This window comes from Somniosus microcephalus, chromosome 3, assembly GCF_052327205.1.
Source record: "Somniosus microcephalus isolate GS21.2 chromosome 3, FLI_Smic_1.0, whole genome shotgun sequence".
Classification (NCBI taxonomy): Eukaryota; Metazoa; Chordata; class Chondrichthyes; order Squaliformes; family Somniosidae; genus Somniosus; species Somniosus microcephalus.
In genome coordinates, this window is record NC_140989.1 from 80,804,544 (window position 1) to 80,948,722 (window position 144,179).

The 144,179-nt window shown below is 46.6% G+C and overlaps 1 protein-coding gene across 1 annotated transcript; it reads left to right on the plus strand.

Moving 5' to 3' along the window:
- The first annotated feature begins 20,484 nt into the window (after positions 1-20,484).
- On the plus strand, positions 20,485-111,782 carry marc1 (mitochondrial amidoxime reducing component 1). Its single transcript, XM_085981291.1, has 7 exons — positions 20,485-21,221; positions 35,519-35,692; positions 36,621-36,786; positions 56,632-56,772; positions 61,016-61,077; positions 61,394-61,465; positions 105,951-111,782. The coding sequence occupies exons 1-7, from the start codon at positions 20,944-20,946 to the stop codon at positions 106,078-106,080; spliced, it is 1,023 nt and encodes a 340-aa protein (XP_085837417.1). The 5' UTR covers positions 20,485-20,943; the 3' UTR covers positions 106,081-111,782.
- Positions 111,783-144,179: the final 32,397 nt, after the last annotated feature.

Genomic DNA, 144,179 nt, shown 5'->3' on the forward strand with positions numbered 1-144,179 from the left:
AGAAAGGGCCATCGATAGGGCTAGGAGGGAGGCGGTACAGGAGTTACCGGTCCCCGTCACCATAAAGGGTGTGAGGTCGTTTCTAGGGCTAACCGGGTACTGCCGAGACTTCATGGAGGACTATGCGGCCATGGCAGCCCCACTACTCCGACTCCTGCACAAGGGAGTGGAGTGGTCATGGGATGAAGGATGCCAGGCCGCGTTCGAGCTCCTAAAAAGGAAGCTGCAGACCGCACTGGCCCTGGGAGCGATAGATGGGGGAAGGGAGTTCTTCCTGGAGGTGGCGGCCAGCGGGGACAGTCTGAGTGCTGTGTTGCTCCAGGAGCGACATGGTAAGCTGAGACCTGTGGTTTACTCCTCCAGGGTGCTCACCAACGTGGAGAGGAGCTACTCGGTCTGTGAGCAGCACCTCTTGGCCACACACTGGGCTGTGAAAAGATCCGCCATCTTCACAGGCACCTCCCCCATCACCCTCCTCACACACCACACGCCCACCAAGATGCCTTTGGATGGGAGGATTAAGGATGGGACAGTAAGCAGTGCCCGCATTGCGCACTGGACCCTACTCCTCTCACAAATGGATCTGCGGGTACGAGGCCTGTGCGAGCCCAGATTAGCCGCCAACCTGGCTTACCCTGGGACAGCCCATCAATGTTCCGTTGAAGGGGTATGGGAGGTCGACGTTGGTCTCCGGGCTGGGATACATCCCACCGGCCGTGAGATTTACGTGGATGGTTCCAGCACAGTATCTGCTGGAAAGCGGCTCACGGGGTTCAGAGTGTATGACCCAACGGCTGACATTGCGTTGGCGATTAAACTCCCCAGTACCATGAGCGCCTAGCAGGCAGCACTGTCTGCTGTGGCGTATGTGGTTACCCATCCCGAAGTTTTCCCTACCCCGTATACGATTTGCTCAGACAGCATGTTTACATGCAATTCGTGTACCGAATACCTGGCCATCTGGTCCCGTCGCGGATTCACTTCTGCGGATGGGAGACCCTTGGTGGTAAAGCCCCTGCTGGAGAAGATCCTGGCAGCCGTGTGGGAGAAGGGTGAGGTCTTCATCCACAAGGTGAAGGCTCACTCCTCCACAGAACCTCGCGGTCAGGGGAACCAGCGAGCTGACGCACTGGCGAGAGAGGGTGCCCAGACCGGCATTTTCTGGGACCCCTACGGGTCCGGACCAGTGGCAGCTGTAAAAGGCAGGGATGGGATCCAGAAGAGTGTAGGGGTAGCGCTAGCCCCGGACCTCAAATCGGTCCAATCTCAGGACCCTGCCCTGAGAGGGGTATTTAACGCGGTTAGCGAGGGGAAGAAAATGGAAGGCCCGTATGGTGCAGCATCCCTGTCCATAAGAGAGGGAATGCTGTTTAAAGAAGAGCAGTGGGTGGTGCCTCAGCAGCACCGGAGGGAATTCCTTCAACTGGCCCATGAGGGACCAGGAGCAGGGCACCCTGGGCCTGAGGTCACCTGGCAGCGGGTGGAACAAGCAGGATGGTGGCCAGGACTCCGGGAGGACGTCCGGGAGTTTTGCGTGAACTGTCTTGTGTGCGCGGCAAATAACCCCGATCCTCACAGGAGGAAGGTGCCGATGGGACACGTTAGGAGGGTAGAGGGACCATGGCAGTCAATCCAAATTGACTATATCGGACCCTTACCCGCCACCCAGGGAGGCTATAAGTACTGCCTCGTTCTGGTGGACATGTTCTCTAAATGGGTTGAAGCCTTCCCCTGCCGAACAGCCACAGCGTTAGGGACTGCGAGAATCTTGGTGCGGGAGGTGTTCTCGAGATGGGGACTGCCCCAGTTCGTGGAATGCGATCAGGGACGCCAGTTTACCGGCCAAGTAATGAAGAACACCCTGATGCTGCTGGGCATTCAGGGGAAATGGCACGTAGCCTACAATCCACAGTCATCGGGGATTGTGGAGCGGATGAACCGCACCTTAAAAGAAAAAATGAGGAAAGAGATAATGGGTTCGCCCCAAAGGTGGGCAGAAGTCCTGCCTCTTGTCCTCATGGGGATCCGCTCCAGCCAGTCGAAGAGTACGGGGTACTCTCCGCATGAGCTCATGACTGGGAGGGTCATGAGAACCCCCACCCATGTCCTGGCCCCAGTCCTAATGGAGGGGCAGCTAAGGGAGGTGAATCGGGACAAATTCGCCCGCACGCTCCTTGAACGCCTCCAAAGGATCTATGAGGGGGCCGCAGGTAACATGGGGAGGCAGCACCAGGGAAATAGGATGCTGCTCGAGCCCAGTAAAGCCCATCGCTGGGAGGTAGGGGATCTAGTGATGGTAAGGAACTTCACCCGTGTGGGGAGTTTTGAGCCACTTTACATGGGTCCCTACAGCATCGTAGATCAGGCCAGCCCCATGGTGTATGCTGTGAAACTGCCCCGGCGCACAAAATGGTTTCACATCAATCAATGTAAGCTGTTTAAGCCGGAGGCAGGGAAGCAGGCAGCGGGGGCTGAAAAAGGCAGCAAAGAATTAAAAACTGCAGGGGAGCTGCAGCCGCAGGTCACACAGGCTGGACGAGCAGCCCGCGTGAGGGGAGGAGTTGTCCCGTCCACACGGGAGACTCCCCCATTGTTCTGGGACCCAGAAGGGGAGGAGCCGGAGGTCCTAGGTCCTGTCCCTGGTCACCCAGAGGGGGAGGAGCCGGAGGTCCTAGGTCCTGTCCCTGGTCACAAGGAAGCCGAGTCGGAGGACGAAGGTCCCGCCCCCGACTGCGGTGAAGGGGAGGAGCCGGAGGTCTTGGTCTTGCCCCTGAGTGCAGCATTAGCGAGGTGGCGTCTGGGGGCGGAGACTCTCAACCTGGAGTCCCAGGTAGCGGGGAGGTGCCTGCCGCTGACCCAGAGCCTAGGGAGGCGGAGCCTGCGGGAGGAAGCCCACAGCCGGCAGTCGTGGGGAAGCCACGGACTGCAGCCAGGGCCAAAACTCCAGCCAAGGGTCCGACCTACGAGGAAGCCTCATATCACAGAAATCACAGAATCACAGAAACCCCATAATGCAGATAGAGGCCATTTTGGCCCATCGAGCCTGCACCGACACATATCCCACCCGATCCCCGTAACCCCTACACCAACACATATCCCACCCTATCCCCGTAACCCCACGTATTTAATCCCCCTAACACTAAGGGTCAATTTATCATAGCCAATCAACCTAACCCGCACATCTTTGGACTGTGGGAGGAAACCGGAGCACCCGGAGGAAACCCACGCAAACACGGGGAGAATGTGCAAACTCCACACAGAGAGTCACCCGAGGCCGGATTCGAACCTGGGTCCCTGGCGCTGTAAGGCAACAGTGCTAACCACTATGCCACCGTGGTGACCCTTAGACGGTCAAATAGAAAACCGCAACCGAAGAAGGTTTGGTCGCCGGTTTTCACAAGAGGGACCCCCCGGAAGAAAGCTGCGAGAAGTTTAAACGGTCCACAGCCAGCAGCCACGGGCTGCCAGGGACCAGCAGCTGAGACCGATGTGGGAATGCAGCAGGGGGAGGCCTGCGACAGTCCCCGCAGATTATAAGCTGGCCGCCCGGAGACAGACGGCAGATGTATACATTTATATAGTTTTGGGTAATAAGGTTTAGTTTATTGTAATTTTAGAAAATAAGTAATGTGGTCTTCTGGAAGTATGGTAGCACTTTGGAGCGGTAGAATGTGGCAAGTTTTAAGTGAGCTAGGGTCGCGGGACCCACTCACCCCGCACCCAAGCCGAGGAGCCCAGGGAGCCCGGCTCGAAACCTTTTTTTATCTCTCCGCCAGATCATAACAAGATGATGCCAGTCGGAGGCATCATCCTCGCGGCCCTGGTGGGCCTCAACGTCGCCTGGAGAGGAGAAACGGAGGATCACCGTATCTTTGGATGCTCCGGGGAGACTGCGCCTCTGGCCCACGACGGGCAGGGCCTGCGCGAAGCAGAGGAAGTCGCTGGGTACACCCACGAGGGCAACTGGCCCGGATGGCTGGGCTCGAACGCCACGAAATATTCAAGCGAAACTGGCTTCACATACGGGGAGGTCTCTTTGTCGTGTCCTCGGATCAAGGTCCAGGCCACGCGGATCAGTGTGACTGTGGGGAAACGTATTTGCCTAACCTGCAGGGGGTACCTCCCCCTGGATAGGTGGTGGTGGCTCAGGAAACTGAGCAGGGACATGGGGAGCCCCAGAGGAAAGTGGGAAAGGTTAGGGAACAACACTCACCGGACTATCACAGGGACCCAGGGAGGGTTGACAGTGTGCTGGGATAAATGGTGGGAACCCGATCAGGGGATTTATGTGTGTATGTGGGGTTCAGAGAAAGTCTGCCCCATAGGTGTTTCCATCATTTTCCACAGCCAGTGGCAAGATAACGGGAGGGGGATAGACTGGGAATCGCGCTTGGATGCATGCGCGGTCCCCTACTCCCCAATCGCGGTTAATGCCACTGAGCTAGTGACCCGCCCCCGACAGCCCCTGCCCACGACCCGGACACCACGGACGGTAGCAGAGGGATGCCCCACCACCACCAAGGGACCAGGGAACAGGTTAGTATTAGTTCCCACTGACCAAATGGCCTATCAGGGGGTCCATTACGCGGTGGCCTCGGTCATCCTCAACCTGACCGAGGTGCACCTGCCGGAATGGTGCCCCGTAGAAACGGCAAGGCTGTATCAGGCCCTGCTGAAAGAGACCCTGCAGAAGTTTTTCGAATTTGACTTCGCGGGGGTCAATAGAACCGAACTCTACACCGAGGGCCACAAGGAATGGGAGCAATTGGGGAGACAAAGAAGGGGCGCCGTGAACGACTGGTTCACAGGGTTTAACACTGGGTCGTCCATCATAAATAGTATGGATGACATCGAATTGCAACGGCAGGTTAATGGGTTAAAGACCCAGTTGAGGGGGATCCTCACGGACGAAAATCGGGTGGTGGGTTTGGAGCTCCATGAGGACCAGGCTATGACTCTCCATTTAAAAGAAATCATAGCAGAGCTGGAGAAGCAGGCTCGGACGGTCAACGCTCTCATTAGGGAGGACAGGAACGCCTCAGATCAGGCTGCCCAGGATGAGGTGTGCGTACTATACGGAGCATGGTTGCTGGGCGAGGGCCGCAGCAATCTGGAGGACTTAAAACAGGGTTTGGTCCCCTCCTGGATCAGTAACAAACACCTCGCAGCCCTCCACCCCTTTGAGAACGCGTTGAGTCCGTGCCAGCTCCGGCTCGCTTCTGAGGCCTACCCAGTCCCGGTGGACTGTGGTCGCTCCAACCACACCATCATGGGGGTCGTCGTGCAGATCCCAGTAATGAGTAGGGCGGCCCGACCTGCGCCGGTGTATAGGGTGGTGAACATTGGAGTCATTCGGGGGGGAGCACACGTCCGTTTCACAGAGGTCCCACCCTACGTCATTAAGTGGGAGCATGCTATGACGGGGACTGACCTCTCGGGGTGCTGTAGCCGGGGAGCACACATAATCCTGTGTCCCCAGCACTTGAATGCCTATTCAACACCACAGTGCGGGTTCAGTTCTGCTGACGCTAAGCCTATCAATTGCACCATGGAAGCCATGGCACAGGACCATGTTCCCCCACAGGTGGCATACATAGGAGGTGGGACATATTGTGTCGCCACCGCAGCGTCTCACTACCGGCACGGACAGCACGGCTGGTGCGCTGTCAGTGAAAGCAGCTTCTGTTTCAAACCCGAGGCAGTAGTTCAATTGGCACAGCTGCGGATTATCCCGATCCCTGAACCATCCACCTCACTGTCAAGGAAAACTTCATCGATCTCCAGAAGTACGTGGCCCACTTTGGTTTCACAATTCCCCCTCTCCCAGAACATTTAACCGAACTGCTGAAAGCAGTTACTGTCTCTCAGAAGCACTTCTTTACTTTAGAGCAGAAAACCACCGACATAGGGGCAAAAATCCAAGACATAGTGGTTCCACCATGGTGGGACCTTTTTGATAATATAGAGATCCCATCATGGGTCAGACTGGCTTCCCACGTCTTAGTGGTGTGCCAGGTACGGATCGTTCTGTACCTGGTCTGTGTCCAGTGTAGGAGGAAGGGACACGACAGGGAGTTCCCTAGTCAGCGAAATTGGCGGGGCCACTATTATCTGTACCAAACTCAGAGGGACACAGGACAGATCCCATTAGTTTCATTTACAAGACATTAAAATAAAGTACCCGCTTTTGTCAAAGCAGCCTGCCCATTACTTTAACAAAAGAAAACCCCTGATTTGGCGCCAAGATAAGGGCAAGAAAACAGTATAACTGTTGGGGGAAAAGAGAAAAAAAAACAGTTTCATACAGGAGCACCAAGGTCAAGGACAGTTTTAAAAACCCTGGTGAGGTTCGAGGAGCACAGAGGGCCTACAAGTTTGAGCAGGAGAGCAGGTTCAGGAGCCGGTCCCATAAGGAAGATTGGAGATCCCGGACGATACAGGAGCACCAAAGTCAAGGACAGTTTTAAAAACCCTGGTGAGCATAGAGGCCCAACTCCACCTAGCTGATCTAGTTGAGGTATACTGTAGAGACGGGAGAACATAAGAACATAAGAAATAGGAGCAGGAGTAGGCCAATCGGCCCCTCGAGCCTGCTCCACCATTCAATAAGATCATGGCTGATCTGATCCTAACCTCAAATCTTCTATCACTCTGCATCCACCCGAACCCATGTGATCTCCCGGGAGAGGCGAAAAACCAGATAAAGACCCAATGGCCAATTTGGGAGAAAAAAATCTGGGAAATTCCTCTCCGACCCATCTAGGCGATCGAAATTCTTCCAGGAGATCACTCTGTCCCTATATTTTCTACAGTACTTACCTTCTGTAAAGGCGATCTCCACCCCAGCCAGGAACAGGAATAAAACCATCTCCTGAAATCTAACACAGAATTAGAACACAGTAGGAGCAGAACAAGGCTACACGGCCCCTGGGCCCACTCCACTACCCACAGGGCCATGACCATTCCGAACCTAGACTCATGTCCAATTTCCTGCCCGCTCCCCGTAACCCTTAATTCCCTTTACTTCTAGGAAACTATCTATTTCTGTTTTAAATTTATTTAATGATGTAGCTTCCACAGCTTTCTGGGGCAGCAAATTCCACAAACCTACCACCCTCTGAGTGAAGAAGTTTCTCCTCATCTCAGTTTTGAATGAGCAGCCCCTTATTTTAAGATTATGCCCCCTAGTTCTAGTTTCACCCATCATTGGGAACATCCTCACTGCATCCACCCGATCAAGCCCCTTCACAATCTTATATGTTTCAATAAGATCGCCTCTCATTCTTCTGAACTCCAATGAGTAGAGTCCCAATCTACTCAACCTCTCCTCATATGACCACCCCCTCATCCCCGGGATTAACCGAGTGAACCTTCTTTGTACTGACACGAGAGCAAGTATGTCTTTTCTTAAGTATGGACACCAAAACTGTATGCAGTATTCCAGGTGCGGTCTCACCAATACCTTGTACAACTGCAGCAATACCTCCCTGTTTTTATATTCCAACCCCCTAGCAATAAAAGCCAACATTCCATTGGCCTTCTTAATCACTTGCTGCACCTGCATACTAACTTTTTGAGTTTCGTGCACCAGGACCCCCAGATCCCTTTGTACTACAGTACTTTCCAGTTTCTTGCCATTAAGATAATAACTTGCTCTATGATTTTTCCTGCCAAAGTGCATAACCTCACACTTTCCAGTATTGTATTCCATCTGCCAAATCTCTGCCCACTTACTAGCCTGTCTATGTCCCTTTGCAGGTTTTTTATGTCCTCCTCACTCACTACTTTCCGTCCCATCTTTGTATCATCTGCAAACTTTGATATGTTACACTCGGTCCCCTCCTCCAAATCGTTAATATAGATTGTAAAGAGTTGGGGACCCAGCACTGACCCCTGTGGAACACCACTAGTTACTGGTTGCCAATCTGAGAACGAACCATTTATCCCAACTCTCTGCTTTCTGTTAGAGAGCCAATCCTCCACCCACGCCAGAATATTACCCCCAATCCCGTGATTTTTTATCTTGAGCAATAATCTTTTGTGTGGCACCTTGTCAAATGCCTTTTGGAAGTCTAAATACACTACGTCCACTGGTTCCCCTTTATCCACCCTGTATGTTACTTCCTCAAAAAACTCAAGCAAATTTGTTAAACATGACTTCCCCTTCATGAAACCATGCTGAGTTTGTCCTATTAAATTATGTTTATCCAAATGTCCCGTTACTGTCTCCTTAATAATGGACTCTAACATTTTACCAACCACAGATGTTAATCTAACAGGTCTATAGTTTCCAGCCTTCTGCCTACTACCCTTTTTAAATAAGGGTGTTATATTAGCAGTTTTCCAATCTGCCGGGACCTTTGCTGAGTCCAGTGAGTTTTGGAAAATTATTACCAATGCATCCACAATCCCTACCGCTACTTCCATCAAGACCCTAGGATGCAAGCCATCAGGTCCAGGGGATTTATCCGCCTTGAGTCCCATTATTTTACCAAGTACCACTTCCTTAGTGATTTTAATCGTATTTAGTTCCTCCCCCCCTAGAGCCCCCTGTTTGTCCAGTGTTGGGATATTCTTAGTGTCCTCTACTGTAAAGACTGATACAAAATAATTGTTCAGTGTTTTTGCCATCTCCATGTTTCCCACCATTAATTTCCCGGTCTCATCCTCTAAGGGACCAACATTTACTTTAGCCACCCTTTTTCTTTTTATATAACTATAGAAACTTTTACTGTCTGTTTTTATATTTTTGGCTAATTTACTTTCATAATCTATCTTCCCTTTCTTAATCAATCTTTTTGTTATTTTTTGCTGTCTTTTAAAGACTTCCCAATCTTCCATCCTCCCACTAGATTTGGCTACCTTATATGCCCTTGTTTTAAGTCGGATACTATCCTTAATTACTTTACTTAGCCACGAATGGCTATCTTTTCTTTTACACCCTTTTTTCCTCAGTGGAATATATATTTTTTGGAAGTTGTAAAATAACTCCTTAAATGTACACCACTGGTCATGTACCGTCTTACCCTTTAATCTATTTTCCCAGTCCACTCTAATTAATTCCGCTCTCATACCTTCATAGTCTCCTTTATTCAAGCTCAGCACGCTTGTTTGAGATCCAACCTTCTCACCCTCTAATTGAATATGGAACTCAACCATGTTATGGTCACTCATTCCAAGGGGATCCTTTACTAGGACATTTTTAATTAATCCTGTCTCATTACACAGGACCAAATCTAAGGTTGCTTGCCCCCTGGTCGGTTCAGTTACATACTGCTCAAGAAACCCATCCCTAATACACTCAATGAACTCTTCCTCAAGGCTGCTCTGCCCAATTTGATTTGTCCAGTTAATATGATAATTAAAATCCCCCATAATTATAGCTGTTCCCTTATTACAAGCCTCAACTATTTCCTGATTAATACTCCGTTCAACAGAGTATTTTTAATATTAAGGGCTTTGTAATTCGGGAGTGTTATTCATCCTTCGTTGTGCCGTGCGCTTTCTCCACCCCCGTTTTATTATATCGCTGATCTAGAATTGATGTATTATGATAGTCAAAGTAACTCTTGTGTGTTAAATTTTAGTTCCCATTGAGAGGCGTGTTCATGATTTTTGTCTGCATTGTTTCTTCATTCTCTATGTTTTATTCTCCTTAAAAATAAAGATACCTTTGATTTAAAAACTTACCTTGTCTCACCTGATCCATTTGTCTTCCGAGTCACAAGTTGGGCCAACACATCAAGGTGGTCTGGCAATAAGCCCAGTGTCTAGAACCGGTGAGGGGGGAGCGCTTCGGAACCGCTCACGAGCAGTGTGAAATCAAAAACCGATCTCGCACACCACAAGCTCGTTAAAACGACCCCTTACAGTGTCATCGGCAAATTTAGAAATTTTACGCTGTATTCCAATATCCAGGTCATTTATGTTTATCAAAAAAAGCAGTGGCCCCAGCACTGACCCTTGGGGAACACCACTGTGTACCATCCTCCAGTCTGAAAAGCAGCCATTTACCACAACTCGCTGATATCTGTCCTTAAGCCAATTCCTTATCCAAGCTGCCACCAACCCACCTATTGCATGAGCCTCAATTTTTTTTAACCAGCCTTCTATGTGGTACTTTGTCAAACTCCTTCCTAAAATCTATGTAGACAACATCCATTGCATTCCCTTCATCAATCATCCCTGTTACTTCATCAAAAAATTTAATTAGATTAGTCAAACACGATCTGCCTTTTACAAATCCATGTTGGCTCTCCTTAATTAGCTTAAACCTCTCCATGTGCCCATTAATTTTTTCCTTGATTATTGTTTCTAAAACTTTACCCACCACTGATGTTAAACTGACCGGCCTGTAGTTACTAGGATTGTCCACTGGCCCACCTCATTCCCCAGCACCAGATCCAGCAATGCCTCCTTCCTAGTTGGGCCAAGAACATACTGGTCAAGGAAATTCTCCTGAACACCTTTCAGAAATTCCTCCCCCTCCTTTCCCTTTACCCTAGCATTATCCCAATTGATATTTGGGTAATTAAAGTCCCCCAATATCACCACTCTATAGCTCTTGCATGTCTCTGCGATTTCCCTGCAGATTTCCTCCTCTACCTCTCTCTCACTATTTGGAGGCCTGTAGAATACCCCCAATAGCGTGATCAAACCCTTTTTGCTGCTCAACTCTAACCAAATGGATTCTGTCCTTGTCCCCTCAAGAACATCCTCCCTTTCCAACACTACAATGTCTTCCTTAATCAGCACTGCCACCCCAGCTCCCTTTTTTCCTTCCCTATCTTTTCTGAACACCTTTTACCCTTGAATATTAAGTGCCCAGTCCTCATCGTTTTTAAGCCACGTTTCCGTTATTGCCGCAACATCATATTGCCACACGGCTAATTGTGCTTGTAGCTCACCAACCTTATTCACCACACTTGTGCGTTTACGTACATGCATTCTAAACCCATTTTTGAATTTTTCGTAGTCTTTCTTAGTCTGCTCCTAGCTAATATGGTACTACTATCGCCTCCAGCACTACCTTGCCCTCTAGTAACATCCGACACAAACAGCAATGAAATAAGTGACTGATTAATCTATTTTTTATTTTAATGGCAACACGTGAGGAGAATGCAGCAGTTCTGTTCTGTTCTGTTCTGGAGTGCTGGAGCGTCAGCCTAAACTATGCAAATAATCAAGTATTCTGCTGTTATTATAATTTTTTGTATTTTAATGTAATAAAGTATGTGTAATAAGGATTACATAATTGAATTGCAGGGGAGAAGGAAAATTCTTGTGAACCACTTACACCCATTTCAATCATTTAGTACATGACTGATTTCAGTGTGAGATGACCTTTAAACATTTTAATGACTTAATACTAGCTAACTCTAGTTTAATGCGACTGACCAGAAGAATCTTGTTTGAAAACCTGACTGACTAAAATCAAAATTCTGTCACTAGTAAAATGTTACCAACATTTTAGACTTGCTGTACAGACCCGGACTGTCACAGGTTTGATCCCTCTTCAGTACTGAATCAGCTGATCATTGCCAGGGGAATGGGAGAGATGCTACAACTGGTTTGCTAGCCATTGGCTGAAGAGTGGAAGCCTTAAATTGGTTGCACAACTGTTCTCTGAGCCACTGGTGAGACCTATAGAGGGATTGACACTTTCAAGGAAAAGGAAAGGTTTAGCTGGCAACAAACTCAACACTTGAAATCAAGCTGTGAAATATTAAAAACAAACATGTTAATACATTTAGATGAATTTATTTTGTTTGCTACATTGATAATGTAATTAACCAATCTATTTTAATATCAGATGGCTTCTCTGCAGCGGAGCTTTTGGAGTGACTGTTGCAGAAACAATAAACTGTCCAATAGGATGGCACTGTGACAAAAATGAGGTACCTTTTGCCTACTGTTGATTTAGTGGCGATTCTTTTAAAAACAGTCACACTATTCAAGTGTAAATGATTGCAGTTCATATCCCTGTACCAAGCTTCTTTCAAGTTGCAAGTTTCACTGGGACTAGCCAGATAGATTGCAGTGGTCTTTTCTGTTGCTATACATTCCTATGTTCCTATGTAAATTTTGTTGGTTACAGACTGGGGAGACGAATGATTCAAATTTAAACAATGCCGTGCGATTGATTCAACAAGAACAACTTAGAGTCATAGAGTCATAGAGTAATACAGCACGGATAGAGGCCCTTCGGCCCATCGTGTCCGCGCCGGCCATCAAGCCCTGTCTAATCTAATCCCATATTCCAGCATTTGGCCCGTAGCCTTGTATGCTATGGCATTTCAAGTGCACATCCAAATGCTTCTTAAATGTTGTGAGGGTTTCTGCCTCCACAACCCTTTCAGGCAGAGAGTTCCAGACTCCAACCACCCTCTGGGTGAAAAAGTTCTTTCTCAAATCCCCTCTAAACCTCCCGCCCTTTACCTTGAATCTATGCCCCCTAGTTATTGACCCCTCTACTAAGGGAAAAAGCTCCTCAGCATCCATCCCATCTATGCCCCTCATAATTTTGTACACCTCAATCATGTCCCCCCTCAGCCTCCTCAGCTCCAAGGAAAACAAACCCAACCTGCCCAGTCTCTCTTCATAGCTGAAGCGCTCCAGCCCTGGTAACATCCTGGTGAACCTCCTCTGCACCCTCTCTAACGCGATCACATCCTTCCTGTAGTGTGGCGACCAGAACTGCACACAATATTCCAGCTGTGGCCTAACCAGTGTTTTATACAGCTCCATCATAACCTCCTTGCTCTTATATTCAATGCCTCGGCTAATGAAGGCAAGTATCCCATATGCCTTTTTTACCACCTTATCCACCTGTTCCGCCGCCTTCAGGGATCTGTGTACTTGCACACCCAGATCCCTCTGACCCTCCGTCTTGCCTAGGGTCTTCCCATTCATTGTGTATTCCTTTGCCTTGTTAGTCCCCCCAAAGTGCATCACCTCGCACTTTTCCGGGTTAAATTCCATTTGCCACTGTTCCGCCCATCTGACCAACCCATCTATATCGTCCTGCAGACTGAGGCTACCCTCCTCGCTATTTACCACCCTACCAATTTTTGTATCATCCGCGAACTTACTGATCATACCCTTTACATTCATATCCAAGTCATTAATGTAGACCACAAACAGCAAGGGACCCAGCACCGATCCCTGTGGTACCCCACTGGCCACAGGCTTCCAGTCACAAAAACAACCTTCGACCATCACCCTCTGCCTTCTGCCACTAAGCCAGTTTTGTATCCAATGTGCCAAGGCACCCTGGATTCCATGGGCTCTTACCTTCTTGACCAGTCTCCTGTGCGGGACTTTATCGAAGGCCTTACTGAAATCCATGTATACCACATCCACTGCGTTACCCTCATCCACACACCTAGTCACCCCCTCAAAAAATTCAATCAAATTAGTCAGACATGATCTTCCCTTGACAAAGCCATGTTGACTATCCCTGATTAATCCTTGCCTCTCCAAGTGGAGACAAATTTTGTCCCTCAGGATTTTTTCCAATAATTTTCCTACCACTGATGTTAGGCTCACTGGCCTGTAGTTCCCCGGTTTTTCCCTACTACCCTTCTTGAATAATGGTACTACATTAGCGGTTCTCCAGTCCTCTGGCACATCCCCTGTGGCCAGAGAGGTCCTGAATATATGTGTTAGAGCCCCCGCATTCTCCTCCTTTGCCTCACACAGCAGCCTGGGATACATTTCATCCGGGCCTGGGGATTTATCCATTTTTAGGCCAGCTAAAACCGCCAATACCTCCTCCCTCTCGATGTTAATATGTTCGAGCATATCACAGTCCCCCCGCCCTATTTCTATGTCTACATCGTCCTTCTCCATAGTGAAAACAGATGCAAAAAATTCATTTAGAACCCCTCCTACATCTTCCGGCTCCACACACAGATTGCCACTTTTGTCCCTAATGGGCCCTATTTTTTCCCTAGTTATCCTCTTACCCTTAATATACTTATAAAACATCTTCGGATTTTCCTTTATTTTGCTTGCCAGTGTTATTTCATGGCCCCTCCTTGATCTCCTAATTTCTTTTTTAAGTATCCCCCTGCACTTTTTGTACTCCTCTAGGGCTTCCTCCGTCTTTAGCCTTTTGTATCTACCAAAAGCCCTCCTTTTTTTCCTAATCCATTCTCGTATATCCCCTGACATCCAAGGTTCCCTGTGGTTTTTGGAACCACCCTTGACCTTTACGGGAACATGTTGCCATTGTATGATCTCAATCTCCCTTCTGAAAGCCTCCCATTGCTCCGATGCGGATTTTCCTACAAGTAGCTGATCCCAGTCCATTTTGGCCAGATCCTGCCTTATCCTATTAAAATCGGCCTTCCCCCAATTTAGAACCTTTATTTCCGGCCCATCCCTGTCCTTTTCCATGGCCACCTTAAATCTTACCATATTATGGTCACTATCACCAAAGTGCTCACCTACTAGCACTTTTTCCACTTGGCCGGCCACATTCCCTAGAATTAGGTCCAGTACCGCCCCCTCTCTTGTAGGACTTTCTACATGCTGGCTCAAAAAGCTCTCCTGGATGCACTTTAAGAATTCTACACCCTCTGAGCCTTTCACACTCTGACTATCCCAGTTAATATTGGGGAAGTTGAAATCCCCCATTATTATTACCCTATTATTTGCACATTTCTCTGAGATTTGCCTACATATCTGTTCCTCTATCTCCCCCTGACTGTTTGGAGGCCTATAGTACACTCCCAGCAAAGTGCTTGCCCCCTTTTTGTTTTTAAGCTCCACCCATATGGCCTCATTAGAGGACCCTGCTAATATATCATCCCTCCTTACTGCAGTAATTGACTCCTTAATTAATATTGCGACACCCCCTCCTCTTATACCTCCCCCTCTGTCTCGCCTGAAGATTCTGTACCCCGGAATATTGAGCTGCCAGTCTTGCCCTTCCCTCAACCATGTCTCCGTGATAGCAACAATATCATACTCCCATGTGTTTATCAACACCTTCAGTTCATCCACCTTATTCGCAAGACTCCTTGCATTAAAATAGATGCCATCCAGCCTTGCCCTTATATATTTGCCCTGTCTACCAAGCTGACTTGTTTTTTTCTCTATAATTGGCAGCACATCCCCCCCTATTTCAGCTCCCCTCTGTATCCCATCCCCCTGCCAAGTTAGTTTAAACCCCCCCCAACAGTGCTAGCAAACCTCCCCGCAAGGATATTTGTCCCGCTCTGGTTCAGGTGCAACCCGTCCGACTTGTACAAGTCCCACCTTTCCCAGAAGCAGGCCCAGTGATCCAGGAAAGTAAAACCCTCCCCCCTACTTGCAATAATAAAGCGCTTTTAACGTAGTAAAACATCCCAAGGCACTTCACAGGAGTGTAATCAGACAAAACTTGCCACCGGGCCACATAAGGAGACATTAGGACAGGTGACCAAAAGCTTGGTCAAAGAGGTAGGTTTTAAGGAGTGTCTTAAAGGAGGAGAGAGATGTAGAGAGGTTTATAGAAACATAGAAGATAGGAGCAGGAATAGGCCATTCGGCCCTTCGAGCTTGCTCCGCCATTCAATGAGATCATGGCTGATCATCCAAATTCAGTACCCTGTCCCTGCCTTCTCCCCATATCCCCTGATCCCTTTAGCTTTAAGAAATATATCCAACTCTTTCTTGAATATATTTAATGAACTGGCCTCCACCACCCTCTGTGGCAAAGAATTCCACAGGTTCACCACTCTCTGGGTGAAGAAATTCCTCCTTATTTCAGTCCTAAATGTCCTACCCCTTAGACTATGACCCCTGGTTCTGGACTCCCCGGCCATCAGAAACATCCTTCCTGCATCTATTCTGTCCAGGCCTGACAGAATTTTATAGGTTTCGATGAGATCCCCTCTCAATCTTCTAAACTCCAGTGAGTATAAGCCCAATCGACACAATCTCTCCTCATACGTCATTCCTGCCATCCCAGGTATCAGCCTGGTGAATCTTCGTTGCACTCCTTCCATGGCAAGAACGTCCTTCCTCAGATAAGGCAACCAAAACTGCACACAATACTCAAGGTGTGGTCTCACCAAGGCCCTGTACAACTGTAGCAAGACATCCTTGTTCCTGTACTCGAACCCTCTTGCTACAAAGGCCAACATACCATTTGCCTTCTTAACTGCCTGCTGCACCTGCATGCTTACCTTCAGCGACTGGTGCACAAGAACACTCAGGTCTCTTTGCACTTCCCCTTCTCCCAATCTATTGCCATTCAAATAATAATCTGCCTTCCTGTTTTTGCCACCAAAGTGGATAACCTCACATTTATCCACATTATAGTGCATTTGCCATGTTTCTGCCCAATCACCTAACCTGTCCAAATCGTACTGGAGTTTCATGACATCCTCCTCACAGCATACCCTCCCACCCAACTTTGTGTCGTCTGCAAATTTGGAGATATTACATCCAATTCCCTCATCCAGATCATTAATATATATTGTGAACAACTGGGGTCCTAGGACCGATCCTTGCGGTACCCCACTAGTCACTGCCTGCCACTCGGAAAACGACCCGTTTATTCCAACTCTTTGCTTTCTGTCCGCCAACCAGTTCTCTATCCAAGTCAATACTTTGCCCCCAATCCCATGTGCCTTAATTTTGCACGCTAATCTCTTATGCGGGACCTTATCAAAAGCCTTCTGAAAGTCCAAATACACCACATCCACTGGTTCTCCCTTATCTATTTTACCAATTACATCCTCAAAAAATTCCAGTAGTCAAGCATGATTTACCTTTTGTAAATCCATGTTGACTTTGTCCGATCCTGTCACTGCTTTCCAAGTGCTCTGCTATTACATCTTTTATAATGGACTCTAGCATTTTCCCCACTACCGATGTCAGGCTTACCGGCCTATAATTCCCCGCTTTTTCTCTGCCACCTTTTTTGAATAGTGGGGTAACATTAGCTACCCTCCAATCCATGGGTACTGTTCCAGAGTCTATTGAGTTCTGGAAGATGACCAGCAATGCATCTACTATTTCTAGGGCCACTTCCTTAAGTACACTGGGATGTAGATTATCAGGCCCTGGGGATTTATCGGCCTTCAGTCCCATCAATTTTCCTAACACCATTTCCCTACAAATACTGATTTCTTTCAGTTCCACCCTTTCATCAGACCCTATGTTCCCCGGTATTTCTGGGAGGTTATTTGTGTCCTCCTCTGTGAAGACAGAACCAAAATATGTATTTAGTTGGTCTGCCATTTCTTTGTTCCCCATTATAAATTCCCCTGATTCTGACTGCAAGGGACCTATGCTTGACTTCACCAATCTTTTTCTCTTCACATATCAACTTCTGTGGCGAGCATGCAGGTGCAACAGGCGGTCAAGAAGGCAAACGGTATGCTGGCCTTCATAGCAAAAGGGTTAGAATACAGGAACAGGGATACCTTGCTGCAGCTGTACAGGGCACTGGTGAGACCACACCTCGAGTACTGTGTACAGTTTTGGTCGCCTCATCTGAGGAAGGATGTTCTTGCCATGGAGGGGGTGCAGCGGCGATTCACCAGGCTGATACCAGGAATGGCGGGAATGACCTATGAGGAGAGACTATGTAGTTTAGGGATGTACACACTGGAGTTTAGAAGATTGAGAGGGGACCTCATAGAAGTGTATAAAATTCTGACAGGTCTAGACAGACTGGATGCAGAAGGAATGTTTCCCTTGGCGGGTGAGAACAGAACTAGAGGACATAATTTAAGGATAAGGGCTAAACCATTTAGGACAGAGATGAGGGGGAATTTCTTCACTCAGAGAGTGGTGAACCTGTGGAACTCATTGCCACAGAGGGCAGTGTACGCCAGCTCATTAAATATATTTAAGAGGGAATTAGATATATTTCTACGGGCAAAAGGGGTTAAGGGTTACGGAGAGAAGGCGGGGACGGGATACTGAATTAAAGGATCAGCCATGATCTCATCGAATGGCGGAGCAGGCACGAAGGGCCGAATGGCCTACTCCTGCTCCTATCTTCTATGTATCTATGTATCTATGTATCCATTCGGTCTTTGAATGTTTGCCATTGCAGGGAATAAGAGAGCTTTGGACCTAGACAAATGAAAGCACGACCGTCAAGGGCGATGGATGAATGGAACTTGGTGTGTGTTAGGAAATGGACAGCAGAGTATTTATCTTTTTTGTAAAATAAATTTGCTTGATATTTTTTAACATTAAACTAGGTCTGATGTGCTGCTTTATTGCTTGCAAAGACTGGAGTAAGATATTCATGAAAGATCAGGATAAGACTAGTAGCTAAAAGCTATTAGCAGACAGGGTTTGCTGTTTGTTTCTGAAGCACAATATTGAAACCATACCCAGATCTCAAGGTGAGAAGAGGCATTCTTGAAGGTATGGTGAGTTAGGATTTCCCATGAAAGTGATCTAAGATATGAGAACCAAAATAACCAGAGTAAGAAGGTTAGAAAAGACCTAAAAATCTAATAGATTCTAAAGCAGTAATCTTGTCAGAGAAAGATATGCTCTGGTTGCTATGTGTTAACACAGTGGGAAGGTTTCACCTAATCACTATGTCTAAAAGAATGCATGAATTATTTTGCTAGAAACAACAATCAGAGGAAATCTTTCCACTGTGTTTGCAATGTTGCTAACGAATCATAACCAGTACAAATCTTCTCCCATCGGGGTCATCTGAAACCTGTAATAATGCTATTACCTTGAAACTGCCCTCATGTATCCATTTTTTTTAGACTGAGAATTTTTCTGCTGGTGCCAGGTGTCACGACCAATATGATGTTGCGTCCATTCCATGCATGATGATATTTACACGAAATGACTGTGGCACAATCACTACAAGGCCACTGGAAAGTAGCACTATTAGAATGTTATACTTTACCAACTTGGTATTTTTAATAATAATCTATACCATTATCTGTGGTATTGTTTTGTATGTTCATGAATGCAGTTATTGGATATGAGGGCACACTGGGCTACATGTGTTCTATTAATGACCACCCTGGACTTGAGGAAATTATCCAATTTGGAAAGAGGCAATGTCCTCTCATGATGTTACTGGTTGTGCATGGAAAAAGTGATGAGGTTGCTAGCTCTGGCAAACAATCCATCAGCTACCTGTTAATACCCCTGCACTGCAAATTGGCTGATGTTCACTATGGCTACCTGGAATAAAGCTGAAGCATATGTTCAGGCTGAAATTACCGTCACAGCCACTCGTAGTATAGTATGTGCCCTGGAATTTGACTGCTGATTTGTTTTCCTCAGGTAGCTCAACTTTGTCACTATGTGACACAGCTATGTCATGATATATGGCACAGCCCTGTTACTGTCTTCCCCATTCCAGAAATGCACGCCATGTACATTAGACACAGAAATCCAGTGTAGGTTATCTTTGCCCATACTTCCGGTGGGGTACACTCCGATTATGCCAATTTATGGTGCACAACTGAACAGACTTTCCACCCTAATTAGTCTAAATAAATGCCTGGCAGTGAATTTAAGGGTGCAATTCAATCTTGGATCTGCCAATACTCATAAAATAGTTGACCGGTACTTAACTATAATGTCCTCAGTTTGAACAACAGCTTGTTCACTAACAGCTACGCATTCCAATATCCATTACTCTTAACTTACAATGTAACAGTATGAATGAAGATAATACAAAATAGTTTGAAATTCTTCCATTCTTCCTGTTGATAATTTTACCTAAAAAGTTGGCTCGAATACAAAGAGGAATTTTGTTTTGTTGTCATGCTGACTTTTTTGCTAAAATTATCAACAGGAAGAATTTCTGGAGGGGGATGTGGGGTGCAATTTGGGGGGTGGAGAGTAAAGGGGAGGTGAGGTGTGTTAAGGGTTGATGGGTGTGTGGGGGGTTAAGGGCTGAGGGAGGTGTGAGGGCCCACGGGCAGAGGCTAAGGAGTGGACTCCTTCCCCTCACAGTACCACTACTTAGCCTAGTGAGAAGAAAACTTGCATTTATATAGCGCCTTTCACGACCACCGGACGTCTCAAAGCGCTTTACAGCCAAAGAAGTACTTTTGAAGTGGAGTCACTGTTGTAATGTGGGAAACGCGGCAGCCAATTTGCGCACAGCAAGCTCCCACAAACAGCAATGTGATAATGTCCAGATAATCTGTTTTTGTTATGTTGGTTGAGGGATAAATATTGGCCAGGACACTGGGGATAACTCCCCTGTTCTTCTTCGAAATAACGCCATAGGATCTTTTAGTGAGAGGTGGGACAGGCAATTGTCCTGGTGGCTTGCCGGTAAAGCCGGTACTGCTTCTTCCCATATTTACCAGGAGACATAACCTGGTCCCTCTGATTAGAAGTAAAGGAAATCTCTAACCCGTATAACGGACGCAAGCTGACCTTGTAAACCCATTTGTTCTTGGCAGAGCCTTCGACCCTTCCAGTATGTGGCCGACTGGTGACTGAAAAGCTCAGGATTTTCCCAATGTTGCCATGCAAGCGATACAATAACCATTTTTGCATCACGAATGTTGGCATAATTGCGTCATGTTTTAACAAGAACTTTTCCAGTAGATTTACTGAACGCTGCCCAGAGTTCCCGATAACTTAAGAGCAGTTTGAAATTTGGACCTTTGTTCCAGAAGGATATTGGATTTGGATCGCATTAAGAGGATTTACTGGAAACAAAACCCACAATTGTTTAATGTTTTATCTGGGTTGGGTAATGACAAGAGTGGGGACATCAGTGGAGCGAAAAACAAACGGGCACTGGAACGCTAGTTCTGGAAAACACCGCCCTTTTCCTTACATAAAGCTGCCGGTCGGAGTTGAGCGTCGATCCTCATCGGCGCCGTGCGGAGTTGGCTGTGGAAGACCGGCGCCAAGCGGGCGGAAGAAGAGCTGCTGCCCGAGCTCACGGCCGCTGTCCTGACCCGCGCCCCGGTGTTGTTCACTTGCCGCCCGATGGATCGCTTGGCGGAAGCTCGGGGGCTGCTGACGCCCAGGCGCACGGTGTTGGCGCTGGCTGCGGGGCTCGGAGTCGCTGCCGGGCTGGGGCTGGCGGCGCTCGGGGTCAGACACCTCTTGCACGCCTTCCGAGCAGGCCATCCCGAGCCCCAGCTGGTCAAAGTGGCCGAGGTCTCCAGACTCTTCATTTACCCCGTCAAATCCTGCAAAGGGATTGCCCTGGCCGAGGTGGAGGTTGAGGAGCTGGGGATGAAGAAGGGCCCGCTGAAGGACAGGTACTTCAAAGACTTTATTCCGTCTTCTTAAAAAATAGAAGTTGATTTATTTTCCATTGTCTGCTTTGACTTTTTCTCTTAAGAACCCTGTTTTAAAACTCCCAGTGGCTGTCTTGCTAAGTTTGGTCTCATACTCACTTTGACAAAGCGTCTGCTGTCAACAGTTGCAACGCACTCATTTTTCTGCCGACCGACAACTGCCATCATTTAACACCGTCAGGAACAGAGCAAGTCACATCTGTAGCAGTTTTGTTAAATAATAATACTGTTGTTCGATGTTTCATAAAGATTTATTCATCAGTTAGTACGAGATATTGGTTTAAGCACGCGAAATATTTGGGCACAACAATAAAATAATTTGAAAGGCTTTTGATTTGGAACAAAAGACATTTTTACTTTTAGAACTTGACTTAAAAACTAATCCGTTGTGTAATATTTCACTCGTTGTGTGCAGTATTTTAATTGTAGGCCTTAACAGCGATTCATGTTGCTCGTGTTTCACGGTACTTTGAGTGAGGTTTCACTGAAGGTTTGTTTTTAATATCAGCCATTCACCATCACTACTGTGCTGAACAATATCCTTCACTCCAGTTACTAACATAGATACATAGAAGATAGGAGCAGGAGTAGGCCATTCGGCCCTTCGAGCCTGCTCCGCCATTCAATGAGATCATGGCTGATCATCCAAATTCAGTACCCGGTCCCTGCCTTCTCCCCATATCCCTTGATCCCTTTAGCCTTAAGAAATATATCCAACTCTTTCTTGAATATACTTAATGAACTGGCCTCCACCGCCCTCTGTGACAGAGAATTCCACAGGTTCACCACTCTCTGGGTGAAGAAATTCCTCCTCATTTCAGTCCTAAATGGCTTACCCCTTATCCTTAGACTATGACCCCTGGTCCTGGACTCCCCAGCCATCAGAAACATCCTTCCTGCATCTAGTCTGTCCAGGCCTGACAGAATTTTATAGGTTTCGGTGAGATCCCCTCTCAATCTTCTAAACTCCAGTGAGTATAAGCCCAATCGACACAATCTCTCCTCATACGTCATTCCTGCCATCCCAGGTATCAGCCTGGTGAATCTTCGCTGCACTCCTTCCATGGCAAGAACGTCCTTCCTCAGGTAAGGCGACCAAAACTGCACACAATACTCAAGGTGTGGTCTCACCAAGGCCCTGTACAACTGCAGCAAGACATCCTTGTTCTTGTACTCGAACCCTCTTGCTACGAAGGCCAACATACCATTTGCCTTCTTAACCGCCTAACGCGAGAGAATGAAAATGCCCTACATTAAAACGTATCAAGATCAAAGAGGCGTTTGAAGGAAGGGTAGCAACTTGAAGTGGTTCTACAAAGATCAGGGCAATAGTGACTGAAGGATCGTTCTACATTGTGGGGTTGAGCTAGCAGTGGACAAGCAGTAATCTAGGGTCAGAGGAGTGGAGGATGTGGCCTGGGACATCACAGTTGCAGAATATTGCTCAGATAAGGTGCAATGCAGGGATTAGAAAGTGAGGACAGGTATTTTGAAGTTAATACAGTAGTTGGACAAGAATAGGGTTGATGATGGGTATGCAAATTTTATGAGAAATTTGGGTTAATGGAGTTCAAGATTAACTAATGTTTATGAAGGGTTGAGGAGGGGGAGCTAGTAAAGAGAGCATTTTGAGAAATCAATCCTTGAGGCGATGAAGGTAAGAATTAGGGGCTAGATTTTCAGTTGCTAGCGCCAGCAGTTAGCGCCTTAAGAGAAGTGATTTTCGGGCACTATGCGTGTAGCGCCCGTGCGCAGCGCAGTTTGCGCCCCGCCCCAAATTAAGTTGCCCGTTAGCGCCGGCGCAAAGTTTAGCGCCCGGCCGGATGCGCGCGCAGAAAATGACGTCACATCCTCGTGCAACGCCCTTTGGCCGCCCCGATTCCAAACTTCAGTCGGACCGCCCCATTGTGCGGCTGGCGGCCGGAGCGTTTGGAAAAAGGAACGCAACACAACTAGCGCGGGCCCCGGGGGGCGCAAATTAAAGGGGACGTACTCTCCAGTATAAAGGCCAGCCTTTTTTCAGAAAACACTCTTGTGCAACGCATTTCTGGAGACACAACAAGGAGGATAGCTAACTGGTTTCAAGCAGCAAGAGCTCAGGTATTTTTGGACTCAGGCCAGAGCGCTGCAAGTGGCCTTTTGGAAATTTGAGTGTTTGCCAGGATTTGATGGGGGTTGCATGGGGTGCCAACGCGGAGCTGCAGCTCCATGTCCATAGGGCTCGCAGACGCATTGTGAGAGGGGCAGCCCTGGCTAGAGGCAGAGGGGGCTACAGGCGTCGGCCACGTAGGCCTTACCCAGTCAGGCTATACCGCCAGCAGCGCTCCTACCTAAACATGAGTGCCGCGCGATGTGTTAAAAGGCTCCGATTCCGAAAGGAGGTGATTGCAGAGATCTGCCACCTGCTTCGCCGAGATCTGCAGCCAAAGCTCAGGTGCAGGACGTCTCTGTTGGTGGAAGTGAAGGTGACGGTGGCATTGAACTTCTATGCCACCGGCTCCTTCCAATACGCTGCTGGGGACATAGCAAACATCTCCCAGTACGGCGCGCATCGCTGCATCCGCCAGGTGACCGAAGCACTGTTCAGAAGGAGAAGCCAATCCATCTCCTTCCCCATGGCCCTGGAGAGCCAGCATCAGCGCACATTGGGATTTTCCAGACTCGGGGAATTCCCCTTGGTGCAGGGCGCCATTGACTGTACGCATGTGGCTTTGCGGGCCCCTCTGGAGCATGGCGAGCAGTATCGCAACAGGAAGGGCTACCATTCTCTGAATGTGCAGCTGGTGTGTGACCACAAGCAGCGCATCATGGCAGTCAATGCCAGCTTCCCAGGCAGCAGCCACGATGCCTTTATCCTGCGGCAGAGTACTGTGCATGACATGTTCCAGGCACAGCCTCCCCCAAGAGGATGGCTACTCGGGGACAAAGGCTATTCTTTGTGCACCTGGCTCATGACCCCGCTCCGCGCGCCCAGGACCGCTGCTGAAGAGGCCTACAACGAGAGCCATCAAACCACCCGCAACATCATCGAGCAAACTATTGGGGTCCTCAAGCAGCGGTTCCGCTGCCTTGATCGCTCTGGAGGAGCTCTCCAGTATTCGCCGGACCGGGTCTCCCAATTTGTGGTGGTTTGCTGCATGCTACACAACCTGGCTATCCGCAGGACTCAGGCACTGCCACCTGACGTTGGACCAGCACCTCAGCAGGAGGAGCATGAGGAGGAGGAGGAGGAGGAGCAGGAGTACGTTCCCAGGAGGGAGCGACCAGGGCCAAGGGCCGCACGACGCCACCTTATTACACGGTACTTCTAAGCCCCCTGTCAGGGAATGGCCAGGGGCCATGAGGGAAGATGAATGCAGCCGCTCCGCAAGCCCTCAGCCGGCGAAGCCAACAAACACTAAGAAGAACAACCATGGAGACTGCATGAATAAAGATAATTATTTATTACACAAAAATGAAAAGCCCTTCCCACATGAATCCCCCAAAACAATAAACGGGCCCCACAAAAAGCCCAACAAACGACTCACTCCCACAAACTGGGGAGGAGTCACTCCACCTTTCTTCAAACCGGGCCTCAACGTCGGCCTAACGCAAAAAATAAGCCCTCCAACAACACAACCATGGGCAAAATAAAGATGGCCACCGCCATATAAAAGGAAAGCTGGCCACACCCTCTACTGAGTGGCCCGCGAGGGCGAGACCTTGCCCAGCCTTTTGCCTCCCCTGCCCGGCCTGCTGCTCCTTCGCAAGCTCTGCCCAGTGGCTGCTGCGAGGCTGGGGGAAGGCGCCTGAGGCTCAGATGCCCTTCCGCCAGATGCCGCTGGGGGGCAGCCTACACGGCGTTTGGGCCTCGAGGGGCCGTCTGCTGAGTGGCGCACCTGAGCCTGGCCACCATCAGCTGCAGCCGCTTGCCTTTGACGCCCCAGTGGGGGAATGGCGGCGACGGATGGCGCAATGTGGGCCAGCTGGCGTCTGGGATGCGCTGGCTGGTGCTGTGGCGCGGTGGCACTCGGCCGGGCCCGCACTGCAGGATCCGCAACAATCAGCCGAGGGGCGGCTTGCTGGGATGGTCCAGCGCGGCGGCTGCCCTGGCGATGCCTGCCTGAGACAGCGCGTGTGGCAGCAGTGAGTGCCCCTGTTGTCCTGGTGTGCGCGCGCATCACATCCGCCAGGGTCTTGACGGCATCAGTCAGCATGCGGCCACTCGCGGCAGTTGCTGCCCCGAACTCGCGCACACTGGTCGCCAGCGACTCGATGGCCTCAGGCATGCGCCCCACCACGCTCATGAGCTCCGTGTGGCGCCGGTCCGAATCCTCGGCCATCTTATCCAGCTTCCGCACCTCCTCCGAGGTGAAGGTGTCCGGACTGGAGTCGCGACTCTCCCGCTGGGGAGGAGGGGGCCGAACTAGGGGACCCTTGCCACGTTGGTGGCGGCGAGTGTGCCGATCAGCAGCACTCCCCTCTGATCCTTCCCCCCTTTGGGGGGAAGGCCGCGGGCCACGCGCACGGCTCCTGGGTGGCTGGACGCCACTGGTCCCAGAAGCTGCATTGCCCTGCGACAGTTCCTCCAGGCACTCGTCCAGTGAGGAGGTGTCAAGCATTTCCTCCTCTCCTGCGGGACGTGACTGTTCCCCCGATGGTCCGGCTTACTCCTCCTCCTCCTCCTGGTCGGAGGTGCTGTCACTGGCAGCTTCAGGGTCCTGGTCGTCACCAGCTGAAAGCAGGAATGCACAAGAGTAGCTTCAGAGTGAGGAGACGGCGTCAGCGAGGGAGTTAGGACTGGTGGCATTCAGCGCATTGGTGGGACAGTGGCAAAGGAGGTAGCTCGGATGGGCCAGTGCGACGCGAGAGGGCCAAAAGGCGAGGTCCTTACCATTGCCGGGCAGTGGAGGGTCGGATACTTCGCACGCTGTGGGGACGATCACACGGGCTCCCATGAGCACATACACGCGCTCCTCCAGCCGAGTGAGCTTCTGCAGCTTGGCGCGGCCACCCCTGGCACGGGCCTGGCGATTAAAGGCTACTTTAGCCTGCAAGAGAAAGGACGGGCTGTAAGTGCGCAGTGTAGCCCTGATGTAGTGTGCACTGCCTCCCATGGTGGAATAGCTTGGACAGAGTGAAGCCCTGATGTAGTGTGCACTGCCTCCCATGGTGGAATAGCTTGGACAGAGTGAAGCCCTGATGTAGTGTGCACAGCCTCCCATGGTGGAATAGCTTGGCCAGAGTGTAGAGTGCCGAATGGCCAATTGATGCTCATGACTGTCCCAATGCTGCTGGCTGAGGGCTGGCCAATAGGACTTTCAGCTCCCTTTGCCCATCATGTCAGGTGTACATGCAAGAATGAGGAGGAGACTGGAAAGGGTACTCACCCTGACAATCCTGGTCAGGTCGTTGTATTTTTTACGACATTGTTTGTGGGTCCTGGGGGCATCGCCGGTGAACGTCACCCTCTGGGCGATCTGCTTCCAGGCTTTGGTGTAGTCGTGGTGGGTTGGATTCCTCCCACTCTCTGGGAACAAGATCTTGTGCCTCACCTCCAGAGCTGTGACCATTATGTCCAGATCACCCTCTGAGAAGCGTAGGGCACGCTGACGGGCCTTCTCTGGCGTTGCCATGACTCCCTGGGGCTGAGCAGCAGTGTTGAGGCCTCTTTGCAAGGCTGCAGTGTGCAGGGCGTGGCAGCAGACCAATTCGTCCCTTCCCCCTTTAAGAGCTGGTCGGCGCCACGGGGTCTGCTGTCAGTCCAAAAATGACCGCACCCGCGCTGCGCCCCGCCTGGGCGCTATCCCTCTGGACCGCCGGCTTAGCGCCTAAAGATAGTAGTGGAATGCCTCTTTTAGCGCTCCACCAACCTCTTAGGGCGAAGCCACTGAATTTCCGGCAACGGGGCGCTACTTTGGGGCGGGCGCTAACTTCGGGCGGGCGCTAAGGTTAGCGCCCCAAAACTGCCTATACTGAAAATCTAGCCCTAGGAGTTTTGGCATTATTGGGTGGGGGGCAAGAGGTAGAGGCACATGCAGGCAATGTTCCAGAAGTAGAAAAATTGACTGGATGTAGAGTAAAAAGTTCAGCTCTGGGATGATTAGAAAGCTAGGTTGCCAAGGTCCAGCTTAAGGTGGCAGCTGGACTGGTTACTGGAACTGGAGATATACAGGTGGTGTCAGAAATTGAAGAATAGCTTACATTTTTCCACTGGGGGACTAAAGACATTTTTGAATCGCCTATGGCTTAATGCTGGACAGATAGTTGCATAGAACATCTACAGCCTTGGAGTCAATAGTGGCAATGACAGAATTGGCTATCATCACCATATATGTGAAAGCTGATCCTGTGCTTGTGATTCTGTTGCTGAGGAGTAGCAAATAGATGGTTACCATGTAGGTATGAGACCCATGCAGCTGTTTGAGGAGATGTAAATGGCTACTTTGAGACAGATAGGCATGGAGGTAGGAGAGAGAATAGTTCTGTGAAGTTGGAGGATATTGTTAATGGTGTTGAAGGCAGTGGAGAGGTTGAGGAGGGACAATAAGCCAATCTTACAGTCACTGCATTGAGGTCCTCTGTCTCTGTCTCTCTCATTTCCCATGCACTGTGAAACTCAAACAAACCCTAATGTTATATGTAGTTTAAAAATTGACTCAAAAATGTCAGCAGAATATTTAATAATTTTAAACACCTCCATTCTGCTCATCCTAATTTTCCTTTCAATTCTTTTTCAATTCTCTATATTTTATTTCTTTTTACCTCTAAATACTAAGCTTAAAACACTGTATTCACCTCGTCTCTTGCTTTGCCTGTTCCCACTGTCCATTTTGATTAAGGGAGCAGATTGCAAAAATATGGGTTTGATTTTATTAGTATTGAATGAACTGATCTCGGCCAAGGTGAGATAAAGGGTGCTATAATTCTGCTTGAGTGCTCCAGGGGAAAAGTCAGTCAGGGTTTGTGTTTCTGATTGCTGTTCAGTAATCACAACAACAACAACAACAACATGCATGTTATAGTGCCTTTAGCATAGTAAAACGTCCCAAGGGGATTCACGGGGATGTTATCAAACGAAATTTGACATCGAGCCACATAAGCAGATATTAGGACAGATTGGCCAAAGAGGTAGGTTTTAAAGAGCATCTTAAAGGAGGAGAGTGAGGCAGAGAGGTTTTGGGAAGGAATTCCAGAGTTTAGGGCCTAGGCAGCTGAAAGCATGGCCGGCAGCAGTGGAGCGATTAAAATAGGGAATGCGCAAGAGGCCGGAATTGGAGGAGCGCTGATGGAAAGTGTGCTTGTGTGGATACAGGGAATCTGACTGTATCAGGCTGGGCTGTGTGACAACACGGTTGAATAACATGTTAACACTCACTCTGTCAGTTTATACGTGATAATTATTACCTGGCAGGGCATTTAAACACAATTGTTGCCTGTGGAACTCAACATGAGTCAAAAGCCTTCAACAGGGCAGGAAAGGAGAAAAGTGGAAAATATTAACAAAAGAATGTCAAAACAGGAAGGGTTGCCAATCGAACAGTATACTCGTCAGTGGCTCACTGAGCAAGAGTGTGCTAGGATACATAGCCTTACTCGTGGCCTGTTAAGGGTTAATATATCAAAATATAATTGATATAACTAACAGTTTTTGCAGGAGCTGTCTATTTTAATGAATAGTATTGATTTATGTATTCCCTTGAGCGTAGAAGATTAAGGGGTAATCTGATCGAGGTGTTTAAAATTATGAAGGGGTTCGATAAGATGGACAAAGAGAAGATGTTTCCACTTGTGGGGGAGACCAAAACTAGGGACCATAAATATAAGATAGTCACTAATAAATCCAACAGGGAATTCAGGAGCAACTTCTTTACCGAGAGAGTGGTTAGAATGTGGAACTCGCTACCACATGGAGTGGCTGTGGCGAATAGCATAGACGCATTTAAGGGGAAGCTGGATAAACACATGAGGGAGAAAGGAATAGAAGGATATGCTGATGGGGTCAGAAGAAGAGGGGTGGGAGGAGGCTCATGTGGAGCATAAACACCAGCATAAAACACTTGGGCTGAATGGTCTGTTTCTGTGTTGTAAATTCTATGTAAATAATGAATATATACATCTCAATGTTGCCTTTACTCAGTACAGTAATGTGTAACAATATCATTGACTATCTGTGGCATTGCTCTGTGGGAACTTTAGGCATCTGTTGTTTAAGATGGCTGGCTGCAAGTGAGTTCCTGCAACAGTTTAATCAGGTTCCTAACTCTAAACGTGCTAATATAGTTTGCACAACATAACTTTCCCCGTATTACAACAGTGACTACACTTCAAAATGTATTTTATTGGTTGTAAACTGCTTTGGGACATCTTGAGGTAAAAAACTGAGCTATATAAATGCAAGTCCTTTCCCTTTTCCTTTATAAATGGCCCAGACATCACATGATACATGCTTCTTATCTCACTTTGGTGGAAAATAGAATGTAAACAATATAGGTGGAATAGCAAACTGAGTCACTGGCAGTTTAAAAGTAAACCTCAATGAGAACCGCCTCAAAATAACCATCCTGAAGCAGTATGCATCATTGAACACTTTAAAAAAAAAACATACACCCAAAGTAACATACACCCAAAGTAACAGTCACCTAAAAAACCTCAGTACCAATGTCTTTTTTAGCGGTCAGCACCTATTTAACTTCCCCTACCAGTGTGAATGCCCTGAAGAAATTAGCATGTCCTAAAAATTATACCATTAATGCAATAATTTCACTGCCTCCACCTACAGAGTACATCACAAGAATTAACAGGAAAGTTGTGCATTTTTTGTGGGAGGATCAACAGGGTGTGAGAAAATAGGTAAAGTTATTTGAAAATAAGATGGAAGGTAACCTAAAGGCAGGTGACCGAGAGCCTCAGGTGAGCCCATATCACCTTGTCCTTCAGTTAGGGGGCTATTGGAGTAGCTTATGGAAGAATTGCAACAGACACCTTGGAAAGTGATGGAAGATGAATAGGCTTAATCTTTGAAATAAGAACATTTGAGTTATGAAAGATGTAAACCCGCATTCAGTGATCGAATGTATCTGGAGTGTTCCTCACAGGCAGATCAAGTATCTAAAATTTAAAATGTCTGGATTGGCTTCATTATGAGGCAATAAGGATTTCTTGGTAGATGGTACACACAGATATAATTCTTTGTGGATAGAAAGGGTATCTACCAAGTCAGAGATCTGCATTTAGGAACCATTTTTTAAATCCGAGTAATGTGACAGGAAGCAAAATATTGCGAAGGTTCAGTTTCAAGTATGGATGGTGAATAGGCAAAGAGTGGTGAACAACGTAGACATTTATTTGAGAAACAATGTTTGCATGAATGGTGGATCTGACAATTTAGGCACTCAAAACTGATCTCACTAATATTTTGCTAATTTCTGTTGGCATAGATAGGATGAAAGTGATTGGAGAGACACAGGAAAAGGACCTACGAGAGGAGTTACGTTCAAGAGAGTGGAGATTATGCTTATTTAGGCATGTTCTTTATGTGGCTGCGTGAGACTAAATTTAAAACTGGTAAAGGTGCTCCACATTATGCACTCCATGCCTGAGGGACTGTGGGTGATTTGTGTTATAGAATTGCTAACTACGTCAGAGGATATGCACCTTTTAGCAGTGTGATATGATAATAGCTCCACAACTGAGGTTGGCTGAATAACCCGTGAGTGACAGAACCTAAAATGATCACGAAAAATGTTTAATCATATCGAGATTTGATACAGTCAGACCCGCTCCGAAAGCAGCATTTTCTCTGGCTCATGACTTCTTAATCTAAAATTGCAGTACTAGGGCAAAAGAATATGCTAACTATAGTAATTTGCAGGATGTTGCTTCATATCAAAACACTTAATTTAAATGGGATATGATTAAAACATCAGCTGTGGCTCAGTTGGTAGCACACTCGCCTCTAGTAGTCCAAAGGTTGTGGGATTCAAGTCCCACTCCAGAGATTTGAGCGCATAAATCTAGGCTGACACTCCAGTGCAGTGCTGAGGGAGTGCTGCAATGTCGGAGGTGTTGGGCTGGATTTTGCCAGCCCTGGGGAGGCGGGTTTGGAGACGGGAAAATAGCAAAATTTGGGGGTGGGTGCCCAACCCGCCTCCATGCCATCTTGCCAGGAGGCGGGTAGCCGACCCGCAATGGGTCCCGCCTTCTTGAGGTGGGAAGGGGATTAATGCCAATTAACTGCCTGTTAACAGGTAGTTAACAGGCAGTTTTTTTTGCTAATCCCTATTTTGAGCCCTGACGTGTGGGCTTCCCGACGGCTCCAAACCTCATCAGGGTCAGCGAGGCGGGCCGTCGGTCGGAGGGGCCGAGATGTCCGGTGTGCAGGTGAGTAATGGGTGCATGTGTGCAGAGGTAAGTGTGTGAGGTTTGTGTAAAGTGTTTTAATAAACATAGAAACATAGAAGATAGGAGCAGGAGTAGGCCATTCGGCCCCTCGAGCCTGCTCCGTCATTCAATGCGATCATGGCTGATCATCCAAATTCAGTACCCGATTCCTGCTTTCTCCCCATACCCCTTGATCCCTTTAGCCTTAAGAAATATATCCAACTCCTTCTTGAATATATTTAATGAACTGGCCTCCACTGCCTTCTGTGGTAGAGAGTTCCACAGGTTCACCACTCTCTGGGTGAAGAAATTCCTCCTCATTTCTGTCCTAAATGGCCTACCCTTTATCCTTCGACTGTGTCCCCTGGTTCTGGACTCCCCGACCATCGGGAACATCCTTCCTGCATCTAGTCTGTCCAGTCCTGTCAGAATTTTATAAGTTTCAATGAGATCACCTCTCATTCTTCTAAACTCCAGCGAGTACAAGCCCAATCGACCCAATCTCTCCTCATACATCATTCCTGCCATCCCAGGTATCAGCCTGCTGAATCTTTGCTGAACTCCTTCCATGGCAAGAACATCCTTCCTCAGATAAGGTGACCAAAACTGCACACAATACTCAAGATGTGGCCCTGTACAACTGCAGCAAGACATCCTTGTTCCTGTACTCAAACCCTCTCGCTACGAAGGCCAACATACCATTTGCCTTAACCGCCTGCTGCACCTGCATGCTTACCTTCAGCGACTGGTGCACAAGGACACCCAGGTCTCGTTGCACTTCCCCTTCTCCCAATCTATTGCCATTTAGATAATAATCTGCCTTCCTGTTTTTGCCACCAAAGTGGACAACCTCACATTTATCCACGTTATATTGCATCTGCCATGTTTCTGCCGAATCACCCAACATGTCCAAATCATCCTGGAGTTTCTCGGCATCCTCCTCACAGCACACACGCCCACCCAGCTTTGTGTCGTCTGCAAATTTGGAGATATTACATCTAGTTCCCTCGTCTAGATCATTAATATATATTGTGAATAGCTGGGGTCCAAGGACCGATCCCTGCGGTACCCCACTAGTCACTGCCTGCCACTCGGAAAAGGACTCGTTTACTCCAACTCTTTGCTTTCTGTCTGCCAACCAGTTCTCTATCCAAGTCAATATCTTGCCCCCAATCCCATGTGCCTTAACTTTACATGCTAATCTCTTATGCGGGACCTTATCGAAAGCCTTCTGAAAGTCCAGATACACCACATCCACTGGTTCTCCCTTATCTATTTTACTAGTTACATCCTCAAAAAATTCCAGTAGATTAGTCAAGCATGATTTACCTTTTGTGAATCCATGTTGACTTTGTCCGATCCTGCCACTGTTTTCCAAGTGCTCTGCTATTCCATCTTTTATAATGGACTCTAGCATTTTCCCCACTACCGATGTTAGGCTTACCGGTCTGTAATTCCACGTTTTCTCTCTACCACCTTTTTTGAATAGTGGGGTAACATTAGCTACCCACCAATCCATGGGTACTGTTCCAGATTCCATCGAATGTTGGAAGATGATCAGCAATGCATCTACTATTTCTAGGGCCACTTCCTTAAGTACCCTAGGATGTAGATTATCAGGCCCTGGGGATTTATCGGCCTTCAATCCCATCAATTTCCCTAAGGCTATTTCCCTACAAATACTGATTTCTTTCAGTTCCTCCCTTTCATCAGACCCTATGTTCCTCGGCATCTCTGGGAGGTTATTTGTGTTCTCCTTTGTGAAGACAGAACCAAAATATGTATTTAGTTGGTTTGCCATTTCTTTGTTCCCCATTAAAAATTCCCCTGATTCTGACTGCAAGGGACCTATGCTTGACTTCACCAATCTTTTTCTCTTAACATATCTATAAAAGCTTTTACAGTCAGTTTTTATGTTCCCTGAAAGCTTACTCTCATATTCTATTTTCCCCTTCTTAATTAATCCCTTTGTCCTCCTTTATTGAATCCTAAATTGCTCCCAATCCTCAGGAGTATTGCTTTTTCTGGCCAATTTATATGTCCTCTCGTTGGATCTTATGCTATCCCTAATTTCCCTTGTTAGCCACGGTTGAGTCACCTTTTTTGTTTTATTTTTGTGCCAAACAGGGATGAACAAATTCTGTAGTTCATCCATGCGGTCTTTGAATGTTTGCCATTGCCTATCCACCGTCAACCCTTTGAGTGACATTCCCCAATCAATCCTACTCAACTCGCGCCTCAGACAATCGTAGTTTCCTTTATTTAAATTTAGGACCCTAGCCTCTGAGTCAACTACTTCATTCTCTATCATAATGAAGAATTCGATCATATTATGATCGCTCCGACCCAAGGGGCCTTGTACAACAAGATTGCTAATTAATCCTTTCTCGTTACATAATACCCAGTCTAAGATGGCCTGATCTCTGGTTGGTTCCTCGACATATTGGTCCAGGAAACCATCCCGTAAACACTCCAGGAATTCCTCCTCCACAGTATTGTTACTAATTTGGTTAGCCCAATCTGTATGTAGATTAAAGTCACCCATGATGACTGCTGTGCCCTCATTGCACGCTTCTTTAATTTCCCTTTTAATGTCATCCCCAACCTCCGCCTTACTGTTTGGAGGTCTATATACCACTCCCACTAATGTTTTCTGCCCCTTGGTATTTCTCAATTCTACCCATACAGATTCCACACCATCAGAGCTAATATCCTTCCTTACAATTGTGTTAATCCCTTCTTTAACCAGTAATGCTACCCCACCTCCCTTTCCTTATTGCCTATCTTTCCTGAATATCGAATACCCCTGGATGTTGAGTTCCCAGCCTTGGCCATCCTTGAGCCACGTTTCTGTAATCCCAACCAAATCATATTCATTTACCTCTATTTGCGCAGCCAATTCATCCACCTTATTACGAATGCTCCTCGCATTAAGACACAAAGCCTTCAGGCTTATTTTTTTAAAGCTCTTAGACCTAATAATAAGTTTTACTTAGCTTTACTTCTTCCTGCAGGCTTCCTCCCTTCAGGTCTCGGGAGTCCCCCAGCTCACCTGCATAGAAAGCAGAATGGCCGCTGAACTGTCAAAAGCTGCAGCCTTCTGCTTTCTGGTCAGGAAGGCTTTCTAATTGAGTCTTGAGTAAAGACACAACTTAGAAGACAGATTGGCAGTGTTTGACAGCTTCACAGAGCTGTCAAACAATGGCATTTCATCTGCTAAAAGCTCTTGACAGATGATATGGCATTCGCTGACGTCATCTGTAACGGGCTTTCCCTTAATTGGCCTGCTAAGCCCGCTGGGCGGGCTTAACAAGGTCAATCAAGGGAAAATAGCGTGGGTTGGCCACAAGTCGATGGAGGCGGGACTAAAAGCCAACAAGTGGGAGTCCCGCCTCCAAAAGCTCCCCATTGACAAAATCCAGCCCATTGTCTTTCGGATGAGACGTTAAACCGAGGCCACATCTGCGCTCTCGTGGACGTAAAAGATCCCATGGCACTATTTCGAAGAAGAGTAGGGGAGTTATCCCCGGTGTCCTGGCCAATATTTACCCGTCAATTAACATAACAAAAACAGTTTATCTGGTCATTATCACATTGCTGTTAGTGGGAGCTTGCTGTGCACAAATTGGCTAATGTTTTCCACATTACAACAGTGACTACACTCCAAAAGTACTTCATTGGCAGTAAAGTGCTTTGAGACGTCCGGTGGTCACGAAAGGCGCTATATAAATGTAAGTCTTTCTTACTTTTTCCCTGAGGCAAACAGGAGGTGGGTTTTAAACAGGCTATATTATAACGAAGACTGAAATGCTCTTTTATGGATCTTCAGACCACAATCTGTGCTATAGTACTTCTAGAACCTGGATCTCCTAAAGCTTAATTTTTTTATGTTCTAGACAGTGGCTTATAGTCGATGAGAAATGGAATATGGTTACTGGTAGGGTGGAGCCTACTTTGGTGCTCGTCACTATATCCAATGAGAATGGCTATCTGTGTCTTAATGCACCAGAAATGGAAGAGCTGAGGGTCCCTTTGAAACTGCCAAAGTCAAACCTTGTGAAGATGTGCAGGTAACTTATTTAGAGTTTTTCATATTTCTGTGCATAAAAGAGGCGGTGTTTACTGCTGTTCATATCTACCGGTGGTCAGCTCAAAGTACGTAGCCTGTGCCTGAACTGCTCTGCTTCAAACGGATAATTGAGCAGACTTATCAGTTGTGAACTTTTAAAGGAGGGAAAAAACACTTGATACAGAGTCAGACTTTGTAGTGCAGTGAATTAGATCGCTGTGCTAAAAGCAATATTTGTTCTTCTCCTCTGGCACCTGAGCTTAAATCTAATCTAGGTAACAGTTGATAATAGGTTCGTGCATGGTATGATTAAAAAAAAATTAAATTGTAATTAATTATACTTGATTTTATGCCTCAATGAGACAAGAGTTGTAGATTCAATTCTGAATTTTTATTCCATATTCTAAAACCATTAAATATTAGGTTTATCAGCGGAGGAGGACATTGTCTTGTAATTTTTTGCTGCAGTGGCATCAATAAAAATGACAGCTGTGGCATCTGTTAACAGGAAGTGACTCACTATAATATTTATAGTATAATAAGGTAAAGGGTCTGATTATATTGGTGCAACAAAAGACGAAATTCTGATTTCTGGCATGTTCACAATTTCCAGCAGCCTTCCCTAATGGGAGTACCAGGCAATTGTAATCTTAGAACAGTGTGGAAACCTATTGCTGGTTTACACTTCGATTGCTTATGATGGAAGAACACAAATTAACAAGCTGGAAAACAGGGTTTGATTAGATCTCTTTTTATTGTAACAAGAGGGTGAGAATTCTTCTGGTCACTTTTACAGTTTTGCTCAAAACACCAAATAGAGGGAATCTTCATGAGCAGGCTTACATGTAGGGACCAAAGGAATTCTTAACCCAAGATGGTATCTGATAAAACACATTTGTATTACTTTTAAAACATTTTCTTTTGTAAAGAGTGTGGGGATGCGATATAGAAGGTAGAGATTGTGGTGATGAAGCTGCCCATTGGATCAGTACCTACTTAAAAAATAGCAAGGCTTTCCGACTGGTATGCTATGAACCTTCAATGAAACCAAGATATCCAAAGGAGAAGGCACCACTTTTCAGGGACAGTGATAAGGTAATTTGTTACAGTACATGGCATAGATTTGACATGTATGATGAAATTGCAGTACATTTAAATTTTTTATGCATTTGATAAGAAATAAAGGTAATTGTAATTCCTTGAATTCTCCCTGGTCTTTGAGGGCATGCACTGTCCCCTTTCCAGAGGATAGACAGTGAACCTGCTCCCAGGCCTCTACCTGTTCTGATCTGTGACCAGCTGCTAAAAGGTGCACGAAAGTGAACTTTCCTCTGAACATCCCTGTTTGCTCTGGTCTTCACCACCCTCCTCCCCAGTGTTAGAGTGAGATCAGTAGCTCACCTTGTGGGGAATTGCCAGCGTTAACTGACACTGTGCTGCCATGTCTGTTCATCTTTGATTGTATTCAAAAATGTCTTGTTTGGTGTGAGAGATGTATCAGTATTTTGGAATCTCAAATCACACCATTTTAACTTACATTCTTGTATATCTTTAGGAGGGTAAATGTTTAATTGTATATTAGGTTTCATTGCTTCATTCCTATAGGAAAAAGGGAATTCAAGTCTCGTACATGCACATTTTGTGTGTGTGTCCCTTTCAGAACTGCTGTCATCATTGCTCCCCAAAAGAAACACTCTTGACTTGTCCATCCTCTTCAGCTACCACTTCATCTCTAACCTCCCCTCCCTGTCCTATGCCCTTGTAGGTGGCATTGTCTGCCATCTCCGTGCTCACGTCATCCACAACTCGCTCTTCACGTTCCTACAGTATGGTTTCCACCCTGCTTGGAGCATTGAGAGCACTATGGTTAAAGTCAGCAATGATGACCGCTGTAGAGTGTTATCCCTCCTTGATCTCCTCAACCTCTCCATGGCACATGGCATTGAATATGGTCGATGATGCCATCTTCCTGCATCGCCTCTCATCAATGGTCCACCTCCACCAGACCACTTCTACTTGTTGCAACGCAACCAGAGCATCTCCAACGGGCTTCTCCTCCACCCTACACACTGTGACCTCTGAAGTTTCCAAACACCCTTTCCTCATCTAGATGCTGTCCATCCATAGGCCTGGGGAGAGCTTTCATATGTATGCTGATGACACCCAGCTCTACATCTCCACCACCTCCTTTTACCCCATGAAAATATCTGTGCTGACAAACTGCCGATCTGACATTAAGTCATGGATATGCCAGAATTTCCTCCAGCAGAACACAAGGAAGAGCAAAACCATCAATTTAGGCGTGCCAAAATCGTCACTCCCTTGCTACCGACGCTATCTTCCGCGCACCCCCCCCCCCCTAAAACCCCCCCCGGCTGCTTGCCCAGGCTAAATCCGGCAGTATGTAACTTGGGTATTCTGTTTACCCCAGCTGAATTTTAAAGCTCTTTCCCTACCTTACATCCACTGCCAAAACACTTACTTTATGCCTTTGTTTTCTCTAGAATTAGCTTCTGCAACACCCCTCTTGACCTCCATACACCATAAAATCCAAATCATCCAAAACTCTGCCATCTATATCATGTCTCGTACTGAGTCCTACTTCCAATTCAACTTCATCCTGGTTGACCTACACTGGCTCCTCACCCCCCCCCAAGAAGTTGACATTAAAATTCTCATTTATACATGGTTCCACAGCCATGTTCCACGTTAACACTTCTTCCATGCCCTCTGGTCCTCCAAATTTGACTTTCTATGCAGCCCAGTCCCTCCCTGCTCTAACTTTGGTGACAGAGCCTTCAGCTGTTTCTGTCCTACTCTTTGAAACTCCTAGCCTAAACTCTTCCACCTCTCTACTCATTTGTTCCCAGGTCCTGTAGGTACTGTACACAGCATTGACACTGGCGGCTACCTTGTAAGAACATAAGAAATAGGAGCAGGAGTAGGCCATATGGCACTTCAAGCCTGCACCGCCTTTCAATAAGATCATGGTAATCTTCTACCTCAACTCAACTTTCCCGCCCTATCAACATATCCCTTGATCCCCTTAGTGTCCAAAAATCTATCGATCTCTGTCTTGAATATAACCAGTGACTGAACACTTACTTTATGCCTTTGTTTTCTCTAGAATTAGCTTCTGCAACACCCATTTTGCTGCCCTCTTGGGTGTTGCAGAAGCTAATTCTAGAAAAAACAAAGGCATAAAGTAAGTGTTCAGTCACTGATTGTGCTCTGAACACTTACTTTTCAGTAAGTCCTCTGGGGTAGAGAATTCCAAAGATTCGCAACCCTCTGAGTGTAGATATTTCTCCTCATCTCAGTCCTAAATGTCCAAACCCTTATCCTGAGACTAGGACCCCTAGTTCTAGACACTCCAGTCAGGGGAAACAGACTCTCAGCATCTACCCTGTCAAGCCTGCTAAGGATTGTATATGTTTCAATGAGATCATCTCTTATTCTTCTAAACTCGAGAATATAGGCCCAATCTACTCAATCTCTCCTCTTAGGAAATCCCTCTCATAATAGGAATCAATCTAGTGGACCTTTGTTGCACCCCCTCTAAGTTAAGTATATCCTTCCTTAGGAAAGGAGATCAAAACTGTACACATAAGAACATAAGATCATAAGAAGCAGGAGTAGGCCATTCGGCCCCTCGAGCCTGCTCCGCCATTCAATAAGATCATGGCTGATCCAATCTTGTCCTCAACACCACTTTCCTACTCTCTCCCCATACCCCTTAACTCCCCTTGTAGTTCAAATGTCTGTCAAATCTCCGCCTTGAATATATTCAGTGACTCCGCCTCCACAGCTCTCCGGGGTAGAGAATTCCAAAGATTCACAACTCTGAGAGAAGAAATTCCTTCTCATCTCTGTCTTAAATGAGCGACCCCTTATTCTGAAACTATGCCCCCTAGTTCTAGATAATCTCACTAGGGGAAACATCCTCTCAGCATCTACCATGTCAATCCCCCTCAGAATCTTATATGTTTCAATAAGATCACTTCTCATTCTTCTAAACTCCAATGAGTATAGGCCCAACCTGCTCAACCTTTCGTCATACGTCAACCCCTTCATCCCAGGAATCAACCTAGTGAACCCTCTCTGTACTGCCTCCAATGCAGGTATCTCCTTCCTTAAATATGGAGACCACAACTGTATGCAGTACTCCAGGTGCGGTCTCACCAGTGCCCTGTAAAGTTGCATCAAAACTTCCCTACTTTTATACTCCATATCCCTTGCAATAAAGGCCAACATTCCATTAGCCTTCCTAATTACTTGCTGTACCTGCATGCTAAGTTTTTGTGTTTCATGTACTAGGACCCCCAGATTCCTTTGTACCGCAGCATTTTGTAGTCTCGCTCCATTTAAATAATATAATTTGCTTTTTCATTCTTCCTTCCAAAGTGGATAACCTCACATTTTCCCACATTGTACTCCATCTGTCAAATTTTTGCCCACTCACTTAACCTATCTTTATCCCTTTGCAGACTCTATGGGCTGGATTTTCATTGAGGAGGCAGGTGTGAGGCGGGACTACAACTTTTGGGGTTGTAGTCCCGCCTCCATCGAGTTCTAGACAACCCACGCGATTTAGACTTGATTGACCTTGTTGAGCTCGCCTAGCAGGCTCAGCAGGCCAATTAAGGGCCACCCGGCAACAGGTGACGTGACAGATTGAAATTTCATCTGTCAAGACCTTTTGACAGATGAAATATCAGCGTTTCACAGCTGTTTGAAGCTGTCAAACACTGATAATCTGTACTCCAGGTTAATTCCTTCCTCTCGGGATGATTTAGAGATCTCCCCGGAACAGAAAGCAGAGGCTGCAGATTTTGACAGCTGGCGGCCATTCTGCTTTCTGTGTCGGTGAGATGAGGGACTCCCGAGACCTGAAGGAAGGAAGGCTGTAAAGGTTAGTAGAACTTCTTTAAACACTTTACACAGACCAAACACACTTACCTCTGCACTCATGCACCCATCACTCACCTGAACACCGGACATCTCGACCCCTCCAAGCCCTTCATCCCGACGGCCCACCTCGTTAACTTGGCGTGTTTTGGAGCCGTTGGCAATCCCACATTTCAACAATGAAAATAGGGATTAAGCTAAAAACTGCCTGTTAACTACCTGTTAACAGGCAGTTAAATGGCACTAACCCCCTTCCCGCCTTGGGGAGGCGGGTCCCAGTGCGGGGCGGGTACCCGCCTTCATTTGAAACTGGCATGGAGGCGGGTTGGGGGCAGGATGGGGTCGGGACCCCGATTTTGGGATTTTAAATCCCCACACGCCTCCAATCCCGACTCCAAGGCCCAATGAAAATCCAGCCCTTTGTGTCCTCCTCACAACTTGCTAACCCACCTATCTTTGTATCATCAGCAAATTTGGCTACAATACACTTGGTCCTTTCATCCAAGTCATTAATATAGATTATAAATAGTTGAGGCCCCAGCACTGATCCCTGTGGCACCCCACTAGTTACTGGTTGCCAACCGGAAAATGACCCATTACACAGTACTCCAGGTGTGGTCTCACCAAAGCCCTATGTAATTGCAGCAAAACTTGCTTACACTTAAACTCCAACCCCCTTGCAATAAAGGCCAACATACCATTTGCTTTCCGAATTGCTTGCTGTACCTGCATGTTAACTTTCTATGAGTTGTGTACAAGGACAGGCAAATCCCTCTGAATACCAACATTTACTAATCTCTCACCTTTTCAAAAAATTTCTGCTCTTCTATTCTCCCTACCAAAGTGGATAATTTCACATTTCCCCACATTATACTCCATCTGCCACCTTCTTGCCTGCTCACTTAACGTATATCCCTTTGCAGCCTCTTTGCACCCTCCTCACAGCTTACTTTCCCAACCAGCTTCGTATCGTCGGAAAACTTGGGTGCATTACACTCGGTCGCCTCATCTAAGTCATTGATATAGATTGTAAATAGCTGAGGCCCAAGCACTGATCCTTGCGGCACTCTACTAGTTACTGCCTGCCAACCTGAAAAACCCTAACCTGCCAGATGTACTGCTTTGCTGTCCTCTGGGGAGGGTGCCTTGGAGTGCCAAACAGGGTAACCTTGCTCAAACCATGTGTAGCAGCACTTTCACATCATCACCTATCAGAGGAGGATTTGGATGCTGCACTGCTGCATCACTGATCCCTCTGTTCCCTGTATATGCATTTTTGTTGCCACCCACTGTTTTTACCACTTTACTCAATAAAGATTTTCCCCAGCTTATAACCCTTCCCTTTAAATTGGAGTTGTAGCCTTTGAAGGGCTGCTAGCTCCTCTGATTTCTCCCCTGCCCCACCCTCAGGTGATCATATTCCCAAGACACCAACAATGCAGAGAGCTGGTTTAAGTTGTATGCATGAGCTGGGCTTACATTATCCAGCGAACCAAACTCCTCACACGCTATTGGTGTGTGTAGCTGCCCATGTGATAGTCTTGGTGGTGCTTATGCTAGAATCGCAATATCAAACCTTAAATGTGAATCCTACTTTTTTGTAGAGGGAATAGCAATCAAAATGCTGAAAATTGTAAATCCTACTTGACAATATAAACAAGGCAGATTAATTTCTAAATTGCCTAAGGATCTAGGAAGTCAACCTGAAGATATGGCCTTAGACGAAGGACTAGGCATGTGGTGTCTGTTTCAGTATAAATGTACAGGTGAGGTTTGAGCATATATAGCCAATGGGTGGAAAATTTAATGTGACATGGACTGCAAGGTTAAATTCAGGGCAGTGAAAACACATGGGCTTGGAAATCTGATGTGGCCCGAAAACAGGCGGTGTCACCACGGGGTGAGGTTTTATTTGCACCCAGATCGCAGGCAGTGCCATTATTTTGGTGCTGCCTGCTGATTTGGATGACTGGAGCGCACAGCCTACTGAGGAATGTGCTGCCCCAGCAGGAGGCCCAATGTAGCTTGGCCATAGCGTCCCTGGAGCGAGGCCGCCTTTTCTTAAATCTAGGCTGTCATTTTAGAAAGCAGTCTCGAACCCTTCAAGAGAAACTGCTGTCTTTAAAATTTTTTTTTTTAAATAGGCAGTCTCTAGCCCTTACAGCTCAACTGCCTTCTGGAAAAAAAACATTAAATATCATTCCAAACTTGGCAGTCTTCAGCTCTTAAAGCTGAACTGCCTTCTGCGCGTAAAAACTGGGAAAAGTGCTTCAGCACAAACACAAATGGCTTAACAGGCCAGGGAAGAGGCACCCAGTGCCTCACACACAGCACTCCAGCTTTGTGCAGGGGGTAAAAAGTGTAAGAGAGGTCCTCTACCTACAGGGGGCCAGGAGGCCCTCCATAAAAAAGGATGTGGGACCAGATCGCCAAGGCCGTCACTGCCAGCAGTGTTGCCCCCACGACCCGGCCCCAGTGCCCACAGAAGTTTCATGACATCCTGACCAGTGATCAAGGTCAGTGAATGCCGTCTCCTACCAACTACACCACTAACCCCTCACACTGCTCATTGCACGACTGCCCCCACCACCCCCATCACTTACCTACCAACAATCTGTACCAAACACGAGGCATACCTCACATTCCTAGCTCCACCTCACCCCCTTGGAGGAGATAGTGCCGGCCATTCTTGGCAGGCGCATGGCTGAAAGAATACAAGATGCCGGTATCTTCATACATTATCCTCCTTCTCACATCCTACTTCCCCCTCATCCCACAATATCTTCTGATGTACAAGGTGCACATTGCTTTTCATGCTAGGAGTATGTATTAGGAACTTAGCTATGTAAAATGCTGTGCCAGGAGTACTAAAGATTAAAATTTACCCCTTTATTTCAAGTTTCAATTTTCAACGGTGACAGCTCAGTTTAACATGGAAAAAACATTGTGAGGGATGTCGGGTGTCGTTGTGTTAGTGGTAGCCGTATTGTTTCCTGCTTTTTTTGTGAAATGATTGTGCAAGGACGTTTCATGAACCCAATTATTGAGGTATCCCTATATTTTTACATAGAATCACATAGAAGTTAGAACACACAAATGTGTCATTCCATGTTAGTGTTTATCCTCTACATGAGTAGCAGTCCTAATCTCATGTGCTCCCATATCCTTTTATCCCTCTTTCCTTCAACCACCTATCTAACCTACTCTTAACAGGATAGATTTTAACTGGATAGAGTTAATGCTCAGAATCTGATCACTGCTCTGGGTCTGCGCATCAACAGGATATTTCTAAAATATAGACACTCTGCTCCTCTATATCTTTCCCACTAGTTGGTGGCCTATAGAATACACCCAGTAGTGTAATGGCATCTCTATTATTTCTTTACTTTAACCAAGTAGATTCTGTCCTTGACCCCTCCAGGACATCCTCTCTCTCCAGCACTGTAACATTCTCCTTAACCAACACTGCCACACCACCTCCTTTCTTTCCTTCCCTATCTTTCCTGAACACCTTATATCCAGGAATATTTAAAACCCAATCCTGCCCTTTTTTGAGCTAGGTCTCCGTTATCGCCACGACGTCATATTCCCATGTGGCTATTTGCGCCTGCAGCTCACCAACTTTATTTACCATGCTTTGTGTGTTTACACACATGCATTGTAAACCTGTCTTAGACCTTTTTGTATTCTCTCTTAGTCTGGTTACCGACCCACTTGCCAGAGGAAATAGTTTCTCCCTACTTGCTCTATCAAAACCCCATATAATTTTGAATGCCTCTATTAGAACATAAGAAATAAGAGCAGGAGTAGGCCATACGGCCCCTTTAGCCTGCTGTGCCATTCAATAAGATCATGGCTGAACTTCTACATCAACTCCACTTTCCCGCCCTATCCCCATATCCCTTGATTCCCTTAGTGCCCAAAAACCTATTGATCTCAGCCTTGAACATACTCATCATTTGAGCATGCACAGCCCTCTGGGGTAGAGAATTCCAAAGATTCACAACCCTTTGAGTGAAGAAATTTCTCCTTATCTCAGTCCTAAATGGCCGACCCCTTATCCTGAGATTATAACCTGTAATTCTAGACTCTCCAGCCAGGGGAAACAGCCTCTCAGTATCTACCCTGTTAAGCCCTCTAAGAATTTTATATGTTTCAATTAGATCACCACTCACTCTTCTAAACTATAGAGAATAGTAGGTCTCCCATTAACCTTCTCTGCTCTAAGGAAAACAATCCCAGGTTCTCCAATCTCTCTACATAACTGAACTCCCTCAACCCTGTACCATCCTGGTAAACCTCCTCTGTACCCTTTCCAAGGCCATGACAGCCTTCCTAAAGTGTGGTGCCCAGAATTATACACAATACTCCAGCTCTGGCCTAACCAGTGATTTGTAAAGGTTTAGCATGACTTTCTTGTTTTTGTATTCAATATGCCTCTATTTACAAAGGCAAGTAACACATACGCTTTCTTAATTGCCTTATCAGCATGCCCTGTCACCTTCAAGGATTAGTGAATATGCACCCCCAGATCCCTCTGCTATTGCACACCCCTCAAAATAGTACCATTTAGATTATACTGACTCTCCATGTTATTTTTTCCCAAAGTGCATCACTTCACACTTAGCCATGTTAAATTGCACCTGCCATGCATATGCCCATTTCAACAGTCTGTCTACGTCCTCCTGAAGTCTGCTCCTATCCTGTTCATTGTTTACCACATTGCCAAGTTTTGTATCATCCACAAACTTTGAAATTGTACTCCCTATACCCAAATCCAGGTAATTTATACAAGAAGAAAAACAATGGTCCTAATGTCGACCCCTGGGGGCCCCTACTGCATACTTCCCTCCAGTCAGAAAAATATCCATTCACCTCTACTCTCTACCTTTTATCCCTTAGCCAATTTCGTACCCAAGTTACCACTGTCCCTTTAATACCACGTGCTTCAATTTTCCGAATAAGTCTGTTATGCGGTACTTTTATCAAATGCATTTGAAGGTCCATATATACAACATCTGCTGCACTACCTTCATCAACATTCTCTGTTACTTTATCAAAGAACTCAATCAGGTTAATCAGACACGATTTGCCTTTAATCAATTTGTGCTGGCTATCCCTTATTAACCCGTGCTTCTCCAAGTGAGAATTAATTTTGTCCTTGACAATGGTCTCTTGTAGTTTTCCCACCACTGACGTTAGATGATTGGCCTGTAGTTACCAGGATTATCCCTCCATTTTTGGAATAGGGGTGTAACACTTGCAATCCTCCAGTCCTTTGGCACCACTCCCATATCCAAGGAGGATTGAAAGATTGTGGTCAGAGCTTCCTCTATCTCCACCTTAGCTTCACTCAGCAACCTAGAATACATCCCATCTGGACTGCATGTCTTGTTAACTGAGTGATGCCAACCTATTTAAGTACCTCCTTTCTATCTATTTTTATCTTATGCAATATCTCTACTTCCCCCCATCTCTACTGCAACATTAACTTAATCCTCTTCTTTTGCAAAGACAGATGCAAAGTACTCATTCAGTACCTCAGTCATGCCCTTTGCCTCCACAAGATTATTTCCTTTTTTGTCCCTAATCGTCCCCACCATTCCTTTAACTATCCTTTTACTTTTTATATGTTGATAAATGATTTTTGGATTCCTTTTTATATTACCTGCTAATTTTTTCTCATACTCTTTCTTTGCCCTTCTTGTAGCCTTTTTAAATTTCCCCCTGCACTGTCTATATTCTACCTGGTTTTCTACCGTATTCTGTACCTGACATTTGTCATAAGCCTTTTTCTGTTTTATTTTAACCTCTATTTCCTTTGTCATCCAGGGAGCTCTACCTTTGGATGTCGCATCTTTCCTCCTTATGGAATATACTTGGCTTGTACCTTGAAGGCCTGCTATTACTCATTATCTGTTTTCCTGGCTAATCTTTATTTCCAGTCCACCTGTGCTAGATCCCTTCTCAAATCACCAAAATTGGTTCCCTTCCAGTTGGGTATTTTCACTTTTGATTTTTCTTTGTCCCTTTCCAAAAATGCTTTAAACCTAATTATAGTATGATCACTATTACCCAGATGTTCTCCCACTGAAACACACTTCACTTGCCCTACTTCATTCCCCAGAACTAGATCCAGCACTGCTTCCTTCTTCATTGGGCTAGAAACATAGGGCCGTATTTTCCGATCGGAGGCTTCCTGCGTGCGGAGGCCTCCAATCTGGAAAAAAATCTACGGACTTACCTGAGGGCTCCCGAGGTCCGGACACTTCCGCTCCTGGGCCTCTCCAACTCAAACTGTGCAGGGCCCACGTATCCCAGAGGCGCATGTGGTTCGCAAGCGTCCTGGGATCACGTGGGCCATGGGGAGCCAATCAAAGAAGGGAATCTCCATCATACACTTGACAGATAGACCTGTCAAATATATGAATGGAGATCACTCCAAAAACACTGTAAAACACTAAATAATTTTTTTTTTAAATCACATTTTAAAATTAGTTGAAATTACAATAAATTAAATATTTTGAACAAATTTAATTTTTTGAAAAAAATAAGTTTTTTTACAGGGCTAAAAATAAACTTACCTTTTTAAAGTATTTTTAAATGAGTGAAATTAAAAAATTTTTTTTTTTCAAATCTTATGCTGGTAAAAGCAGGCCTTACACCTTAGATTTCTAAGGGTTTTCTGCGGGCGGAGGGTCTCCAGAAAGCAGAACTATCCACCCACAGAGACCCTTCTCTAGGGCAGGCAGGCGTCCGATCTGTGTACAGTGCGTACACACCCGTAGGGATCGGAATATCCGGCCCATACTGATTAAGGAAGTTCGCCTGTACAAATTTTAGGAATTCTTCACCCTCCTTGCCCTTTACTCTTTTTCCCCCAGTCTATATTAGAATGATTGAAGTCCCCTGCTATTAGTACTCTATTATTTTTAAATTTGCTCCTCTATATCCTTCTTAATATTTGGGGGTCTATAGTAAAGACCCAGCAATGTAACAGCTCCTTTTCTGTTCCCTAACTCTACCCAAATAGATTCAGTCTTTGAACCATCTCGTATATTGTTCCTCTGTAGAAATGCAATATTATCCTTGTCACGCCCCCTCCTATCTTTTTTCCATCTCTATCCTGAATGCATTGTAGCCAGGAATGTTTAATTCCCACTCCTGCCCATGTTTAAGCCAGTTCTCTGTTATAGCCACTATATCGTAACCCCATGTGGCAACTTGTGCCTGTAACTCATCAACATTATTTGTAACACTCCTCACATTAACACACATGCATTCCAACACCATGCTGATTGGCTTTGCTTTTTTTCCTCCAACTAATTCCTGCTCTTTCTGCACTATTCTTTGTTCTGTTGCTGTTTCCTATGCGCCTTGTCTCTCCCCTCTGTTGCTATGTCCTGGTGCCCCTCCCCCTGCCAAGTTAGTTTAAACCCTCCCCCACAGCCCGAGTTAACCTCCCTGTGAGAACATTAGTTCCTCCTGGAACACTCATCCTTATCAAACGTTTCCTCTAGACTACAATTATTCAGTTTCCTCAGTGATTTTACTGTATATTTACCCCAAATATAAGGATATCAAGGAAAGTATGAACTTAATTAACTTTTGATCTATTTGTTTAGATAGTTAACACATGCATTATGATATAACTCTGTCTCAGTGGTAGAAACCCCATTTACTTGCATTTCCCGGCGATTAAATCTAATGGTATTTTAACCCATTGTAGACCAATTGTATCCTAATTGCATTGTTAGTACAGTAACTTGCTGTGCCTTACTGTTTCCCTGTATTGTCCTTCCTCTAAATAAACCTAATAAGCATCTACACTTTGGTCTGATGGTGTGGCATTTTCCACCTTTCAAAGAGAGAGGAGCACATGATGGGCATCTCACTTGATGTCCAGTGGTTGATACCATGATTAGGAGTCACTATTCATTCTGTGGCATACTATTACATTCATTGTAAATGTATAGGTGATGGTTCATAGGAAACTTGATCTGCTTATGGAAGCTACCATTTTGTTTGAAAATCCATTCAGACAACATCTTCCTTTCTCATTAAGCTGATCAACTTAGTAGTGGAAATAGGTTTACAACATAGTAAAGGCATAAAATATAAAAAAAAGTTACAAGAAAGTATTAAGCTGACCTATCCAGTAATATTTTGTGTTTTAAAATGACTTTAACAATGTTTGCCATTGGAAGTTTGCACCTCTTTGAAAAGCCAGGGACTTGAGTTCCCAGTGGTCGCCCTTCCCAGAACTATCACTCTCAACTGAAGAGAATCAATAAGATAGTAGTCTACAGCCCCCAGCTTACATCCGTGCCTCTAACTTTCGATGTTTTGGATTGAAAGTAAGACTGTCCATTTTATAGAGTTTATGATTTTCTATTTGTAAGTCCTGCTCCCATTCTCCCATGTGGTCCATGGGTGTAGAAGGATTGAGGACCTCAGGGAAGCTATAATTAGAAGCAGTCACGGTAATCTGAGTTTTTTTTGTATTAAAACGATAAAAGCAAATTTACAGATCAGAAAATTCTCAAAAGACAGTACATTTATTCAAGTTTGGAGGAATGATCTGAATTAAAGTCCTAAATTTAAAGTTATTTGAGAAGATCATTTTAGTAACACTGGCCGCGATTTTTCTGACCTCGGTGGGTCCGTGGCGGGCGACGTTGGTGGCGGGTCCCGACCCCGCTGCTGCTTCCATCCCACTGTCTAAAATGAATTTCCCTTGATTGGGCTTGTTAAGCCCGCCCAGCGCATTTAAGAACATAAGAAGTAGGAGCAGGAGTAGGCCATACGGCCCCTCGGGCCTGCTCCGCCATTCAATAGGATCATGGCTGATCCGAATCTAGACTCACGTCCACTTCCCTGCCCTCTCCCCGTAACCCCTAATTCCCTTATCTGCTAGGAAACTGTCTATCTCCATTTTAAATTTATTTAATGTTGCAGCTTCCACAGCTCTCTGGGGTAGCAAATTCCATAGATTTACTACTCTCTGAGTGAAGAAGTTTCTCCTCATCTCAGTTTTGAAAGGGCAGCCCCTTATTCTTAGATTATTCCCTAGTTCTAGTCTCACCCATCAGTGGAAACATCCTCACCGCATCCACCCGATCAAGCCCCCTCACAATCTTATATGTTTCGATAAGATCGCCTCTCATTCTTCTGAACTCCAATGAGTAGAGTCCCAACCTACTCAACCTTTCCTCATACGTCAACCCCCTCATCTCCGGAATCAACTGAGTGAACCTTCTCTGAACTGCCTCGAGAGCAAGTATATCTTTTCTTAAATATGGAAACCAAAACTGCACGCAGTATTCCAGGTGTGGCCTCACCAATACCCTGTATAACTGCAGCAAGACTTCCCTGTTTTTATACTCCATCCCCCTTGCAATAAAAGCCAAGATTCCATTGGCCTTCCTGATCACCTGCTGCACCTGCATACTAACTTTTTGTGTTTCATGCACCAGGACCCCCAGATCCCTTTGTACTGTAGCACTTTGCAGTTTCTCTCCATTTAGATAATAACTTGCTCTTTGATTTTTTTTGCCAAAGTGCATAACCTCACACTTTCCAACATTATATTGCATCTGTCAAATCTCTGCCCACTCACTTAGCCTGTCTATGTCCTTTTGCAGGTTTTTTATGTCCTCCTCACTCACTGCTTTCCCTCCCATCTTTGTATCGTCGGCAAACTTGGATATGTTGCACTCGGTCCCTTCCTCCAAATCGTTAATATAGATTGTAAAGAGTTGGGGTCCCAGCACTGACCCCTGCGGAACACCACTAGTTACTGATTGCCAGCCCGAGAATGAACCATTTATCCCAACTCTATGTTTTCTGTTAGATAGCCAATCTTCCACCCATGCCAGTATATTACCCCCAATCCCGTGATTTCTTATCTTGATCAGTAATCTTTTGTGTGGAACCTTGTCAAATGCCTTTTGGAAGTCCAAATACACTACATCCACTGGTTCCCCTTTATCCACCCTGTATGTTACATCCTCAAAGAATTCGAGCAAATTTGTCAAACATGACTTCCCCTTCATAAAACCATGCTGACTCTGTCCTATTAAATTATGTTTATCCAAATGCTCTGTTACTGTTTCCTTAATAATGGACTCCAACATTTTGCCAACCACAGATGTTAGGCTAACTGGTCTATAGTTTACAGCTTTTTGTCTACTTCCCTTCTTAAATAAGGGTGTTACATTAGCAGTTTTCCAATCTGCCGGGACCTTTCCTGAGTCCAGGGAGTTCTGGAAAATGATCACCAATGCATCCACAATCCCTACCACCACTTCTCTCAAGACCCTAGGATGTACGCCATCAGGTCCGGGGGATTTATCCGCCTTAAGTCCCATTAATTTACTGAGTACCATCTCCTTAGTGATTTTAATCGTCTTTAGCGGGTCTGGTGATGTCATTTGATGACGTGACATCAGCCGATTTTCTTAAAGGGATAATGGCCAACTTTATTTTGACATTTGTGCTGTCAGTGTTCTGCAGCATTGAGGTGCTGCAAACACTGTCAAGCACTGCACAGAGGCGCAGGGCTGCCCCCAGGTTCTCCATGACTCCCTCCATAAACTTATGGAGGAATTAACAGCACGCAGGGAGGTCCTCCTCCCTTCCCATGGGCGGAAGAGACGTTCCCAGGAGATCAACGCAGCCTGGTTGCACATTGCACAGGAGGGCACAAGCAGGGATGTGGTCAGAAGGACCTGGGTGCAGTGCCGCAAACATTTCACTGATCTCAGTAGATCATGAAACGTTACTACAAACCACATTCAACCTCATCCTGCTCTCATCACATCCCCATCACTCTGCCTTCCCTACCCTATTCCTGCACATCCTTACTCACACCAACATACCTTGCATCTCCACCCATCCCTCTCTATTTACATTATCATATCCCCATCTCACTAGCCACCCCTCACACTCACCCTCATCCTAGTGCAATCATACCAACTAACAACACACAAGGGTAGGCACTTGGGTGTTTTATGCAATATTTATGTAAAGTTTCTGTTAATGAGGTGTTAAACATTGAAACCTTTATTTTCAACACTTTGCATTCTTGGACAGATTTGTGTGCACCTTTGGAAGTCGCTTAGTGAGTTGCAGTAAATGGTGAGACATAACGGTAACCCCACAATGGTGATGAGTGTGAAAGGGATGGCTTGGGCATTGTAGGGATGCTTTATGGTGTTGGTGTGGGGTGGTGCCAACCTGGCGCATCATGTGGAAGCCAGGGTGTACAGCATCAAGTGAAGTAAATCTGGCCATGGTGAGGCCATCCTTGTCTCCCAGGCAGCATTGTGGTTGGGTGCTGATGTCCACTGTCCTGTGTAGCATCAGGTGATTGCAGAGAAGGTTGGTGGTGGTGGTGTGCCTGGTGCTGCTGGTGTTGGGGCTGATCATGGTGGGATTCTGAGGACCAAGGTGAGAGAGTATAAAGGGCACCCATGCTGATGGAATAGTTGGCAGGTGAAGTAGAGATGACAGAAGCGATCTGTCAATGGTGAGAGAGATAATGAGGTCATACTGGATGGAGACTTGTGTAAAGACATGCAGCATGGTGACTCTTGTGGAAATGCAGTGAGGAAGCGTTTGTGGCTGAGGGAAGATATCTCTAACGTGGGAGCTTTTACTGTACATTTGAAGCTGTCAACTCAACAGCTGATTTAATGGCCACTGAACTCCCACCTCAGCTTGATAGATGTGGTCCGCGACCAGCGTGGACCCTGTGGGTGAGCTGTCAAATGCAGAAGGTGAGCTGAAATTCATTCTTAAGTGGTTCTAAACAAGCCACTAATTACCTGAATTGGGTCCCCGCTGTGAGCCCGCCGCAGCTTGTTGAGCCTGCTCAGCGCTGATAGACCCGACATCAGGGAAAGGCGCGTGGCAGTGGGTTCACAGCGGGGTCCTGACCCGCTGGGGAAAAAGACCACTTTCCCACCACCATTTGTACCCGCTGACACCCCCCCCCCCCCCGCCCCAGAAAATCCAGCCCACTAGTAAGTGCTTAGCCAGAAATATTTGGTAAAGAAGGAAGGAGCTGAAAATCCTTGACCCTTCCAGCACGCTCTTGCTGCAATTCCCTTGAGAATGCATTAAGAGGGCCATAAAATAGGGAAAAAGTTGGATAGGCTGGGACCCAGCGGTGGACAGGAGTTCCTGCAGGGCCTTGTAAGGGGCTGAGCCTGTGCCCGCCCCTTACAAAGCTATTGATGCTGGGCCAGGGGTGGGGACTTCTATCGGCCCTCAGAGAGATTCGCTGTATCATTAGCGATGGTGTACTAGCCAGCTGAATATTGAAGGCGGAAATTTAAAAATTAATTACTTTTCAGCAACCCCTTTACAAAGGGTGCCACTAGGGTCACTTCAGAGCTTTTATTGGGGTGGGAGGGTGAGGTGGTGCCCGACAAACTATGCTAGACTTTCAGATCTATATGTGAGGCAGGCCCCAGAATTGCACCCTGTGTTGCTGGCACTTGCCAGATCCATTCAAATGAGATGACCTCCCATTGACACTGCAAACTCCAGCCGTGCCAATGCTGGAGGTCACCAGTGGGCACGGTTCTGGGGTAATTGCTGGTCCATGTATTTTCTGGAATGAAATATATGAATTAGTTTAATCTTTTCCTAAGTTTTATATTTTTCGTCGCTTTCTATAAAAACCACACCCTAAACAGATGAGACGGAATGCCCATTTGATATCCTAGGTAAAGAGTTGTTCCTTTGCTACCCCCACCCATAAGATATACAGGGACTTATTTATTTATTGTGACTTTTTTGTTTGTGTTATGTGAGAGGAATACATTTATTTATTTATCTCTCTCTCTGCAATGGGAAAGGAAAGCGCTATTTTGCAAAAGTAATCAGAAAACACACAGGCTGGAATTTTCTGAGGTGGTAGTGATAGAACGGATTCTTTTACCCTCAGTCTGGTTCAGCAATCACTGAGTCGAATACAACCGGAGAGTTCAAACGATTTATTATCCGCGGAGTCTTACTCTGGTATATCGGCACCGACTCCTGCAAGAGTCTGACGAATCCAACAGAGTAAGCAATTGTTCATACAGCGTGCTACATTTTTATGCCTGCATTGAGAAAGCATTAACACATCGTACATTCTGCACCAATCCTGAGCTGTGCACGTATACTTTTAATTTGATTTCCTGGCCTGGCAGTTCGAGCTGGGCAAGCCACATTTTACTGAATGGGTTACAGCTAAGTAAACATCACGGTAATGCGTTTACGATCACCTATTGTCTGTATAACTCCTGCACGCCGCCCTACATTGTTCCTTATCAGCAAGGTGTACCATCGTGGGCGTCAGCCACATTAGCAGCTAAAGATCAGGTTAGCCTTTTTATTTTACTTCTTTGCTGCCTTTACAGTTTCTCGTTTCTTTTCCATTGACCTTGGTATTCTCAGTAGCGGGCGCGATCGGTGGCGGGTTGGGTGGGAAAGTTGTTATTTTTGACAGCAGGTCATGAAACCACTGTCATTTCGCTCCCACCGCCTTTCCCCCAGGCGTGTCTGTCATCGTGGAGCCGACCCGACTGGCGATGGCGGGCGACCCAATTGAGATGATTATGAGGCAGTTTACAGGCACTGAAGAGCCTTTTTTCACTTACTTTTTAAATTTCCCTGCATGGCCACAGAATTCACGCAGCTCGGGAACCACGTCTGTCAACCCGAGGCGGGAGTTCCGTGGCCATTGCTCCAGCTGATTACTTGACAGCATCAAATGTACAGTAAAAGCTCCCACCTGACAGATGCTCACTTTCCTCAGGCAGAAGCTGTTGCTCAGTCCATTTCCAGCACAGATTCTGCAGGCTGCAAGTGGTTACAGCAAAGTCTCCATCCAGTGTCACCTCATTGGAAGAACTCTCTCACCATTGACAGAATGCTTCAGAATCGGATCGTGATGAGCCCCAACACCAGCAGCACCAGGCACACCACCAGCAGCAACAACAACACCAACCTTATCCGCACTCACCTGATGCTGCACAGGACAGAGGGCATCAGCACACGACCACATTGCTGCCCGGGAGGCCAGGGATGGCCTCACCATGGCCAGATTTAGTTAACTTTATGCTGTACACCCTGGCTGCCACATGATGCACCAGATTGGCAACACCCAACACCAACACCATAAAGCATCCCTACAATGACCAAGCCATTTCTTTCACACTCATCGCCATTATGGGGGGATACCGTTATGACTCACTGAGCCACTTCCAAAGGTGCACACAAATCTGTCCAAGGCCGGAAAGTGGAAAATAAAGATTTTTATGTTTGACACGAAAATAACAGAAACTTTACATAAACATTGGATAAAACACCCAAGTTGCTGCCCTTGTGTGTTGTTAGTTGGCATGATTGTACTGGGGTGAGTGTGAGAGGTGGCTAGCGAGATGGGGATGTAATAATATAGATAGAGAGCGATGGGTGGAGGTGCAAGGTATGTTGGTGTGAGTAAGGATGTGCAGGGGTAGGGAAGGCAGAGTGATGGGGATGTGAGGAGAGGCACAGCAGGATGCAGTCGAGTGAAATAACAACAGAAAATGCGGGAAATACTCAGCAGGTCAAGCAGCATCGTGGAGAAAGCAACAAGGTTAACGTTTCAGGTCGATGGCCCTTCGCCAGAACTGGTCATTGACCTGAAACGTTAACTCTGTTTCTCTCTCCACGATGCTGCCTGACCTGCTGAGTATTTCCAGCATTTCCTGTTGTTATTTCAGATTTTCAGTATCCGCAGTATTTTGCTACTGCAGTTGAGTGTGACTTTGTCCTAACATTTCCTGATCTAATGAGATCATTGAAACGTTTGCGGCACTGCACCCAGGTCCTCCTGACCACATCCTTGCTTGTGACCTCCTCTGCAATCTCCAACCAGGCTGTTTTGGTCTCCTGGGGAGGTCTCTTCCGCCCATCGGCAGGGGAAAGGATCTCCTTGCATGCTTTGACTCCCTCCATAAGTCATCGGAGAACCTGGGTGTAGCCCTGTGCCTCTGTGCAGTGATTGTCAGTGTTTGCAGCACTCCAATGCTGTAGTGCACTGACAGCACTATGTTAGATTAAACATCAAATGTAATGTGGCCATTGTCCCTTTAAAGATCCCGGTTGATATCACCAGACCTGCACCATCTCATTGGGCCAGGTAACGCGCTGGGCGGGCTTAATAGGCCTATTAAGGTAAGTTCATTTTCAGCAGCGGGATGGAGCCAGCAGCGGGGTCATGACCCACCACGGACACCGCCCGCACCGGACCTGCCGAGGTAGGTAAAATTCCGGCCATACTTTTTTGAACAGATATCTTGCAGACTTCTCTCCAAATCTTTTCAGTGAAGATGTGCAACTCTCCCCCTCCCATGCCCGAACACCCCTTTGCAACAGTGTAACCACTGACTCGCCATGTGTAATGCCCTGAGATATCTGCTTGTATATATAAAGCTCTTGCATTCAGTATATGCCTATTATATTTAAAAAAGAAAGTATAAAAGATATGGAAAACTAGTCACCTCCTACAGTTTCTTTTTCTGTCCTTTATAACGTGGCCTCTTCCCAAGATTTACCCCTAATGCTGCCCATCTACAAAAAAAATAATCCGCACTGAGCCTTTAGTTCACTTCGCTATGTGCCGATTTAGAACAACTTTTGCTCAGGTAGTTCTTAACCAATGGGCTTAAAGGGACAGGCCAGGTTAAATTTAGCTAAATGCATCTGTGCTCCAGACTCCAGACTATGGGAAACTCTAGGGGAGATTAGCAAATTTGAAATACAAATAAATATCTTGGTCAGTAGTAGGATTTAGTAAAGGTATTCTTTTAAGCCTCTCATTGGTTAAAAACCTGCGTAGAGCATTCATCCAAGGATATTGATGATGCATTGCTAATTTGAGTGAAAGGTTAAACTGATATCTTGCTCCTGTAAATCTCTTGTTCCTCTAATGTAGCCCCTGTAGAAATCCTTCACTGAAACAAAGTCTATCTTTTCTATTCCCTGTTGCAGACTGTCTACAATGATACCAGTTCCTGCATGATGATGTCTGAGGCAACTGTTAAAGATTTTAACACCAAGTTGGAGAAAAAGGTTAAGATGGAGAATTTCAGGCCTGTGTTAGTAGTGAAGGATTGCAAACCATATGCAGAGGTAAAGAGTTTACTTACATTTGCAGGGAAATGAACAGAAATGAATGTGTACTCTGGTTCTAAAACATGAAGTACATGAAGTACAATCAGTGGTGCCCAGAGAATCTTGCAGAGAATATAGTGATGTGTAAAGTGGATTGTTTTGGGGTTGCACCCAAACCAACATAAAGTATGTAGAGCTGTGGCTCAGTGCTAGCACTCTTGCCTTTGAATCGGCAGGTCATGGGTTCATATCCTACTCCGGAGACTTGAGCACAAAATCTGGGCTGACACTTCAGTGCAGTACTGAGGGAGTGCTGCACTGTCTTAGGTGCTGTCCTTCAGATGAGACCTTAAACCGAGGCCCTGTCTACCCTCTCAGGTTAACTCGAAAGATCGATAGCACCTTTTGTAGAAGAGCAGGGGCATTCTTCCCGGTGTCCTAGCCAATATTTATCCCTCAGCCAACATTATTAAAACAGGTTATCTGGTCACTATCACATTGCTGTTTGTGGGACTTTCCTGTGCATAAATTCCTCTGCCCTTCCTACACTTCAAAAGTACTTAATTCACAGTAAAGTGCTTTGGGACGTCCTGAGGTCGTGAAAGGCGCTATATATAAATAAAATGCAAGTCTTTTTACCTGTATCTCTCTATATGGTGACTGTGTTGTGGAGTAAACTATCCAGATATTTCTCTTCCTCCCTTACGTGTCGGAGTGTCTCTAACTCGCACTCCAGCTCAGTGACGCTGAGCTGGGCTACTTCAAGGCAGACACTTCCCACAGGTGTGTTCCTCTGGGACAGTCTACAAATTGGCACATTTTGCAGTCCTGACACACTGCCTGTTCTGCTATTAACTGTTTTTAATTTATTGCGCAGCAGTTATTTATTTATGTATTTTCAGAGTTAACTGATTCATCTTTAATACTAAATGTTGATTATCAGAGGGATTTAATTTGATTTCTTTTATTTACTTTTTATTGCTCAATTTAGTTTAATTAGTGTATTTTTTTTCTTATTTATGTCAGTTTTTATTTAATTTTTATTGCTTACTTAAAACTGCTAGTTTGGTTTATGCCCTTGCCTCTTCTTTATAATTTTTTTATTAATCTACCATATTGTTAAGTATTAAAGTATAAAATATAACACTTGGCTTTTGCTCCATGGTTAATTTACTTAGCATCTCCTTCCTCCTCTGCACCTAGTTCTCACTCTCACCAAATTCCCAATTTAAAAGTCCTTGCCCCGTTCCCAGCTCACCCTGCTGTGCTCTCTACTCGAGCTCTCTACAGCGACGTCTACGACAGCGACAGTAACCTGCACTTTTATAGCATCTTTAATATAACGATATTTATAAAAAGTTCAGGGATTTCATAAGAAACTATGGTTAAGGTAAGGCACAGCAAAAGAGGTGGGTTTCAGAAGACTTTTGAAGGGGGGGGGAGGTGGAGAGGAAGAAATGGGTGTAACATTGTAGTGTCTGAAAGTTCTGTCACCAGTGGTAGAGCGCAGGGAGGGATAAGGATCTGCAGTGAACCGGAGTGGAAAGAGCAGATGGTGTGTTTTGGGATGCAGAACTGTAGAAGATTACAGAGAAAGGGAGGAGCAAGGCATGGAAGGATGTGAAAAGAAGGAAGAGGATTTTCAGGTTGATATACTGTGGAGTGGTGGGGGAGGTGGCTCGGGGAGTCAGTGAAAGTCTGTAAGGAGGTGATGCGAGTGATAGATGTGATAGGACTACAGGACTAGGTATGTGATAGGATTGACAATTTGTACTTGACAGGCTGCTTACCATAGGAGCGAGTCTCTTCGCCAGGAGCAGGCGGAAGCCAAGCGCAAGCAGCCCAAGGAGCGCACGTCAACCCAAGCACCCCACCCACCTGCCCCTTCAACCACCGTCTGCCCCACCTGTGACAGAGACTGTAGGTCCTGCATTTGACTCATCAGTCAGCTGAGAACTCATTTTTAATGTGGAAGCAAGTCATCCTCGGTTCCGAGGGACTGCCTAAGATAGATAGATAGATAGACCATAGGAGGCACCACAGCCCAACTTATTCCTCCCCTCACCTGACAACCACACATGAGCACTTACCTTCAGGGGTCAGTAGAGAGGGATTAGGAGCAGAATGCCTGCCTGACTATCCCTCCCCCCAAACTCGAGTTGCTAAGAGCAATTGCAGCATCTGTACTGCTGCCTCGATTCAGCACACAGAAGGAAACAAACCTGTGACCTCGTGGTCTTTATGGCTCAGTACCATACCGATGATTTTCAGTAGGATTTGGCAATTTATACAGGTAGACTACCCTTTATCCGAACTTCCGAAAACCGAAACCCTCTAAAAACCGAAGGTTTTTTCGTTCAGCGTAAGTCGTGCGCACGACCCCGACCCCCCGCCGACCCCCCACCCTTTCGGATAAGGGATAGTGTATCCTTTATCCGCACTTCCGAAAACCGAAATCCTCTGAAAACCGAAAGGTTTCGTTCAGCGTAAGTCGTGCGCACAACCCCGACCCCCGCCGACCCCCACCCCCGACCCCCCGCCGACCCCGACCCCCCGCCGACCCCCACCGACCCCGACCCCCGCCGACCCCCACCCCCGACAAATTTCCCAGTCTTATAAAATACCTTCTGAAATCCGAAATTTTCCGAAAACCGAAACACGGCTGGTCCCGAGGTTTTCGGATAAAGGATAGTCTACCTGTACAAGGAATTTTTAGAAGCACTGTGATGTTACGTCTCATGAGGGCTGATAAAAAATGATTAATATGCCACTACAATTAAGTGCATTTGGTGATATTGCTGGCCTCTGCCATAATCATTATTTGAACATAGGAATTGCTAGTTGAAAAAAGACCAGGATCAATCTAGTTCACTATCCCCCATCCTGGTAGCCGTATGATACATTGATAATGGAGTTTTTGATTGTACCTGCACTGAAACAACTACCCACACCATTTTTTATTTTAGACAAATAATAATGGAGCCAGAGTTGTGTTTGTCTTTTGTTTTCATATATTTTTGGTAAATTTTGATCTATATTAATGACTTGGACTTGGGTATACAGGGCATAATTTCAAAGTTTGCAGATGAAATTTAATGCAGAGAAGTGTGAAGTGATTCATTTTGGTAGGAAGAATGAAGAGAGGCAATATAAACTAAATGATACAATTTTAAAGGGGGTGCAGGAACAGAGAGACCTGGGGGTGTACGTACACGAGTCTTTGAAGGTGGCAGGACAAGTTGAGAAGACTGTTAAAAAAGGCATACTGGATCCTTGGCTTTATAAATAGAGGCATAGAGCACAAAAGCAAGGAAGTTATGCTAAACCGTTATAAAGCTTCAGCTGGAGTATTGTGTCCAATTCTGGGCACCACACTTTAGGAAGGGTGCCAAGGCCTTAGAGAGGGTGCAGAGGAGATTTACTAGAATAGTACCAGGAATGAAAGACATCAGTTACGTGGCGAGACTTAAGAAACTGGGGTTATTCTCCTTAGAGCAGAGAAGGTTAAGGGGAGATTTGATAGAGGTGTTAAAATCATGAAGGGTTTTGATAGAGTAAATAAGGAGAAACTGTTTCCAGTGGCAGGAGGGTCGGTAACCAGAGGACACAAATATAAGGTAATTGGCAAAAGAACCAGAGGCGACGTGAGGAAAGATATTTTTATGCAGCGAGTTGTTATGATCTGGAATGCACTGTCTGAAAGGGTGGTGGAAGCAGATTCAATAAAATCTTTCAAAAGGGAATTGGATAAATATTGAAGTGAAAAACTATGCAGACGTATGGGGAGTGGGACTAATTGAATAGTTGTTTCAAAGAGCCAGCACAGGCACGATGGATCGAATGGCCTCCTTCTGTGCTGTATCATTCTATGATCCTATATGAAGGTGAGAGATGTCAGTGCTGTGGAATCGAACACATTTCCATTTTGGGTGAGCAGATGTGCACTAACCCTAACCTCAGAAGAACAAATGTTTCTGTTTCTTATACCACCCTATGTTATGGCCTCCGTGCAGTTAAGACGTGTTTGGTAATTGGACACAAATTGGCAATCTCACTCAAAGAAAGTGTTTGCCCCTTATCTGTCATTTAATGAATAATACAAGTTAATTCATATTTCCTCAGGTATTATGTGAAAGGAAGGTATTCTATACTGGAATGCCGCGGCTGTCTTCTACAGAGAACTGTTCAATGAAATCGAACTTATGCACAGGAATGCTCTAAAATTTTCACAGTACTTACTTTCTATGTTTTTAATTTTTAGGATACGTGGAAAGGTCTACAGATTGGGACCGCAAAATTGTACCGTAGAATGTGTTGCACTAGGTATGTGCTTAGCCATTTCTCCTGGTTTTCTTGCCTTAACAGTACTTGCTACACAGTTTGTGCAGCCTTTGGGAGGGGAGAGGTGGCTCCTGCCAGTATTACTCTTGGCTGAATGTGAGGAGGTGTGCAAAAGCAGCCAGTGAACACTTAACATCCAATGTCCCTCTTCCCTCCTCTCAATAACTGGCATTCTCCAATTGAGACGATGTCTCACCAATCCTTAATACTAGATGTTGATCCTCCAATGCACTGTGTCATTACTATCACGTTTTAAGTGTTTAACATCCTAATGTGTTTACTTTTTCTTCCTTTTTAGATGCATTTTCACAACAGTAGATCCAGATACAGGAATCATAGACAGGAAGGAGCCACTGGGGACACTCAAGAGGTACATGTAAAGACAAACTAATGCAACCAGTTATCAAATAAGATGCACAAGCCTCCCTGATGTCTCAGTGAGCTTAGTCAGTGGAGAACTGAGCCATGTGGACTAGCAAGCTCCAGGTTTGATTCCTGGTCTGAGCTGAGTTAGCTGATAAGTTGCAGGTAACATTCGCACCACACAAGGGCCAGGCAATGACTAGCTCCAACAAGAGAGAGTCTAACCACCACCCCTTGACATTCAACGGTATTACGGGGATGGTAGCATAGTGGTAATGTTACGGAGCTAATGATCCAGAGACGTGAGTTCAAATCCCACTGCGGCAGCTGAGGAAATTAAATTCAGTTAATTAAATAAATCTGGAATAAAAAGCTAGTATCAGTAATGATGACTATGAAACTATCGGATTGTTGTAAAAACCCATCTGGTTCACTAATATCCTGGGAAGGAATTGCCCTGGGTAGTCCTCAACATTGACTCTGGACTCCATGAAGTCTCATGGCTTCAGGCCAAGCATGGGCAAAGAAACCACCTACTGCCCTCCCTCAGCTGTTGAATCAGTACGCCTCCATGTTGAACACCACTTGGAAGAAGCAGTAAGGGCACAGAGTGTATGCTGGGTGGGGGACTTCAACGTCCATCACCAAGAATGGCTCAGTAGCACCACCACTGGCCAAGTCCTGAAGGACATAGCTGCCAGTCTGGGCATGCGACAAGTGGCGAGAGAACCAACACGAAGGACAAACCGACTTAACCTCGTCCTCACCAATCTACCTGTTGCAGATGCATCTGTCCATGACCGTATTGGTAGCAGTGACCACCGCACAGTCATTGTGGAGATAAAGGGGGAGAAATTCAGTATAGCCCCGTTTGGGGCGCTAACTTCACCGGGATGCTAAAAGTAGTGCCCTGGAAAAATTAGCGCCCCCACGCCGGAAATTGGTCAGTTGCGCCCCAAAGGGAAGCGGGGTGCTGCTGGAGGCGCCCCGCCGCCCTCTTGGGGCGCTGCGAGTGAATATCGTGGCGGCACGTCGCGCTGCGGTATTGCAGGCCTTCCTCCCCTTCTTAAAGGGGAGGGGCCTTGTGCAGCACGATCTGGGGCCCAGCTGGGCCCCCGGGGATCGGGAGTGCAGGCAAAAGAGCCCGGCACCCAGGAGAAGTGCCGGGCTTTTGGAGCGCAGCTGGCACTCCGCGGCGGGGTGGGGTTCCGGGGGACGGGAGCGCAGGCAGGTGCTGGCAGGCGGCCAACAACAAAAATGGCCGCCCCGCATCTCGCCTTTAATTTGCGCCTCCCTGGCCGCAGGTATGCCACCCTGACCCTGTCGGACATAGCGTCCGGCGGTAAATCAGGGGACGCGCCTGAAGATCGCGGCCGGGGCATGAGCGGGGCGCTGCGCACACCGATGATGTCATCGCTAGCAGTGCAGCGCTAATGGTTAGCGCCACCACTAACCTCCCGCTGAGTTTTGCGGGAGGCGTGGGCAGTGCCGCGCCCGGGTGCTAGTTGGTTTGTGCCCCACTTAGCACCCTCTTAAGGCACTAACGGATGGCGCAACCAACTGAATTTTTCCACCAAAGTCCCGTCTTCACACTGAGGACACCCTCCATCATGTTGTGTGGCACTACCACCATGCTAAGTGGGATAGATTCAGAACAGATCTAGCAGCTCAAAACTGGGCATCCATGAGGCTCTGAGCCATCAGCAGCAGCAGAATTGTATTCCATCACAATCTGTAACCTCATGGCCTGGCATATCCCTTACTCTACCATTGCCATCAAGCCAGGGGACCAACCCTGGTTCAATAAGGAGTGTAAAAGAGCATACCAGGCGTACCTAAAAATGAGGTGCCAACCTGGGGAAGCTGCAACACAGCACTATATGCATGCTAAAAAGCAGAAGCAGCATGCTATAGACAGGGCTAAGCGATCCCACAATCAACAGATCAGATCAAAGCTCTGCAGTCCTGCCACATCCAGTCGTGAATGGTGGTGGACCATTAAACAACTAACTGGAGGAGGAGGCTCCATGAATATCCCCATCCTCAATGATGGTGGAGCCCAGCCCGTGAGTGCAAAAGACAAGGCTGAAGCGTTTGCAACCATCTTCAGCCAGAAGTGCCGAGTGGATGATCCATATTGGCCTATTCCTGAGATCCCCACCATCACAGAAGCCAGTCTTCAGCCAATTCGATTCACTCCACGTGATATCAAGAAACGGCTGAGCACACTGCATAGAGCAAAGGCTATGGGCTCCGACAACATCCCGGCTATCGTGCTGAAGACTTGTACTCCAGAACTAGCCGCACCTCTAGCCAAGTTGTTCCAGTACAGCTACAACACTGGCATCTATCCGACAATGTGGAAAACTGCCTAGGTATGTCCTGTCCACAAAGCAGGACAAATCCAATCCAGACAATTATCGCCCCATCAGTCTACTCTCAATCATCAGCAAAGTGATGGAAGGTGTCATCGACAGTGCTATCCAGCTGCACTTACTCACCAACAGCCTGCTCACTGATGCCCAGTTTGGGTTCCGCCAAGACCACTCAGCTCCCGACCTCATTACAGCCTTGGTCCAAACATGGACAAAGGAGCTGAATTCCAGAGGTGAGGTGAGAGTGATTGCCCTTGACATCAAGGCAGCATTTGACCGAATGTGGCATCAAGGAGCCCTAGTAAAACTGAAGCCAATGGGAATCCGGCGGAAAACTCTCCACTGGCTTGAGTCATACCTAGCACAAAGGAAGATGGTTGTGGTGGTTGAAGGGCAATCATCACAGTCCCAGGACATCGCTGCAGGATTGTAATGATCAATAACATGTCATTCTATAGTGGACACTAGGTGGAGCCGTAGTGCTGTGTAGAGCTGTATATAAGACTACACTACCCAGCTGTATATATATATTAAGACTACATTACCCATGAGGCACTAGGCTACCCACAAGGCAGCAGTCAAGATGGAAGCCTCTACAGATACTGTACCTAGTCCACATGTGCTCAATAAAGTAACTAGCAAAAGCTAGCTGTGTTCATAATAAGAATGTCTATTTATTAATGAACATAAGATGGTACCAGGGTGGTGAAGATCTGCTGAAAATTGTGAAAAGCGACATGGAGAATTTGAAGCCACCAGAGCATTTGAAACTCACAGGAAACATCGACTACAATTGGCAGACTCTTAAACAACAATTCGAACTCTACATTGCAGCCATCGGATTCGGTACGAAGCCAGACGCAAGGAAGATAGCGTTGCTGCTTACGGTTGCAGGCCCACAGGTGATAGAGGTATTTAATACATTTGTATTTAATCCAGGGGAGAACAGAGAAAAATTAGAAGATGTGCCAAAAAAATGTGATGCACATTGCTCTCCCAAAAAGAATGAGACCTATGAAAGATACATCTTCTGTTCTCGGACACAGCAGCAAAATGATACTTTTGATAGCTTTATAACTGATCTGAAACTGAAAGCACAGACATGTAATTTCTCTGAGCTCAAAGCATCCATGATTCGTGACCAGATTGTGTTTGGTATTCATGATAAGAAAGTCAGGGAACGTCTGTTGAGAGAAACCGAACTAAATTTGGAAAATGCGGTGAAAATATGCCGAGCTAGCTCGAAAGCACGCGAAGACTTTCAGTGAAATCAATAATGATGCAATTGTAATGAGTGATAACGCTGCTGTCGGTGCTGTGTCCTATAAGGGAAAGAAACATGGGCAGAACAGAAATGAAAAGCAATCGGAGGATGAAATTTTTAATTGTAAACGCTGTGGTTACAAACACCAGTTAAGACAATGCCCAGCGTTTGGAAAAATGTGCACAAAGTGTAATGGAAAGAACCACTTTGCCAAACAATGCTTTTCAAAATTACAAACTAAGAAAGGACAACGAGCTAATGTAATTGAGGACACTGATTTAAGTGAGACATTTTTTGTAGGAATGGTGTCATGTGACAATATCAAAAAGGATACAGAAAATGTGCAGCCCTCAGAAATGGACAATGCTGAACATAAAGTTAATGCAGTAAAAGAGGACAAATGGATGATCCCACTGCAGGTAAATGGAGCATTAGTTACCTTGAAACTAGACACTGGGGCAAAAGCAAACTTAATCAGTATGAGTGACATCAACAATATGAAAGAAAAGCCCAAAATACAGAAAAAGTCAGTACTACTGAAGGACTATAATGGACAGACAATAGATAGCTTAGGTGTATGCAGACTTAAAGTGACAGTCAAAGACAAAGTGCATCATCTCATGTTTTCTGTTGTGGCTGAAAGGCTTGATTCACTACTGGGCGACAAAGCTTGTGAGGACTTAGAACTGGTCAAAAGAGTCTACCGTATAAACTGTGCCATAAGCAGACCAGATGACTCGGTGGATTCTGTAGTGAATAATTTCCAGGATGTGTTCAAAGGATTTTGAGTTCTACCATTCACTTACAAGATCCAGCTAAAGCAGGATGCTCAGCCAGTGGTACATGCTCCACGAAGAGTTCCAGCACCCCTGCGTGACCGGCTCAAGAATGAACTGGACAGAATGACCACACTAGGAGTCATCAGGAAAGTCGAAGAGCCAACAGACTGGGTTTACTCCATGGTATGTGTAAAGAAAAAGAACAATGATCGAAGAATATGCATGGATCCAAAGGACTTAAATGCAAACATAAAACGTGAACACTACCAGATTCCCAAGCAAGAAGAAATCACCAGTGAAATGTCAGGTGCCAGATACTTTACAAAGCTCGATGCCTCACAAGGATTTTGGCAACTAAAACTGGATGAAGAGAGCACCAAATACTGTACCTTCAACACACCATTTGGCAGGTATTGTTTCCTCAGAATGCCTTTCGGGATAATATCTGCATCTGAAATCCTTCATAGAGCGATGGAACACATAATTGAAGGTCTGGAAGGAGTTCGGGTCTATGTTGATGACATCATCATCTGGGGCTCCACACTGAAAGAACGCAATGAGAGACTGACTAAAGTGCTACAGAGCATACGCCGGAATGGACTGAAGCTCAACAAAGCCAAGTGTCAGTTTCCTAGGAGATAATCTATCTGGTAAAGGAATAGAGCCAGATATGGAAAAAGTAAACGCCATACTCAAAATGCCCCGACCCACTGACAAAAAAGGAGTGCTACGCATCATGGGGATGATAAACTTCATTGGAAAGTTCATTCCTAACTTGTCAGCCAAGACAGCCTGTCTGCGAGACCTGCTACATAAAACAAATGAGTTCGCATGGACAGAAAGACATGAACAAGAGTGGATAAACCTCAAAACAGTGCTGACAACCACACCTGTACTCACCTTCTTTGACCCAACCAAAAGAATCAAAGTGTCAACGGATGCATCAAAAGATGGCCTAGGTGCGGTCTTGCTACAAGCAGAGGGTGAAGATTGGAAGCCTGTTGCCTATGCCTCCAGGTCTATGACTGATACGGAGTGTCGATACGCCCAGATTGAAAAGGAATGTCTAGGCTTGGTAGTTGGATTAGAAAAGTTTCATGGCTACATATATGGACTTCCCACCTTCACAGTTGAGACAGACCACAGCCCTCTGGTTGCCATCATAAAAAAAAACCTGAATGAGATGTCTCCAAGGATTCAACGACTCATGATGAAGCTGCAAAGATATGACTTTGAACTGATCTACACACCAGGCAAATACATAGGGCTAGATTTTCAGTTGCTAGCGCCAGCAGTTAGCGCCTTAAGAGAAGTGATTTTCAGGCGCTATGCGTGTAGCGCCCGTGCGCAGTGCAGTTTGCGCCCCGCCCCAAATTAAGTTGCCCGTTAGCGCCGGCGCAAAGTTTAGCGCCCGCCCGGATGCGCGCGCAGAAAATGACGTCACATCCTCGTGCAACGCCCTTTGGCCGCCCCGATTCCAAACTTCAGTCGGACCGCCCCATTGTGCGGCTGGCGGCCGGAGCGTTTGGAAAAAGGAACGCAACACAACCAGTGCGGGCCCCGGGGGGCGCAAATTAAAGGGGACGTGCTCTCCAGTATAAAGGCCAGCCTTTTTTCAGAAAACACTCTTGTGCAACGCATTTCTGGAGACACAACAAGGAGGATAGCTAACTGGTTTCAAGCAGCAAGAGCTCAGGTATTTTTGGACTCAGGCCAGAGCGCTGCAAGTGGCCTTTTGGAAATTTGAGTGTTTGCCAGGATTTGATGGGGGTTGCATGGGGTGCCAACGCGGAGCTGCAGCTCCATGTCCGTAGGGCTCGCAGACGCATTGTGAGAGGGGCAGCCCTGGCTAGAGGCAGAGGGGGCTACAGGCGTCGGCCACGTAGGCCTTACCCAGTCAGGCTATACCGCCAGCAGTGCTCCTACCTAAACATGAGTGCCGCGCGATGTGTTAAAAGGCTCCGATTCCGAAAGGAGGTGATTGCAGAGATCTGCCACCTGCTTCGCCGAGATCTGCGGCCAAAGCTCAGGTGCAGGACGTCTCTGTCGGTGGAAGTGAAGGTGACGGTGGCATTGAACTTCTATGCCACCGGCTCCTTCCAATACGCTGCTGGGGACATAGCAAACATCTCCCAGTACGGCGCGCATCGCTGCTTCCGCCAGGTGACCGAAGCACTGTTCAGAAGGAGAAGCCAATTCATCTCCTTCCCCATGGCCCTGGAGAGACAGCATCAGTGCGCATTGGGATTTTCCAGACTCGGGGAATTCCCCTTGGTGCAGGGCGCCATTGACTGTACGCATGTGGCTTTGCGGGCCCCTCTGGAGCATGGCGAGCAGTATCGCAACAGGAAGGGCTACCATTCTCTGAATGTGCAGCTGGTGTGTGACCACAAGCAGCGCATCATGGCAGTCAATGCCAGCTTCCCAGGCAGCAGCCACGATGCCTTTATCCTGCGGCAGAGTACTGTGCATGACATGTTCCAGGCACAGCCTCCCCCAAGAGGATGGCTACTCGGGGACAAAGGCTATCCTTTGTGCACCTGGCTCATGACCCTGCTCCGCGCGCCCAGGACCGCTGCTGAAGAGGCCTACAACGAGAGCCATCAAACCACCCGCAACATCATCGAGCAAACTATTGGGGTCCTCAAGCAGCGGTTCCGCTGCCTTGATCGCTCTGGAGGAGCTCTCCAGTATTCGCCGGACCGGGTCTCCCAATTTGTGGTGGTTTGCTGCATGCTACACAACCTGGCTATCCGCAGGACTCAGGCACTGCCACCTGACGTTGGACCAGCACCTCAGGAGGAGGAGCAGGAGGAGCATGAGGAGGAGGAGGAGGAGGAGCAGGAGTACGTTCCCAGGAGGGAGCGACCAGGGCCAAGGGCCGCACGACGCCACCTTATTACACGGTACTTCTAAGCCCCCTGTCAGGGAATGGCCAGGGGCCATGAGGGAAGATGAATGCAGCCGCTCCGCAAGCCCTCAGCCGGCGAAGCCAACAAACACTAAGAAGAACAACCATGGAGACTGCATGAATAAAGATAATTTTTTATTACACAAAAATGAAAAGCCCTTCCCACATGAATCCCCCAAAACAATAAACGGGCCCCACAAAAAGCCCAACAAACGACTCACTCCCACAAACTGGGGAGGAGTCACTCCACCTTTCTTCAAACCGGGCCTCAACGTCTGCCTAACGCAAAAAATAAGCCCTCCAACAACACAACCATGGGCAAAATAAAGATGGCCACCGCCATATAAAAGGAAAGCTGGCCACACCCTCTACTGAGTGGCCCGCGAGGGCGAGACCTTGCCCAGCCTTTTGCCTCCCCTGCCCGGCCTGCTGCTCCTTCGCAAGCTCTGCCCAGTGGCTACTGCGAGGCTGGGGGAAGGCGCCTGAGGCTCAGATGCCCTTCCGCCAGATGCCGCTGGGGGGCGGCCTACACGGCGTTTGGGCCTCGAGGGGCTGTCTGCTGAGTGGCGCACCTGAGCCTGGCCACCATCAGCTGCAGCCGCTTGCCCTTGACGCCCCAGTGGGGGAATGGCGGCGACGGATGGCGCAATGTGGGCCAGCTGGCGTCTGGGATGCGCTGGCTGGTGCTGTGGCGCGGTGGCACTCGGCCGGGCCCGCACTGCAGGATCCGCAACAATCAGCCGAGGGGCGGCTTGCTGGGATGGTCCAGCGCGGCGGCTGCCCTGGTGATGCCTGCCTGAGACAGCGCGTGTGGCAGCAGTGAGTGCCCCTGTTGTCCTGGTGTGCGCGCGCATCACATCCGCCAGGGTCTTGACGGCATCAGTCAGCATGCGGCCACTCGCGGCAGTTGCTGCCCCGAACTCGCGCACACTGGTCGCCAGCGACTCGATGGCCTCAGGCATGCGCCCCACCACGCTCATGAGCTCCGTGTGGCGCCGGTCCGAATCCTCGGCCATCTTATCCAGCTTCCGCACCTCCTCCGAGGTGAAGGTGTCCGGACTGGAGTCGCGACTCTCCCGCTGGGGAGGAGGGGGCCGAACTAGGGGACCCTTGCCACGTTGGTGGCGGCGAGTGTGCCGATCAGCAGCACTCCCCTCTGATCCTTCCCCCCTTTGGGGGGAAGGCCGCGGGCCACGCGCACGGCTCCTGGGTGGCTGGACGCCACTGGTCCCAGAAGCTGCATTGCCCTGCGACAGTTCCTCCAGGCACTCGTCCAGTGAGGAGGTGTCAAGCATTTCCTCCTCTCCTGCGGGACATGACTGTTCCCCCGATGGTCCGGCTTGCTCCTCCTCCTCCTCCTGCTCGGAGGTGCTGTCACTGGCAGCTTCAGGGTCCTGGTCGTCACCAGCTGAAAGCAGGAATGCACAAGAGTAGCTTCAGAGTGAGGAGACGGCGTCAGCGAGGGAGTTAGGACTGGTGGCATTCAGCGCATTGGTGGGACAGTGGCAAAGGAGGTAGCTCGGATGGGCCAGTGCGACGCGAGAGGGCCAAATGGCGAGGTCCTTACCATTGCCGGGCAGTGGAGGGTCGGATACTTCGCACGCTGTGGGGACGATCACACGGGCTCCCATGAGCACATACACGCGCTCCTCCAGCCGAGTGAGCTTCTGCAGCTTGGCGCGGCCACCCCTGGCACGGGCCTGGCGATTAAAGGCTACTTTAGCCTGCAAGAGAAAGGACGGGCTGTAAGTGCGCAGTGTAGCCCTGATGTTGTGTGCACTGCCTCCCATGGTGGAATAGCTTGGACAGAGTGAAGCCCTGATGTAGTGTGCACTGCCTCCCATGGTGGAATAGCTTGGACAGAGTGAAGCCCTGATGTAGTGTGCACAGCCTCCCATGGTGGAATAGCTTGGCCAGAGTGTAGAGTGCCGAATGGCCAATTGATGCTCATGACTGTCCCAATGCTGCTGGCTGAGGGCTGGCCAATAGGACTTTCAGCTCCCTTTGCCCATCATGTCAGGTGTACATGCAAGAATGAGGAGGAGACTGGAAAGGGTACTCACCCTGACAATCCTGGTCAGGTCGTTGTATTTTTTACGACATTGTTTGTGGGTCCTGGGGGCATCGCCGGTGAACGTCACCCTCTGGGCGATCTGCTTCCAGGCTTTGGTGTAGTCGTGGTGGGTTGGATTCCTCCCACTCTCTGGGAACAAGATCTTGTGCCTCACCTCCAGAGCTGTGACCATTATGTCCAGATCACCCTCTGAGAAGCGTAGGGCACGCTGACGGGCCTTCTCTGGCGTTGCCATGACTCCCTGGGGCTGAGCAGCAGTGTTGAGGCCTCTTTGCAAGGCTGCAGTGTGCAGGGCGTGGCAGCAGACCAATTCGTCCCTTCCCCCTTTAAGAGCTGGTCGGCGCCACGGGGTCTGCTGTCAGTCCAAAAATGACCGCACCCGCGCTGCGCTCCACCTGGGCGCTATCCCTCTGGACCGCCGGCTTAGCGCCTAAAGATAGTAGTGGAACGCCTCTTTTAGCGCTCCACCAACCTCTTAGGCGAAGCCACTGAATTCCCGGCAACGGGGCGCTACTTTGGGGCGGGCGCTAACTTCGGGCGGGCGCTAAGGTTTGCGCCCCAAAACTGCCTATACTGGAAATCTAGCCCAGAGTGTTAGCAGATGCACTATCCCGAGCACCCACAATGAGTCATGTGAGCTCTACTGAAGAAGACGTGGATGTTCATGTGAGTATGGTCACTGCTGCGCTGCCCGTGTCAGACACAAAATCAAAGCAAATAGCAGAAGAAACAGTAAAAGATACAGTATTACAAACAGTAATAGAGAACATTCATCATGGTTGGCCAAAAGGTTCCTGTCCAAAGTTTTATCACATCAGGTCAGAGTTAAGTGTCGCAAGTGGACTATTACTAAAACAGAACAGAATAGTCATTCCACAGGCTCTACGTCAAGACATGCTCAAAAGGATTCATGAAGGACACCTCGGAATTGAAAAATGCAAAAGGAGAGCAAGAGACAGTGTTTATTGGCCTGGCATAAATAAGGACATTGAGAACATGATAGGCAAATGTGAGACATGTCAGAAACACCAAAACAAACAAGCAAAGGAACCAATGATAGTTGCTGACATACCAACAGCAGCATGGCAAAAGGTTGGTATGGACCTTTTTCATTTAAATGGTAAAGACTATCTAATAGTGATTGACTACTATTCTAACTATCCTGAGATGGCGCTGCTCTCAAGCACCACAGCAAGCAGTGTCATAATGCATGTGAAATCCATCTTCGCCAGACATGGAATTCCCAGGATTGCCGTTAGCGACAATGGTCCGTGCTTCAACTGTAAGGAGTGGCAACAGTTTGCAGCACATTATGACTTTCAGCACATCACATCCAGTCCTTTGTATGCTCAGTCAAATGGTAAGGCAGAGAAAGGTGTTCAAGTTCTCAAGCAGCTACTGATGAAAGCAAGTCTGATCCTTATCTCGCCCTGCTGAGCTACCGAGCCTCACCTTTAGACTGTGGTTCTTCACCTGCTGAACTACTAATGGGTCGCAAGTTGCGCACCACGCTACCCTGCTGTGCAAAAGAACAGCAAAGTGAGGAACTGAGACAGAGACTTCAACTGTTAAAGCTGAAACAGAAATCATACTATGACAAGTCATCCAAAACTCTAAAACCATTGAGAAGGGATGATGTTGTCAGGATTGAGGATCCAGATGCATGGAACAGGAAAGCTACAGTTCTTGAGGAAGTAGGACCAAGGTCATACACTGTTAGAACTGAGGAAGGACAGATTCTCAGGAGGAACCGCCGTTCCCTCCTAAAAACACAAGAGACTATTCAAGACCAGATTGATGACAATGCCGCAACTGCATCTTGTCATTCACTGCCAGAACAATCTCATGAAGACCCATCAGACTTACCCGTGTTGAGAAGATCCACACGTGAAGTAAAAGAGCCTGATGGACTTAATCTTTGAGTACAATGTAAAGCTTTGAAAATGTGTTGACTGTTTTGAAAATGTTTATGTTTATAGAGCACTAACAAAAATGTTACTGATATTATCTTTATTGTTTTCTTGAAAGTTGATTGATATTGATTTTGTTAAACCTCAAAGAAAGGGGGATGTAATGATCAATAACATGTCATTCTATAGTGGACACTAGGTGGAGCCGTAGAGCTGTATATAAGACTACACTACCCAGCTGTATATATATATTAAGACTACATTACCCATGAGGCACTAGGCTACCCACAAGGCAGCAGTCAAGATGGAAGCCTCTACAGATACTGTACTTAGTCCACATGTGCTCAATAAAGTAACTAGCAAAAGCTAGCTGTGTTCATAATAAGAATGTCTATTTATTAATGAACATAAGCGACATCAAGGCAGCATTTGACCGAGTGTGGCATCAAGGAGCCCTAGTAAAACTGAAGCCAATGGGAATCTGGTGGAAAACTCTCCACTGGCTTGAGTCATACCTAGCACAAAGGAAGATGGTTGTGGTGGTTGAAGGGCAATCATCACAGTCCCAGGACATCGCTGCAGGATTTCTTCAGGGCAGTGTCCTAGGCCCAACCATCTTCAGCTGCTTCATCAATGACCTTCCCTCCAACATAAGGTCAGAAATGGGGATGTTCGCTGATGACTGCACAGTGTTCAGTGCCATTCATAACTCCTCAGATAATGAAGCAGTCCATGTCCACATGCAACAAGACCTGGACGACGTTCAGGCTAGGGCTGATAAGTGGCAGGTAACATTCACGCCACACAAGTGCTAGGCAATGACTATCTCCAACAAGCGAGAGTCTAACCATTGTCCGTTGACATTCAACAGCATTACCATCGCCGAATCCCCTACCATCAACATCCTGGGGGTCACCATTGACCAGAAACTTAACTGGACCAGCCACATAAATACTGTGGCAACAAGAGCAGGTCAGAGGCTAGGTACAGGAAACTTTGGTATATCCGGAGGTTGTATGGCCGGAAACCTTGATCTAACGGCAGAAATCAGCAGCCGTTTTGTTAGGTTTTTTTTCTTCTAGCCTTTTTTTAAACAGTCAGTCTCTGGAAAGCCTCTCTGAAGCTGTTGCTAAGCTACAGAGATGCTTCCAAGGTACGGGCCTAAGCAACAGTGTTTGTTGTCAGATACGGAGATGAAAACCTCCGTATCCTTCAACATTAGCGCTGGTCTGTCCGGAAGTTTTCATAGATCGGCATCACGCCGGTCCCGTCGGTGCCGGATATCGCGAAGTTTCCTGTATTCTGCAGCGAGTGTCTCACCTCCTGACTCCCCAAACCTTTCCACCATCTACAAGGCACAAGTCAGGAGTGTGATGGAATACTCTCCACTTGCCTGGATGAGTGCAGCTCCAACAATATTCAAGAAGCTCGACACCATCCAGGACAAATTAGCCCGCTTGATTGGCACCCCATCTACCACCTTAAACATTCTCTCCCTCCACCACCAGCGCACCGTGGCTGCAGTGTGTACCATCTACAAGATGCACTGCAGCATCTCTCCAGGGCTTCTTCAACAGCACCTCCCAAACCCGCAACCTCTTCCACCTAGAAGGACAAGGGCAGCAGGCACATGGGAACACCATTACCTCCAAGTTCCCCTCCAAGTCACGCACAATATCCTGGGTTGGAAATATATCTGTCGTGGCGCTTCTTAGTTTCCAAGCAGGCAGCCACTGAGCTGTGGGGTTTTTAACAACGAGTAGACGCGTGTCGAAATAAAACGTTCCCAAACGTAGCTTTGTCTTTTAAACTGTTTACTATAACACTTAACAAACGGAATTACAAAGCAAACACGTATAAACGAACACGGTCAAAAACTGTACTGCTCCAAACCTCACAACTTCTGCCTCCTTCAACCACGTGCAGTTTAAACTGTAAAATGGCTGCACCCATGTGTGGCTTAGGGACTGTTCCATTATGGCAAGAATGAAGGGGGTGTCTCGGACTATACTACTGGAGCAAGAACATAGGGGGTTTCTTAATACAATAAGTCGGTCAGGTAAATTAACTGTATTATGCCATTTAACCACTATTTTTAAAGTATTTTCTTAAGCTTTTATGGCTCTTACATTCCGGCCCCTAATTGACTAGGCACATGAAGCATATCAATTACTCAAACATTAAGAGTCATAAACTAATGAGTTCAACATATTTACAATATAAGTGTCCACTTTTTTCGTTCAGGAACCTTTCACGCTGCTTCTTGTAGCAGGCAGAGCTTTGTGATCGGTCTTTCCAGGGTACTGGTCTTGGTTTGCAAACAAACGCGATGAACGTCGCCTCTGGAGTCTGGCATGGTCTGCCATTTTCTGCTCCCCAGCTCTAGCGTGTAACCGTCTGCAAACAATGCATTCAGAGAGTATTTTTCTTATTACGGAGTTAGCTCCTGGAATCCAGTATCTTTGTCTTAGCTTCGCAAGCACGTGATTCCTCCCACTGTGTCCAATACTCTGGTGTATATGCTGAAGAATGAGAGTAGCAACCCGGAGGTCCTTAGAAAGGATAGCAGGATGCTTGGCCTCCTCTGGCATAGCAGATTTGTTTAGTCTCCCTCCCACCCTCAGTACTCCATCTTGCAGTGTAGGGTCCAGCTTGTAGATATGACTACCTTTATTGATTGGAGTATTTCGCTGTAGAGCTTCGATTTCTTCTGGGTATCTTTGTCTTTGACTGAAGCAAACTATCTCCTTCTCAGCCTTGGCCAAGTCCTCCACGGTCAATGAATTCTTGCCCAATGTGGTCTTGTGATGATGCGTATACTGCTGTAGAAGCATTCTCTGCTTATCAGGGTTACTTTCAGACTGACTGATAGTGGCTCGGTACTCTTTTCTCTTACCGCTCAGGTGTAGCAGCAACTCTTTCAACCTTAGAAACCATGCAACTGCTTTCCTCAACTGGTGCCATCCTGAGAAATGGTTAACAAGCTTGTTCACTGTGTCAAAGTTCTCTCGTATTTATGAGATTTACTGTGACTGATCTCTTGACTTCGACGTCGTCTTCAGCAATCTGACTTGGCATATCTGGTCTTTCTGGCCATGATCTCTCTGTTTCCAGCAGATAACTTGGGCCTTGTATCCAAGTTTCACTCCTCATGAAGTTTTCAGCCTTCAATCCCTGTGAGGCTTGATCTGCTGAGTTTAATGAGGTGTTTACATACCTCCATTGAGATGGTTGTGTAGCTTCTCTAATGGATGAGATTCTGTTTGCTACGAAGGTCTTGAAGCGTATCTTCTCATTCTCTATATACTTCAGCACCGTCGTGCTATCCGTCCAGAAGACAGATTCTTCTAATGGGAGCTGTAACTCTTTCCGCATCACCTGGTCAACTTTAACTGCAACAACCACTGCCGTCAATTCCAGTCTCGGGATGGTGACCTGCTTCAGCGGAGCCACCCTGGATTTCCCCATGAGGAAGGCACAATGTTTCTGGCCCTGTTGATTTGTCAGCAAGAGGTAAGTAGCCGTGCCATAGCCGTCCTCACTGGCGTCCGAGAAATGATGTAGTTGAGCCGTCTTTGTAACTCCAAAACTCGCGGGCTTGATGCATCTACTGACGTTGAAGCTAGAAAGTTGTTGCAAATCTGTCAACCATCTGTGCCATCTCTGAGCTTGACCTTCTGGGATATCTTCATCCCATCCTCTCTTGTCTCTACACAGCTCTCGTAGCATCAGCTTCACCGGCAGAATGAGTGGTGCCAGGAATCCAAGAGGGTCGTAGATGGAACTGACCACGGAGAGAATCCCTCATCTTGTGGATGGTCTTTCGTTCACCATTATCCTGAAGTTGAACGTGTCTGACTCGATGCACCATTGTACACCAAGAGCTATCTCGATAGGAAGGACATCGTGGCTCAGGTCCAGATCTTTGACTTCAGTGGCTCTTTCCTTTTCTGGGATAGAAGCTAGAACTGCTCTGCTGTTGCTTATCCACTTAGTCAGATGGAATCCTCCATTCGAACACAGAGTTCTAAGGTCTCTTGACAGTGCGATGGCATCGTCTTCTGTTGACACGGACTTCAGACAGTCGTCGACATAAAAGTTTCTGAAGATTGTCTCCACAGCCTCTGATGGTGCTTTGCCTTTGCCATCTTCTGCAGTTTTTCTGAGAGCGTAGCTTGCACAGCTGGGAGATGATGTGGCTCCGAACAAGTGTACGGCCATTCTACATTCCACCATCGCTTGACTAACATCGCCATCTGGCCACCAAAGGAAGCGCAGAAGATCAGCATCTTCATCAGGGATTCTAACTTGGTAGAACATTGATTCTATGTCTGCCATCATGGCAATGAGCTCTTGTCTAAACCTAGTCAAGACGCCAATGAGGGTATTAGTAAGATCAGGACCTTGAAGCAGCTGGTCATTCAGTGAAGTTCCTCTGAATGAGGCGGCGCAGTCAAACACTACACGGATCTTTTTCTTCTTTGGGTGATACACCCCGTGATGAGGAATGTACCAGACCCTTCCATCGTCTCTGTTCAACTGTTCCTCGGGCACCTTTACAGCATAGCCTTTCGCTATGATGTTTCTCATGAAGTCTTTGTAGTCTTCGTGAAAGTCGGGGTTCTTGTTCAGCTTTCTCTTTAGACTGATGGCGCGTTGCTCTGCTATGCAGCGATTGTTCGGCATCTTCGCGGTCTGTCTTCTCAGTGGCAAACCAATGTGATAGTGGCCATCAATGAACTGTGTAGACCTTGTCATCAAACCCATGAACTAATGGTCTTCTTGTGACACCTCTGTCTTTTCCTCACAGCTGCGTTCTGAGAAGTCTGCGTTGAACTGCTGGATCAACAGCTCTTCAATGCTTGCGATAGAGATGCGATTAACTGTGACGTTTTGTCGTTCCTCCTTGTTCGACTTGTGGCCATCATCTCTCCTTACCGGTCTATTGACTACCCATCCAAGGGCTGTCCTGACGGCGTAGGGTCCGTCATCCTTGCTGTTTATCACCTGCCATGGCTCCATAGTTTTGTAGGCATTGGTTCCAATTAATAGGCCAATTTCTGCTTCAATGTATGGGAGACGCACCTTTTCTAGGTAAGGCCATCTATCCACATCCTTCTGCAGGGCTAGGTTCCCTATTCTAACAGGAATCTCCCTATGTGTGAAAACATTAGGCAGGTCTATGAAGTCCTTCTCTTCAAGTCCACACACTTCTAGGTCTGACAGGATATAACTTTGCATTGACTTCTCATGACCCATGGTGCGTAATAGGATTTCTGTTCTTCTGCCTCTAACGTTCAGCTGTCGCATGAGTGATTCTGTGCAGAAAGTTGCTGAGCTACCTGGATCCATGAAGACGTAAGTCTCCACAAGCTTCTCGCTCCTCTTAGACTTGATCTTTACTGGTACGATGGCAAGAATACAGTCACTGTCACCGGCCCCAGTGAGTCCACAAGTCTCTGGTTCTAGCGACACCAGAGCACTTGAGACAACCTTCTCGTTGGTATTGTTTTCTTCACTCTTCTTAGAGACTTGTTCTTCTTTATGGATATGCAGCAGACTGGGATGTTTCCGAGTGCACTCTCTGCATGTTGTTCTTTGCTTACAGTTTCTACTCAGGTGCCCCTGAGAGAGACATCCAAAGCATAGGCCGTTGCACTTCAGGAATTCGATTCTGTCCTTATGTGGCTGTGCTTTGATGTCGCTGCAGAAATCCAATGTATGATTCTTCTGGCAGAATAAGCATGGCTTCTGACAGGCATTAGCAGACGTCACTGTGCTGCTCTTTTTGGGAGATGAGTTCTGGGGCCTTTCTTCCTCGGCCTGGGTGACGATAGTTGCAAAGCTGCTTCCCCTGGAACCACCTTTCCTGAGAGTCTTTGATTCAACGGGCTTGGCTTTCACTCTTCCATAGGTGGTCGGGCTGACGTCTTGGATGTTTCCAAACAATGGGTCCCTAGCAATTTTAGCCTGTTTGTCTATGAAGTTCACTAAGTCTGCAAACCTGGCTCTACCTTTCCGTCTCTCCATTATCTCAAAGGCTGTTCTTCTCCATTGTTCTCTCATCCTGTAAGGAAGCTTAGAGATGATGATTCTCATAGTCGTAGGATTGTCCATCTCTTCCATGAATTCAACATCCTCCATGGTGTTGCGACATCCTATGAGGAAAAGAACATATGTGTTCAATGCCTCTCCGTCCTCCGATCTGATCTGTGGCCACTTGGTAGCCTTTTCGATATATGCAGTGGCTCTCTTCAGCTCGTTACCATAGTGCTCCTGCAGCAACTTCCTGGCTTCTATGTATCCCTGGTCCGGTCTCATGTGTTCACAGCTTCTGACCAGGTCTTGTGGTTTATCACTGGTGTACTGTCCCAGGTAGTACAACTTATCACTGCTGCTCTCTGTTTTGGAGTCAATGGCTTGTTCGAAGGATCTGATGAAGGGCTTATACTTGAGTGGGTCGCCTTGGAACACTGGTATGTCTCTTTGAGGGAGTCGAAACAGATTCTGTTGTTTTACAAGCATCTCTGTAATTTCGTTCTGACGTTGCATCACTCGGTATAGACTTCTCCCTGTGTCTTCAGGCCTCTGGTGGTCATCAGCAGGGTCTAGTCTAGGCCATCTGACGTCTGGGGTAGCATCACGTGCTCCTGTTAGTGGAGAGGCCACTCTTCCACGCTGTAATGCCAGGGGATTGCCTTCGGGCTCTGTTGTAACTCTTGAAGGTGCCCTGGATCCAACTCTATGTGACGACGTTGACTGGCAGTGGCTCCCGCCGTCCCGTGAGCCTTCATAATCTTCGTACGCACTCAACCTGGCGTCTGAGACCTCGATAGCTGTTTTTATCTCCAGCTGTTCTTTCTTTGCCTGCACCTGGGCCCGTTGGGCCTGCAGTTGGGCCTCTTGGACCTGCAGTCGGGCCTCTTCCCGTTCAAGAGCTTGCTTCTCCGCTAAAGATGCTGCGCGCGCCATCAACGCCGCCCGTTCGGCCTCCGCTCTCATGCGTCGCGACGAGCTTGTGGTAGAAGCGACTGACCTGTGTCCAGAAACAGAGCTACCTTCTTTTCGATTTTTGCTCGGTCTGGCGGAAGTCTCTGAAATGCTATCGTCTGGTCCGACTTCATCGTCAACTTTATCTTTCTCTGCTGTATCAGCATCTTGACGAATCTTTAACATCCACTGTTCTGTGACCTTGATATAGTGCTTAATGCTGGTTGATTTAAGATCAAACCAGTTGTGCTGATCAGCGTTTCCCTCTTCTTCAGACAGAAGTGCTAATACATCTTCATTGAGTACATTAAATTCTTCATGCAGCTTGGAGAAATCGTAATACATCATGTCTTCAGCTTTCTTAATATTAGCATTATCTTCCATGAGACGATCGATTATCTTCATTTTTCCAGTTATCTGAGCTAATTTAGCCTTCCTTGCACCTATGCTTCTATGTAACTTCTCTTCCATTGCCTTTGGGGTGAGCTTTATTTCCCTCTTTTGGCCAGCAATCTTTCTGGCTGATGGAAGCTCCTGGCTCCGTAAGGCCTCGGCCATTTTACCCGCAGCTCTTATTTAGCTTCTCAATAGAATGAACAAAGCAAGTAGCAGTCACTGTACCTTCGCTTTCTTATATTGTCGTCTGGCTCCGTGACCATTCGGGTATACGTTCGCCGACGATTCCGTCCCTTCCTTCTTAGGGAGCAAGTTTTTGACTAATGTAGTGGCGCTTCTTAGTTTCCAAACAGGCAGCCACTGAGCTGTGGGGTTTTTAACAACGAGTAGACGCGTGTCGAAATAAAACGTTCCCAAACGTAGCTTTGTCTTTTAAACTGTTTACTATAACACTTAACAAACGGAATTACAAAGCAAACACGTATAAACGAACACGGTCAAAAACTGTACTGCTCCAAACCTCACAACTTCTGCCTCCTTCAACCACGTGCAGTTTAAACTGTAAAATGGCTGCACCCATGTGTGGCTTAGGGACTGTTCCATTATGGCAAGAATGAAGGGGGTGTCTCGGACTATACTACTGGAGCAAGAACATAGGGGGTTTCTTAATACAATAAGTCGGTCAGGTAAATTAACTGTATTATGCCATTTAACCACTATTTTTAAAGTATTTTCTTAAGCTTTTATGGCTCTTACAATATCACTGTTCCTTCATTGTCGTTGGGTCTAAATCCTGGAACTCCCTCCCTAACAGCATTATGGGAGTACCTTCACCACAGGGAGTGCAGCGGTTCAAGAAGGCTCACCACCACCTTCTCGAGGGCAATTAGGGATAGGCAATAAATGCTGGGCTTGCCCGCGACACACTCATCCCAGGAACGAATAAAAAACAAAGCTAATCTTAGATGCTTTATAGTTGGCCTCGGTATCCCCTATATTCGGGAGGTAAAAATTGGCAATGGTTTCTGCTCCTGATTGTTATCCTGTAATCTCTGCTAGAATCCAGTCACCCTCTAGTACTGTCCCCACCACTTAAACCACCCATGTTTAAATTGGGCAAATAGCACTAACCATTTGCCATTACCATTCTTGTCAAATTACAAAGTCGCTGCTTACACTCTGTGAATCGTGCAGACCATTACACAATAACCATGGTGTACATTGCACCACAGAAAAGCATAAGCAGGTCAGAATTATGCTGACTTCCAGCCGCACCACCCATGTCCCTAAGTCGTACAGGATAGTTGACGTTTAATCGTTGATTAGGTGGATTGAAGGACTTTAAATGGAAAACATTGAAATATAAATCATCCAACGCGTATAACAAACAAATTGTGTTAGCACTAGCGTGTCTACTATAAGCAGTGGAGACTGTATCTCGCCCAACAACTTGCATTTATATAGCTCCTTTAACATAGTAATTGCCTTCCCCTAAAAATATAGGCCTAGCACTGTCTGACATATGTATCTCATAGTCCCACTTGTGAGGGCTAATGGTAAATGTTGAGTGTTGGACCAAGTAGATCAATTTTACCACCAGAGCAGAAAACACTCATATAAGCTAAGCTCACTGTGGCATTAGCGGGTCCATCCTCAATCTGTGTGAATCACTATTGGGTTCAACAAACTGAGTGAGCTAACATTGCTTCAATCTCAAACTTAAATCATAAAACCAAGGAGACTGGCCATTTGTGTTATTTTCTTTGCACGTCATTTTAGAGACCCAGGTTGAGCACACATCTTCACATCTTCTAGAAATGAAATCCATGTCATAGCCAGTACTGGCATGGCAAGTGTGAAAGGGTGGGGGGTGGTGGGGGAAGGATAAAGTCCACAATCGGTGGAGGAGGGAATGCCCCAGGCAGGGTTGGCTCAAGGTATACATGTGGAGCCAGGAGGAGCACTCCAGCTCCTACTGGCCCACAAAGAACCTTCAAAAAAATGTAAAAATTGAACTTAACTGGGCCTCCTGTGGCCAGGATCCCACCTGCCACCAGCTTTCGTTGGCTGGCTTAGACTGTGCGCATTGGGATGTGACTTTGCTGTTTAAATTAGAGCCCCTCTCCTCTGGGGAGAACAGCTTGCTCATGTCTGAACTCGGATGTTAAGATGGGGGTGGGGGGGGAAATGGCGTCGGGAACAAGGCACGAACTCCCCTGCCATCTTAACTCCCTGCCCGCACCATTCCCGCTGAGTAGGGGTAGGGGGGGTTAAAGTACACGATTTAGTATTTGAACTTTTTCCTCGATCCATGCTGTCAATTCCCTTTTGTAATCTTGAAAACAACTCAGTCTCTTTTCCAAAGAAAACAAGCTCAGCATCTTTAACCTTTTCTCAAAATATAAATTTTAAATACCTGGAATCATCTTTGTTCATTGCTTCTGTATCCCCCCTCAAGGGCAATAATATCCTTCCCACGATTACATGACCGGAACTGCATAAAGTACTCCAGATGGAGATTGAACAATCTCATATACCGCAACAATATAACTTCTTTAGATCTATAATCTATCCCTCTGCTAAAGCACCCCAAGATCTTTTTATTGCTGCTAATTACTACACTGGTGGTTTCATAGATTTAAAACCTCTAGATATTTTTGGTGATCGGAATGCTGCACCACTCTCATGCTCTCTCATTTGATTCCTTTTCCCATACTAATTAATTTACATCTATCCGCAGTGAATTCATCTGTCACTTATTGGGCCAGTTGCTTAGAAGATCTAAATCTTCTGAATCTGGTTGTCTTATACTTCATTATCTGTCTCCTGTTTTAGTATCATCTGTAAAACCTGATGATTTTGCTTTGCTATGCCATTGCACAAGTTATTAATAAATCTTCTCCCCCTCATGGCAGCTGTCTTTCATTCTGCCAGCGCAATTTACACTTCATCCAGAGCCATCCTTTGTTTCTTAACCTGTCCCATTACCATTACCATCTCTTGCCTTGAATATCTCTTAATGGCCTAGAAATTGGGTTGGGGCGCCAAAGTGGCGCAAAAGTCGCCTGAGCGCAGGATTTAGCGCAGTGTTCGAGGCTTTAGCGATCGTCAGATATTCAGTTTCATTGCTGTTCGAGGGACACGGGGCGCGGCTCGAGGCGCTCCGCGTCCCTCTTAGGGCGCTGAAACTGAATATTGCAGCGCAACGTGCCGCAGCGCCACACGCTGCGGCACGGCATGCTGCGGTACTGCAGGCCTTCCTCCCACTGTTAAGGGGGAGCTGCCTGCAACAGCGCGATCCCCGCTCGCGAGTGCCTGCAAATGAGCCCGGCACCAAGGAGAAGTGTTGGGCTCTTGGGAAACAGCCGGCAATGCCGCGGGGGGGTGTTTACGAGGTCGGGGACGGAGGTGCTGGCAGGCAGCCGCCCCGCACCTCCACCTTAACTTGCGCCGCTGCCGGCACAGTAAGGCCCCGTGAACCGGGCGCGGGTAGCGAGCGGCGCAACTGCGGCGTTCGCTACCAAATATCGCGAACGGGGCACGAATGGGGCGCTGCGCACACCGATGACGTCATCGGTGGCAGCGCAGCGCAAATGCTTAACGCCACCATTAGCGCCCCTACTGAATATCGTGGGAGACGCAGCCAGTGGCGCTACAGCCACTGACTGCCTCTTTAGGCGCTAACAGGTGGCGCTAATCACCCAATTTCTCCCCCATAGTATCTTAACCTCTTCCGCCTTCCACCCTATCACAGACCTTCCCTTTTGTTCTTTCATCCTCTCCCCCCTTTCCCAGGCTCTACACTTGCTTAAAAATCTGTTCCATTTCCTGCTTTTTTCCAGTTCTGACGAAAGGTCATCGACCTGCAACGTTAACTCTGTTTCCCTCTTCACAGATGCTGCCTGACCTGCTGAGTGTCTCCAGCATTTTCTGTTTTTATTTATTATTAATATACCTATCTGGTGTGTGTCCGATGTGCCCAGAGGTTGCGGGAGAGTGCCCAATGTGTCTGCAAGGTCAAAACATGCTGATTGGTTGAAATTTCATATTTGTTAAAAAGCAAGTAATCAAAAAAAACAAACACAGCACACTTCACTTCACTAGGTCTCAAAGAATTCCCATTCACAAAAAAACACACCAAAGAATGTGAGAAAGATATGGACAGTTTTTCATTTCCTCCTTATTTTCCTCTCTCTTAATTCTCTGTCCTCACTATTTTAGGTTTTCCTGGCATTTTTTTAAGGAGCATCATTAGTATTCCTACCCATGTCACAAACCTCATTTCTGTTACCAGCTCTATTTTGTTCCCTCCTCAGAACCGCTGTTGTTGACTTAGGCCTTCCTTTGCAATTACATGATATCCATGGTCTACAACAAACTACTCAATGCCCTTTAATGTTGATATTCTGCCCTCAGTGAAGTGTTCAGCACTTTTGATGATTAAAAGGCAGAGATGAGAAAACAACTGAGCCATAGAGCAACCAACAATAGAACCAACAGATTGAAGGAAGAAAGAAGGGCAAAGGTTTAGAGAAAAGGGGGGGGAAATTGGCTCACGCCCCCTTTGGGGCTACTTTTAGCGCCCCAAAAATGTTAGCGCCCCCGCACCCGAAATTCAATGGTAGCGCCCCCAGCAGGAGGCAGGGCACTACTGGAAACGCTCCCCCTCCCTCTTGGGGCGTTCCCATTGAATATCGCGGTGCTATGTGCAGCAGCACCATGTGCGTCGGCACGTAGCGCCGCGGTACTGCAGGCCTCCCTCCCCTGATTAAAGGGGAGGGGCCTAGCAGTGTGCACCAGGGCCCTGCTGGACCACCGGGTCGCAAGGTGCTGGCAAAAGAGCCCGGCACGCAAGAGGAGTGCCAGGCTGATGGAACACGGCCGGCACCCCGCAGGAGGAGGCCAGAGGAGGCAGGTGCTGGCAGGCGGCCCAAAAAGAATGGCCGCCCGGCACCTGCCCTTTAATTATCGCCGCCCCGGCCACAAAAACGGCACCCTGACCCAGTCGGACATAGCGTCCAGTGATAGGTCAGGGGGCGCGAGCCAAGTTTGCAACGGGGGTGCTGCGCACGGCGATGATGTCATCGCCGGAGGCACAGTGCCGTGGGGCGCTACCGCCTCCACTAACCTCCCGCTTTGCTTGGGGCGCTAACGGGAGGCGCAAAGCAACCAAATTTTTCCCCCAAGGAGTTTATAGGAGTGAGAAAAACAAAATTCAGAGAACAAAGTGGGAGATTTAAAAAGAATCAAAAAAGAAAATGTGGTGATGAAAATAGAAGAGTAGAAATACAGTACTAAGAATGCAGAGCCAAGAATCAGCAAAGTAGAAACAAAAGCATTAAGGAACAGTAAGTGTAGTAAGCAGATAACTTGCAAGACAATTATAAGGTTTCACATATACTGGTACTTTAGCATCAGTGCAAAACAGTTTTGTGTGCGCATCAATATGAAAATGCCAGCAGAACTCCAGAGTCAGGATCCCAGTGGTGTGAAACCCCCTCCAGAAGCCTGTTTCCATGCTGCTCTGGCTTTGCACTGAGTGGATTATAACTAGAGCACATGACTGGTGTCTGTTGTGAACACTCGTCAGTTTTTTTCTTTGAATATCTGTCAGTTTACTACTTTCTCACTAGTTAAGACTCCAGGGCCTAGAAATTTGGTTGGTTGCGCCAGCGATTAGTGCCTAAAGAGCCCGAGATTTGGGGCGTTACCCAATTTTCGGACGTGCGCATGCGGCCATATTGAGTAGCCTGTTCGTGCCGGCGCGAAGGCGGGCGCAGCCAGTTAATGACGTCATTTCATTGTGCAACGCCTTTTTGGTGCCCCGTACCGGAAATTCAGTGGCGCCCCCCTCCGTTCCACCAGTGACAGTTGGATGGAACGTTACCAGGTCCTTCTCAGACTCGGGGGGCGCTCTTTAAAGGGGACAGCATTAGTATAAAACCAGCAGCCATTTGGCCTGGCCATACTGCTTGCTGCTGGAGAGAGTTGCAGTCCTTCAGTGGCACAGACTTGTTCTTATTGAACCAGAGGAGCCTTGGGACCTTCAGCCCTGTTCAGAACAGTTGGATCCAGAAAGCTGACTGCGTCTTACTCGTCGGCCAGAATAATGGGAGCTGCTTTGGAGGGGAACATCATCCTTGCTGAACAACTGGCAAGGGCACAGAGACGGAGGGAGAGAGGGCCGGGATTGGCCAGAAGGAGGAGGGCCAATGGACGTCGCCAAATCCGCCCATACGCTGCCAGGGTTTTCAGGCAGCAGGTCTCCTACCTTACCATGTCAGAGGAGCAGTGTCTGCGAAGGCTCCGATTTGGTAAGGACGCTGTCACTGAGCTGTGCCACCTGCTTGCTGGGGATCTGCAGCCGCGGATACAGTGCAGGACCTCTCTGTCGGTGGCTGTGAAAGTCACTGTTGCGCTCAACTTTTACGCCAGCGGATCGTTTCAGGTAGCAGCTGGGGACACATCTAATATCTCTCAATTTGCGGTGCATTGCTGCATCCGGCAAGTTACAGCTGCCCTCTACAAAAGGAGGCGCGAATTCATCACCTTCCCTGTGACCCTGGAGAAGCAGGGGGAGCGCGCACAGGGCTTCGCGGCTATTGCGGACTTCCCCATGGTGCAGGGGGCCATTGATTATACACACGTGGCTTTGCGGGCGCCATTGCAGAATCCGAAGGAGTTCCGCAACCGAAAGGGCTTCCACTCCCTTAATGTGCTGCTGGTCTGTGATCACCGGCAGATGATCATGGCGGTGAACGCACAATTCCCTGGCAGCAGCCATGACGCCTTCATCCTGTGGCAGACATCAATGGCTGACCTTTTTGAGGCCCCGGCTCACCCACGAGGCTGGCTTCTGGGCGACAAGGGCTATCCTCTCTGCCCATGGCTCATGACCCCGCTCCGTTTGCCCAGGACCCCGGCAGAAGAGCTTTACAACAGCAGTCATCAGGCCACCAGGAACATTGTGGAGCACACAATTGTTGTGCTGAAGCAGCATTTCCGCTGTCTAGACCATTCGGGGGGCGCCCTACAGTACTTGCGGGAGCATGTGGCGCGCATCGTTGTTGTCTGCTGCATGCTCCACAACCTGGCCATTCGACGCACCCAGCCAATGCCAGCCGACCCTCAAGGTCCAGCAGAGCAGGCGGACGAGGAGGTGGAGGAGGAGGAGGAGCATGCGGGCGAGGAGGATCAGGAGGAGGAGGAGGAGCAGGAAGATGGGAGGGCTCCAGAAACCGGAAGGGCCGTTCGTCAGAGGCTCATAAGAACTCGGTTCTAGGCCCCTCGGACGGAATGGTGGCTGTGATTCGAACAGCACCCTCCAGTTCGCTGTAAGCCTATGAAGGCATCGATGAATGTAAATAGTGTACAGGTCGATTGTAATTAAAACGTTTTCTTTATTTTCAAACAAGTGCTTCCTTCCAGCATGACAACGTAATGGCAACAGAAATCATAACTAACAAACTAACAGATAACTGTGTGGCAACCCGGCGAAACTAACCAAACCATAACAAACAAACACAACAGGTGTGGACTGCCTTAAAACCGGAAAAAGAGACATCTTAGCACCTCCCTCTACTGGTGACCCTTTGATGGAGACCGACTCCTCTTACGAGGTCGGCCCCTTCCCTCCCTGCAGCTCCTCCGTAATTGTACCCCAGTAGCTGCGTCAAGGCTGGGGGACGCCTGCTGAGTGTCTGGAAGCGCTAAAGCCCCTCAGGGACGGCCTGGCCGATCTCTGGGCTTGAAGGTTCCGCAAGCAGGCTGCTCCAACTAGGCATGTCTGCTAGCAGTGTGCCGCACAGGTGGTGGCAGCTGCTCTGCTGACGTGCCAGCAGTGACATCAGGACTGGTCACATGCAGAGAGAGGACACCTGCACCGTTGTTGGCCGACACACTGGCACTCTGACTGTGCCGCTCCGGATCATCCTCCGCTATCGACTGCTCCACAGATTCATGGCCTGCTGTGGTGCTGCAAGGGCCTGGGGTGATCCTGCCTGATGCAGCTACGGTGGCAGCAGTGAGTGTTCGCGTGGCCTCAATCTGCGTGTGGACGAGGCCAGCAAGTGACTGCGTGGCAGCAGTGAGGACCTGCGTGGCAGGTTCCAGTGCTTCAGAGAAGGCCGGAACAGTCCTTTCCACTGCTTCGGACAAGGCCGGAACAGTCCTTTCCACTGCTTCGGACAAGGCCGGAACAGTCCTTGCCACTGCTTTGGACAAGGCCGGAACAGTCCTTGCCACTGCTTCGGACAAGCACTGGACAGACCTTTCCATTGCTGCCCCGAAGCCCTGGACAGTCCTTTCCATTGCTGCCCCAAAGTCCACCACACTCTTTGCCAGTGTGTCGATGGACTCGGGCATCCTCCCCACTGCAGCCATAAGCTCAGTGTGCCTGAGCCAGGCCTGGGCACTCATTTCGGCAAGGCTACACACCTCCTCTGCACTCTGTGCAGCAGTCATGGTGGCCTGCCTCGCCCTCCGGGGAGACGGCCCCCGAGCATCCCTACCCCCCGCGCGTTGCTGCAGGCCGCTGGTCCCTGCAACTGGCTCCTCATCAGAGCCCCCTCCCCTCAAGGGAACTGCTATCCCCAGTCTCCACATGCGGTGGCTCCCCTGAGGCTGGCACGGATGGTCCGGCTTCCTCCTGGTCGTCGCCTCCGGAGGCACTTGCACTGGCAGCTTGAGGGGCCGGCTCCCGAGCTGGTGATGCAGCATCTGAAAGCAGGGAGGTTGAAGAGTGGCTTTAGCAAAAGGACAGTTTGGCAGCAAGGGATGCAACAGTGCGGCAATGCTATGACATGGGTCCACATTGAGAAAGCATGCTGGCGGGGGAAACAACTGAAAGGTGACAGCTGTAATAGTTGAGAACCTTACCATTGCTGTGGACAATGGGGTCGGCAGCTGCAGTGGTGACAGGACCACTCAGACGTCCTCCCACAATCTGGTAGACTCTCTCCTCCAGATCCGTCAGAGGCTCCACTTGAGGACGGCCTCCTCCGGTGCGAAGCTGCTCCTTTCGGTTCCGCGCCAGCTTGGCCTGCAGGGCAAAGGACGGGAAGTGATGTAACATGATGCCCTGAGTTATCATCTCATGCCCCCCATGGTGGAAGAGCCCTTACATGATGCCCTGAGTGATGATCTCATGCCCCCCATGGTAGAACAGCCCTTACATGACGCCCTGAGTCAAATGTGGATGTGTGTGACCAGAAAGGGCCATGGGTGCTTGCTGACAGATGGCCATTGGGGTATCGCGCACCCTGTAGCCATAAAGTCAGGTGCTCATGGAGGGATGCATAAGGTTACATTAACTACTCACCCTGACGACCCGAGTGAGATCGTTGAATTTCTTCCTGCACTAGACAGGGCTCCTGGTCGCCATGCTGCTGGAGTTGACCCTCTGAGAAACATCCCTCCAAGCTCGTCGGTAGTCCTTATGATTAGGCCTCCTGCCATTGTCTGGGTATAGGACATCTCGCCGGCGCTCCACTGCGGCCACCAATTCCTCCAGAGACTCAGTGCTGAAGTGCTCTGCTCTCTGCCTCACCCTCTCCATCTGATCCAAGTTTTTTGTGCCAGAGAAGGGCCTGCGCCAATTTGCAGGCCTACAAGGCGCAGTGTGTGGATGCTGGAGCTGCCTGACCCACCCCTTTAAGAGCTGGCTAGCGCCTGCAAGTCTCGTGGTCATGGGTAATTGAGAGCACCTGCGCTGCGGCTGGACGCCCCAATATTGGGTTGCGCCGGCATGTTAGCGCCTTAGGTGCCCCGTGTAACGCCTGAACTCGCGCCTCAATCACCTTTGGGGCGCTGCAACCCAATATCGCACGAGGTGTCGATAAGTTGCGCCTGGCTATAAAATTTGCGCTCCGCCAATTCTAACGCCCCAAGCGGGGCTATACCCAATTTCTAGGCCCAGGAATCATTGAGGGGAGAATTGGGTGGGACCACAGCAGAAGTGCCGTTTCAGAAAGGGAACAGAAGTTCAAGGACCTCGCAGCACGGGCATGTTAATACTCAGAAATCATGCTCTGGACCTCTAGCTGATTGGGGGGAAGAACACAGCAAATCTACTGGCAACCACAATCTATTATAATGTAATTAAAGTAGCACTCCTGCTACTTTGGTAGAACCACTGTTTAATATATGATGAAATATTCCATTCATCACTGCCTGTGACCGTGGTCGGTTTCAGTGTCATTTCCCTTCCCCCAGTCCTCATTGTATTGTTTATTGGAATGTGCTGGAATGTGCTGTGTGTAGGGCTCCGCCCATACCTGGGCCCCTTTTGTAAGCTAGCTCAGTCTGGCCTCAGTCTCCAGAAGGAAGATATCTCTCTCTCTTACGTGTTACTTTCTAAGTTAATAAAAGCCTTATTTTGTTTCGCTAACATCGGGTCTCGGAATTATTGAGGCATATCAATTTTATTAACTTATTTTTCAACACTATGGATCAACTCCTGAAACCCGAACGTTTGGATTTGGATCAACATGCTCCGGACGCATCAGCACGCTTCGGACACTGGTTTGAGTGTATGGAATTCTTCCTGGACAATTCTGCAGCCGTCAAAGACGCTACGGACGCTGCGAGGATGAGACTCGGAATTCTGCGGAATTGGGTAAGCCACCGGGTTTACCCCCTCATCCAAGACGCCGATACGTACCTGGCCGCCTGCGACATCTTAAAGGCGCATTACCAGCAGCCTACGAATGAGGTGTATGCTAGGCATCTGCTCGCTACTCGCGCACAGCGACCTGGGGAATCGGTGGAGGAGTTCCTAAGCACCCTGAAAATGCTTGGCAAAGACTGCAAGTGCCGAGATGTAAAAGCCGCAGTGTACACTGACGAGCTTGTTCGCGATGCCTTTATCACAGGCCTCAGCTCCACTTACATCCGGCAAAGACTGCTGGAAAAAACGGGGTTGGACCTGAAACAGGCTGCGGACACCGCGCGATCCCTGGATGTGGCCCAGAGAAACTCGGACGCCTACTCTTCAGCCCGCGCCGTCCACGCCGCCACGTGTGCACCGAGGGCGCCGCCATCTTGGAAGGCATCTTCCCCGCCCGGCAGCCCGACACCGGCGGGGCCCCGCTCTCCCCCCAGAAGCCCTACGACAGCCGCGACGCGTCAGGGACCCAACTGCTACTTCTGCGGGCAGCCAAAACACACCAGAAACCTGTGCCCGGCGAAAGGCACCACCTGCTTTAAGTGCGGTAAGAAGGGGCACTTCGGGAAGGTGTGCAGAGGGAACCCCGCCGGAAAACCAACCGCCGGAAAACCCGCCACCGCCGCGTGTGCGCCGTGGGAGCGGCCATCTTGGACGCCATCGTGCCCGACCTCGTGGGGTCCGCCATCTTATGAGCAGACAGCGTGGACGCCATCTTGTATCGATCAGGGCCCTACAGTGGCATCGGTCACAGTGGACCAGACCAGGCCGCACCCGCTATCCAAATCAATGGTGGACATCGAGGTAAACGGGTGCCGGGTTAAATGTTTAATTGACAGTGGAAGCACGGAGAGTTTCATCCACCCTGAACTGGCACAACAACTCTCCCTAAAGGTGGTCCCTGCTCAGGGTACCATCTCTATGGCTGATAAAACCCAGACATCGACCATTCTGGGTTACTGCACGGTACAATTGGGCGTTAACGGAACTGTATACGATAATTTTAAAGTATTAATCATGAAGAACCTATGTGCGAGCGTGATCTTGGGCCTGGATTTCCAGTGCAACCACCAAAGCATCACGCTCAAGTACGGTGGGTCCCAGCCGCCCCTCACAGTGTGCGGTCTGGCTACCCTGAAGGTAAAGCCGCCTTCGCTATTCGCGAACCTTACCCCTAACTGCCGGCCAATAGCGACCAAAAGCAGGAGGTACAGCTGGGAGGACAGGCGGTTTATCGCGACCGAGGTAGACAGGCTCCTGAAAGAGCGCATTATTGAACGCAGCAACAGCCCGTGGCGCGCCCAAGTGGTAGTGGTAAGGGGTAGCGAGAAGAAACGGATGGTGATCGACTATAGTCAAACGATCAACAGGTACACCCAACTAGACGCCTACCCGCTACCCCGCATATCAGAAATGGTGAACCAAATCGCCCAATACCGGGTGTTCTCCACCATCGACCTCAAGTCAGCGTACCACCAGCTCCCTATCAGACCAGAGGACCGCCCGTACACCGCCTTCGAGGCGAACGGACGCCTCTACCAATTCCTCAGAGTCCCCTTTGGGGTGACGAATGGGGTCTCGGTCTTTCAGAGGGAGATGGACCGCATGGTCGATGACCACCACTTGCAGGCAACCTTCCCCTACCTCGACAACGTCACCATCTGCGGCCACAATCAGCAGGATCACGACTCGAACCTCGAGAGGTTCCTGGAAACCGCACAAAAACTCAACCGCACCTACAACGAGGACAAATGCGTTTTCAACACCAAGCGCCTCTGCATACTAGGCAGCGTGGTGGAGAATGGGGAAATCGGACCAGACCCGACCGATTGCGCCCCCTACGGGAGCTGCCCCTGCCCAACACTCCCAAAGCCCTGAAAAGGTGCCTGGGGTTATTTTCTTATTATTCCCAATGGGTCCCCAACTACTCCGACAAAGCCCGCCCCCTCTTGAAAGCATCCTCTTTTCCGCTCTCTGCTGAGGCCCACGCCGCCTTCAAAAGCATTAAGCAGGATATTGAGCGGGCCACGCTACAGGCAGTGGACGAGAACACTCCATTTCAAGTGGAAAGTGATGCGTCTGACTTCGCCTTGGCGGCCACCCTCAACCAGGCGGGGCGGCCCGTAGCTTTCTTTTCGAGGACCCTCCAAGGGCCCGAGATCAGACACTCCTCCGTGGAAAAGGAGGCCCAAGCCATCGTGGAGGCAGTGCGCCACTGGCGCCACTACCTAGCCGGCAAACGCTTCACCCTACTTACCGACCAGCGGTCGGTAGCGTTTATGTTCAATAATAAACAGAGGGGGAAGATTAAAAATGATAAGATTCTTAGGTGGCGGATCGAGCTCTCCACCTTCGAGTACGACATCATTTACCGGCCAGGGGCCCTTAACGAATCCCCTGACGCCCTCTCACGAGGGATGTGTGCCAGCGCCACCGGGGACCGGCTACAGACCCTCCACAACGACCTCTGCCACCCAGGGGTCACGCGGCTGTTCCACTTCATAAAGTCCCGTAACTTACCCTACTCAATTGAGGAAGTTCGGTCTCTGACCAGGAACTGCCGCACTTGCGCTGAGTGCAAGTCTCGGTTCTACCGCCCAGATAGAGCCCACTTAATCAAAGCTACACGGCCCTTTGAGCGGCTCAGCTTAGATTTCAAGGGCCCCCTCCCGTCCGTCGACCGCAATGTTTACTTCCTGAACATTGTGGACGAATACTCCCGGTTCCCATTCGCCTTCCCCTGCCCAGACATGACTAGCGCCACGGTCATTAAATGCCTCAACAGCCTGTTCTGCCTGTTCGGTATGCTGAGCTACATCCATACGGATAGGGGGGCGTCCTTCATGAGTGAAGAGCTACGCCAGTACATGCTGTCCAAGGGGATCGCCACGAGCCGTACCACCAGCTACAACCCCCGGGGTAACGGCCAAGTGGAGCGAGAGAACGGGACAGTATGGAAAGCAGTCACTCTAACTCTAAGGACCAAGGGCCTCCCTATCTCCCGCTGGCAGGAAGTCCTCTCGGATGTGCTCCATTCGATACGGTCGCTATTGTGTACGGCCACTAATGCCACGCCTCATGAACGAATGCTTGTCTTTTCCCGGAAATCCACCTCAGGCGTATCCATGCCGTCATGGCTCTCCACCCCAGGTCCGGTACTCGTGCGAAGGCATGTGAGGGGCCACAAGACGGACCCTCTCGTGGAGCCAGTACACCTACTCCACGCCAACCCCCAATACGCATATGTCCGGCACGCCGACGGAAGGGAGGACACCGTGTCCATAAAAGACGTCGCCCCAGCCGGCATCGACAACAACCACGGCAATAGCAGCAACGACGATCACAGCAACTCTTACCCACCCACTACTCTTTCATCACCCCCGGAAGAACATCGACCAACGGCACCCCCACCAACTACCCCTTCAACAACCCTGGCGGCACCCCTGGCAGAGACCCAGGAGGCTACCGGGGACACCCAGCCGACACCCGCGGCACCACAACAGCCACGTCGGTCGCAGAGGACTATCAAACCCCCGAACAGACTAAATCTATAGAAGGGGTGAATGTGATGACATATTCCATTCATCACTGCCTGTGACTGTGGTTGGTTTCAGTGTCATTTCCCTTCCCCCAGTCCTCATTGTATTGTTTATTGGAATGTGCTGGAATGTGCTGTGTGTAGGGCTCCGCCCATACCTGGGCCCCTTTTGTAAGCTAGCTCAGTCTGGCCTCAGTCTCCAGAAGGAAGATATCTCTCTCTCTTACGTGTTACTTTCTAAGTTAATAAAAGCCTTATTTTGTTTCGCTAACATCGGGTCTCGGAATTATTGAGGCACATCAGGTGGGCTGGACGGGGTACAGCTGTATGTTGCTGCCACCTTCTGTCTGAGCATGTTTCTTGAGCAGCATTGGTGCACTGAGAAATGCAATAAACTAACTAACGTCTGTCACAATGACTGATGTGGGGAGAGATGGGTTTCACTGAATTAGAAGTATACATTCAGAAGATAAAACTATCCCTTTCATTGCAGGGAGGGATAAGAATGCATCGTGTTCTTGTATAAAAATTAGTAAAGTATACTACAACGGTAAATATCTTCTCATTTTAAACCTGTTCTTGTGAGTACTGGATTATCAAATTGGGATTTCTAGATTTCATCAAATTAGAACAAATAAAGGCTGGAAAAAATAAAAATAAAGAAACAAAATAAAGATCAGAAAGACAGAAAACAGAAAGAATGAACGGGAAGGTTAAGGAGAACAATGTTACTTGATATAAATATAAGCATTTACATATATACATATTTTTCTTCCCTCTTTGTTTCACCCATCAGGAAGCACCCCACCACCATGCCCATTTCCCTTTATTAATGCGTATTTGAAGATCATTGCTCAGGACTGCACCAGTGCAGAAGAGTATTAACAGATTGCTATGTTGTTTCTATTGCTGTTAGCTTGGCGGTGCTGCTTTCTTAAACAGAACAATGCATGTGTGAGACTTGCCAAATTGAAGGTAATTGACCTTGACTGAAAGTTCAAAGATCAAGTCCATCAGTTTTCCAGCCCAGCTTCAATTTGGCGAAAGAGTCCACATGAAGTTTCTTGTTTCTTTTCAATCACATATCTCATGATTTTACTTTAGAGTTCAAGATTTTTTAACTGACTAAATTCAGTACAGCTCACATATTTTTGCACTCTTTGTTGCCCAGTGTGTGAATTCAGTACACTCAGAGTCATAATCAAATTACTTTCAATCACTGCCCTTAATTAAAAATTGATAATTACCTTCAGTGTGCAGGATGTAGGCATCCTGATAAGGTGTGATGGAATAAGCAAATGTCTGAGTTTTTGATATGAAAGGAAAGTGGGTTAGAGCTGGCAGATGGGCTGCAACAAGACAGGTTGTTTTTCCTTTTTGCTTATCCCCATTGTACCCAATGCGTAGAAATATAACGCTGACTGCTGTCCATCTTTAAAAAAAATACCAACGGGGTTCTAAAATCTGACTGACGTCACAGTTTCCTGGCTCCCGCTTATGCTATCTGATAATTCTCCCGGATTTCATATCTCTATTTAATCCTCTTCCCCATTGGCCATGCTCCATTTCGGAAAGGCACGGTAATGCTTTATTTTCAGTTCATTTGCTTCAGCCCGTGATAAACACTGCTGCTGTTGGACTAAGAGGGAGACAATGGGAAACATAACCTAGAAAGGCAGCCAATGAATACAGAAAATGAAGGAAAATTTTGCAAAGCAACAGGAGATGAAACAAAATAAAACAGAGGTGGAAAACCAGTGAAGGGAGAAAATTCCGAGTGGATAAGTTTGTTGCATCATTTTATATATTTCCACTTCATCAACAATGGCCTCCATTTTTTAGAATTACTTTTATAGGAACTGGAAGGGAATCCAGAGCAAGAAAAGGCCAAGTGGCCATTAAGTCTATTCCATCAAGAGCCCATGTATTCTATCATGGATTTTCCTGTCACCCATCTGTTGATTCCCTACGTTAGGGAATTCCAAATTCCTTCCCCTAGTTTCTCTAAACAAAATCAAACCATGCTTTTAATATCTCTACCTCATCTTATTCTTTTCAGTGGCATTCTTTTGAAATAGGCAAGTTTTTTTTGTGCTGGCTAAACTGTTAGAATAATCTGCAGCTATAATGTGCAGACTCCCTATATAGTCAGTTGGCTGCTGATGATAGCATTGCTAATATTGCAGTTCTACCAGCAACAATCAGGTAGGAATCGATTTTAACCCTACCCACCTGGGTCGGCAGTTAAAAACAAGCAAGTTACTTACCCCTTTGGAAATTGACCCTTTCTCGCCATCTCCGATATTAACCTGCAGGGTTCTTCAGGCAGATAAGACGCTTACCTAAAGCAGGCGAGAGCCTTGTGAATTTATGCAAATTGGGGTCCTATTATGTCAATAGGACCCCGATGGCATCTTAAGCGCCGTCTGTGCAAGGAAACTGCCGCGGCTTTCCCGCCAGTCTGAAGCAGGTCAGCACCTGGTGGGAAGGACAAAAAACCCTCCAGATAAGTCAAAATATGTCCTTTGTGGCGCCAGGAGGAGCAAAAGTGCTCTGAGCCACACATAGAAAGTTGCAGCCTCCTTGCCCCGCACTCCCCAAGGTTAAGAGTAAGTGACTTATTTTAGCAATAAAGTAGGCATGGCATTTAAGCAGGGAACACTACTTCACACTCTGACATCTTTTTTGCTAAATTTAGCAAAGAAGAATTGCACCTCGTAGCTATCAGAACAAAGAGCTGGAACCATAAAGGTGTGCCAAATTATTATTTTTTAAATAGTGGTCTTCAAAGAGAAGATAAAATATGCTTCGTTAAAATCAAATTCTCTGCACTTCTCGTAAGAATGTTTCATATAAGCTCCCGATATCGCAGTTGATAAAGGCAAACACACCAGGAAACCCCAAGTTCAAGTTATGGTCTGTGCTGAGCTAGCTGGGAGCGGTGGTAAGGAATCAATAGTTGCCTCAGTGCTCCTGGGCCGTGGTGTAAGATTCAGGATCACAGGCTCACACAGATTACCCAACAGGGTTTTAGAAGTTGCAAGGCTTTTATTAAAGAGCTACAGTTTTAAAGCATAATCAGATATTACATATGGTTTAAGCCGAGTATAATAGACATACAACCCGTGACAGTAGAAAGCGATCTACGACTTCACGAAGCGGAATGACACGACCGGACGGACGGAGAGGCAGTAGGGTGGTCTCGGATTGGGTGGATTCCTGCAGTCTGCTGCAGTGGTCACTTCCGTTGGGTCATCTCTCAAGCTGCTGGAGGTGTTAGGCCATCAGCCACCTCAGAGGCTAAACTTGACCAAGGTGTTAGGCCGTAGCCACCTTGGGGAAGCCTTCGCCCCTGACTGCCTGATTTCCTCTTTCGGTCGTCTATATTTATAGTTATTTCGGTGGGCTGGTAATCACCTGGACCGAGGCCCACAGCCCCGAGACCGGAGAAGCAGCGGACCTGCGCGGGAGCAGCCCGAGGCGGGAGAGCTTAAAGGCTTGAGAGGGAGCAGTCAGAGGCACCGAGGCCCACAGCCCCGAGACCGGAGAAGCAGCGGACCTGCGCGGGAGCAGCCCGAGGTGGGAGAGCTTAAAGGCTTGAGAGGGAGCAGTCAGAGGCACCGAGGCCCACAGCCCCGAGACCGGAGAAGCAGCGGACCTGCGCGGGAGCAGCCCGAGGCGGGAGAGCTTAAAGGCTTGAGAGGGAGCAGTCAGAGGCACCGAGGCCCACAGCCCCGAGACCGGAGAAGCAGCGGACCTGCGCGGGAGCAGCCCGAGGTGGGAGAGCTTAAAGGCTTGAGAGGGAGCAGTCAGAGGCACCGAGGCCCACAGCCCCGAGACCGGAGAAGCAGCGGAACTGCGCGGGAGCAGCCCGAGGCGGGAGAGCTTAAAGGCTTGAGAGGGAGCAGTCAGAGGCACCGAGGCCCACAGCCCCGAGACCGGAGAAGCAGCGGACCTGCGCGGGAGCAGCCCGAGGCGGGAGAGCTTAAAGGCTTGAGAGGGAGCAGTCAGAGGCACCGAGGCCCACAGCCCCGAGACCGGAGAAGCAGCGGACCTGCGCGGGAGCAGCCCGAGGTGGGAGAGCTTAAAGGCTTGAGAGGGAGCAGTCAGAGGCACCGAGGCCCACAGCCCCGAGACTGGAGAAGCAGCGGACCTGCGCGGGAGCAGCCCGAGGCGGCGGAGTATAAGAGGGAGCAGTCAGAGGCATACCAATCCAGGTTCCAGGAGAGAGGTAAAAAGTAATCCAAGTGTGACGTCACCAGGGAGCAGGTAAGTGATTGGTTGGTGAGTATTTCTCTCTTTTCAATACAAGCTTGAATTCTGTGGTGTTAAATTTATGTGGTGTGGTGGGGACAGTTGGTAATTAAAGCGCCCTAGAGTATACCTGTAACTGGGGTATTGAATAAATTTTTTAATTAATTAAAGGAGTAAGTCATGGCAGGAGAGTTCAGACCCGTGTTCTGCTCCTCTTGCTCCATGTGGGAAGTCAGGGACGCTGCCAGTGTCCCTGACGACCATGTGTGCGGGAAATGCATCCAGCTGCAGCTACTTGTAGACCGCATTGCGGTGCTCGAGCTGCGGGTGGATGAATTTTGGAGCATGCGCGATGCTGAGAGGGTCGTGGATAGCACGTTTAGCGAGTTGTTCACGCCTCAGGGTAGGGCAGCACAGGGGGTGACCATCAGGCGGAGCAACAAAGGCAGGCAGGTAGTGCAGGGAACCCCTGCGGACATCCCCCTTTCAAACAGGTATACCAAGTTGGATACTGTTGAGGGGGATGACTCACCAGGGGAAGGCAGCAGCAGCCAGCTTCTTGGCACCAGGGACGCTTCTGCTGCTCAGGAAGGGAGGAAAAAGAGTGGGAGAGCAATAGTGGTAGGGGATTCTATCGTAAGGGGAACAGATAGGCGTTTCTGTGGCCGCAAACGTGACTCCAGGATGGTTTGTTGCCTCCCTGGGGCCAGGGTCAGGGATGTCACTGAGCGGCTACAGGGCATTCTTAAGGGGGAGGGTGAGCAGGCAGAGGTCGTGGTCCACATTGGGACCAACGACATAGGTAGGAAGGGGGATGAGGTCCTGCATCAAGAATTTAGGGAGCTAGGTAACAGATTAAAGAGCAGGACCTCAAAGGTTGTAATCTCTGGATTACTCCCAGTGCCACGTGCTAGTGAGTATAGGAATGGGAGGATAGAGCAGATGAATGCGTGGCTAAAGAGTTGGTGTAGGGGGGAGGGTTTTACTTTCCTGGATCACTGGGCCTGCTTCTGGGAAAGGTGGGACTTGTACAAGTCGGACGGGTTGCACCTGAACCAGAGCGGGACAAATATCCTTGCGGGGAGGTTTGCTAGCACTGTTGGGGGGGGTTTAAACTAACTTGGCAGGGGGATGGGATACAGAGGGGAGCTGAAATAGGGGGTGATGTGCTGCCAATTATAGAAAAAAAAACAAGTCAGCTTGGTAGACAGGGCAAATATATAAGGGCAAGGCTGGATGGCATCTATTTTAATGCAAGGAGTCTTGCAAATAAGGTGGATGAACTGAAGGTGTTGATAAACACATGGGAGTATGATATTGTTGCTATCACGGAGACATGGTTGAGGGAGGGGCAAGACTGGCAGCACAATATTCCGGGGTACAGAATCTTCAGGCGAGACAGAGCGGGAGGTATAAGAGGAGGGGGTGTCGCAATATTAATTAAGGAGTCAATTACTGCAGTAAGGAGGGATGATATATTAGCAGGTTCCTCTAATGAGGCCATATGGGTGGAGCTTAAAAACAAAAAGGGGGCAAGCACTTTGCTGGGAGTGTACTATAGGCCCCCAAACAGTCAGGGGGAGATAGAGGAACAGATATGTAGTCAAATCTCAGAGAAATGTGCAAATAATAGGGTAATAATAATGGGGGATTTCAACTTCCCCAATATTAACTGGGATAGTCAGAGTGTGAAAGGCTCAGAGAGTGTAGAATTCTTAAAGTGCATCCAGGAGAGCTTTTTGAGCCAGCATGTAGAAAGTCCTACAAGAGAGGGGGCGGTACTGGACCTAATTCTAGGGAATGTGGCCGGCCAAGTGGAAAAAGTGCTAGTAGGTGAGCACTTTGGTGACAGTGACCATAATATGGTAAGATTTAAGGTGGTCATGGAAAAGGACAGGGATGGGCCGGAAATAAAGGTTCTAAATTGGGGGAAGGCCGATTTTAATAGGGTAAGGCAGGATCTGGCCAAAATGGACTGGGATCAGCTACTTGTAGGAAAATCCGCATCAGAGCAATGGGAGGCTTTCAGAAGGGAGATTGGGATCATACAATGGCAACATGTTCCCGTAAAGGTCAAGGGTGGTTCCAAAAACCACAGGGAACCTTGGATGTCAGGGGATATACGAGAATGGATTAGGAAAAAAAGGAGGGCTTTTGGCAGATACAAAAGGCTAAAGACGGAGGAAGCCCTAGAGGAGCACAAAAAGTGCAGGGGGATACTTAAAAAAGAAATTAGGAGATCAAGGAGGGGCCATGAACTAACACTGGCGAGCAAAATAAAGGAAAATCCTAAGATGTTTTATAAGTATATTAAGGGTAAGAGGATAACTAGGGAAAAAATAGGGCCCATTAGGGACAAAAGTGGCAATCTGTGTGTGGAGCCGGAAGATGTAGGAGGGGTTCTAAATGAATTTTTTGCATCTGTTTTCACTATGGAGAAGGACGATGTAGACATAGAAATAGGGCGGGGGGACTGTGATATGCTCGAACATATTCACATCGAGAGGGAGGAGGTATTGGCAGTTTTAGCTGGCCTAAAAATGGATAAATCCCCAGGCCCGGATGAAATGTATCCCAGGCTGCTGTGTGAGGCAAAGGAAGAGATTGCGGGGGCTCTAACACATATATTCAGGACCTCTCTGGCCACAGGGGATGTGCCAGAGGACTGGAGAACCGCTAATGTAGTACCATTATTCAAGAAGGGAAGTAGGGAAAAACCAGGGAACTACAGGCCAGTGAGCCTAACATCAGTGGTAGGAAAATTATTGGAAAAAATTCTGAGGGACAAAATTTGTCTCCACTTGGAGAGGCAAGGATTAATCAGGGATAGTCAACATGGCTTTGTCAAGGGAAGATCATGTCTGACTAATTTGATTGAATTTTTTGAGGGGGTGACTAGGTGTGTGGATGAGGGTAACGCAGTGGATGTGGTATATATGGATTTCAGTAAGGCCTTCGATAAAGTCCCGCACAGGAGACTGGTCAAGAAGGTAAGAGCCCATGGAATCCAGGGTGCCTTGGCACATTGGATACAAAACTGGCTTAGTGACAGAAGGCAGACGGTGATGGTCGAAGGTTGTTTTTGTGACTGGAAGCCTGTGGCCAGTGGGGTACCACAGGGATCGGTGCTGGGTCCCTTGCTGTTTGTGGTCTACATTAATGACTTGGATATGAATGTAAAAGGTATGATCAGTAAGTTCGCGGATGATACAAAAATTGGTAGGGTGGTAAATAGCGAGGAGGGTAGCCTCAGTCTGCAGGACGATATAGATGGGTTGGTCAGATGGGCGGAACAGTGGCAAATGGAATTTAACCCGGAAAAGTGCGAGGTGATGCACTTTGGGGGGACTAACAAGGCAAGGGAATACACAATGAATGGTAAGACCCTAGGCAAGACGGAGGGTCAGAGGGATCTGGGTGTGCAAGTACACAGATCCCTGAAGGCGGCGGAACAGGTGGATAAGGTGGTAAAAAAGGCATATGGGATACTTGCCTTCATTAGCCGAGGCATTGAATATAAGAGCAAGGAGGTTATGATGGAACTGTATAAAACACTGGTTAGGCCACAGCTGGAATACTGTGTGCAGTTCTGGTCGCCACACTATAGGAAGGATGTGATCGCGTTGGAGAGGGTGCAGAGGAGGTTCACTAGGATGTTACCGGGGCTGGAGCGCTTCAGCTATGAAGAGAGACTGGGCAGATTGGGTTTGTTTTCCTTGGAGCAGAGGAGGCTGAGGGGGGACATGATTGAGGTGTACAAAATTATGAGGGGCATAGATAGGGTGGATGCTGAGGAGCTTTTTCCCTTAGTAGAGGGGTCAATAACTAGGGGGCATAGATTCAAGGTAAAGGGCGGGAGGTTTAGAGGGGATTTGAGAAAGAACTTTTTCACCCAGAGGGTGGTTGGAGTCTGGAACTCACTGCCTGGAAGGGTTGTGGAGGCAGGAACCCTCACAACATTTAAGAAGCATTTGGATGAGCACTTGAAATGCCACAGCATACAAGGCTACGGACCAAATGCTGGAATATGGGATTAGATTAGACAGGGCTTGATGGCCGGCGCGGACACGATGGGCCGAAGGGCCTCTATCCGTGCTGTATAACCCTATGACTCTATTTGATCCCCCATCCTATTGTCCAATTGTGAAGCGGGAAGGCATCCCTCACCGTCCCTTTCTGCATGGCTGATGAAGCCTCCCTCTTATCTTTCTGAGGAATGTTTTGTTATGTTTCTTTAAGGACATTTTATGACTTTTCAGCTCCATTTTTGTCTATTATCCCACCACCCTGTGATGTTTTGCATTTTACGATTCCCTTATCACTTCTATTTGTCTTTTGATGCTTGATATTCGACCTTGCTGACATTTATGCTATCTGTTCCCGCTTGCTTGTTGTCAGTCTCTGTTCTAAGAATTAAAACCCATCTTTGAATCTAACAGCTATTTCTTACAGTGGGAGGGAAAATCTGTTAAGGTTCCTGCTCCTGATCACTGGTCCCTGTTGTATTTCTGGATATTGGCTGAGGATCAGATCAGCATGGCTAAAATGTCCATCACAATTAGACATCCTGTCCACATCCATAGTCTAGGGCCACACATGAAGATTAGCCATTCGGATGAGGTACCAGAGGGTGTCCAACTTCTGTGGAATTATACTTTAGCAGAAATTTACACTTTCAGGAGAGGAAGGGGAGAAAATTAGGATTTTTTTTAAACGCATATGGGCCTTAGTTGGTAACGAGTGACCCAGCCATAAAGATTGTATAAAGGATATTTCATTCATCGCATTTGAATACTGAAATTTGATTGATTGAAAGATACTTTGGATTGTTGAGTTTGATATAATAGAATCAGTGATGGATGTAGTCACACAGAGCATTGGAAAGACTGTATGGAACTCGCCTGAAAACACCCTCACTATGCCACATTAGTAAGCCTATCTTGACTGCCTCCATACCAAATACGGACCGGAAAACTGAGTCAGCTAGCAGGTAATTCTGCTGCCACTAGATGTCATTATTGGAGCTATTTAGAAAGCACAGAATAAAAATATAACAACAAAAGGACGAGAAAAGCCATTTAGCCCATTGAACTCACTCTTAATAACCTAACTCTCCCAACCTAACATCTATTTTGAATGTCCCCAATTTTTTGGTTCTGCGATTCCACCTTGCAGATTATTCCATTATTTAGCATCCTTTAAACAAAAAAAAATCTTCCCTTATAATTTTAAAATTTATTCTTCACTATGTTTTCTGGTTGTAATGGCTTGACTTACTGTGAGGTAATATTCTGGGTTTACGATAGTTCCTGCCTCGTAAAAGCTTTGCAACCAAGAGTAAGCATTCCCTAGACGCGAAAAGAGGAAAGATGTGCGGATACTTGTGGTGTTGGGTTTCTGCCCATTTTACGTTTCCTGGGAATCCCCTGAGTGGGAAGGATCACTCGTGCCTACATGAAGAACAAGAATGGAAATTATGCAGAGGCAGAGGACATGACGGCACGTCCTGACTTATTCTCCTGCCTCCACCTCGAGCGATTGAGTGCTTATAAGGAAGTGCACCTGGGAAGAAGTAGGCTTTAGGCTTGCACCCAACCCTGCTCAGATCATAGGATCTGTAAAGAGAAAGCAGTAAGGATATGGAGGGCCCAAAAATTTAGGTGCCTTTGGCAGTTGTTCTTGGACAGAAGCCAGAAGATTCCTCAGCTGGTGGCCATTACTACTGCTGCAAACCTGAGATGTGTGAGTGTATTATCATAATTCTGATGAATGCTGGTGCTAACCCTGCCAGAAATACTGCTGGCATTTAGCCAAATAAAACTGTGCAGCCTACCATCACAGCGCATTGGCCAGCTTCCCGCTGCTTGTCCAGTCGGGATCACCCACCCCATAAAGGCATTGGTTTGCAGGGTTATCTGGAGTCAAGTGAGAAGAAACCCCTTGGCATTATGACCCTAACCCCCCAGCCCCTCCCCTCGCTGGACAATACTCAACTAATTGGTTGTAAGAGGGTTGAGCACTCACTAGATTGACAGCAGCAACCAGGAACTCTTCATAAGTGCCCTGGGGAGCAGCATAACTTATAAGATGTTTAAGTGTATTATCACCATCCTCCTGATCACAGCACAGACACACACCATATCCATTGAATGGTGTTCCACCCAATGGAGACGTGGAGCTTCAGCAATAACTGCTTGCTTCTCTCCAACCCATTAATGGTAAATACCAAGCCCTGGATACAGTCCTTCCTGCAACTGTTTCCACTTTTTGCCATAAATCCACCTTATAGCTTGGTCTTGAACATGGATCAAAGGATGCCAAGAAATTCTGAACTATGAAGGAGTTGACTTGCTAAAAAACAGAGTCATGTTTATTAGCCAATCAAATCATAGGACATTAGACTGGTTGTGTCATTAACATGGCTAGGTTAAACTTATGACATTTTTTGCAAAACATCTGGTTCTCAGATAGCTCATGAGTTAATGAGATTACCCAGCAGAACAGGCACAACCAGAATTAGTTTTCTGATTAGTGGCACCTTAGGGATTATGGGGTAAATATAGTTCGGAATCTATTCACCTTTCCCATGTGGCACATGTTTGCAGTACCATTAGAGGGGTTTAGGAACAGGCTGTTCCCTATTAGTGTAGCATGTGAAGCGCTGCCACGGAATTGTTTTTTTTTAACTTGACAGAGAAGCATCAGAAAAGTAGTAGTACAGTATGCTGACATTCACTCTATTTAAAAACAAATCTATTTGTGGACTCTTACTTTTAATGCAATTTGTCAGAATGAACAATGCTGCCCTTTAATCTGGATGAAATAGTCTTTTTGACTTCCCATGTAGCGCAGTGCTATTCCTTCCTGGTACTTTGTTGTAATTCTTGTGGTACCATTGTGAAAGTGTGCTGGAAAGGCATTTAATTTTTATCTATATTCATTTGGTGGTGCTAACTTCTGTCTAATGTTGCCAAATAAAATAGATATCTCAGGATAGTATTAGCCTGCCATCGACAGCGCAACTGAATTATTGCAACAAGTATGGAAAGTTCATGAACACATTGCTGTGGTAGGGTTGAAGAAAGAAACATATGGTATATATATTAATTATTGTGGTTCTAGGATTTAAAACTATGACCAAAAATGGGATTGTCTTATAAATTAGTTCTTATAACAGATGTTCATATGAGTTGGCTTCACTATTTACACTAATGCTGTCTGGATGAATTTTGGTTGTATCCAAAAATGGATTTGTGTATTTTATGTCACTCACTTTTTTGGTATGAAGGAGTTTGTGAGTATTGCCTATGTCAGCAACTCTCTGTTTTATTCTTTCAGGTACCGCCAGTGTGACCCAGCTGAGAAACACATTTACGGCAATGTCCCTGTGTTTGGCTCACACTATGGGATTGACAAACCAGGAGTGATTCGAGTAGGGGACCCTGTGTACATGATTGTTGAGCAGTAGGAGTGAACAATGACAGAAGGAAAGCTGTTTCTTCTAATAAATGATTACAAGTTTAATGTCTTTACTTTTTGAGGCACTTTTGATTACTGTGCCATTAATTGCTTGTAAAAGTAGTAAATTGAGGTTTTAAAATGAAAGTAGATTTTTTCCAGCTGAACACTGCCTTAATCAAATAGATAAAACTAATTTCTTAAAAATGAAATAGCAAATTATACTGGCCTGTTTTTATAAACTGCTATTGGCATGAAGCATTTAAATCATCCTTGAAAAGGATCAATCATTGTTGTTAGCATTTCTCTTTAAAAAATCAGTTACAAGTAGTTAGTAACTTAAACATCTTTTATTTCTGTTCCCACCTGTACGTTTGAGTTTTTTTTCTTAGATACACAGTAAGTTTTAATGATCTCATTGGGGATTTGGCTTTGAGGATTTACCAAGCCCATTGGACTGAAGGAGCTGAAGTAACCAATCCAGCTAGTGACAAGTTCACTGACGTACTTAAGGTCAATGACTTATCTCTGCCAATATTAATTCAGCTCCCTATCATTGTATTCAACTCCAGCTGTAGTGTTCTCCAATTCTTTGCAGTGCACAGCAGTGTTACGTGCTTGTGTGTCTACATCCCAAACAGCTGAGAATGGATTTGGGTGGGTGGGAGGGGGTGGTATTTCTATAATTTTAAAAGAAGTGAAAATAGCTGATGCAGTGGTACCAAATTGTGAAAGGAGAAAATAAGCCATAAAAATAGGAAGTTCAACATGTATTGAGATACTTCATTTATTATTATTGTCAAACTCTCTCTGGGGAAAAAAAAACAGTGTTTCTGTGAACAACCTCAGCAGTTGCTTAAAGTGCTGAGCAACCGCCTGCCTCACAGTTAGAAATCTACTACATGCAAGGTGCTAGTTTTAAGCCTCATGTTTCTCTCACTCTTCCACTTTTAGTCAGTGACATGCACCCACCACTTGTTTTTTGTCCTTTTTAAAAATTCTTTAGATTTTTGCAATTTAAAGAAGCCCCTCTAATTCACAAGAAACCCGAGCTTCTAATGATTTTCGCAGAGGGTGCATGTCAGCTGCTGCAGGTGGTTTACATAGATTCTTTGTTCTGAGGCACTTCTCCCTAATGTATATTGTATTTTTATACTGTCATTCAGTGGTTCCAGCAGTCAATTAATTTTGGTAGTTTATTTCTCCCTGGAGTCAGCGCTGGATGTACTCACTGACTGTACTAAGGACTAGATAAACAACTCGTGAGCAGTGGTTTACTGGGAAATAAACCACACTATGATGTTGCGACTGCGCAGCCTACTCAGTCTTCAGTCTTGTGCATTGTCACATGGCTTCTGCTTTTAATTCTTTCTAGGACCTGTGTAAGCTTAATTTTTATTTCAAAGCTACTAAATAAGTTGTATCATTTTTTATATGCTGTCATTTGGATCATATGTTGCACTATTTTTTGTGGGTGGATGGCAGGTAGAGTGCCAATGCATGTTTTACAATAGCTATTACATCTTATTTTACATATACGCATGAAGTGATAACAGAAATAAATCCAGGAAATGTGCGTCAAAACAGTTATTTGTCTTTGAAGGAATTATCTTATCGTAATACTCAGTTTTGCGGAATGCAATTTTTTGCACTCAGTGTTTAGTATCAGGCTGTCCTAGGTGAGGTATTGATATGGTTAAATAGTAGGATAGTAGTAATATGGTCATGTTTTGGGTAGGTGGTCCATCTAGTTTACCCTTCCATACTAGTTCCATACCTGATTCTGGAATGCAGTCCTGTATCCCCCTTTCCTAACAGGAAATAATTGAATCCTTTTTTAAACCCTGTTCCAAAATTCTACCACCCTCTTACTAAAAAAAAAACCTGGATTTCCTGTTTTCCTTTGACAACTTTAACTTTAAATTGTGCCCTCTAGTCTGACAGAACTTTCCTGGATCTAAATTCTCCATTATCCCTGAAATTTTTAAAGACCTCTATTAAGTTCCCTCTAATCCTCCTCTTCTCAGGAGAATGCAGTTCCAGTTGGACAACCTTTTCTCATAACTCAGCCCCCTAATTTCAGGTAACAACCTACATCCCTCCTCTCACTGCATCCTGTTTTGTAATACTTAGATCAAAACTGAGCACAGTACTCCAGATGCCGTCTCACTAAGCCAAGATGCAACTTCAAAATCACTTCCTTTGACTTACTCGCCTCTGAGTCAGAAGGTTGTGGGTTCAAGTTCCATTCCAGAGATTTGAGCACAAAAATCTAGGCTGGCACTCCAGTGCAGTACTGAGGGAGTGCTGCACTGATGGAGGTGCCGTCTTTCGGAAGAGACTTTAAATCGAGGCCCCGTCTGCTCTCTAAGGTGGACGTAAAAGATCCCATTTTGAAGAAGAGCAGGGGAGTTACCAATTCAATTCAATTCAATTTTATTTGTCATATATGCAGCAGACATGTGTACTACACAATGAAATGTTGATTTTTACGAGTCCTCCCAACATTGAAATAAATATGGCATAGCAATAATAAAATACTAATAGAAATACAGTAATAATAAATAAAACAACAGTAATAAATAATAAATTATTCTTATGGCCTGGGGTAGAAGCTGTTTCGAAACCTGCTGGTACGAGACCGTATACTTCGGTATCTCTTACCAGATGGGAGCAGGGCGAAGAGGTTGTGGCTGGGGTGGCTCGCGTCTTTGATGATTCTCAGGGCCTTCCCCTGGCACCTCTCGGGGTAGATATCCTGCACAGCAGATAGTTTAATTCCTATAGTATGTTGTGCAGCTTTCACCACCATCTGTAGAGCCTTGCGGTCTGTGGCGGTGCAGTTACCATACCAGGCAGTGATGCAGCCGGACAAGATACTCTCGATGGTGCACCGGTAGAAGTTGGTGAGAATCTGGGGGGCCATTCCAAATTTCTTCAGTCTCCTAAGGAAGAACAGGCGTTGGCATGCCTTCTTGGTTACGACGTCGATGTGCTGGGACCATGTTAAGTCCTCCGTAATGAATACACCCAGGAATTTGAAGCTGCTGACCCTCTCCACCTCAGCCCCTTCGATGTAGATTTGGGTGTGTCCCTCCCCCTGCCACTTCCTGTAGTCCACGATCATCTCCTTTGTTTTGCTGATGTTGAGGGAGAGGTTGTTATCTCCGGTGTTATCTATAACAGAGAGTTATCTCCGGTGTCCTAGCCAATATTTATCCCTCATTCAACATCACAAAAACAGATTATCTGGTCATTATCACATTGCTGTTTGTGGGAGCTTGCTGTGTGCAAATTGGCTGCCGCGTTTCCTACATTACTATAGTGACTACACTTCAAAAATACTTGATTGGTTGTAAAGCGCTTTGGGACATACTGAGGTCGTAAAAGGCGCTATATAAATGCAAGTCTTTTATTATATCCCTAACTATATGTAGCAACATTTTATTTGTTTTCCTGATCCTGTGTGAACATTGAACTGATGCTATCAGTGACCTAACCACCAAATTCCCCAGATCATCTTCATGCTGTGTTACCTCAAGCATCTGATATTCTTAAAATGCATCGTTTTCTGTATATTCCCCTCATGGTCCCTCTGTGTGCCTTTTATCAATTTAATGGCATTCCTCTGCTTGATTTTACAGTTCTCCCTTCCTTGTTTCTTGTCAGTACAGTTACAAATGTTATTGGCCATTTCTTTTCCCTAATGCCTTCCCTGAATGTGCTTTTCATCCATGTCAGTTTTACCTTCGTGTTTTGTTCCCAATTGATTTTCGGTTAAATTGCCTCTTTAGTGTAGAAATATCTCCTTAAAGCTCTCATTTCCCCCCTCACCCACATCTTTCCCTTTAAATAGTTTTTCCCCATTCTTTTCCTGGAACATTGCATCCCCTCAAAGTCTGCTCTTATGAAATCTTAATCGTTTTTTTTAACTGTTCTGTCCTCAATTCAACGTTAAAATTAACGGGGTGAAATTGATCTTCGGCAGTAGTGTAAAACAGGCTAAAGAGAAACAGGCGGGTGTAAAACCGTCTGCCGATTGGTTTGCACTACTGCCAAAGACCAATTTCACTCCCAAGAACTTTTCACAAACCCCAAATATTCCCTAATTCAGCTTGCCTTATTATTCCCTCTTCATCACTTAGGGTTCCCTCATTTGCGGTTTTAAGAAAATATCCTTGAAGCACTTGAATAAACTCTGTCATGCATACAGCTTGTCCCCAATTTAAGTCCCAGTCTGTGTCAGGAAGATTAAAATTCCTCATGATTACAGATGAGGCCTTAGTACTAATCTTTTTTATGATCTTCTTCAGCGGTATATCCACTTTTTTTTGTAAAGTGAAGCTCCTTCTACATTTTTTCAACTTAAGAAAGTCACCTTCTACTGCACCCATTGTATCAGCCATTCTTGTGACCAGTTTGAGAGAAACTACCAATATACTGAATTTTGAACAGTTTTGTGCCATAAGCTAATGCCCATCAGGAACAGGGTTTAGACTGTGCAAACTCATTTCACATAGAAAGAGGCTACTTTTGTCCTATTAATCTGGACTGGATTTGAACAAAGTCTCGGATGAAGCGATAGTGGATGAACCCACTGTCCCATCTGATCCACACACCACCAAATTCTTTAAAAGGACCCAGCTGAAGGCTAGATATTTTGGCAGGAGGGAGGCCAAAGGAGGACCAGAAAACAAGTCACTCTAGCCTGTTCTTGTGCACTTCCTAGTGGTCCGTTACAAAGTACTCATGCAGAAACCTGGGAACAGATCTCCTCTTGGTTTATGGCATGAGAAGCTAAAAGCAAAAATATTAATACTCTCTGACACATGTTCAGCCTTGGCATAACTGAATCTAGTGATAAGAAATCAAATTGCATCTTGAGTAATGAATCACCTTCATTAGAAAATTTATTTCATTAGCTGCTATTCTGAACTGCAGGGTCTGTAGATCCCCCATTACAAAGTAATCTGATTATTGTAGGAAATATTTAAAAACAGATATAAATACATCCAGCTTGTGATTTTCCGCCCATTAAAGTTGATGGGCTGAAAACCGTGGCATAGCGAGTGCAGAACCAGAAAACCCCAGCCCTAATGGTTATCTTTTAATGACTGCTGCTCATCTATAAGCAAGGAATGAGAGAATTTTTGTTATGATACAGTCTTTCTGTTGTCTCTGTCAAACTGTAACTTGTCACCTCTACAACTTAAATAAGGCTTCACGTGATTTTAATCAAACTTCATAAATGCCTTCCATCATCAAACACTGAAAACTTGAAGTCACCTCAAAGTCTGCTGTTTTCACTCTTTAGCTTTCCTCATAACACCATATGACCTTTTCAGTGCTACAGTTGAGTGTTGTCGAGAAAGAGGACTGTCATACTGTTTTGACATGCAGTTTCACAATTTCTACTAATAATTTTATGAAATTACTTTCTTGGACAGAAAGTCATGGGGGGGGGGGGGTGCGTTGAGTGTCCACATTTCTGATGTGCGCTGCTGATGGGTGAGGGCCTGCGCCAGGATTGTGATTTTGTAAAATTACCCGTATATGTTGACCAAGTAAAGTATATAAACATCTGGTTAAAAATAATTTCTTTGTCTGTTTTGGTTCATGTAATATTCTGATGCCAAGAAAGCTCATTTTGAAAATGTGTGGAAGAATTTTCCCAGATTGTGCTTAAAATAAAACTGTTTACCTACAAGAGTACATTGCGCTGCACAGTGTCACAACTGTATTTTAAGAATGCCCTCAAGGAATTATACAGTAGTTCAAGTTATAAAAACAGAATTAGAACAACTTAGTGATCCTTTAAACACTTTATTGAATTAGACAATTAAGAAATCTATGAAAACCCCCTTGTTCTAACAATGTTACCCCAGGTATATGTCATCAACTGTACATTAATTAAGTGTTCATTGCAAGGTAATGGGTGGTGGAAACCTGGCTGATTTTCCAGTGACTCCAGCTGGAAAAAGTGTGTGTGGACATTGGATGACAACTGGAACAGGCTTGGCTGTAATGTGCCTTATGGTTGAAATCCCTGCAGGTGGTCACTGCCTAGGCTCACAGTGAGGTAGTGGAAGATGGCTGGTACCATGGAACCATATTCCAGCATGCCTTCAGAGAAAATTGGAGAGGGACAAGGAAAAGTCATCTTTATAAAAGTATGAATGGATGTGGGATCAGTGATTTTGTTTTTTTTTGTTGAGTCTTGACATTGCATCTGTGCTCATCTTACAGCTGTACACCTGCTGGGCCTCAGTCACAGTGTGTTAATTGGGCCACATTGTTTATGTCAAGGTAATACCAGATTACTTATGTGCCTATTAGAACTTGGGCCCAGAGACTCATGGGACAGTGTGACAGCTGCAGTCCTCCTTTCTGCTCATTTCCAATGTTCTGGCTAACGTCAATGAGGATGTGTTTCAGTAAACAAACCACCAATCGATCACCCTGCAGTCACATGGCTACTGCGTTTCTCATCCACAAGGACTCATTTGTGAACAACTCCTGTCAGCTGAATGCCATAACACAGGAAAAATGATTATTGGCCTAGCAGATTCTGCTGTGGAGATAGTAGTGCTTTAACTGCCAAGACTAATGCAGTTATGATTTGTTAATCTCAGGCTCACTTGTTCTGCTTAATACGGAGCTGAATTTTCCACAGAAATGATACAAGTGCTGGCCTCAGTCGGCATTGTAAATGTGTTCAAAGAATTACATGAGCTTTTGCTGTACTCTAGTGTCTTAGTCACAGTTGATGGCAGAAGAAAATCAGACATCACTGATAGAAAAAAAGGTTAGTGACCACTTAATTTTTGTGTTTTCTTAAAATAAATATATATTTTTAAGCCCAGAAGAGAGAACCCAAGAATATTCTAACTAGACTGCTGTCAGGCTGGAAGAGAGAAGTCAACAAAAATTTAAAAAATGGTTTTATACTCTTTGAATTACGCTAATAGCATCTCCCAGCTGATGTGAATTGCGTAAACGAAACTATTATTTAAAGCAGAAAATCCAGGAGCCGAGTGTTCCCCTCCCCATTGCGTAGCAGAGCAAAATACCGCATATTGTGTTGTGGGACAAATAGTGTTTGCATTCTTGCCACATGGTAAATTCAACCCAGGCTATTTTGGCACTCTTTAAAGGGGCATGCTCTTCATGAAAAAGTTCATCTGAAATCACATACTGTGTAAATGTAAATTGTGCTGAAATATATTATTCCATTACCTCAGTGACAAAAATGACACATGAATAAAGCTGTACTTCATCCATAAACATGCAAAGATTTGTCAAACATCTTTACAGTTCACTTGCATATGAAGCAGTCTGTTTATTCCAGCCAGCTTTGCCTACAAGTATTCAACTCTTGCTGAGAGCATTGGTGCTTAATAAACGATGTCTAGGTGTAATATAACATAGTCCTATATTACACTCGATCATTTAAATTGGCTATTTGCCAATCTGTTCCTCATTACATTGTGCTGCATTTCTTTAAAAGGAAATTTTGCAGAATGAAATATTTTACTGCCCACCAGAAGTGATCCCATGAAGAGATCTCCCTTGCGTTGGACATCTAGAAGTGAGATTCATCATCTGAGTCTGGAGATCTATCACAATTATGAACCCTGCCCACAGCAAAATAAAACAGCATCCAAGTATGTCAGGCTCACCTTCTTGCACCTTACCCAGACTAGAAATGAAGCAAACCAGAGTTATTTATCAGAGTGACATCTGGGTCCTAAGAAGATTCAATTAGAGTTCCTCTTTAAAACTATCATCAAATCTTTTCTCAAGAAGCCCATCTTTGACTCCTAACTCGTTTCCAACTTCTGACCCATGTCTAACCTCCACTTTCTTTCTAGGGTCCTGGAACATATCATTACCAGTCAACTCCGCACCCATCTCTTTAATCACTCCTTTCAGCCTAATTTCCACCTCCACCCACACACAGAGACCACCCTGTTTACCAATCACCAATTTCCTATGTACTATGACCAACATATTATACTCATCAAAAGCAAAATACTGCGGATGCTGGAAATCTGAAATAAAAACAGAAAATGCTGGAAATATTCAGCAGGTCAGGCAGCATACTCATCATCCTCCCTGTCCTCCCTGTGGCACAATCAATCATTCCATCCTCCTCTGCCATTTATCCTCTGTGGTCCACTTCCATGGCATCACTTTCTCATAGTTCCATTTGTATCTGTCCAATGTGGAACATTTCCAATGGCATCCTCTCCTGTCCTCATACAGTTACGTCCAGCATATGTCAAGGCTCCACCCTTGGTTTCCTATTTTTTCTCATTTACATTCTGCTCCACAGAAACATCATCCAGAAACATGGCGCAGCTTTCACATGTGTGCCAATGACAATCAATTTTATCCCCCAACCCCCACCACTGCTGTTGCCTGCTAGACGGCTGAGCCAGAACTTTCTCTTGCACAATAAGCATTAGCACAATCCCATCACAAACTCTGTTCCTCAAGCACCACTTTTATTTTCCTTTCAGGCTGCTCACTCAGACTGACCTTATTAACTACAACCTCAGTGTCCTGTTCAACCTTGAACTGAACTTCATATCCCATGTCTGGTTCATTCACCAAGATCATCAACTGCCACCTTCGTAACATCAGCTGCCTAGATCCCAACTTCACCTGTCTTCCACACCTTTGCCACATAAAGGTTTGATTTCTCCATTATTTTTGACACCTTTCTACAAGTATCAGTCCTGTGCTATGATTAGGATACTGCAGAGGCAGTAAGATAGGCTGTGTTGTCCTGCAGTTTATTTCCTTTTTAATATTACTTTATGTAGAAAGGGTGGAAATTAACTGTCTTCCCTGCTGTAGATTGGAGGAGGAAGGGAAAATTGGGGAAGTGAAAAGTTTACAGTTTTGGGAATAAATGAGTTAGAGTAAAAAATGATGTGGTGAGTCGGTTTCAATACAGCGGGGATGCAGGGAGGAGGATTTTTTAATTCACACTTGGGAAGTGGGCGTCACAGGCAAGGCCAAAATTTACTGCCCATCCTTAGCTCCCCTTGAACCGCTGCAGTCTGCTTGGTGAAGATATTCCCATGTTGCTGCTTTATAGCGATTTGATACAACTGAATCATTTGCTAGGCCTCGTAAGAGGGCAGTTAAGAGTCAACCACAACGTGGGACTGAATAAGCATGGCAAGTTTCTTTCCCTAAAGGACATTAGTAAACCAAGTTGGGTTTTCACAGCAATCTGACCAATTCATGGTCACTTTTACAGGATTTAAAAAAAATTGAATTCATAGTCTCAAACTGCCATGGTGGAGATTTGAACTTATATTCGCTGGATTATTAGTCTAGGTTTACTAGTCCAATAGCACAACCACTATGCTACCGTAACCAATTAAGGATGGTGTATTTGAAGCTTAGGACAACTGTGGGGAGATTTTAGAATAATAACCATAGCAATATGGATGAAATAGATATAGAAAAGAAAAGTTGCAATGTGGAGAGATTGGAGGCTAGAGATAAGAATCATCCATCAGATGATCTTTTAGGTGTGTGAGAGTGCTGTTTAGGCATGTGAGAGGGGTGTTGACTTCCAAGATATGAGAGCAGTATGCAAATCTTGGACAGATTTGGGCTTTACAAAGTTAAGAATTGTTGAGGGGGAAAATTGTTTGGGATAAAAGAGAGAACCAGTCTTTTTGGAGGTAGTTTTAGCAATGGAGAAGATGTGGGAATTACATCTGAGATTAGAGGAGAAAGTGAGGCCAGGAATGTTGATAGATGAAGAACGACTGAGAGCAGAACTAATGAACATAAGAGGTGGTAGCAGTTGAACTGCTGCAGTCCTCGTGGTGATGGTGTTCCTGCAATAGTATTAGCTAGGGAATTCCAGGATATTAATAAGGCAACAATATATGAACAACTATATGTCCAAGTTAGGATGATATGTGATTTGGAGGGGAACTTCGGAGCTAATGCCGATTCCATAACATTGCTGATCTTTACCTTCTTGGTTGTAGCAGTCACAGGGGAGAGAAGCGTTGTCGACATAACCTAGGCAAGTTGTTGCAGTGTTTCTTGCAGATGGTACATACCGCAGCCACAGTACGATGGTGAGAGAGGGGGTGGATATCGAGCCTGCTGATTGGGGTACCAATTAAGCTAACTTGTCTGTCTTGGATGGTGTTGAGCTTCTTTGAATGTTGTTGCAACTGCATCCATCCAGGTGAGTGATGAGTATTATATCATACGCCCGACTTGAGTCTTGTAGGTGATGGAGAGGCTATTTTACAACAAGAGGAATGGAGGTTGTATTCTATGCTGGCATGTAGTTTGAAGGAAGTGAATCAATGGAGAGTGGAAGCATCACCAGAGAGTGGACAGAGTTATTGTGCTCACCGGGTATGGGGTGTGAGCAGTGGGAAATAAAACAGTTTCATTTTAGACACCTGCATTAGTAATGAGCACTCCCAGGTCAGGTTTAGTGCAAGCCAGAAACAGTGTAAAATTCTCTGTATTTCCCCAACAATGTTGGGTCTGGAACTCACTGCCTGAAAGAGTGGTAGAGGCAGAAACCCTCATCGCATTTAAAAAGTACTTGGATATGCACTGGAAGTGCTGTAACCTACAGGGCTACGGACCAAGAGCTGGAAATGGGATTAGGCTGGATAGCTCTTTTCGGCTGACACAGACACGATGGACCGAATGGCCTCCTTCTATGCCGTAAATTTCTATGATTCTATAATTGTTGAATCACTGTTGAAAGCACGCGACGCAGCATTTAAATCTGGCGACGCGGCGGCTTACAGTGCAGCTAGGACCAACCTAAAAAAGGGTATCAGGACTGCCAAAAGGAAACAGACACTGCGGATAGAGGATCACTTCCACAACAACTCAGACCCCCGGCGCATGTGGCAAGGCATCCAGTCCATCACTGACTACAAGGGCAAAAACACCAGCCCCCCGGTTAGCGATGCCTCCCTTCCGGAGGAGCTTATCAACTTCTACGCTCGCTTCGACAGGGACAACAGGGAGCCGGCTACCAAAGCCTTGCCACCCCTGGAAGACCAGGTGCTCACTCTGTCGACCTCCGACGTAAGGGGTGTTCTACACGGAGTGAATACACGAAAGGCTGCTGGACCGGATAGCATCCCTGGACGGGTACTCAAGGAATGTGCTGATCAGCTGGCTGATGTCTTCACCGCCATCTTCAATCTGTCATTGGCCCAGGCAGTAGTCCCTACATGCTTCAAGACCGCTACCATTATTCCTGTGCCAAAACAAACGGCTGTGACGTGCCTGAACGACTATCGACCTGTCGCACTCACACCCATCATAATGAAGTGTTTCGAGAGACTGGTCTTAGCTCACATCAAAGCCAGTGTTCCCGCCTCTCTTGACCAACACCAGTTTGCCTATCGTGCAAATAGATCAACGGAGGATGCAATCACAACTGCTCTACACTCGGCACTGAATCACTTAGATGGTAAGGAGACCTACATCAGAATGCTGTTCATAGACTACAGCTCAGCATTCAACACTATCGTCCCCAACAAGCTGGCCACCAAACTCCAAACTCTTGGCCTGAACACTTCCCACTGCAACTGGACCCTGGACTTCCTAACAAACAGACCCCAGTCTGTCAAATTAGGTAACCACACCTCCCCCCCGACCCTGAACACGGGGGCCCCACAAGGATGTGTGCTGAGCCCCCTCCTCTACTCCCTCTTCACCCACGACTGTGTGGCTGTTCATGGTTCCAACACCATCATCAAGTTTGCGGATGATACCACGGTAGTAGGCCAGATCACCAACAATGATGAGTCAGCCTACAGGGAGGAGGTCCAGGATCTCGTGAAGTGGTGCGCCGATAACAACCTGGCCCTTAACATCAAGAAAACCAAAGAAATCATTGTGGACTTCAGGAAGTCTAAAGGCAGAAGTCACACCCCCATCCACATCAATGGGGCTGTGGTGGAAAGGGTGGACAGCTTTAAGTTCCTCGGAGTCCACGTCACGGAAGACCTCTCCTGGTCCCTCAATACCTCCTCTCTGGTGAAGAAGGCCCAGCAGCGCCTATATTTCCTAAGGAGGCTGAAGGGATGTAACCTGTCACCCCGATCCTCTCTAACTTTTACCGCTGCACAATAGAGAGCATCCTGACAAACTGTATCACAGTATGGTATGGCAGCTGTAGCTACTATGACCGGAAAGCCCTGCAGCGGGTAGTCAAAACTGCCCAACGCATTACCGGCACCCGGCTACCGACCATAGAGCACATATACCAGAAACGCTGTCTACGGAGGTCACGGTCCATCATCAAAGACCCTACCCACCCCAGCCACAGTCTGTTCGCCCTCCTGCCATCTGGGAGATGCTACAGATGCATTCGCACCCGTACGACCAGATTTAGGAACAGCTTCTTTCCCAGGGCTGTCATCCTACTGAACTCCACAAATAAACTCTAAAGCCTGCACATCTGCCAATGCACTTTATTATGGTTATGTTTATGTTAATATACTACAAGCCAAATGAATGTTGAATGCTTAAATGTCTTAATCTAAGTGTACACTCTCGGGAGCCGCAAGCCTACATTTCGTTGTACTGCACTTGTGCACTAACAATGACAATAAAAGTTGATTTGATTTGATTTGATAATGTGCCTTATGATTCTATAATGTGTGTCAGCCATGGCTCAGTTGGTAGCACCCTTGCCTCCGAGTCAGAAGGCTGTGGGTTGAAGTCTCACTCTAGAGACTTGAGCAGAAAATTCTTGGTTGACACTCCAGTGCAGTATTGAGGGAGCGCTGCAATGTCGGAGGTGCCGTCTTTCGGATGAGACATTAAACCAAGGCCCCGTCTGCCCCTCAGGTGGACATGTAAGATCCCATGGCACTATTTCGAAGAAGGGCAGGGGAGTTATCCCTGGTGTCCTGGCCATTATTTATTCCTCAATCAACATCACTAAAACAGATTACCTGGTTATTACCACATTGCTGTTTGTGGGAGCTTGCTGTGTGCAAATTGGCTGTTGCATTTCCTACATTACAACAGTAACTACGCTTCAAAAAGTACTTAATTGGCTGTAAGGCGCTTTGGGATGTCCAGTGATTGTGAAAGCACTATCTAAATGCAAGTATTTCCTTCTTTAACCCCCTACCTTGGAATGGCATGCCACTACAACAGTGTGAAATTTTCCATTTCCCACATCAGTCACCATCATTGTCTCAAAATGCAATTACCAGTTAGTGCTGAATTATGAGTAGTTTGTGCTATTGTGTGGATTTGAACAGAGTTCAGTCTCAGTGGTGAAAGGGAAAAATGGTTTGGGTTGGCTCCAGTCAGCTTGGGGTCGATTTTGCCAGCCCTGGGGAGGCGGGTATGGAGGTGGGACTGCCGGGAAAATGGCAGAATTTGGGGGTGGGTGCCCAACCCGTCTCCATGCCATCTTCCCAGGAGGCGGGTAGCTGTCCCGTGCCGGGTCCCGTCTCCTTGGAGGCGGGAAGGGATTAAAGCCTATTAACTGCCGGTTAACAGGTAGTTAACAGGCAGAAAATAGGATTATCCCCTTTTTGCCCTCACAAGTGCGGGCTTCCCGAAGGCTCCAAAACACACCAGCTCAGCGAGGCGAGTATTGGGTCTGCGGGGGTCGGGAGGGTGCAAAAGTGTGGTGTGAAGGTAAGTGATGGGTACAAGTGTGGAGAGGTGGGTATCTGAGGTAAGTGCAAAGTGTTTTTAAAAGTGTACTTACCTTTGTTTCTTCCTGCAGGCTTCAGTTGGTTTGTATGCGGAGAGTCTTGGACCTCCGTGTTGCAGATGCGAGATGGCTGTTGCATTCTCAGACTCCTGTTATTGAGGTGTCCGGACTTCCGACAGCGCCAAGAAGCCGAGTAGTGGCAGTTTGGAGAACTAACCCCACTGACGAACTCGGCCACCGCGGGAGACTTGGACTCAGCAACATTTCCGGTTATTGAGGTGTTGTTTTCGGAGTATGAATTTTGCCGGTTATTAGAGAATTCCAGATATTTAGGTCCCATTTAAACGAGTTTCTTGTAGAATGCTTATTAATAATATTAACTTTTAATATTCTCTCTCCTATTTCTATGATCTCTTGGTGCCATACATTGCTTCTGATAGAAAAGCGAGGGAGACAACCTACTCCTAGGTTACTCACGGAATCATAGAATCTTGCAGCACAGAAGGAGGCCATTCGGCCTATCGTGATCTGTGCCGGCTCTTTGAACGAGCTATTCAATTAGTCCCACTCCCCTGCTCTTTACCCATAGCCCTGCATTTTTTCCCTTTTCCAGTATATATCCAATCCCTTTTGACCATAAGACCATGGAAATAAAAACCAGGAGAGGTGTAAAATGGTCTGCCGATTCGCTGTTTTACACTATCGCACAAAGTTAAAATTACCCCCACTGTTCTTACACCTTTGGCACTGATATTTGAACCGAGGCCAGTCTGAGAGATTAAAAGTCTCCTCTCTTTGTTTGTGGTTAAGGACTCTGTGTGAACTGAGTTTGGGTGATCTCAGCTCATATTGTGGTGGAAATGATGCCAGAGAATGACATAAAATATATATACAAATGGCAATGGCCTTTCAACATAAAACTGCTCTAATTCAACACTTAACTGCCACTAAATTGGTAATTTAATTCAAAAAGACAACAGGGTGGCTGAGGTGGGAAATAGAATGATCGTACTGGTACAAACAGGAATACACGTCTAAGGTTTGGGTGAAGGCACATTTTGTGAGGGAGGGTACTGTCATGAATCTTATCATGACTCATGAAGTAACACTGGGCGGCCAGCTGGTGGCGCCACCCAAGGAGTATAAATACTCGGGCGTGGGCCCAGCTTGCTCAGGATGTTTCTGTAACTAGGAACTAGTGATTGTAACTAGAAATCTCATGGTTTTGAAACAGTTGATTAAAGCCTTGTTTTATACTCAAACCAAGTGCTCAGTGGTCTTTTTACATCAGGTACAAGGACCTTTTTCCACTTAATCTCTGCTTAAAGTGCTCAATGTTGACAATAAATGCAAAAAGTGAAAAAGTGCTCCACTCTCAAAGATTACGGCCATGAAATTTGTTGATGCTGCGCCAATTTTACAGGTGTAAAATGGGCTCCTACACGTTCAATATGGCACGTGACATGTGAGAGCACATTCCGTGTCGCCCGCCATATTGTTAAAGGCTCCAGTATAGGCATCCAGGGCTTGCACTTGAAACACGTATTAGACTTTTTACATTGCAGATCGGGGGACTAACAGCAGTTTGAGGCCCTCTTCCTGAAATTGGGTTGCCCTGAATGCAGCTGACGCCGAGTCTATTGCGTTCAGGATAACCGTGTCTGTATTTGGCCTTTCCCGTGGTCTTTAAAAGGACCGCAGGAGACGGCCACCAGAAAGGTGAATTAAAAAAAATACTTATCTGAATGTGAAGTGGGATGAGCAGCAGTGCTTAGCCTCCATGATAGCATCCTATCCGTGCCCCACCCGGCTCCACTGCCGGCCCCCTCCCGATCACCTCCCTCCCATCCCAATCACCTCCACCCCTCCCTCCTGATCACCTCACTCCCCCCAGGACTTACCTGAGGGCCACTTACCTCAGGACTTACCTGAGGTCCAACTTCGTCCTCACGGAACCAGCGAGCTGCCTCTGGATGCCCTATTGGCGCCTGCAGCTTGCTGCCAATATGCTGGTGAGGCCCAAGGCCCAATATCGGGTGAGCTTCGGGCCTCTTGCTCCCAGCGCGCTGCCTATTTCAGGCCTGAAAATGGGCCAAGATGAATTTCTAGCCCTACATCCCTCGCTTGATAGTCACAAAAGTAAATATTTTATTGTTATGGAACAGCTAACTGCATGCTCCACAAGGTCAGCTTTAGTTCCTGAAAACATAATTATTGCAATTTTCTTTGCTAAATTTCTCACCAACTTTCTTTCCTCCTGTCTTCTGAAGGTATTAACACCTTGCTGGGGGCTGGCTTCACACCTACCAGTCACACTCCTTGCTCAAGTGGTTGTTAGCCATGCCCAAGCTTCAACAATGAGAAGTGGCAAATCATTTGAATGCAGGGGGCATCACAGCCAAGCCTGTCGGCAACCAACATCTAGATATTATTTCCAGCAGAAGTTGCTGAGTAGCAGTTAGGAGTGGAAGCTTTAGCAGATTTTCCCACCCTAATCAAAGAACATTGAGGCAAATTGTAGAATCCCTCCTGCTCTTTGGCAGTTAACTCAGCACAGGCCTGAGAATGGAACCTGGGCCAATATGGTTCAGCTACTTATTGCATAGACTCATAGTACCATTAAAGGGATAGCTTTTTTCTAATTTAAAGTTATCTTTAATTATTGGGCACGTGACAGTAGTCAGATGACTTGAGGATATTTTCATTAGAGTCAGTGAAGCCTGGTAAATTTCAGTCTTGATAGGGACAGTATTTCAGTAAGGGTTCAGGGTGGGTCCCTGATGTTATTGAGCACTCCTCCACAGGCTAACTCAGCAGAGTGTTTACACTGTAGTGACAATCTCCTCGTAAATTAAACTAAAAATACACTTTTACTTGACCCTGGTCATGGAAGATTCCTCGCTAATTCACTTAGCTGCTTAATGTGAGCTCTGCCGATTTCTTATTTATTACAAGATATGGTTTGGAATATCACTATTCTTTTGTCTCTGACTTTGTGTTTATTAAAACAAACATACTGCCTTAATGGACGCTGGTCCAAAAGAAGCCAGAGAATGAGAGATAAAATATAAAGATATATACAAGATGACACATGTGTGACCTGGAAATGTTTAACTTCTTTTTGTTGTCTTCTGGCTTGGTGCAATGTTTGAAAGGTAGTGAAGGAATGTTTTATACTTTATAACCTGCAAATTGGTTATTATTAATCTGTGCTTTAAAGAAAGGGAATGCCATGCACAGTCTATGTAGACCAGGCTATATGTCAAAAGTATTAAAAACAAAATGTACATGCTGACCCTTTAATGCAGTGCAGCTTTCTTACAAAGTTCCTTTTAGTTAATTGTTTATCTCAACAATGTCTGGACCTGTGAAGAAATGATAACTTATTATTCTTATTCCTTATCTCAAATGTTTTTCATTTTCATGAATGATTCATTAAAAAAATTAGATTTAGAAGACATCAGTTTTTAACTTTATTTTAATTGAGGTATTTGGGTAAATTTACTTCCTTTATTTTGTATTTTTTGTCCTATTTTCTCCATCCTCGGCCTGATGCCTGTGGTGAAAGTAAACAGATCATGTTTCCTGAGGTCACCACCAATATCCTCTGTAGCCGACAGGAGGTAGCAGAGACTGCCTAGATACTCTCCCCTCCAAACACAACCCCTTCACTGGGACACTCTGTGCCCCTGATTGAAGTCTTCCTCATCATAAAAAAGTATTATTTTCGCTTATATTATATGAAAATCTATCCCTCTAATGTGAATGTTAATGATTGTTTCTGTCATGTTTTTACAACTCACTGTCAGTGTGCCATTCTTCTCCTGTATGTGTGATTTTACCCAATCCATCATTCCTCAGTCACAGCTGCCTTCTGTGTGCAGTCAGTTCACCCTCCTGTATATTTTTGGCAACTGAAACAATAGTGGAAAGCACAATGCGTACTTTATATGAAATAACACATGTTGAGGGCCAAATTAGATGACCACAGGGTTTTGGCTCAAAAGTAAAGTCATCCAAAACAACAGGAGCCACAAATCTATTAGTTACTCACCTCTAAACATACACCACTGCTAAATGCTCACGTGTATGAACATACGAAAAGACTAGCTGATCCATCAAGCCTGCCCCACACCTCATAATGGCTAGAGCATCATGACTAGACACTTCCTGCTAAAGTTTATTTGAGCTTTGTTAGCACTGGACTGTGGTTAGGAAGAACGCTGCCAATTCGACACTGTAATATCAGCTGGTGAGCAGCGGGATGTATTCAAACCTAAATTTATAATCAATAGCAACTTGGAAAAAGTTCAGACTTCTAATTATATGCCACTGTCTGTTTAAGAAAATATTACTGTGAATGTGCAGCAAGACATGCTGCTGTGTTTTTATTAGCTCCCCAGTTAAGCATTGTCTGTGCCTCCCTGTGTCACAGAATTTGCCAGCGATTGACAGATTCATTTAATAAATAAGAATTTTCAAAGTGTCTTTTTGTTCTGTGTGCTAATCCCTCCTATTTCTGTTTTGACCCTGTGGCTATAGATCTGAGGTGATAACTATGGTAGAAGTTTAATAAGCTCAGGCAAAGTTGTCCATTCTCCAGATGATTATGCAGAGGGAGGGGTTCTTTCTGAGGCATTAGTTTCTATTCTGGTTTGATTCCCAACTAGTGATATTTTCAATGGACTTCAGATTTCCTAATCACAGTTTCAGGGTGAGCAATGCTTGAATCTGATTTCTGAAAGAATTCAGTTGATCATGCCTTGCTGAGAAGTGGGTGATAATGCTGAATGTGAGTGTCAGACAGCACTTTCACGTGAGCTGGAAGTTTTAGATTGTCAGTTCAATGTTTCATCCTCCAAAGCAACAGATTATGATAATGAGAAGTTACTTTTACGATTAAATTTGAAGTCCATTAATGTGAGTAATGTCTGAGTTGGCAAATGGAATGCTTTCCTGCTTTTGGTCAGCATCACTCACACTCACCTCAGGTATAGCCCAGGTTAGACATCGAGTAAAACTCCGCTCAAAATGCCAGACTTCAGAAGCAGCAATCTTTGTGGTCTACTTGAGTGAAAGTGTCAATTGGTGCACGTAAGAACTATTGAATTAAATCAATTCTGCATCTTTTTTAAAGATATAGGGGCTATTTTCACTTTGGCCATTTTTCAGGTGGGTGGAGCAATTGGGCCAGCGGTCAAGCCCAGAACCATTTGAAGGGCTGGGCCTCATTTGTTGGGAGGATGAGGCATCCGGTGGCTCCTCAGCAGAGCCAAGTTGGAAGTAATGGGTTAAATGGGGGTGGGAACACGGATAGGCAAGTAGCAGGTGGCACAACCTTTGTTGGGAGAAGAGGAGCATGCATACTGCCCCGGACCCACAAAAATCAGTGCCACAGCATTCCTGTCCGCATTTTCCAAATGGCCTGCATTAGTCCCATCAACAACAACAACAACAACAACCTGCATTTATATAACGCCTTTAATATAGTAAAACGTCCCAAGGTGCTTCATAGGAGCGACGTAAGGGGATATTAGGACAAAAGACCAAAAGATTGTTCAAAGAGGTAGGTTCTAAGGAACGCTTTAAAGGCGGAGAGAATGGTTTAGGGAGGGAATTCCAGAGCTTAGTGCCTAGGCAGCTGAAGGCACGGCCGCCAGTGGTGGAGCGGAAAAAATCAGGGATGTGCAACAGGCTAGAATTGGAGGAGCACAGAGACCTCGGAGGATTGTAGCGCTGGAGGAGGTTATAGAGATAGGGAGAGGTGTGGCCCTGGAGGGACTTGAAAACAAGGATGAGAATTTTAAAATCAAGATGTTGCCAGACCGGGGGCTAATGTAGGTTAGCGAGCACAGGGGTGATGGGTGAACGGGACTTGGTGCGAGTTAGGATACGGGCAGCAGAGTTTTGGATGAGCTCAAGTTCAGGGACGGTGCAAGGTGAGAGGTCGGCCAGGAGAGCATTGGAATAGCTGAGTGTAGACTACGTTAAGGACTCCTAGTTAGGCCACTGAACGCCTGGTACCAAGGGGTGGCGTGTGCGCAGTGCCGCTCCACCCATTGCTACCTCAAAATTGCATTCAGCTCCTACAACCAGCATACACCACCGATTTGCATGTTATTGATAAGCTCCAGCCTGACACAGGAGGTGCCTGAGCCACCCATGTGAAGACCGCAGTGAGAGTGCGATCAGGCGGATCAGGAACAGGGCGATAAGTTCTGCGCCATGATTTTTGGGGTGCTGCTGCGTCATTCCCGCAAGGCGTAGGCTCTCAAAATCAGGACCATAGCATTATCGTGGTAAAGTACCTTGCAAGACGCTTTACCATGTTTACAATGCAGATTCTTCATGGGCTGACGAATGGTCATCGACCTGAAACATTAACTCTGTTCCTCTCTTCACAGATGCTGCCTGACCTGCTGAGTATTTCCAGCATTTTCTGTTTTTTTTCAGATTTCCAGCATCCGCAGTATTTTACTTTTGTGCCCCCATGGGCTTAGTGGATAAACTGTGCGGTGTGGTACTAAGCTAAACCAACCAAAGGTTGCCACTTTAATCCCTGGCCTGTACTGAGTTAGTTGATCTTAGCCAGAGCAGCAGCAGTTAGGGTGCTACAAATGACCTCAGCATACCTGGGCTAGATCAGCCAGAGTTCCTATTCTTGGTTGTTTTCCAGTGGATAGGATTGGGCTTGGCCGTCATGCTGTCCATGGTTCAATAGTCTGCTAGCAATTACTGCCTGGGCTCAGACATGTAGCATGCCCACTTGGGTGAAGTACTGGGGAGCTGCTAGCATTCCTCGGAGACCTGTCCCAGCAACAGTCAGTGCCTTTAAAAGAGGAGTTGAAAAGAGGAAAAAACTGGAGAAAAACAAACATATTTATATGCAGAAAAGGGTACATTGACCAAATTGTTCCAAAACTAACATAAGACTAGAGATGCAATTAAAACATTTGCCTACCTAACAATCGTGGTGGCATTTCAAACATAATTCATTGGTTGTTAAGCACTTTGAGACATCCTGAGGACATGATTAAGCACTATTTAAATGCAAGCTCTTTCTTTATGACAGCAGATATAGCATCCACTGCAGCCACAAATATGTAATTTCAGCCATTATGGGTACATGGTAGAAAAGGTACCAAAGAAGCCTGCTTCCTTAACTGTTCCACAAGCTGAGGCTGCCCAAGAACTCCAGTGATTATTAGTGGAACATGCATTGGTTGAGAACCTGATTGGACTTGGCTGTGATGCTGACCCATGATCAACCAGCTCATTAATATGTACTGTATAGGCTCACACATGAAAATTGCTACTTGAGTTAGGTACCAGAAGGCTGCTGCTTCTGTCCAAGAAGGACTCAGGAAAGAGAAAAAAGAAGGAAATATAGGAACATAAATAGAAAAGTACCATGTGAGGTAAATGAGCTAAATTAAAATTCACTACTCTAAGGGAATGTTGGATGAGTGAACATGTGATCACCGTGGGGTAAATTTTCACCTGGTCAGCAATCTTGCAGCGTGGATCGCCTGCCCATTGTACCACCACCTAATTGTCATCCCATTGAGTTCACCAGACTACTGCCCAGACGGTGAAGGTGAAAATTACCCCCACACCCCATGAATCTAAAACCTGATTATTCCAAGTCCAGTTTATCATTCCAAGTCCAGTTTATCTCCGAGGCAGTCTATCAGCCAGATATGCAGTGTCTCCTTATCCAGCATCAACAGCAGCTGTAATCAAGCTTACTGTTTAGGTTTCCATAGTTCACCATGGCGGCCTTGATTTTATTTTTTGGTCCAGGAATGCAATACTGAAGTAACGATTTGTGAAAAAATTCATTGATGCTTGTAGAGTTTTAAAGGCACGAAAGTGCCAAAGAGTTTTATACACAGGAGGTCTTATCAGCACCAGCCATTTTATATAAACAAAAGAAAGACAATCAGGGAAAAAACACACTGTCAACAAGCTTGATGCAGTTATCTCTTGCCACCCACATAGGGTCAAGAGCTAGTAGTGGGAGCATTTTATTCATTGTAATCACGAACCAATAAAAGTATGGAGTTATTATAAACAGCATGAATAGAAATAATAAAAAAGATACTACCTGCAATAATTTCAATACCAATTCCATCTGGATTTTCTAAAGTTATCTTGACCCCTGAATATGAAGAACCTTTTCAGATTTTAAAATCTGTAAATTTTCTTTTATATAAAATCTACAAATGTCTTTTTCTGGATTGCGGAATATTCAAAATTAGAAATTAAATTCAAACAAAGTTCCTCAATTCAAAATGTTTCTCAATTCAAAGTCTTCCTCATAGGTCCCACAATACATAAGTGCTTTTTCTCCTTTAAAGTATCTGGTCTGTCCCCACTCAACTAGTCTCTCCAGGCCATATACGGACTACAGCCGAGACGATGGACAGATGACCTGTTCTCAACCCTCTGCCAGTGGAGTTCTAGATGTCAGGTGGAGCAAAAAAGGTAGCCAGTGCTGGGGAGGACTCTATCTCTGCTTTTCAGTTACAAACATCAGCTTCTTGGCTAGATATATGATCTTTATTGAGAAAATAAGTGGCAAAAATGGTTGAAAAAGCTGGCAGGAGTGTAAGAATTCTCAACAAAAATTTATTCTACTTGTCACCATTGGCAGCTTAGGCTATAAAACTTATGTCCACTCAGTGTTAGAATCAAGGGGCGGTGGGGGAGATGTTTTTCAAATGCCAGCCTCCCGTTTCTCACCTGAAGAACAGGAAGAAAGCAATTGAATGAAAGGGAAGGTGTGAAGGGGACACCTCAGCCGACCCATTGGTGTCCAAGGCCGGGACGATCACTCCTGCTCTCCATATTTAAGCAAGTTAAGTTTCAAAAACTTACCATTTTTTGGCAGCCGCTGGTTAGGCCGCAGCAAGCACTTGAAAGCCGAGTGCATGCTTTGCTCAGCGCTGACACATTTTGTTGAGGGGTCCTTAAACAGATGTTAGGCTACTCATTAACATATGTAAAAGGTCTAACGCTTGTTTTAGGTGACTGCCAGGGACGTCTAGAAAGCCGCCTTTACTAATACAGAATACAGGATTCTGGATTACAGGATAGCCTGTAATGCTGGATGTTACGCTCCAAAATTGGTCCTTTTTGCTCTTGTTTTCCATATGGATAGTAGGATAGCATGATTATGGAAGATATCTCAGAGGGCTAAAAAAAACATCAACTTGCATTTATAAAGGGCCTTTAACATAGAAAAGTGTCCCATGGCGCTTCACAGATGCATAAGGAAAAACATAGACGTTGAATCAAAGAGGGAGAAATTAGGAGGGGGTCACCAAAAGGGGTCAAAAAGATGGGTTTAAAGGAGAAAAGGGAGGTGGAGAAAAAAAATAAGAAACATGTAGACTGTGGAGGTATATAAATCTTTCATTGAGAATATGTTAGGCTCCAGTGAAGGGTATGTATCCCCCTTTCTCATATCTCACCTCACATGTCCTCTCCCTAGCTAAGCACTTCTGAAACCAAAAGAACAGGGTGAACTTCCTGTTCCCAGGCAACCACTCTTGCCTGGCTACAAGGAAGTGTGTAACAGCAGCCTGGTAGAGAGACTCTAGCCAATTTTTTCCTCCCTCCGGAGATGCTTAGCCTTCCGAATCACTGCTGTTATGAAGAAAAGGTCTGAACCTCTGTTCTTCTGGTCAATGGTGCGACACTACTGGTTATTACAACACCAGTTTCGGTTTCTAGTAACAGAAATATAAATTTGGCAACTTTTATTTATCTATTTTCAGTACACCACAAGCCAACAGGGAAAAGAAAACACTTTTAATACATTATTGCATGCGTTCTCATTGCAAACAAGGATGGGAAAATGCCATTACAAAATGTAACATGGATTACCAAAAATAAATCCCTGACTGTCAGCACATAATTCATGAGTCTGAAGAGTGGTTAATCTTCCGTTATCTATGAAGTCCTGTCTTGCTTGCACCGCGCATGGACTAATTTTATGAGTATATTTAAGTTATTTCTTAAGACTGAAGCAAATGTATTTATTCTGTTGGGATTTAATATTGTGGCGGATTGTGGAATCAAGAGCTGCTGTGCTGCAATACAGTCAGGTGGCAGTTAGCAAGTTCACTGTGAAGCTTGCTTGGCTAGTGGAACGGTATAACATAGTGGGTAGAGTTCCATTGCCTTTTTATAGTAATAGGCCCTGAATTCCCTCATGTCTGTAACGCTGTTGTTGCGCTGGAAAGTTACGCCATTCACCAGCAGAGGGACTTATTCACAGCCTAGTTTGCATCACAGATGAGCTGGATATTCTGGGAGTGGAATCCGTTCCTATTGACATATGTCAGCGACTGCTTATTTGGAGCCTTCAGGGCCATGTGCATGCCATCGCAGCACCCTGCACCCTGGGGAATCCAGCTATCCTGTAGAACTCCCTTGATCTGTGCCTCTGCTGTCTGGGGGTGCTGCACATGTGAATGAATTGGGCGGGTCTATGAAATAGGGCATCCGTCACCTGCACAATACGCGTTCCGACAGCTCCCTGGCTAATGTTGCACAGAAGTCCTGTAGCAGCCGTGGAGAATGCAGAGTTGTAAAAGTTGAGGGCATTTGTCACTTTATATGCCACAGACTGAACGTTTGTGACAGTGGAGCGTGTATAAAAATCGGTGCTGAAATTGGCAGAGATGCCCATTGATATCCTTGCCATTGGATGCACAGCTCCTTGCAGAGGTCCTCATTGGACCATTGCAGTCTGTACACACATTGGGGAGGGTATTATCTGGTGGGCTGTTGCCCTCAGCCATGCTCCCTGATTGGCCTGGCCTGGACAGGCCACTGCTGCATTATGATGGCATAGAGTGGTAAGCCCATGGGTAAAGCCATACCTTGCCCGAAGTCAATCTGAGTGTGAGTTTGGGGGTGGGGGAAGTCGGGGGTCCTATGTTTATTTTCTGGGAAGAGATGAAAGCACTACAGTAAAATGAGCTGCAGGTATCAGTGCTTAAAAATATGATGGAAAAGATTGAAAAAAGTTCCTCGGTAACCTGTAATCGGTAAGTGAAGTTGGTGCCCTCTTCAGCTCACCAACCCCTCACTTACACGTTCCAGAAGTGCTAGGCTGAGCTGATAGATCGATTTTTTGGGGTGTAAAGTTACTCGGATTGCAGGAGCGGCATAAGCCCAGGAAACTATATTCATTCTTGGGAAGTGGGCATCGCTGGCAAGGCCAGCATTTATTGCCCATCCCTAGTTGCCCTTGAGAAGGTGGTGGTGAGCCGCCACCTTGAACCGCTGCAGTCCGTGTGGTGCAGGTACTCCCACACTGCTGTTAGGGAGGGAGTTCCAGGATTTGGACCCAGTGACGATGAAGGAACGGCGATACACTGCCAAGTCAGGATGGTGTGTGACGTGGAGGAGAACTTGGAGGAGGTGGTGTTCCCATGCACCTGCTGCCCTTGTCCTTCAAGGTGGTAGACGTCATGGGTTTGGGAGGTGCTGCTGAAGAAGCCTTGGCAAGTTGCTGCAGTGTATCTTGTAGATGGTACACACTGCAGCCACGGTGCGCCGGTGGTGGATGGGGTGCCAATCAAGCGGGCTGCTTGTCCTGGATTATACACATCGGTGGCAGTTATCCAGGATGTAGCAAAGATGTCGTCAGTAAGCAGCAGCCCACAGTGGTTGCATTTCTGGAAGGAGAAGAAACACTGAAAAGGTTGGTTCTTAGGATACCAGGACTAACCTCTACATCCATGGCGGCTGATCCCAATAAGAAACCAACGAAGGAGGTTCTATTCTTTGGTAGTCAGTGAATTCTGCTTCCTACCATTTTATTTTATTCCTGACTGCAATAAATTCCCTGCTATGGAGACCTAGGAGGCCCTTTGGCCGCGATTTTGCCGGCACTCAGAGGGCGGGTTTGGAGGCAGGTCAGAGGTTAAATTCACTTTGATTGATGGCGGGTTCCGAATCCACCGTCAACCCGCCTCCAAACAGCTTTCCCAAATGTCAGGTCCCCGATTTGCGAATGGACCCAACACCTAGTGGCAGGAAGTGGATTAAAGGCAATTACCTGCCTATTAACAGGTACTTGTCAGCAGTTTTTTTGTTTGTTTTGTTTTCCCGCTTCTGGGTCGGGTTTCCCGACATCCGGACACCACGCCGGGTAAGTGTGACATGTGAGTCTGCTGTAATGTTTGTGAAAAGATGACAGCTGCAGAAGTGGCATGAAGGATCCAATGTTGCACATGGTGAGTTTCAGAGCAAAGAAAATGTTGGGTACTGCATTTTTAAAACATTTACAGATTTCTTTAGCTTACAAGTTTTTAAATCCAACTATATGTCCAGTGCCACCTCATTGGGAGAACTTATCTCAACAGTGACAGATCGCTTCTGTCACCTCACCTGCAGCTGCCATCTATTCCAGCCTATGGAGGGAGTCATTGGAGAGCCTGGGTGCAAGAGGTCACCTTTGTGCAGTGATTGTCAGTGTTTTCAGCACCTCAATACTGTCAAACACTGAGAAATCAACTGTCAAAATAAAATTGTGTGCGGTCCCTTTAAGGAACCCGCAGATGACGCGTCATCAAATGACGTCATCAGACCCGCTTCCTGTTAATTGGCTGGCAAGCCCGCAGGGTGGGCTTAACAAGGTCAATCAAGGCAAAATCACGTCTGTGGAGCAGAGGCAACTCGGAAACCAGCTGTCCCGCACCCATCCCGACACCGCTGACAAAATTGCGGCCAAATCTGTTCCTTATTCCTTTTGTGTTTTAACATAGAAACATAGAAGATAGGAGCAGGAGTAGGCCATTCGGCCCCTCGAGCCTGCTCCGCCATTCAATGCGATCATGGCTGATCATCCAATTTCAGTACCCGGTCCCTGCTTTCTCCCCATACCCCTTGATCCCTTTAGCCTTAAGAAATATATCCAACTCCTTCTTGAATATATTTAATGAATTGGCCTCTACTGCCTTCTGTGGTAGAGAATTCCACAGGTTCACCACTCTCTGGGTGAAGAAATTCCTCCTCATTTCTGTCCTAAATGGCCTACCCCTTATCCTTGGACTGTGACCCCTGGTTCTGGATTCCCTGACCATCGGGAACATCCTTCCTGCATCTAGTCTGTCCAGTCCTGTCAGAATTTTATAAGTTTCAATAAGATCCCCTCTCATTCTTCTAAACTCCAGTGAGTACAAGCCCAATCATCCCAATCTCTCCTCATACGTCATTCCTGCCATCCCAGGTATTAGCCTGGTGAATCTTCGCTAAACTCCTTCCATGGCAAGAACATCCTTCCTCAGATAAGGTGACTAAAACTGACAAAACACATTTCTGAATGATAGCTGCCCACACCTGAGAGCCCCTTACCTTTTCTCTCCTTTTTATTATTTTATTTTTAATGGTATCCCTGGCCTCCTTCTCTCCACTGTGAAACATAATCAAAGGCAACTAAAAAATTTTTTTTTTATCTCTTATCATTTGCACTAATTTCCTTTCATATACCAGGCAATTCAAGTTGAAAATTGGGAAGTTGGGAGTAAGAAGTGCAGTCAGGCAACACTTGTTAAAGCAAAGTGTAAAAGACTTGTGAAATAATTTACCAAGGAGGGCCATTGAAGCAGACAGTGTAGCTCCAATTTTCCAAGTCTGACAAAAATGGGGTTATGTTGTCGTGCAGCACAGAAGAACCAATCTTCTGGGGAGTCCCTCTCCCTAATTTGAATGGTCCAAAAGCACAGCAAAGGCTTGCTCAGAAAGCTTGGCCTCGGCTGGGGATTGAAAATTTGGCCAGAGAGCAGCTTTTAAAGATCAAGTTATTGTGAGGACAGAAAATGGAGTAATTGATCATAACGGAGCAGCGGTGACCCGCGGGCAACACTGCTTTCTTTTCCTGCTGAAGGGTTGGAGGTCTTGCAGTAGGAGCTGTACCAAAGGAGGGTGGCTCTATTTGGGGCTGAAGACCACACTTTGGTTAAAGCACAGGTACCAGCTGCAAGGAAGGCTGGAAGCCTGAGCATCTCTTTGATGTACCACATCCGCCACCTCCACCAGCAAGAGAAGCGTACCTTGTAGCTCCATTTAGAAAATGAGTAATTGCGTGTAAATATTAGCAGAATCTTTCTTCCCCACAAAGTAGTTGGGGCTGAGATGATTAGCTCCTTTTAAAAAAGGAGCTGGATAAATATCTAGTTGGGAATGGGATTGATGGTTGCAGGGATAGGTATAGACAGAGATGTCCAAATACTCCATGGGTCGCAATAGTTCCTGCACTAGACCAGAATAGCTTGAATGAGAAAAACTCTGGAGTTTTTCTTTATTACTTTTGGAGATTGGAAAGTTTTTAATGTAAAACTTTTCCTCAGGTGATTGAAGGGTGGGGGAGTATCCATGATTAGATAAATTGTATATGGTTTGTGGAAGAAGTGGATTTGGTGGGCTAAATGACCTCTTGTTCCAAGATTTCTTACTTTCTTGTTATATTTAACATAATAAAAATAGTTTGTATAGCACGTGTGACTTTGGACAAAAGGAGGTCTGTTGGAAGAAGCTAGATGCTGAAGGTACAATTGTCGTGTGATAGGGGGGTGTCCAGATTTGAAAGGGTAATGAAAGAGCATTCATGATACATTTTATGGCCTGAAGGAATATATTTTGGAAAAGGTTCAAAACATCTGATTTTTGCTAGTTATTCAGTTGGCAAAGCTCATGGCTCTGTCCTGGAAAAATCAGATGCGCCAAGATTCCGACAATAGATGACAGTATTTATGGTGTGGCTCACCTGGAAAGAATTACAAGGCAACACCAGGGAGAATGAAGATTTATAATAGGATGCTGGTTGAAATGTGGGAGGCAGTAAAGAAGGACGCCTTGATAGGAGAAAGGCCTAAGATAAAGAATACAAATGTAAAAACTTTGGAATGTAAGCTCAGAATCTTGTTGGATAATTTTCTTTGTTTTGAATAAGTATAGAGTTGGAGGATAAGATACATATTATGACTAGAGTTGCTTTGTTGAATGTGCTTGTATGGGCAATTTGTGTTACAAACGGACATAGAACAATGTCTTGTGTCACAAAAGAGCCTTGCCATTGTACAGGAGGGCCTTATTTGTAAGAACATTAGCAAAGTTAAGGACAAGAAAAAGCCATTTGACCCATCAAACTATCCCTCCAGTACTATAATTCTCCCACAATATCATCCAGCTCCATTTTGAGCAGCTGTAATGTTTTTGTCTCCACTACCTTTTCTGGGGATGATTCCAAAACACTGCTGCTCCTCTCAGCTCCACATTAAGATAAACATTTTTTTTAAATACTTACCTTTAAGGACTGCTGATTAGGCCATATGTAGATCAAGTAACCCTGAGCGGAGCAGGCCTTACGTTCAGGCTATAGACCATCTGGTCCATCTAGCTTGTTCCATTCAGTTGTGAAGCCCGAAGCATCACGTCAAGAGACTCCTTACCCGCTGGGTGCCATGTAGTCTCCTGGGAGAGGCAAAAACCAGATCAAAAACTCAAGGCAAATTAAGGGGAAAATATCTGGAATATTTCTCTCGCGTCCCTCTAGGCGATCGAAATTAGTCCTGGAGACACTTTCAATGTCTGCAATGACAATATCAGCCTGGAATAATGTCAGCTCATCACAAATCATGTGGGCCCTGACCACATTTTAAAAATTCAACTAAAATTGGCAACTACTGCAATAAGTACATCATGTCTGATTTGCAGTGGGCTTTTATTAAATGTTTCATGAAAGAAGTCAGTCTGCAAAAAACTCCCAAAGGAGACATCAAAACCCCATTAAAGTGGCTTAGGCCAAAAAACCATTCAGTGTGGCATAAGCATTAGTATAAGTTGGAGATGAGTGTGAATATGGTAATTAAGGGTTAGTATTTATGGGGTTTAAGTTGATTCCGGTATCCTGCAGAATAGTTTGGCAACGTTGATGGAAAATAACAATGTGGTTTTATGTTAGCCAAAAACAGCAGGAGGAAAAGAGGTTAACCACCAGACTGGCACAAACCATGAGTGTTCTGCAAGAAAAAATATCTTTCCTGAGCAGCATTGACCTGGAATTCCATTTGTGGCAGTAAGTTTCAATATTGTTGCAGAGAAAGCAACATTATGACTTCTTGATGCTGTGTCTGTAAAACATATAGGTCAAACAGAAGCATTGGCCCAGATTTTGTGGTCAGCGGTGAAGTGATGGTGCTTGCTATTGACCTCAAAGGAAGCTGCCCACAAAGGTCTAGTGATCTCTGTGATGGTATGGAACATTTATCATAATGGAAAAATTTGACATTCCACAAATATAAAATTAGTTTTTCAGGGTCAGAGAGGTTGTTCAGCAGTAGTTAAGAGTTAGTACACCATTAAAAACCTAGTTACACCTCATTCAAAAGACTTAGGCCTAGAAATCCGATAGCAATGGAAAACAGCCAGTGCCACTGCGGGGTGAGGCTAACTCTTGCTTGTAAAACGAGCGCAGGCAGCACCGTTATTTTGGTGCTACCTGCTGATTTAAATGATCAGAGTGCAGAACCTACCATGTAACACACTGTTTCGAGCAGTACTCTCAACAGGTGGCCCAATGTAGTGTGGCTGTAGCGCCCATGGAACAAGACAGTGTTGTCTTAAAGCTAGCCTGTCATTTTAGAAAGCATTTTAGAAAGCAGCCTTTAAAGGGGAACTGCCTTCTAAAATCCAAAAAATAAAAATCATTTAAAAATAAGAGGCTTTAGAGCTCAACTACCTTCTGAAAAAAAATAAACATCAATAATAATTCCAAAATGGCAGTCTTCAGCTCTTAAAGCTGAACTGCCTTCTGCACATAAAAAAATGGTAGAAGTGCTAACACAAATGGTTCAACAAGCCAAGGAAAGCGCACCCAGGGACTCGCATGCAGCAGTCCAGCTTTGTACAGGGGGTCAACACTGGAAGAGAGGTCCTCTACCCACAGGGGGCCAGGAGGCCCAACAGAAAGAAGGATGTGGGACCAGATCACCGATGCCAGCAGTGTCGCCCCCACGACCTGACTTCAGTGCCCAAAGAAGTTTCATGACCTCAGACAAGTGGCCAAGGTCAGTGAATACATCTTCAAAAGCCGTCTGCTACCAACTGCACCACTAGCCTCACACACTGCTCATTGCACACAACCCCCACCCCCATTACTCACCTACCAACAATCTGTACCAAACACAAGGCACACCTCACATTCCTAGCTTCACCTCACCCCCTTGGAGGAGATGGTAATGGCCATTCTTGGCAGGGGCATGGCTGAGCCCTTGGCCAGCAGTGGGGCTGAAAGAATACAAGATGCCGGTATCCTCATACGTTATCCTCCTTCTCACATCCCACTTCCCACTCATCCCACAATATCTTCTGATTTACAAGGTGCGCATGGTGTAAGCATGCAGCTCTTGCTTTCCCGCCCTCCCCTCATTGTAACTCTACCCTTGTGTCTTCCTCATTTCAGACACCCAAGAAATGCAGCCTGCCCAGCCAATGGTTGACTAAGAAGAAAGAGAGGGAAGAAGAAGAAGAAAAAAAACCCAACAACATCGTCACTCGATTTCACACTCCCATCCACCAGCTCCTCCAGGTTGTCCTGCAAGGCCATCTGCAGTGTCCCCCACTGAAAGTCAGCAGCCTTCCACCAGCCATGCTGCAGCCAATAGGGTAGCACTGCGTGACATCAGTAGGAAAGCAAAGGCACACACAAGACAGTCACGAAGGGAATGCACAAGGGTGATTAGTTGATTTCTTGATGTCATATTGGATGCATATATGGATAAAGTTGGATTGGAAAGTTTGCTTTGTGGAGGCTTTTATTTTAGCATCATTGCCAAGAGGACTCCGTGATGGTCAGTAACAGAGGGAAGATAAGGTGTGGGACAAATGTTGATAGAGAAATTGGGGTTGTGGTCACTGGTACTGCAGCAGATCTTTTGATCCCAGATATCCCGGCCAGAAAGGGACTGTCTGGGTTGCATCTTTCCTTCCGCTTCCTCCTTTTCTGCGTCTTCCTCTTCTGCTTCTTCCTCTTCTGCTTCCCCCTCTTCTGCTTCTTCCTCTTCTGCATTTTCCACTTCTGTGTGTTCCTCTTTTGCTTCTTCCTCTTCCCTCTGTGAACATCTTGTCCCCTTTGCTGCTTGTGCTTCATCTTCATGTGTTCCCCAGGACTGTGAGCAAGTGGCCTTCTCAGAGGCAAAATACTGTGGATGCAGTAAAGTTGCATAAAAGCAGAAAATGCTGGAAATACTCAGCAGGTCAGGCAGCATCTCGACCTGAGATGTGGGGCTCGATTTTAATAGCCCTGAAGAGGTGGGTTTGGAGGTGGGCCAGTAGGGAAAATCGGAAAAAATGGCTTCAGACACCCAACCCCCGCCCCCACCCGATTTTCGTGAGTGTCGGGTCAGCCGCTCCCAAACTGACCCGACTAGAACCAGTGGGACAGGTAGTTAAGGCAGTTAACAGCCTGTTAATTGCCTTGCTAATCTTATTTTTGTAGTGGTTTCCCATTTTTGTGCCTCTGGCTCCTGTTTCCCATCTTGTCAGAAACACACCAGCTGCAAGGAGACGAGTTGCTGGAGGACATGATTTGTTGTCATTGGTGCAGCACTTTAAAAGCGCTTCTGAAACATGGCTGACATTCAAATGCAACAACCTTGTTGTTGGAGGTTTGGGATAAGATTTTGCAAATCTACTGACCTTGACTGTTCAAGCTGACAGCTATCTGCAGTGTGACCTGATCGGAATAATTTCAGGCCACTTCTAGTGTGCGCTTGCAAGCTTCTTGCCTCAAGTGAAATCTATAGCTACGGGATGGGAAACATTTATATCCTCTCATCCAGATTCGGAGGAAGAGCAGTCGCAGCAGCACCACAACCAGCCACCACAGCAGCATCAGCACCAGGAGCGCCAACCTCTTCCTCACCCACCTGATGATGCACAGGGCGGAGGGCCTCAGCGCAGGGCTACACCTCGCCGCAGGAGATACCCCCAACACAGGGTTTACAGGCAGAGGATCAGCTTCCTCAGCATGACTGAGCAGCAGTGCCAAAGGAGGTTGAGACTTTTGAGAGACGTAGTCGCTGACATCTATGCAATGCTGCACCAACACCTGGAGCCCAGAGGAGCGTGTGGACACTCCTCACCAGTGGCTGTCAAAGTCACCACCGCACTCAACTTCTTTGCTTCGGGCTCCTTCCAGAGATCAGCTGCAGACATCAGCGACATCTCCCAGTCGGCCGCACACACCTGCATCATGCAGGTCACCGAAGCCCTCTTTGCAAAGGCCCACAATTATATTCACTTCTCCACAGATGGCCCAAGTGTGATGGCACATGCGGTTGGCTTTGCCAATATGGCAGGCTTGCCAATAGTGCAGGGCGTCATTGACTGCCATTAGGGCACCCCATCACAACCCAGCTGTATTTGTCAACCGCAAGGGATTCCACTCCCTGAACATCCAGCTGGTGTGTAACCACAGGAAGATCATCATGCACGTTTGCGCTAAGTATCCTGGCAGTTGCCATGACTCCTTCATCCTGCGCCAGTCTACTGTGCCTCAGCTCTTCCATCCGCCAAACCAACTTTCCAGATGGCTTCTTGGTGACAATGGCTATCCCCAGAAAAAGTGGCTTATGACACTGATTAGGAGGCCATCAAATGATGCTGAGGAGTAGTACAATTTGAGCCACATATCCACCAGAAGCATCATTCAGCAAACCATCGGCTTGCTCAAAATGTGCTTCTGATGCCTAGCCAGATCTGGAGAAGCCTTGCAGGATGCACCAGCCAGGGTGTCCAGAATCGTCATTGTCTGCTGTGCCCTGCACAACGTCGCACAGCAGCGCGGCTTAGTGCTGCCGGATGAAAAAGTGGCTCAGCACACAGCTTCCTTGGAGGAAGAGGAAGAGGATGAGGATGAGGAGGAGGATGGGGAGTGACACTTTGCGGGGCCGGATGTGGCCAATTCAGCAGCAGGCAAACACATTGCTGGCCGTCAGGCAAGGGATGCACTCATCCATGCCAGGTCCGTGTAAACTTACGCTTCAACCACAGGTGGCTGGCACATGGAGATGAATACAAGTCCGACATCCTCAAAACCCCAGGCACATCTGTTTACTAAAGCACTCAGTGTCACCACCAACGTTCTACATGGCATTCGCCCTGAGCCCTCACTCTTGAACTTCCATTTCCCAGAACACAGAGGCCACACTTTAGGTGATCTCAGCAGATCATTAAACTTTTTTCCACACTGAACCCATGTGCGTCTGCACACAGACCTTGAACTCACCTCCTCAGCAATTCGCAGCCAAGCTGCCTTGGTTTGCTGAGGAGGCCTCCTCCTTCCATTTCCAGGGAAGAGGACCTCCTGACGTCCTCTAACTCCCTCCACAAGAGCATGGAGGGAGCCCTCATTGAACCTGGCTGCGGCCTTAGTTTTGGGGGCTGCCATTCCTGCAGCAGCCAGCATCTTTAAGAGAAAAAAGCATTAATTTTACTAAGCCAATGATTGGAACACATCTGACATATTTTTCATTTCTTAGTCACATACTACATTGATAGATAAAAAAATCATTAATGTCTTTCTGGAATAATATGACCAGCAATTTCATTCAATTATTTGTGTTCACACCAGCTGTCCACTCCCCTTTCTAGATAAACAGCACCAAGTCATCCCATTTACATTTTTTTGCAAAGGGGACAAGGCCCCTTTAAATTTTTACTCCAAAAATGCGTCATCAGACGCGAGAAACTGACATGCTCCAAGCAATTGCCTGGAGGGACCCGCACGTCAGCCGTAACGAGACCAATCAAGCAAAAATTGGAACTGTGGGCTGGTGGCATCCGGGAGCAGATCCGAAAGCTGCCGAGCAGCGGGCCCGCCCTCAACCCGCCTCCTCTGCAAAAATCGAGCCCGTGAACTCTGTTTCTCTCTCCACGGATGCTGTCTGACCTGCTGAGTATTTCCAGCAATTTCTCTCTTCTTAGAGGCCTTCCTTTACTATCTGAAGCCATGCAAGCATCCAGCAACACTCCCTGCACATTTTAACAACTTTTTAAATCTATTGTACCAAGCCACTACTTCAATTAAATATTAAAAAACAGTCCAAAAGCTGAAATTCGAACTTACCTGAGAGATGGGTGTGTCCCTTTAAGTAGCGCTGACAGCGTCTCTGCAGGGCTGCTTCACATACGCTTTTCTGTGCGTAATCAGGACACAGCATTATGGAGAGCGAGAACATCCAAATTAGCAGTGGTGGCATCAAATCAGGTGTTGCACGCCGATTGATGTCACGATCTGCTTATTTCAATTTGAGAGGCTAGCGCTGTCAACAGCAGTGCGATGGCTCTCACCAAAATGGCAACCACCTTGTCCCACTGCGGAAGCGGGCAGAAGTGAGACGGTTGCCATTTTTTCAACAATAACCAACCTTAATGGCCACGCTACAACATCGAACTTCTAGGCTTTAACTTTTTCAGGGGTTTTCAACAGCGATATTACAGCGTAAAATGGGAAGTTCACGTCAATTCAATTGATTTCTAAAGATTGCCGTCTGTGGGGACTTCAACAACGCGCCCTGTGGAGGAGCAGGGAATCACTGACAGCAACTAACTTGATTGAGTTTTTTGATGAGGTAGCAGAGAGGGTTGATGAGGGCAATACGGTTGACGTGGTGTACATGGACTTCCAAAAGGCGTTTGACAAAGTGCCACATAATAGGCTTGCCAGCAAAGTTGAAGCCCATGGAATAAAAGGGACAGTGGCAGCATGGAAATTGGCTAAGTGACAGGAAACAGAGAGTAGTGGTGAATGGTTGTTTATCGGACTGGAGGAAGGTACACAGTGGGGTTCCCACTGCTTTTCTTGATATATATTAATGACTTAGACTTGGGTGTACAGGGCAGAATTTCAAAATTTACAGATGACACGAAACTTGGAAGTATAGTGAACAGTGAGGAGGATAGTGATAGACGTCAAGAGGACATAGGCAGGCTGGTGGAATGGGCGGACACATGGCAGCTGAAATTTTTATTTTATGGATATATCAGTGTCATTTTATGAGTATATCAGTGAGTGCTATTTTTTGGGTATATCAGTGTTATTTTATGGGTATAAATCAAACCTTGATCCCTCCGTCCTTGCAAACTACTGCCCCATCTCCAACCTCCCTTTCCTCTCCAAAGTCCTTGAACGTGTTGTCGCCTCCCAAAATCCGTGCCCATCTTTCCCACAATTCCATGTTTGAATCCCTCCAATCAGGTTTCCGCCCTTGCCACAGTACCGAAATGGCTCCCATCAAAGTCACAAATGCCGTCCTTTGTGACTGTGACAAAGGTAAACTATCCCTCCTCATACTTCTTGACTTGTCTGCAGCCTTTGACATGGTTGACCACTCCATCCTTCTCCAACGCCTCTCCACCGTTGCCCAGCTGGGTGGGACTGCACTCACCTGGTTCCATTCTTATCTACCTAATCGTAACCAGAGAATCACCTGCAATGGCTTTTCCCCCCGCTCCCGCATCGTTATCTCTGGTATCCCCCAAGGATCAATCCTTGGCCCCCTCCTATTTCTCATCTACATGTTGCCCCTTGGTGACATCATCCAAAAACACAGCGTCAGTTTTCACATGTACGCTGACGACACCCAGCTCTACCTCATTACCTCTTCTCTTGACCCCTCCACCGTCTCTAAATTGTCAGACAGCTTGTCCGACATACAGTTCTGGATGAGTAAAAATTTGCTCCAATTAAATATTGGGTAGACCGAAGCCATTGTTTTCGGTCCCTGCCACAAACTCCGTTCCCTAGCCACTGACGCCACCCCCCTCTCTAACATCTGTCTGAGGCTGAACCACACTGTTCGCAACCTTGGTGTCATATTGAATCCTGAAATGAGCTTCCGCCCACATAGAATCATAATGGCACAGAAGGCGGCCATTCGGCCCATCGAGTCCTTGCCGGCTATCTATAGAGCAATCCAGTCAGTCCCATTCCCTCACTCTATCCCCGTAGCCCTGCAAGTTTATTTCCCTAAAGTGCCTATCCAGTCTCCCCTTGAAAACATTGAGTGTCTTCGCCTCCACCACTTCCGTCGGCAGCGAGTTCCAGGCCCTCACTGTAATGATATCAGCAAATAGAGATGGTATTTGCCTGTTCGATTATGATGCCTTAATAACATGTTTGCATGTATTGATTACTTATGCCTGACCAGCAGAGGGCATGTGACCGAGACAAGCAAGGCAGTTTGAGTTTAGTTTCAGTTTAGTTCTAGATGCATCACAAGCATCGTGTCTCCTGTAAAGCTGTATAAAGAGGTGAACAAGCTTTAGATTAAAAGACATTCTCTTTCATAAATGTCTCGTCATTGAACCCACAAAGAAATCAATACATGGTGTCAGAAGTGATTGAAAGAGATGAAGAGGAAAAATCTGAAGTTAAATCAGCTCTCCACAGATTAGCAAGCCTAAAGAGAACATCGTTACTTACCATTAGAGAATAGCTAACGAAATGAAAAATGGAAGGTTTACTCCCACCGGCGACGCTTCAGTTGACAGGTAATGTGGCTGAAAATTGGAGGAGATTCAAACAACGTGTAGAGTTGTATTTAGCGGCAATCGGGGCTGACGAGAAAAGTGATAATAAGAAATCGTCAGTGTTCTTACATGTCGTGGGTGATGAAGCGCTGGAGGTGTATAATAACTTCACATTCGCTGCTAATGGAGACAAAATGAAGCTAGATAAAATAATGGAACAGTTTGAGGCCTACTGCATACCTAAATGTAATGTGACGTTTGAGAGGCACAGATTTTTCACATGTGTTCAGAAAACGGGTGAGACTATTGATCAGTATGTGACTGAACTGAGAAACAGAAGCAAATCATGTGAATTTGGGGGACTGACAGACTCGCTGATAAAAGACAGACTGGTGTGTGGTATTCCGAATAATGGTCTAAGGGAAAGACTGCTAAGAGAGCAAGATCTAGACCTGGGAAAAGCCATAGCACTGTGTAGGGCTACAGAGACTGTGAAGTTGCAGGCAAAGGAGCTGTTCAGTGACAATAGCTGCAACGTGGATGCAGTGAGTAAGAACGGACACAAACCGTTTAACAAAAGAGCGCCAATGTGAAAAAAGAGGCGTGGCCAGCGAACAAAAATGAAAGGGGCAATTGAAAGTCATGTGGTCGATGCGGTACACAGCATACGCCAAAAAAGTGTCCAGCATATGGTAAAACATGCAATAGTTGCAACAAAAACAACCATTATGCCCGTTGCTGCAAGAACCAAGTGCAACAAAGCAAGGTCCATGCAGTAGATGAAAGCGACATAGAGGAGTTCTATGTAGATGTTGTGTCTGAAAACAAAAAAGAAGAAAGAGACTGGATGTTGACACTAA

Coding starts and splice junctions, on each gene's coding strand:
- marc1 (XM_085981291.1), top strand. CDS start 20,944: ATGGATCGCTTGGCGGAAGCTCGGGGGCTGCTGACGCCCAGGCGCACG. Junction 21,222..35,518: donor AAGGGCCCGCTGAAGGACAG/GTACTTCAAAGA, acceptor TTTATGTTCTAG/ACAGTGGCTTATAGTCGATG. Junction 35,693..36,620: donor AACCTTGTGAAGATGTGCAG/GTAACTTATTTA, acceptor TCTTTTGTAAAG/AGTGTGGGGATGCGATATAG.